This window comes from Amblyomma mixtum, chromosome 6, assembly GCF_055824585.1.
Source record: "Amblyomma mixtum isolate Tamu chromosome 6, ASM5582458v1, whole genome shotgun sequence".
NCBI classification, from domain to species: Eukaryota; Metazoa; Arthropoda; class Arachnida; order Ixodida; family Ixodidae; genus Amblyomma; species Amblyomma mixtum.
In genome coordinates this window covers 57,426,179-57,569,823 of record NC_143017.1, presented here as the reverse complement: position 1 = coordinate 57,569,823, position 143,645 = coordinate 57,426,179, and the positions used below count along the sequence as shown (strand labels likewise).

The following is a 143,645-nucleotide window of genomic DNA, read 5'->3' as shown; positions in this document are numbered from 1 at the left end:
GAACTGAGCCTGCTTTGCAAGAACATCTGAAAATGCTGTAAAACATCGTCTTAGTTGTAAATCGCTGATTTTGATGGCGAGACGCGTATATGCTCATAACCAATGAGGCATCCCCATTCATCTCTACCATTGATAGCACGACGTCGACCTTTTCTCCTGTCGAATACCTTGACCCATCCATTTCCCAGCGGAGAAGACTCGAACACAGGCTCTGGTTCTTTCAATGGCACGGCAGTAGCAGAGGCAGTCGTTCGCAATGGCCGCACAAAAGAAAACAAAAAAAAACCTGCAGCTGCTAGCGCTCGTTACAAAACGAAGCCCGTTGCTTTCGCCATTTTTGTGAAAATACAAATATTCGTCACTGATATCACAAAAATGCACATCACCTCACACTCTTCGATTTTCCAGCAGTTTCTCAGATGAAGAGAAAGAAGGTCCGTCAGATCAGACGCCTGCGTCGAATACCCTCGCTGCCAAAGTGCTCTCCAACAGTGGCCGCCTGTTTGAAGCTGTGCGCTTGCCCAACATTAGTGTGAGAGGACTACTAGCCGTGGAAACTGATGTCTGTCCATGTGGCTTTATCTAATGTTGCTCTGGGGACCAAACCATGTCAAGCAATGATACGCATGGCTGTAGTATGGCTTCATATGACTATGACTCACCTTGTCATGGTGGAACGATTAGGAGGTAGCGTTCCCTGTGTAATTTCTTGTTGAACTGTAGTTAAAGAATCACCGGGATTGCTAACGTCTCTGCCAAACAATAGCAGAGATAGTTAAACCAGGCACGAATATGCGAAGCCATGAGCCTTCGAACGTTAAACCGAGCTCAGGTATGACGAAACCGCTTTCATTTTCAGTGGTTCTGCAACCCTCCGCAACAAAAGAAAAAATTAGCCCAAGAAAGCATCGCATGGCCCACTTTATTTCAGACACGTACAGGCGCAAAGAAAAAAACACGGACAGAGAAAGAGACTTGGAAAACACGAGCGCTTACTTCCAACTGAAGATTTGTTGACACACAAGCACAATTACATACACCTTGCTGCATGACGTCAAACTGATAGCCCTGCCGACATCACGTGGCTGCTCCCAAAAACATTCTTTCCTTTTTAGTCAGTGTGACAGATGGTGCGATGACGCAGGATGGACCGGCTTTCCTAATCAAGTCTGCCTCTATTATTTCTAGTTGTCATGATGCTGCAAGTCTGCTGAGCTTTCAGGAGTACAGCTCTTGAGACTGCGCCCTCATCTCCGAGACAGGGTTCTGAATAACCTCAATTATTGGCATTTTCGCTTGTTTTCTCTTTTATTGTACGATGGGGCGCTTTTGTGCAATTAAATCGGTGCGGCTGGCACTGTTCCGTCGCCTTCCCATTTCCTTGATGATGGCGGAGTTGTGGCGTGCGGCACTTGCCTGTCTCTTGGGAGGGACATGCGAGGAGGGAGAGCCTTACCCCAACTGGTTTTCCCGTCTTTCCGCTCGCGCCGTACGCCATGTCAGCCGCTGCCGCCCACGGACGAGGCGGAGCCAGTGACGTCGGGTCACGTGGTGCTCTGTCCGCTGTCCATGGATTGCTGTCCATGGAGCTCCATGCCGCTGTCGGAATCAATGGTTTCGTCCGTAGTGTTTGTGAATCGGCCTTTGCACCAGGGCGTCGAACCGGAACCGGTACCGAACGAAAAACCGGAACCGAACCCGAGTTTTTGCCCGGAACCGAACCGAACCCGAATTTCTTTCCGGTTTCTTGGAACTGAACCTGAACCGAAAGGATAGAGACGACAGGACAAGACGTCTCTATCCTTTTTCCTGTGAAATGCGCTTCTTTCCTGTCGTCTCTATCCTTTTTTCTGTGATGCGCTTCTTTCCTGTCGTCTTATAATAAGGGAGTAATTACTCATTGGCATCCACCCGAGCGCAGCCATACGGCTACAAAGGAAAGCTATACAGCTTTCTCAGAAACTTCGTAGTTAAAGAAAAATTCGTCCTGGTCCGGGGTTCGAACCCAGGACCACCGCTACACCGGAGCAGTCGCTCTACCAATTAAGCTAACCAGGACGGCAAGCTTATGGTAGGACGAGAGCGAATTGATCAATAACTCGAAGTGGGAACTGTGTTGGTCAGATGTTTAGGGGAATCCCCCAAGGTGGAGTAGATTTGTAATAAGGGAGTAATTACTCATCGGCATCCACCCGTGCGCAGCCATACGGCTACAAAGGAAAGCTATACAGCTTTCTCAGAAACTTCGTAGTTAAAGAAAAATTCGTCCTGGTCCGGGGTTCGAACCCAGGACCACCGCTACACCGGAGCAGTCGCTCTACCAATTGAGCTAACCAGGACGGCAAGCTTATGGTAGGACGAGAGCGAATTGATCAATAACTCGAAGTGGGAACTGTGTTGGTCAGATGTTTAGGGGAATCCCCCAAGGTGGAGTAGATTTGTAATAAGGGAGTAATTACTCATTGGCATCCACCCGAGCGCAGCCATACGGCTACAACGGCCATACGGTTCCTGTCGTCTCTATCCTTTTTCCTGTGAACGTCTTTTTAGCGCACAGCCTTTCAAATATGAATATGTACCAACTAGCCCGTCAAAAAGCCTCCCTTACTGCTACGGCATCGAAAAGAAGAATGATTATTAGCATCAGTGATGGTGGGTAATCGAAGACAGTCTACAAAGGTGAAGTCCCGTGACGTCTACGCCGGCGGTGACGTCCCTTCGTTCTAAGTTACATCTCAAGAAACCGATATCAAATTGCCCAACTCGGTGGATATCGCAAGCGCCTGCTTTAACTTCACGAATTCTGCGACGACTATTTTAGCAATGAAGATGAGCTCTATCTGAAAGATGAAGACTGGTAAGGCATAAAAAAACATGTTAACGGCAACGGCACCGGCTAAAAAGGCCACTGTTAAACTACTAACGGAACAACTAACAGCAGGTGGTTTCTATGGTTCCAGGTTGAAATGATTCACAGAGGTGTCCAAAGCTGACACGTCGGTAGCGAGCGACATAAGACGCCATGAAAATGCACGAGAAGCTTTTGTTGGGGAGCGACCTGTTTTGCGCCGCAATTTGTCAAGATCATTACGTTGATCAGCGAGTAAAGGTGCGAGTGTCACAAAATTCGGCGCATTTTTGAAGCAAACAAAGAAAAACAGCGCCGCGCGGACGCGTCTCGCCGGCGCGAGACGAACGGGAGAGGAGGAAACCCCCGCTGAGCGCCTAGCTTGTGTGCGTGTGCCTCTCTCCCCTCCACCAGCGCTCACCGCCACGGCGTGCGCCGAGGACATGAGTCATCCACGCCGATTTCTCTGGAACATCCGAGTTGCTTCTACAGCTGACGGGGGTGAAAGGGCGCAGCCTTGCGTGCACTAAGACGCGTCCCCCTCGCCCGTCGACGGCGGCGCTACGCCAGAATACGCTGGAACCTTCGCGAAACGACTCCTGACTTTAACCAATGAGGACGCGCGGCCGGCGAGAGGAAGGAAGGGAAACTACACGGGAGATGCTTGCGTGTATGTGCGCGCCTACTGTGGCGCGTACAACAAACAGACGTGGAAGCGAGCCTGTAAAAGAAGGCGTTGACCGCTATCAGTCAGTCCGGACCGCCGTTTAAGCTTCATCGAAACGCGCCCGTTCGACTCCCGGGAAAACACCACTCGGCCAGCATCGGACCAACGAGGCAACGGTCGCCAGTCTGCGGGACGGCATCGTCGTGGAACTCTGGTCGTCGGACTGCCGCAGTGCCCGGTGAACAAATTGTGTTTTGTTTGTTTATCTCTCTCTGTGTTAGTGCACTTTAGGTGCAATATTGCCTCTGTATTGTATTCTCTCTCGAATTTAACTTTGCACGAGTTGCATCGTTTGTTAATCACTCTGTATGCCTTTGTACTAGTGTTTGTGAAACCCTCTGTATCGTCTCAATTGCTGTATAAACTTTGTTTTGTTTTGTGAACCTTTGGCTCCGACCCATTCTCTGGCTTGCGACCAGCGAAAGCTGGGCACCGAACGCCCAAAAACCTCTTGTCACTTGGTGGCTGGTCTCTGTAAATTAGAATAGAAGAGCAAAGAATCAACATTTAAGAGATCATAGCGTCCACCGACAGGATGAGCCTTGTCGCCAAGGCCCAGAGCGTTCGTTCTCTCTTAGGGCGCCGGTTAAATACCCTAAGGCTCCGCCTCTTCATCAGGCGGTGGCATGCAATTCGCCACGACGCACAGATCGGCACAGCACAGCAAACGGAGGCACCTGTTGCGGAGTCCACGCGAGGGAACGGGCGAGGAGGAAACGCAAGTCCGCAGCTTATTGGCAATGTGGTGCAACATACGTGTTTTGCGAACAAACACAGGTGTGGCATGTTGGCGCCGCGGGCCGCCACTGCGGCTGGCTCTCTCTCCGATTCGAGACGGCTCCTCTCAGACACGGTTAATCCCTTCTTCCCCTGTCGTCTGTCCATCGTCGGTCGCGGGGAGTCCATAGGGAAGGTCGTTCGCACCAAGCCGAGCGTGGGAAGAACTCCACCGGCTACTTCCCAGCCAGTCATCCTTTTTGGGGGAGTCATCGTGGGGTCAAACGACCTGTCGAACTTCCGCTGCTGTTGCCGCCACCATGGTCAAACGCGAGCCGCAAGCTGATTCATGACACCGGCTACACAAGTCAGCGTCAAGTGAACATTTTCAGGGCTAAAGTACACCCTGTCTTGTCATGGAATCCGGATGACTCCAACAACCCTTGACAATGTCTTCTGCATCCGGTCTTTTTATGCTGGCAAATAAAAATTGGCATCATCTACTGAGCACATAATAAAATATTTGCGAGCAGCCTTGATGTCATGTCATGCTCATTGTAAATTATGCGACTACACGTCGCAGTCTAGCCTCAAAGCAGGCATTCGTGGCGTGCAACAAGACGGCGGTCGCATCGCGTCGCGGCCACAGGAGCAAGGTAGTCCTGTTGTCGGGCAAATGCGATAATGGCCCCCACCACAAGACGTAGTGGAAGGTAATTTTTTCACCGCCTTTCGACACACATAAAGAGCTGTCCCGTCCCGACCTCCCTTTGTGCTACGTCTTTTGGGCCTGCGAGCACTCGTCGGATGAAGCTTCTAAGTGGCGAACCTCACAACAGTGTAGCGTCTGGGGTACAGGTTTGCCATGCACGAGTCTCCTGCCACCCGCCAAAGATGACAGTAAATAGGGTCTATAATGAAAGAGTGCCCTTCCAGCTTACACAGTAAACTAGAAAAAAATACCTGCCAGTGAGGTAGTCAAGCAATCCAGCCAGGAAAAAAAACAGCTAAAAAAAGGCATAATATGGTACGCAATCAAACTAGACGAAAAGCGAGCGGATGATAAAATATCAAGAGCTTAGCAGGCATAGGAATGAGAGAGAGAGAGAGAGAGAGACTCTTTAATGAAGAGCAGAGAATTTAGCCGGCGTTTTAAAAATCGCTGGCATGCTACTCTGCGTAGGGAGGGGAATTTGGGAGACAAAGACAGAAGGAGAGCAGAGTGGAAGAGGTAAAAAAAAAACGAAGATAAAATGCGGCCATGAAATGGGTACTAAGGATGCAATGGCGAGTATTGATGTAACCTATGGAGTGATGGAGTGCATAGTCCGTCAAATGGGCTGACGAAGTTCACTGCATGAAGAATGCATGAAGGTGACGTGCAAGTGAATTTAAAGCTTATCGAGATGTCCAATGTCTTTTAAATATGTGAATAAAAAAGTCATTGCAAGTCTCTGTTGCCTAAGGCAGGCTAAGGGACCTAGAACTTTGTCCATTGTAAGGGGCACTGAGCAGAGCTTCTGCATGCAATGTTCATAGTACGCACGCTCGTTAGCATATGCAGGGCACTCAAGCAAGATATGCTCCACAGTTTCTATCGCGGCACAGTTGTCACAGTGCGGACTGTCCATTTGTCTAAAACGGTATCGTAAGCCATTTGTATATGCAGCATTAAGACGAAGTCGATGATAAAGTGTTTCCAGATGTCGAGGAATTCTGGGTGAGAGTCTTGATCTAAGATGTGGGTCGATTGAGTGAAGAAATTGGTACTGATATGTCGGCAAACTCCAAAGCCGATACATTTCTTCGGAAGCAAAACTTTTGGCCACCTGGGACGCATCAGATTTCGTAAAAAAAGTTCTAATGTATCTCCGATGTTGATGGCCCTTACGGGCCGCTTCATCTGCTTTTTCATTAGCGTGAATGCCACAGTGAGCAGCATTCTGCAAGCCTTTGGAGTGTAATAGCAAAAGTTTGTAAGTATCTCTAAACGAGGCAGCCGTGTAAAAGGGAGTGCAATACCAGTTTTTGAAATGAAGGAAATGTTATTCTCTAGAGTTGTGAAGCACGAAGAAATTAGAAACTGGGAGAGAGTACACAAGGTTCGCAAGAGCCTTTGTACAAAAGCAGCGTTCACTGATGATGTATTTTAGGCGCCAACAATGTCCAATCAACGCTGCCAGCGCAATTGTAGCATGACATGCACAGTTTTTAGCTTCGGCGCTTGCTGTGAGAAAAAGAATAGTGAACGCTTGCTGCCTGTTTTTATTTTAGACAGCGACAAAAGGAAACTAAACTGGATGTGATGATACAACGGAACAGGTTGATTGCATACCTGCGCCGCAATTACTCTAACACGTCGTCAGCGAATATTCTGTTTGCACCGAGGTCCGTGCTTGTCTCCTGTCCTCGGTTTTTGTTTTGTGAGGAAAAAAGGGCCTCATTTTCTCACGCCCCAGAACTTCAGGAAAGGACATATTAGCCGCTTGAGAAACGAACCTGGTATCGCCTTAAGCATGGCTTCTATCCCCCTTGTCACTAAAAACATCACTGTGCCACCTAAAATGCTACTTAATAAATCTGGGACAACTACTCACCTGATTAAGAATACTTTTATATAAAACGACTTCCAACTTGCAAACAGTTTGGTCATCATCATTTTTCCTTTTTTATTTAAAGCTTCGCATATGTAGGAATTTTTAAACCTGCTCACTCGGCCTCCCTGCGTGTAAGTCTATTTATTATTCAAACAGATTTCGGGGGAAAAAACTGCCGATGATTACGTTACTTCCTAATGCGAAATTTGAGCGCAGCTCATCAGCTGTTACATCTTTTCGATAGATTGAGGCAAAGAATTCGAGCAAGACATGCATGTGCATGCATGTGCATGTCACAAAAGTTAGCGCCATCTAGTGAGAGAAACAGGAACCGCGCACGGCGGCCATGTTTGGTTCAGTCCTACCGCGCCTCCCGGAGTACCCGGAGGACAGTTCACTGTACCCGTAGAGTACGCGTCAACGTGCGCCCTCGTGGAACTCGTGCACGCACAGCGAGCTTCGTTGGAATTCCCGCAAGCGATTGCGTCATTTTTCGACATCACAGCAGTCGGTGCTAGCACCAAGCTTCATTCGGAACGCCAGCATGTTGCTGCGTGCCTTTCTGCAGCCAGCGAAGCGTCGTAGACGCGCACGGAAACAAGGTGTGTATACGACCGTTCGTTTGCATTTTTGATCGGCTTTACAAGTGTCACTTGCAGCATGTCAGGCATTGCGGCATGTACCTCTGACTGGGAGATAGCTCATAGAACGCGATCGCGATCACCTAAAACAGCGAGGTTGTTTTGCGGGCAATGGAGCGTTGTGAACTTCACGAAAGCTTGTGATGAGATGGAAAATGACACTGGAGAAGGAGCAATGCATGTGTAACGAACGCTAAAGCTCGAATAGATCCGTTGAAGCCTTTTGTACGCGGATTGCATTCGCCATTCTGTATTTGACTTATTACAAGAGCATGATTACCGAGGCTAGTTTTCACCATCGTGTGGAATGGCAGTGCATTGTGCAGATGGCATAATGGTTGCCTAGGGCGCCCAAGCTGCCTGTTTCACGCTACAAAAGCGCATGCCAAAGCCGCGGCGTCCTGTAAAGCAGGAAAAGATGAGGCATCACACGTGTAGCGTCATGTTCACATCCAGCACGTTTCAAAAGATGTTATCGCCTGACGACGCGTCTGGTACGCGTCCAGAGCGCGCAGCTAAGGTTTGTAGCCTGTGCTTATGAGTACTTACCAGCGCGATCCACAAAATAACGAAGCTTGCGTTTCACTCTAGTGCGTTTTCTCGAATCGCATGATGGTTTCTTAGTTGACAGCCACCTGGAAGTCAGTTGGTTTTGTAAAGATGACGATTTCTTGCTTATTTGCTCTTTTAGTAGACATTTCAAGCTTTAACCTCATATGCAAGAGCTGAAATGGGCGGCCTCGGGAAAAAGAAACTGTGCTGAAATGATAAGGAATTTTAAAAATCAGCTATCACCGCGCAGTGCTTGCTTCGCGCAGGAGTTTGTGTGATCAGATTTTCCAATATTGCTATAAAGTATAGCATCCACAGCTATAGTGTGGTGCTTGTTGACCAAACCTGTTTATTATTTATGCAGGTCTCCTTCCATGGTTTCCCAAGCAACCCGGCTTTGAGAAAGAAGTGGATTATTGCAATACGCAAAGATGTGGCGAAAGACTTTACTATAACGCATCACACCAAAGTGTGTTCCAAGCACTTCAAGCAAGATGATTTCTACCCGATGTATGCATCAGGTATGAAACGGCTAAAGGACCATGCTGTGCCAAGTTTATTTAACTTTCCAGCAAAAGCTGCCAAGAAACAAAGGAAGGCACCAAAAGAGCGGTATACCATGACCTCAACAACGCACTTAGAAGAGCAAGTGGAGCCGGATGTACCAGACTTGCAGTGTGATACAGCATCACAGAATGACCCTGACAAAACTCTTGAGCCTAATGGCGCTCAGAGGGCTGACACACTTAGTGCTTCTCATACAGAAGAGTGCACGCCGCAGCACAGGTCGACTGTCTGCAGCCTTGACTGCGTTAGCCAGAGAAAAGATGGGGTGCATGAAAAGAAGATCAACGAGCTTGAGCTACAACACTCTTCAGTACAGGAAGAGCTGAGGTCATCAAAAGAAAAAAATGCCAGTGTTGAAATGCAGCTCCAGCAGCCAAAGAACAAGAAAAAGAACTGAAGCTCGTGAAAGAAACATTGTTCCGAGTCAGTAGGGAGCTTCAGCTGGCCAGAGAAAAATCCCAGCAGCTGGAGAAAATAATTGAGAAGCAGTTTTCTGTCCAACGGTTCATGCACAATGATGACGACATGCACTTCTATACAGGCTTGCCATCATACACAATTTTTAAAACAATTTGGAATTTTTGAACCCTGGTGATAATGGAGAGAACATAAGGACATAGTCCGCACAACAGTCACGGCCTGTACAGCAATCAACACCATCCAGAATGGGCAGGCCTAAAAGCCTCACAGTAGAAAATGATTTTTTTTATTTCTAGTCGGACTGCGCCTAGGACTTTTTGAGAAGGATTTAGCTGACAGTTTCTGCATTTCCATCGCCATAGTGTCAAGAATCTGCATCACGTGGATAAGTTACAGTTTCATACACCTGACTCGCATGCCTCTGTGGCTATCGAAAACAAAAGTCCAAGAGGAGATGCCTTCAGTTTTCAAAGCAAAGCACGGTTCCACAAGAATCATTCTGGATGCTACGGAAATCAGGTGCCAATCATCTAGTTCACTAGCCCTACAATAAGCAACATATTGCACATACAAGTCGACGAACACATTTAAAGGCCTGATAGGAATCTCACCAAACAGCACAGTGACCTTTGTGTCCCACCTTTTCTCAGGATCTATTTCTGACAAAGAATGTGTTCGACAGAGTGGCTTCTTGAACCTTCCTTTTGACCGAGGTGATGTCATCATAACGGAAAAAGGATTTCGGATCAGCGATTTGCTAGTCGACATTGGACTGTACACTCCGCCTTTTCTTACAAGAAACCAGTTCAATGAAGAGGAGGTACAGGAAACCCAGGAAATTGCCTCTCTGCGCATGCATGTTGAAAGGCGCATTCAGCGCATAAAAAACTTTCACATATTTGACAGGCCAATCCCGCTCTCTCTAGGACCAGTCATGAAATGTGGGTAGTGTGTACACTTCTGACGAATTTCCAGTCTCCACTTGTGCATGATGATGACGATCCTGTAAACGACCGTCCAGTCATGTGCACTATAAGTCCACAGGCTCATACTCAGGCACATGCTTAATGAAAATGGCCACAGTGTTCATAGACTTTATTAAGGGAAAATATAATTTTTATGAAGCCTTTGTTATTCAGTGTATTATTTGCCAACTCGCAAAGCAAACAAATTTTTTCATCTGACTTCTGACGAACATGGAAAGCAGTTGAGTTTTATAAGCAAATAAGAATAAGCAACGTTTCATTTATATGGCACATCATTACTGGTAATGACACTTTGCAAGGAACAAAAATTGTCAAATGCCAGCATTAACAGCGCTTCACTTAATATTGCATATCACTAATAGTAATGTTTTGGGAAGAACAAAAATGTAACCCTTAGCTACGTTTTTCCTAACAATCTATGTCACTCACTGCAGGAAAGGAAATATGTTAACAGCTGCTACCCTAACATTCTTCATCTAACACTGCATATCACTTATAGTATCACTTTGTCCAGAACAAAAAACCTATAGACTTAGCTGCTAGTTTTGGCACCACAGCTTACAGGATATAAACAAGAAAACAACTCAGAAATTGTGCTGTTTTGAAGCCAAATATGGCAAGAGTATGGAAAAAAAGAAGGGATTCATCTTAGCCATCGCATCACCCAGTCTTCTTCAAAAAACCTGAGACGCTCCACAATCATAATCTTTTCTGAAAATACAACAAAATCAGTCCAGCGCAGTCCTGACACAGCCATTTTCCCAAGTACTTGGTAATAGTGCTCATGGCTACGGTCCAACCTCAATACACCTTGCTCATCCGTTTTCATATAGTGTGAGTCTCCTATTTCTTCTAGTGCCTTGCCGTTTAAGCTGTACGGGAACTTCACTTCCAAAAGGCCATGCTTTGGTTCTTCGCACGGATCAAAGATGAAGCGGTCAGGTGACGCTCCCAACCATGGACAGGATGGGTCCCCGAGTAGTCCACATCTAAAAGCCTCAATGTCGCGGCTTCTTGTCCTCATAGTGTAGATGTTTCTATGCACTGCTGGCTGCTCATTGCCAACTCCGTACTTGTGAAAAAAAATTAACAAAACTGGAAACCGGCACATAATTTTTATTCTTTGAACACACGGGTTGAAGTGGGAGAAGGGGTGCTAAAAGTGTACTGGGAAAGTCAGAACAAACTACAACAAGCCCGGTGAAGGTGACCAGGACAGAACTCCTCCAAAACTAATAGCTGCGGTACCTAACCGATTTCACAATGTTTACAAACAGTGTAAGGCACAACAGATGCTAAGAAATATGAGCATAGACCCCAAATGGAATCGCACTTTTTTCTGGCTTAGAAGGTTCGGTTAGTGCTGCTGCATCCAAATGTCTAACAACCTGCTACATCTATGAAATTTCCACTGGTAATTAGGCTGAATGTCGGTGTCAACAAGTACTATCATTAAGATAATGAATGCTAAGAAAGAGCACAGGAAGTGAAATAGTAACTCATGTTCAGAGATTAATAGCAGCGGCTAACTGTATTGTGTTAATTTCACTTCTATGGGACAAAACCTAGGCGATAGACAATTTTTTCTGGACGATGAAGCTTGCAGGCAAGTATGTTCTTGCATAACAATGAACTAAAATGTATCCGCGACACTTGTTACTGCCGTGAAGGTTGAAGCGAAATATTCAAGCATGCTTACTGTACTGCTCGCACTCGTGACAAGTCTTGTTGAGACGTGAAGTTGTGCAAGCTTTTCTCTGTTCAGGTTGTACGCTGTACGACAACTCCGAACGATGAAGCTGTCCCACGGTGACGGCGTGCTGCTTTCCATGCATCACTACTAGCCTGCTGTCGTGGGTTCTGCTCCAAAGGTACAGTTTCCTCGCAGGAAATCTCCAAAGCCTGAGGAACAAGAAAAAGTCATAGTGCTTCATAAATAATGCAAAAACCATCATAATGTTACGAAGAAGACGACGCTGGCAGTGGCGCGGGACGGAGCGCTCGCGCTAGGCCAGCGGCCATTAAATCATCTCTTGTTCATGGTTCATCACGCCTCATTCTTCGGCTGGCCGCCTCGTTACATTTGGTGGAGGTGCTGGGATCCCTTCATCGCTATCCTGGTCCCGGAGCTTCGGTGTCCTGCGCCTGCCGTGGACGTCGGCGCCGTGGCGCCCGACCGACCCGACATGGTCGGGTCGGTCGGGTCTCGGGTCGGTCGGGTCTTGGGTCGTCGTGTCTTGTGGTCTGGGCGGGGGACGGGGCTGGGGTGAGCGGCGAGGTCAGGTCGGGCGGGCTGGGGCATGGCCGGGCGGGGCGGACCAGGCAATCACGGCCGACGTCCACGGCAGGCGCAGGACACCGAAGCTCCGGGACCAGGATAGCGATGAAGGGACCCCAGCACCTCCACCAAATGTAACGAGGCGGCCAGCCGAAGAATGAGGCGTGATGAACCATGAACCATGTCGGTCTATGCGTGATTTAACGCATCCATGGACACCCGTTCTTTCAGAACACTAGTTCTTTGGCTAAGTATCGCACTCCCTCGTACGAAAATGCGTGATTTTACACATGTGCCTCGCGCCTAAGGGCCATTCCAACTTGTGTCAAATTACGCACGGTTCTTTCATAGCAAAGAATGCATCCTCGCTCATTTCAGTAAGTATCCACCAGCCTCGGATGAGAGAAGGTGATGCGCAAATCAGGTAAACAAACTCGCGATCTTCTGGCATAGGCGTCCAAGCAAACAGTAAAAACATGCTGAAATGAAAACTTCAAAATGGGTGTCAGTGGATTCCCGCAACTAGACTCCACCGGCACATCTAAACAGACAAGCAACACTTCACGATGGTCCGCATCCGGCCCACGTTCAGAAGAACAGCGTTCATCGGCAAAGGTGAGCTGGGCAGACCGCGCCTCCCACCCCGTACGGGGCCGCTCCAGAGAACGCAATCAGTATCAGGCTGCCACCGACAAGCTCACCCAGAATAATAAGAACCTCCGACAACAGCTAGCTCTGGTGCTTGAGCGTTTAAATACCCTTACTCAACCTCCCTCATCCCTCTGCCAACCACCTCAAACTATTCAGAAAGACACAAACAGCCAATCTGAGGCCCCCACGCCAGAATCCCCCTCCCTCTCACCCAAAAAAAACGGGCCTTAGCCTTGAACTACTCGCAATCCGAAATGCAACAGCAGGAGCAACTGTAGAGGACTGCAACGAAAAAAGGACTAACTATTCCTTCACATACAACATACCAACACCGCACCCGATGTCTCTCCAAACAGGAGCCACTCAAAGTATGCAAATTAAAAGGTTACCAAGCCATCCACCCTAACCCAACCTCACCCTGGGCCGCCACGTATGTTTCTCGTAACGTATAGCCTACATCGCCCGTGATCTTTTCGAATTCTACCATGACTACCTCCTCCTCGAGCTTCTCCTGCGCCGCACAGGCTTACAAACCTATTTCGTAATAAACGTCTACTCCCATCCAAGGGACAACCTGATTAATATTGTGACGAAAACGAAGCTGGCAGTGGCGCGGGACGGAGCGCTCGCGCTAGGCCAGCGGCCGTTAAAATCATCTCATAGCCATCGTTCACCGCGCCTCATTCTTCGGCTGGCCGCCACGTTACATTTGGTGTGAGGTGCTGGGGTCCCTTCATCGCCATCCCGGTCCCGGAGCTTCGGTTTCCTGCGCCTGCCGTGGACGCCGGCCGTGAGTGCCTGGTCCGCGCCGCCCGGCCGTGCCCCAGCCCGCCCGACCTGAACCGACCTCACCGCTCACCCCAGCCCCGTCCCCCGCCCGGACCACAAGACACGACGACCCAAGACACGACGACCCAAGACCCGACGACCCAAGACCCGACCGACCCGAGACCCGACCGACCCAAGACCCACACGTGAAGACACCGCCCCCCTGCCCCTGCCGTCCGGTGCGTCCAAGGACCTCGGCCGTCAGCTCCTGGCACCCTCCGGCCCGGATGCTTCGTGGACCGGGACTCATCCTTCGATCATCTCATCCACTGTGGCGGCCAGCACTGCAACATGTTCTACATACTGTTCAACCATCCACTCAAGACCATCGCCATTTCGCGCGTCTGTTCGTCACCGGTCGGGACGATCGCTCGGAGGCCCCGGGTAGTGTGACGAAGACGAAGCTGGCAGTGGCGCGGGACGGAGCGCTCGCGCTAGGCCAGCGGCCATTAAAATCATCTCATAGCCATCGTTCACCGCGCCTCATTCTTCGGCTGGCCGCCACGTTACAATATCTTCTCAGCAATCGACAAAGCACTTCAGATGGCAGGTAAACGCACCCATTGTCATAACAGGGAATTTTAATGCGGCGCACGAGGACTGGGGCTTCAGGGCCTCCACTCGCAAGGGCAAACGACTCTTTGTATACATCCGCCGAAACCGACTCACCTTCGTCACCGACACCGCACAAGCAACGCGCATAGGAAACAGCGTAAGGAGCAACACCAGCCCTGACCTTACACTGACGAAGAACGTTCGACAGGCTGATTGGAGACATACGGGCTTAAACCTAGGGAGCAATTAGAGGTCACCCTTCCGAGCGACAATCTACGCCCGCAATTTCGAATGAAACCAGTTACAGACTGGGACAATTTGGAAAAATATGGGAGCAGAATTTGACACAAGACATCCTCAGCTACTAGGCATGGACGTCCCAAATTAAACGGGACATGGCCATTAGCGAAAAGCTTGCCCCAGCACAATATAGAAGTGACCCAGTCGATAGCGGACTTCTCCACATACTCGAGGCGTATCAAAGTCTGGCAAAGCGCTGATTCAAGCAGAAGCATAATGGTGCGCTCAAATGTAATATAGCGCGCCGCTACAGCTCATAACTGAGCCTGCTGCCAACCTGACCTCACAGCAATGGAATCAGCTGTGTAATCGCCTTGAGGGCAACCTCCGCATGAAACACACCTGGTCACTCCCACGCCACATGCTGGACCCCAGCTCCACGCGCGCAGAGAGCAGCAAGAGAATTACTAAACTCTTACACTCCGTCCAGCGGCATGGCGTTCAACTCGAATCGACCCTCATCGCCACCTACTTCCCGAATTTAAAGCAAGAGTCCCTACCATCAAATACCGGAACTCCAAATCCAGTCTTGGATGCCTCCATAACGGTGGCAGAGGTATGGGCTACAATACAGCAGCTGCACACCACCTCTGCCCCGGGCCTGAACGGCATTACCAATAAGGCAGTCCGCAATTTGGATGCAGGATCATTAGCACCGTCGCCAAATTTGTGAAAGATCATTGGGAGAGCGGCACCCTACCCCAAGAATGGAAGTCGGCCAAGGTTACGTTCATACCTAAGCTAAATAAACCTATTGACCTGAAAAACATGCGCCCCATTTCCCTGACATCGTGCGCGGGAAAACGTATGGAGCACGGGGTCCTGCATCGCCTCAAGCGTGTGGGCGATTCCTCTGCGCGGGGACGCACAGGCAGTCACTCGAGGCAGGTCTTTGTACAAAACGGTTTATTCTCACATCAGGGGGGCCGGTCGTCGTCGTGGCAGCTGGGTCAGGTGGTCCTTTGGCAGGGCTGGTCCAAGAGCGAGAGGGCGCGGGCCTTCCCGGTCGTGCCTTATGAAGGCTTTCTCCTAGCCTCGCTCCCCCCGCCCCACCACTCGGGAAGAAGGGGTCCGAGGCTACCCGCGGTGAGCGGCGCGAGATTTGACCTGCCCGCGAGCAGACCCTACATCTCCCCCCCCCCTCAAACGTCCGTCCCGGGGTCCGCCAGTAGGCGTTCGATGACCTCCGGGTCCGGGTCCATAGAGTCGTCGCAGGGGTGCTCGCCGGGGGGCCGCTCACCGCTAGCTGGATGGGCTCCTCACGAGCCGCCTGGGGGAGCGAGGCGCCTGGCTCCACTGGGGGATGCGGAGGGCCGCCTCCTCCGGGCTGCCCCTCTGCAGTGGCGCAGCGGGGGAAGGTGCTGCAGCCGCCAAGCGCTTTTCCGCCGCCTCCCTGGGCGCTCTATGCAGCGCACCGGCCTCGTGGCGCGGCCGGTGCACAACAAGTGTGCCGCAGAGGGAACACAGGCCGGCCCGCTCCTCGTCTTTGTACAAGCGGCCGATGGCTCCTGGACCGCCTGGGTTGCGGCTGCTCGGCGGCCGAAGCGCCGGCTGGGTGCTGAGGGGTGCCCTGCGCTTGATGATCCCTGGCGCCCTTGCGTTGGCCTGCACCACTGGGAGGTGCTCTCCAGTGGTTAGGCACGTGGTTTGGCTGGCGGTGGGGGCCACCGCGGCCGTGGAACCTGCGCCACTCGCGTGGCTCCTGCCGCCAGCCGGGTGGCGCGCCTTGATGGCGGCCACCGTTCGACGGTGGTCTGCCTTGCCTTCTGGAGTCCGAGCCACGGGCGTCGGTCCGCTGGAGCTTCCTAGAAGACATACTGAGAGGGCGAGAGCACTGCGAGTGATTATTAATCGAGAGACACGGGTGCTACCTGGTCCTCAGGTTGTAGCGTCGGTTGCGAACCGCACCGCTACCTGCTCGTCCTCCCGCGGGTGAGATCGCCGCATCGCGCTGATTTTCCACCGCTTCGCAGCCATCGTCCTTGCGAAGGTGGAAAGCCTTCAAATCAGCGACATGCACCGGACCGGCGGTTTCGCCGTTTGTCAACAACCGCAGCTGGTAGGTGAGCGGCGTAGTCTGTGCCGTAACTTCGTACGGCCCAGCCCACTTGTGCGCTAGCGACGCGGCGAAACCGCGCGCTGCGTTACTAAGTGGGTGCGTTCTCTTGAGTACTAAGTCGCCCGTGTTGAAAACGACGTGACGGCGACCTTTGTTGTACTGATCCGCCTGCTCCATGCGCGCGACATCGAGGTTTTCGCGGGCTGCTCGCTGCGCTGCCTCCAGGCGCTCCCGGAGCCTTGCCGCGTACTGCGAAAGCGGAGGGGGCGCAGGCCCCGCCGCGTCGAGTAGGGTATTCTCTAGCGGAAAAGCGATCTCTCTCCCAAAATTCAAGTAAGCGGGTGTAATACCCACTGACCTGTTCACGGTTGTCCTTGTAGCGAACGCCAGTTCGGACAGCCGTGCGTCCCAATCTGTGCTGCTCGGTCGTCGCGACCAGCATGCTCTTCAGATTTCGATTCACCCGCTCGGTTATGTTGCTCTGAGCGTGGTAGGGACTCGTTCTCCTGTGGCGGATTTGAAGCGCCCGACAAGAGTCTACAAAGACTTTGCTTGTGAAATACGAAGCATTGTCCGTAATCAGGTCGGAAGGAAAACCGAAACGAGTGAAAGTCTCCAACCGTTTTTCCCAAATTCGTTCCGACACAAGCTTCCTAAGGGGGAAAACCTCAACCCACTTGGAATAGTGGTGCGTTATTACCAGGATGAATTGGTTTCAGCGCGCGGACCGAGGGAGGGGTCCCATGATATCGCACGCGGCCACTTGCCACGGGTAGTTGCTAACTACCGCCTTCATCATGCCAGCGGGCTTGCCCGCCCGAGGCTTGGCTACCTGGCATACCGGGCAGGTACGGGCGTATCCCAGCACATCCTTTCTCATGCCTGGCCAGGTCGCGACACGGCATAACTTGTCGTAAGTCTTACTGCCGCTGCCATGGCCTGCCAGCGCTGAGTCATGGAAGTACTGCAGAAACTGTTTCCGCAACCTTCTTGGGACCACGACTCGGAAAGGGGATGCTATCGCCTCTTCCTCGTCAAGTTGGGGAATGTAGCGGAGCAGCAAGCCATCATCGCCCAGCAGATACGCGTCGTACTTGCCCTCGGCGTTCCCGGTGCAAGCTGCGCTGCTCGCAAGCTCATTCAGCACCCGCTGGCAAAGACCGTCTGCTTTCTGGGCCTCGATCAGCTCTTCTCTACTGACCGCTACTCCCCAAGACAGATTTCTTTCTGCCTCGCTCCTAGGCAGGCGAGCGGTCGCCGCCACGAGCTGCTGTGTTTCCCTTCCGTCACAGCACCGTGCGGGACCTTTGTCCGCCTCCTCCTTCGCCAAACCGGGCGCGACACTCCCGTCCGCCCTCTCCTCCTCTCCAACAGCGGTGACGCCGCTTTTTACAAAGCTGGGCTGCGCCTCTGAAGCGCTTCCGCCAGCATTCCACGGTGCGCGCGATAAAGCATCGGCCACCTTGTTCAAGCTGCCCCGGCGGTACTCGATGGCGTACGCGTAACGTTGCAACGTCAGCGCCCATCTCGCGAGTCTGCCTGTGGGGTTCTTGAGCCTCTTTAACCAAGACAATGCCTGATGATCTGTCTGCACGGTGAAGACCGCTCCGTCTAGGTACATCTCGAACTTCGACAATGCGAACATGATCGCCAGGCATTCCTTTTCAGTCACGGAGTAATTCCGCTCCGCCGATGTGAGCGTGCGACTAGCGAACGTGACAGGGCGCAGTTTTCCCTCGTGTTCCTGTAACAAAACAGCTCCAACACCGTAGTCACTAGCATCTGTCTGCAAGACAAACTGCTTGTTCAGGTCGGGGAGGCGCAGACTAGCGGTATTCGCTATCGCGCGAGCCAAGGCAACGAATGCGTCACTCTGTTCCTTGCCCCAGACCCACTTCGAGCCTTTACGCAACAGCAGGTTCAGCGGCCTTGCAAGCTCCGAACAGCGCGGGATGAATTGCCTGTAGAACGCAACCATCCCCAAAAACCTCTGCAAGCTTTTCACATCCATGGGGCAGGGGTAGTTCAGAATTGCCTGCAGTTTGTCATCATTCGGTCTCAGTGTGCCATCATCCACGACAAAGCCCAAGAGGTTCACTCTCTTCGATGCCAACTGCACTTTCTTTGGATTGATGGTTAGACCGGCACGTCTCATTCTATCGAGAACGGAATTCAGGTGAATGAGGTGCTCCTCGAACGACTGTGAGAATATCACAACGTCGTCGAGGTACGCCATGGCGTAGTTGAACCTTGCATCGCCCAGCACGATGTCCATCAGTCGCATGAACGTGCTCGGGGCGTTAGACAAACCAAACGGGAGTCGAGTAAATTCGAAGAGCCCGCGGTGGCAGGTGAATGCGGTTTTCTCAATGTCACGTTCGGCCACCTCAATCTGCAGGTACCCTCTGCTTGCATCTAGGACTGTGAAGAACCTCGCGTTCCCTAACGCGTACATCACAGCCTCGATCGACTGAGAAGGGTACGCAACCGTAGGCGTCAGTGAGTTGAGCTTACGATAATCAACACACAGCCTGACCGATCCATCTTTCTTCGGTGCTAGAACCACTGGTGACGCCCAGGGCCTTTGTGAGGGTCTCACCGCACCGGTGTCAATCATCTCGTCAAGGGCACAGTCGAGAAGCTGCCTCTTATGCGCACTTAACGGCCTCGGGTTACACCTGAAAGGGCGCGTATCACCCGTCTGAATCTCGTGCTGAAGCAGGTCGGTTTTGCCCGGTTTCTCCGCGAAGCAATCCGAAAACGGGAGTAAAGTTTCCGCGAGCCTTCGGCGCTGACTACTGGGTCCTGAGAAAGACGCAATAATCGCTTCTAACGGGCCACCGTCTCTCAGCATCTCGAGGGAGCTCCCCTGCCTTTCTGTCGCACAGGTGTGGACACCCACCTTTTGTGCAGGACAGCCGGGCAAGGATGCGCTTTCAAAGGGAATGAGGGGGGCGAGCTGGCTGTAACGAAAGCCATTCTCCCCCATGTCGAGCACAATGCCTTCGCTCGAGAGAAAATCCCTTCCCAGAATTACTGGTATCGACAAGCCAGGCAGATAGACGAAGCGATGTCTCCGCTTTCTGCCGTCAAAGCGCATCGTAAGACGCACTGCTCCCTTTGCCTTTGCCGCCCCAGCTGCTAAGCTTAACGGGGTTTCGGCCGGTCTGACACGGATGTTACCTATCCGGCAGGCCTCGTACACCTCGTCACCGACCAGTGACAGCGTTGAGCCCATGTCTACGAGTGCAGAGTAGCATCGACCCGCTAACTGCACTAGCATAAATGGGCTTGAGCACGGAACGACTCCCTGAGCTCTACAGGCGAGCGGGACAAAGGCCTCCCCGTCGCCGGCGCGGGAGTTCTTTTCCTGACTAGCGCCCTGACAACCATGAAATTCTCCCGCTGACGGTGAAAGGCCGGTGCCACCAGACATCACCGCCAGCGTCTGACGTTTCCCTGCATACGCCTAGCTTGGCACTCGCGTGCCATGTGGCCGGGCTCGTTCACCCGCCGCGTGGACGGAGGACCCCTCGTTCCACGAAGCGGTTGGGGACGGCTCTCCCCTTTCTCCGCGCCTTCCTGACGCTCGCTCGGCGCGCGGCCTGTGAGGCCGGCACGACGCCGCTGCTCGAATGCGTACGGGTCCAGCGCGCGAGGGACAACAGGGGGTTCCGCCTGCCTTTCCACGGCCATTACCTCGGCGCGCCGAGCCCTCATCACGCATTCTCGGCCTCCATCCCATGCGCATCCCGGTTCCAGCGATTCGGCCGGCCTGGGGGGCGGCTGGTAGCGCAGTTCGGCCAGTAAATCCGCCTGCACGGTTTTGGCCTCCTGCGCTAGGGCCTCGAGGTTTGTAAAACTGCGGCCCCGCAGATACGGCTTGAAGCGTGGATGGCACTGCCTGATCACACGCGCAACCTGATCTCGGTCGGTTGCCGTCGGATCTGCCCTCTTGTACAGCTCTTGCATTGCGCGTACGTACTCGAGGAGGCTTTCCTCTGGGTGTTGGGTGCGCAACGCGAGCTCCTCCAGCATCCGGCGCTCATAATCAGGCGGCAAGAACTCGGCGCGGAAACGGTCTTTGAAGTCCGCCATCGACTGGAAAGTCGGCTGGCAGCGCCTCCATCGCGCCGCGCTCTCGACGAGTGCTACAGGCAGGACCTGTCCTAGCATTACGTCATCTGGGGCGCCCAGAGCCGTCTGGTAGTCCTCGAGTTGTTGTAAAAACTCGTGGACTGTTTTCTCGTCCGTGTACCCGGAAAAGGAGGGGACCTCCATATTTATCCGCGGGCGCGATGCTGTCGCCGATGCTACTGATGCTGCGGCCTGGTTGGCGCCAGCCACCGAACCGAGCTGACGGGCTAATGCGGCAAACATCTCAGTCACCTGCCCCATTACGGCCGCCGCGTCGGCCGTCTCACTACCGGCTGCCCCGCCATCCAAAGCCGTGGCTGAAACATCCTTTCTGGGAGGCATAGTTCGCGCTAACTGTCCGGCCGCACCGGCTAACTGCTCATAGCAACAAGAACATTCACATACACAACAATCTATCTACAAACACGCGGAAATACACAACAGAAAACGCCCGAAAACTACATAAATAACACAAAACCCCTAACAAATTTACAACACTACACAAGTCGCTACCCCGCGAACATTCCGCCTGACCCGCTCCTTAACCCTATCGGTCCGGCGTGGCCCCGAACAAAGAGGGCCTGCCACGAGTCTGGCTGCACGTCCCAAAATCGGCAGAGAAATCGTCCACAAGGTGTTAATTAAAGCCGCACGCTGGGCGCCATTATTTGTGGGCGATTCCTCTGCGCGGGGACGCACAGGCAGTCACTCGAGGCAGGACTTTGTACAAAACGGTTTATTCTCACCTGGCAGGTCGGTCGTCGTTGGGGCAGCGGGGTCAGGTGTCGGGAGAGCTGGTCCAAGAGCGAGAGCGCGCGGGCCTTCCCGGTCGTGCCTTATGAAGGCTTTCTCCTAGCCTCGCTCCCCCCGCCCCACCACTCGGGAAGAAGGGGTTCGAGGCTACCCGCGGTGAGCGGCGCGAGATTTGACCTGCCCGCGAGCAGACCCTACAAGCGTTACATGGAAAAAGAGTCACTGTTCAACTCCCCCCCCCCCCTCCCCATGTTCGGCTTTCGAGCAGGGCTCTCGACTCAGCACGTCATGCTACAGGTAAAGGAGGAATTACTCAACCCTGATTTCGCTCGTCTTACCAGAGCGATCCTGGCTCTGGACCTTACCAAAGCCTTTGATAATGTCTACCACAAACACGCAACACTCTGGCGCAGACTACAGACACACACTCTCCCCTCACCCCTTAACCTAGCCCATTATCATACATCCTTTCCCACTCCCGCATGTGCCCTATGCCCAGAACCCTTCGCTTCTTCCCTCCACATCCTTTCCCTCTTCCCGGCGAACCCTCCCCCGCGGGACCTAGAGAACCTCAAGACCTGGGAGGACTGGGAGGCTCTGCTGCACTGGGAGGACCCGGCCGTGCAGACCATCGCCACCGGCCGTGCTGCCAGTGTTATGGACCTCAGGAACATAAACACTTGAGTGCAGTGGGGTCGTGCGGGGACCCTGGGGCGTGCCCGAATTCCTGTGTAAATAAAGTTTTTTTTTCTCTCTCTCTACCACACCTCCATCCTTCAGTCGCTGATCACACTAAATGTGGGCTCCCGTACGCATCGGTACATAGCTGCTTTTTTTGTGCGAAAGGACCACCTGCCTGCAACTAGGCACGGCCCAAACCCAAACCTTCGAGCTGAGAAATAGAAAAACAGTTAAGTTTTCTGTAAAACGTCGGAATGGCCGGTTGGTCTGGTCGAATGATGGGCACTTCACGTCTTCACGACCGGCGACACGTTGCCGGTTGAGGCAGCAGTTCCAACTTGTTTATACACAAAACTGATTTATTGAAGACGAGACCAAAATGCAATAAGAGAAAAGGCTGTTTAAAAGAAAGGCTGTATAAAATCGGTCGAGACTGGGACTCGGCGCGCTTCTTCCCCCTTTGTTTGGAACTGGTTTTAAACCTTCCGTAATTAGGCGGAGCTTTAGTAAATCTGTTCCCGCCCGATTTCGGCCAATAACAGTGCAATGACAGTACACGTACAAGTGGGCGGAGCCCGGGGCTTGCCAGAGCATGACTAAGCGGACCGCGTGTTTTAACTGGAACGCGCAGGGCGCGCGGTTTCACATATGTATCTCCATACACCTGCAACCTATCGAGGCGCCAGTAAAGCAGAACTCCACCGTTTCGCTGGTCACTCGGGTGGTTTCAGAAGTCGCCGACCTTAATTACGCCCCCTCCCCCACCCGACACTTGAGAGCTTATCTCTTTTCAATGAAAAACGGTCGTCGGCCCTTTGCGACCCTGAAGAGTCCGTTCGCGGTCTTGCTCCGCAATTCCCGCGGCCTTGGACAGCGTTCGAAGCGCGCGACGCGCTGTCATCATTCTTAACCCCTCCAGACTTTCAACTGACACGGCAGTTACCGGTGAAAGGGGGAAAGGAGCCACCGGCGCCGTAGGCTTCTAGCTTAAAGGGCCACGGACTACGCTCTGGTCGAAAATACTCTCTACCTCCCTTGGAGCGAGCCTCCTCTCCTTCCGCTCCCTCCTCAAGATTTTTCTCTCGCGCGCCTCATCGAGTAGGCTCCGCAAGGCAAAATCACCCTTCCTCCTCCGATGTTAGCCGGAGGCGTGGTGTCTGGTGGAGTGCGTGACATGTGTACGTCATGGCCCTGAATAGAATTCTTTTCTTGGTTTTTGCTTGCTGCCCGGTCTAGTTGAGGCTGGGGAGGGGGGGGGGGAGCGTCGGGTCTCCCAAAGCCCTCTCTATTTTGCTCTTTGGGTCTCCTCGCGGTGTTTCGTCGCGTTTTTTTTTCTTTGTCCTTCCTCCCCCCAATTGCTTGGGTCGTGGACGTAGTCGTCTGGAGCGAAGTGTCTTCAGTAAACCACCACATTCTTTACCGTTGTGTTAGAAAGGCCGATGCGTTGGAGCCAGACACGACAACTCAAAATCTCCTGGAAATCTGTGCCGGATCGTGGTTCACCTCCAGTCGCTGCGTGCGCATCCAACGACGAAACAGCATCGTTGCATTTTCTCCGCACACTGAACGATCGAGAGGCGCGATCGGCTCGACCACCTAAACTTGTTAGCGAGCGCATCCTTTCATACATCCGTTTGTCAACCCCAGTTAGGGAGCCACCTTTCCATTTTTTTATGCCACCCCATCGTTTCACGACCGGAGGGGCGGAAGTCGGTTTTGTTCGAAACACGCGGCGAAGCGCGGATGTGTTATGTGTGTTTGTGTCTTTTCTCCGCTCCTAAGCTCATGTCGTTCATTGGAGTCAAGGCGTAGGCAAGATGCACGAAGGATAAGCGGTGTGTGCGCGGAGCGGTCAAGTGGGCGAGCGAGGGAAAGGCTCTACTGCACAAGTAACTAAAACCTTGTTTTAGGGGCTTGCATGGAAGAAAAAATTGGAGGCTTAGCAAGGTTAAGCCCAGTGGATGCGAAGCATGTTAAGCAGCGTTTGGAGGCATCTTGACCGCATACACGCCCGGCGCAAAGACGCTGGCGCGGTTGCGGGCACAAATGCAACAAACTGGTAGAAGTGCTGTCAGACTCACTGACCACACTAGTCGAAACATCACCTACAAATTCCTCATTCACTTCAGAACGTTGTCGCCGAGACGCATATCGAGCACGCCGCTTGGCTAGACGTTCTTCACGCTCTTCATCAGTCTCTGTAGCACGCCGCAACTTTTGCTTCTCATTCCAAAGAGCAGCCCTGTCTCCAGGAGGCATCTCTATCCCGTGTACGCCTAGCAGAGGCAGGCGCACCCCCTTGTATACCGCCGCTCCAGCATCACGTGTTCACTACAGCGCACCTAGCGGCAGAAGCAGGAAACGCATTGGTCGCGACGCCTCGCGCGACGGCGCGAGCTGGGGCCCCGTTTCTGCTATGTCGTTACGTCACGCATTACGTGGTCCTCCTTGGTCGCGAAGCCGCGCGCGACGGCGCGAGTTGGGCCCCCGTTTTTCATCTGCTGTGACGTCACGCATCACGTGGTATGACATGGAGGTCACGAAAGGTCAATGGTAACGACACCGCCGCGCTCGAGGAGCTGGGTTGGGCTATTTTAGTATGCTTCGCATAAAAAAAAAACTGAGAAGGGAGCGCGCACGCAGAGGGCTAGCTATATCGTGACGTGATCACGGCGGGGGGCGAACCGACTCTCAGTTTTACTATTTTTTACTTTTTATGACTAGGGTTCAAGGCTGTCGCCGCACGCTCCCTCCGCGCTTTTTTTTTTGTTTGTTCCTTCATGCCGGTTTGTAGATGTGCCAAAACAGAAGGCGCTGCGGAAAGCGTTGCGCAGACGACGCGACAGGCTACGCCCAACCTTCTCCCGTCAGTCAGAACGATGCACCAATGGAATGCCTTTAGCGAAAGTAAGCCGTATGACGTCAAAAAGGGCCAGAGTAGTGGGCGGGCATTTTCTTGTGAAAGGAAACAACGAGCGGGTTTTGATTTGAATTTTTGCAGCTTTTCGGGGCGCGCATGGCGCTAGTATTTTGCAGAGGATATCTTCGATGCCTCATCTATGCAGTGTGCTTGTTTTTCAAGAATGTCCGGACCCTTGGCAGGTACCCTTTAACACCTCCCTGCCAAGAATTGTGGGGGGGGGGGGGGGGGGGGGAGGAGGGGGGGGGGGCGCTTGCCGTACACACGACATACAAAAGCACTCAAAAGCACAAGGGACCGGGCCGTCAACAACATAAAAAAACGCAACAGCACAAGGGACCCGTCCGCCAACATAAAACGGAGCGCTTCTGCGTCCTACTAACAACTGCGAAACAAAAAAGCTCCGTAAGCTGCCTGCATGAAGATGCAAGAACATTTCTCAGTTAACACATTTCAATTACAGGCACAGAAGCGCAAATGAGAGAAGCGCAAGATGTTCATTTGTCTCGTTTGACGCATTATATAGAGTCACTTTTTTCTTAGATACGTATATTTAATGGAGACCCATGTGCACTTAAATATTGCCACGTATCATTGTAGTGTTTGTTCGTTCACGCTCAAGGCTGCAGGAAAGGGCTGTTATCATTTTTTCGTGACGCGAGAAGCGACCAGTCTAATCTCGATTGATCGCAGCCATGAAAGGCTGCATCTAGGTTTTTCCAGATTACTGTAGATGATCTTGTCCTGCTATCTGGAAGTTTCTTTGCCGGCTTTAAATTGAGCCATGCCGCGAGCGGCGGACATTCCTAGTTCAACGACTGACGAGCACGTTTGTTGCTTACGCCGACGCCGAGTGATTCAGTTCTTTTGCGGGCGCAAGTCAGCCCAAATAAAGAGCTTCGTTTACAAGACTTCTTGGTGTCTTCCTGACCGCTGGACTGCCGTCACTACAACGTGACAATATCTTGTTACGAGGTTCTGTGTATACATACAGTGACTTTGTTTCCAGTGATACTGTTCTGTGCTTTATTAAGTTGTATCTTCGCATTTCTAATACTTCATTTTTTTCTTCGCACTTCTAATGCATATTCTGCAGAACTCCTTTATACATGTGCTCGCTCTTGCGGCCAAAATTTCGGTGCAATTACTCGCAATACATGACCGGTGACAGCTGCTGCTGCGCAGTACACTGGAACGAAGGGCAGCGTCACTTAGATTTTTCCCTGGCCATTGCATATGTACGAAAATGTAAAGGTTCGTGAACGACAAGAGAGAGAGAGAGAGAGAAAGGAATTTTAATGAGGGAAAGGTGGAGAGGTCGGCCGGTGGTAACATGGCCCTGGCCTGCTACTCCACAAAAGATTCATTAATATATTTGCCCTGTACTTACTTGCTCATTTCATGGCCTTTACGTTTTTCATATCAGCGGCATGCACTGTTTTGATGATTTAGGACTTCGTGTGACTTCGTGTCAAAGATTCATTAAAATATTCGCCCTGTACTTGCTCGTTTCATGGCCTTTACGTTTTTCATATCAGCGGCATGCACTACTTTGCTGGTTTCGGACTTCGTGTGACTTCGTGTGATATTTTCTTTACTTATAGCCGCTCGTAGCAGCGGCTTGACAGTGCGTCAGCACTTTCTGCAGCGGCGCGGCAGCCGTTCACTTCGCCACGGTCACCGGGCACTCTCCGTTTGCTCGAAGCGCCGTTGAGAGCGCTGCAATATGTAGCGCATGAGCGCAGTCACGTGGTATTTTTTTCGTATTTCGCGGGGTTTCTTTAGATGCCGGAAAAAAAGGACCCCATAGGAGATACGACGCTACAATAAACTGGATCGGAATTGTTTATAAACCTACTCTACAACCTTACGTAACGGTCTTGGCAATAAAATGAATATTTGAAAATTTGCATATTTCATCTTAGTTAATTAAATAATTAGACGCAATAAAAATTACCGAATACCCTTTGGAAATTGTAAAATGTGCTTACCGCCGCTTACCCGAGCCGCTTGGAGCGTGGCGGGCTTCCCGCATGTGCGGTTTTTATTGTCTTTGGTGACCGCGGTCTCTATTTTGATTGCAGTGTTCTAGAGCGAGCTCTTTGGCGCCCGTTTCGCGGCGTCGCCGTTGTCCGTTCGGCGTTCATTGTGTTCATTGGGGTTGGAGTTGCGTTTTACACTCCGTTCATTTTAAGGCAAGGAAACGGTCATAAATGGCTCCCTGGGACAGTGGACGCCTGAATCGCGCTTTTGTGTTGCTGTTGCGGCTGCAAGAGCCGTTGCCCAGCAGCCGTCGCGGTGGACACCCGAAGCGAACCGTACAGGAAGGAAGTGGGAGTTCGCTAGTCAAACGTGAGCACATTCCACATATGTGAGCTGCCTGCTGACGACGTCGACTGACAACTGGCCACTGCGTTTGGCGCGAAGCCTTGCAGTTACCATTTTTAGCAAACATCAAGACGTAGTATCGAACCAACTTCTTCCGAGGCCGATAGCCCCCACTAAATGGTCTTTACGCCCATTATGCCACCCCTCCTCCTATATATTGATGCCGTTGACTTATCGCATGCAGCAGGTGGGATGCGCTGCCGTGATCATCTCAGACAGGCTGGAGGTCATCTACGAATCTTGATGATGCCTTGGGTTGTTTCGTGATCTGGTGTATTAGGCCTGTAACTGCGATTATACCCCGACAACAGCAAATGCTGCTCGGACTTATTAGGGGCTGATAATCCTCGACTCGTCAAGAACAGCAGTTAAAGAATTTGCTTCACGGCCTCTGCTTTGCATTCATTGCATCTTTCTTTCCTTTTCATAATTTCGTGATGATTTAGCAGACAATAAATAATAAATGAATAAATTGATTCTGAGGAAACACGTAGCAACTTTTTTCATTCTGTTAATATAATTCAGGAACTCAGAAAAATGTTCGGGAAACCGTAAAACGTGAGACAAAACTACAAATCTCGCGGGCTCACAGATGAAACTCCCGAGGCAGAACACAGAGGGCGGCACAGACGCAACAACAGCATTAGCGGCGGCAGGCGCAGTGGCGGATGTACAGACTGTTGCGCAAATCAGAGAAAATCGAAGAAAAATTCTCTCGGCTTAACCGCGCGTTTGTTCAGGCTCAAATTTCGCACAGAGGTTGAATTTAGTGGTCAGTTTTGTTTTATACTACATTTAGGTGGGGTACTTGCCTGATTCGGGCAGAATTATTTGGAAATCCCCATCGTCTGTGGCGACGGAGACCCAAAATCGAAAGACTTCGCAGCAATGGTACGCGTGGCGCCATCTCGAAGCCATCGGAGAAACGAGGTCTCCACTTAGCACAGCTGGGTTTCTCCGGTGGGTGCGAGATGGCGCTACGGGCACCATTGCTGCGATGTCTTTCAGTTTTGGATCGTCGTCGCCACAGACGATGAGGATTTCCAAATAATTCTGCCCGAATCAGGCAAGTACCCCACCTAAATGTAGTATAAAACAAAACTGACCACCAAATGCAACCTGTGTGCGAAATTTGAGCCCAAACAAACGCGCGGTTAAGCCGAGAGATTTTTTTTTCGATTTTCTCTGATTTGCGCAACGCGCGATATGTGGGTTTTCACGGCAGGAATCAAGGCTAGTGGCAATAGCGGTATCCCACTTCATTTAATCAGTTTGTGTTCGAGACTGTTGTAGTAGGAAAACACATGCGTTCATGCTTTCTCTCGACCAAACTATAGCGAGTACCCATTTTCCTTTGAAGGCAGTGAACGCGTTGAGGCGTCTCCGAAACTCCGTGCAGTCCAGGGAACTTAACTGAAGAAGGAAACGCTCGATAGCACAGGAATTTTCCTGCATGCTGGGAATTACAGTGTATTACTAATAATATAACCCATGCACATACAACCGGTCTGAATTTTGCTGCGCTGTCGCTAACATCCTGATAAAATTTGCAGCACAACTTTGTCTCACATTCCTGCCAACGTACAGCCTTTGTCAAAAGTTTAGAGCCCCGGGGGTTTGCTTCTAAGCACTATTGTGGCGCTCCTGTAGCACTCGTGGAAGTCCTACGCATCGAAGGGAGCAGGACCAAAAATCTTCTTACCTTCAGGAGATTTGGGACGCTGCGGACGTATTACGAAAGCAATGTGGCCCAGAAGCAGACCCCCTGGGCTCTAAACTTTTGACAAAGGCTGTACATGATGTCCACGCCGTTTGCTTCACGTAACTGGTTTTTTTACTAGCACAAGTACACATTTTCACGAGCTCTCTTGAAAACGAAACCGAAAGCAGCTTTCCGTAAAGTAACAAAAAGTGATCAAAAAAGAAAGAAGAGCTCTCGCCGTATCTCGCAATGCCTCGTTGCTCACGAGACCTGCGGCGAGGAGGACCCGCCCATGCAAGCAAAGGTGCTTTCCTCCGCGATGGCTCGGCTGTGTTAGGGTTACGCGGAAAACAGGTTCATTCCGGGATAATCCTGCAATCGCGTCCCTGCCCGCAATTAAATTCCATTCACATCGCCGCTACGCTCGCCTGGAGCCGAGCCAGCTGTTTGGATGGCACAGACGGGAGGGAGACCCGTGAACACGATGTGACTGCACCGCTCGCTCGGGTGAGTGTTTATTTTCAATATCGACGGCCTCGGCGAGCGCAGGCTCGCAGCGGTGTCGAACCCAGAATGAATGGGGACACGGGTTTCTTTTCCGCCTCGCTGAAAATCATGCCGTGTGACTCATCATGCGGCGGCGCTTGCGATCCATGCTGCACCGTTCCCGTGGCTGCTGCCTCTGCTGTGGTCAGGCCTGCCGTCCGGCTTCCATGCGTAGCGCACTTTGATGCTGCTCTGTGTCCTATCGATTTTCGCGTGGGGCCTCGGGTTCTGCCTCAACCGCGTTTTGTTCCAGAAATTATTAACGAAAGCTCTTCATTGTTAGCCTGGTGTGATCGTCGCTTGTACAGACTGCGGCAGCGTCTCGCTGTAGGTGACACGAGTGCGCTACGTTGAAAAAGTGCGCTTTTACGAGCGCCCTAGGCGTATGCACTGCAGGACTGCATTTGAGGAAAAGGCTTTGTTCGTCCAAGCAGCAGCGCTTAGCTTGTAAACCTGGTTGAGTGGACTTAGTGGCTCGGGATTTCTAGTAAACGATCGTAGGCTGTTAGCTGCAGACGGCGCCGAAGTTTTCGTTTGTGCCGTGTCTACAGTGGCAGACATAGTTCTTCATTTTCAGTTTTTGTTTTGTTTCGGGGTACGCACCGCTCTCTGCCGCATTTCCGTTCTACTGTGCTATCGTCTGCATCTGTTGTTGCAGAACGTTGCCTAACACGAGCTCTTTCAAGCTTAGAAATTCAAATCTCGGGTGACAGATGCCGGGTGGCAACGGCCTTGCTCAGCGTGGTGACATTTTCTCTCACGAGGCGTCAGGGAACTGTGCAAGGAGATAGCTTGTAGTTAAGTGATAGCCCCCATTATCCGGCTGATTGACAGTCTGCTGATGCTTGAGGCTTCTCGAAAAAGCTTCGTTTTTTTCCTCTCTATCGTATATCTTGGTTAAGGTGTGCCCTTGTTTCGTTCTAGGCGCGCTATTGCATTTCTTTTTGCGTGCATAAACTGTTGTGCCAATGAGCTAGGAAAGCGTTAAATGGATGCTGGCCGTAATAGCGCTACGTTTACATGGACGTATGTGACGCAGTTTCTTTCTGCAGATTTCAGCTCTCCTGGTTTAGCGCTTAAACACGATTGACCTCTTGCAATCTCGTGACGCCTTTTTTAACGATATTTACTATGACACGCTGAGATTAATGTAATTTCAGTTCCAAAAGCAATTCATATTGCTCAGTTCGTGCCAAGCGCCCTCTTCGACCTAATCTTAACAATGTTTGGCCGTCAGTGTCAGCGTTCAAAATCGTCAAAATGGATCTTACAAATCGCGGGCGTCGCGTCCTTGCTCATAATCAAACTTCAGCCCCTTCGTTGCTGTTCAGCCTGACCTTCAGTGGTTCTTGCTCAGCGAGCCATTTTTTTTATAATAGGTTCTTTTAAAGCATTCAGTTACCACTCAGAAAGCCCCCTTTGCGATTTGTTATTTCACTGCGCAGTAGAAGGTACTGCGCGGGAACTATAGCGGAACATATGCCAAAAAGTTCTTTAGTCTTAATTGCAGATGCTTATACAAGTACTTTTTTAAAGTTTGTTCTGTTAAACGTGGCCTGCCTGTAGAGGAAGTCTCATACTATCTGTAGTGACTGAGTGCTTGGGGCCCGAGTTCCAGCAGACCTGATACCTTAGTGGCATCATTTCAAGGGGTACGGCGTCACTGTAGTCATTGCTTCTGTAAACCAGATGTACACTCGAAAAGGGATCCGGGATGACTACAAATGGTATTCATAGAATAGATTTAAAACCCTGTGTGGTCTGGTGCAGACACATGAACATATCAGGGACTTTGGGAAATTTGTAAACTCCAACTTGTCGCTGCTGCTCACCTGTACACAAATTAAATCTCATTAACACCCACAGTGAAACAGTGGCTCTCATTTTATTCTTACTCTAGGAAAAATTAACACGGCAAAACCAAAATTGTGTAATAATATTTGTGAAACCCAAACTTCTACCCATTGAAACAGAACCTGGTTCTGTCCTTGAAATTTAGAACAGCACAAATCCCAAAATTGATGGGACCAGCAGATGCTGGATACCGTCTACATCATTCAGTGTATGAAATATGCCCGGGTTTGATGCATTTCATTACGTTTCATACATTCTGATCATTGGTACCTAAAAATTGCCATTTCCGCTCAACCTCTGGTTTTTTGATGTGATGACTAGCTGTAAAGGCTTCCTCGTAGTGTTTCATTATTCATTTTATGAAGCAAAAGGGCTAGATATTTACATGTCTTTAATGAAGCGCTGACTACTGCTGTTCTGTAATGCATCTGTTTCTAGTCACACTATAGAGCATGAGTCAAGTGCGTAGTTACTTCAGGAAAAGTACTTTACCTCAACTTAAAATACTGTTTATTTATGTATACCTCTAATGTTAATCAGTCTGGATGACGAAGTACTAAGTAACTGACCATTTAAATCAACATCTCTCAGCAGCAAATTTCTAGTTGTTGTTTATGTTGTTTGTCTTGGACCTGTTCCTGACTGCACACACGGAATCTAGTGAAACGGGCTATTTCAAAATATTCCAGATGTAAGCGCACGCTGGTACACTCATGGAATTCCTTCGTCTTTTCCTGCCTTGCTGATCGCCATGGCTTTAGAATCTGCTTTCGCAGCTTCGAGTGCACAGCTCTGATGTTCTAGATGTGTGTTTTGTCTTCTGTACTACCTCCTGTTCAGCTCAGTAGCATCGATTTCTTTTTTGTAGTTTCACATTTTTCAAATATCTCTGAAAGCATGCTAAACCTGCCGTTGCGGTGTGCTCATGAAAATGAAACTGATGAATGCGGCCTCCCTATAATGTCATTTTATGCCTTTGACTGTAGTGTTTTCCTTTGTTGTGTACAGTGACGTCTGGTACAGTGTGTAACCAGTATCGCATCCACCCTGAACCAAGCTGTCAGCTACGCGAATGTCAGCTTGCTTGAGAGCATTATTTGGTTCATAATACAGATGGAACATGCTTGACTACTTTTTTGCTTCTTTGTTCTAAAGTGTACGCACTTGATACAGGCATGCAGGATACATTATAGTTATTTGTTGTCCATCTACATTGTTTAGCTTGCTTTTTTCTTGGTGATGGCATATTGAGAAGAGTCGTAAGTGGCAGCAAATATACTTTTGACTGCATTTTGCACTACACGCATAGCAATTTCAGTGAGTTCCAGAATCCGGTAAAAACATTGTTTCCTGCGTGTTAGGGTTAATATAGATTTTGTATCAGGAACAGAACAGATGTCGATGAAAGGCAAACTTCCTAGACTCCGTTCTGGATTCCCCCAAGGAAGCATGCTTGCAATTTGTTTTTAGTGCAAGTTATGTATTCATGAGAGGCAAGCACCTCCTGCTGTCGTTGTGAAGCTGTTCCACGTCTTGGGTGGTTTTGATGAGTAGTTTTTTTGTCTGAAATTCCTTCTGCTTGGATCTTAACATTGGAATACTTTTGTGCCTCTGTCTGCGAGGTGATGGATGGATCATTGCAAACAGCCAGTCGTCACTGCATCAGACTGAACTGTAGTTGGATGGAGCCCAGGCACACAGCAGCAGGTGCTCCTTGAAGCCTTTGGCCGACTGTCGCGTAACAGTGCGATTAATCCCCTTGCATCTACCGGCTACCTACGATGTCACGACAGCAAGCGCAAGGGACGTGACAATCGATTGATCCAATTGCCTGGAGGGCATCCTTCAAGAGGCACTTGCTGCTGTGTTCCTTCTTGAGTTGAAGCTTTCTGTAATGATGTTAAGGAAAGTTCTTGGATTGTTGTCTGTTCAGTATCATTTACAGTTGTTCCTCATTAATATTAATGCAACCTCCATGACTATGGACAATTGGCATTGCGGACAGTTTTTCTGTGCACCATACATCTTTCATGTGTTTTCTCCTTGTTAATATGTAAATACGCAATGCTGCTAATAGACAGGGCAGAAATGCACAGAGCTCATTGGGGCCCTTGTACTCTTGTCACATTAATATGGATCACTAAGGAAACAACACTTTACTACATTTTACAAAGAACACATTCCTTTTCATCCAGCATTGATTTTAGGCGAAGATGCACTTGTCAATATACCCTGTGTTTTTAGCTTTTTAAGGGAAGCCAGTATTCTTCATCAACTCTAATCTACTCACCCTGTGCTTCACTACATACAATTATACACCTCAGCCGCTTTCTCAATCATGAGAAGGAGGCTGAGGTCTTTATCTGAGTTGTTGGGAGCCTCGAAACCCTTGCTGAGCCAAGGATGTGCGCGGAGGTTACCCAACCTTTAAAAGTTTCTGCTATCAGACATTTTTAAAATTCTTGTCTTTCATCAGCTAGATAGTAAAAGTAACTTTTAGGCCCTTTACACCACTGTTTTTATCCACTTTGTTTTCAAACTCTGCCTTAGCCGCTTATGCGCCATTAAACACAACACAACACATTAATATGGACAGTGATGAGAACAAAGTCCCTACAGCCCTAACCAGAAGTTTACATTCTTGTACTTCTGAGTGCGCTGGACACCAGCGAAAAGCACCGCATAAGTGAAGAGGACAGAGTGATGGCTTTTTTTTTGGTTTAATGCTTTCTGGTGTCGTAGTGCCCGGTTGATCGGCCTTGCCATTTGTCACATTGCATAATTGGCTGCTAAGGATGCTTTCTCTACAGCTTGTTTTATGTTGAAACGTAACATGCCATGAGATGCCATCATGCATCTCATAGACCGCTATGCGCTTCAAACTGCGCAACAGTATATTAAAAATAATGGCGACCGGGATAACTTGCGTGGAGCTGTCAATATTTTCTCCGATTAGCACTTCACTGCCCGCCACTATGCTCAGAAACAAACATTAATGACGAAATATTTTTTTCTGGGTAGTTTTTTACGGACAGTTGTGCTTGGGAACCAATTTGTACATATTAACGAGGTATGACTGTATCTGTCCTTTCGGCGCACAAACCGGGAATTCCTTTCCGCTGCATTGTTTCTGAGCGTCACGCTTGGCAGCATGCGGTGTCAGGCTACCTTCAAAAACACCTAGCATCGCTTGATGTGAACAACCCATTCCTGATACCGAACTCTGAAGTGCTGGTGGATTACCTCAAGCAGGAAAATCCAGGGACTTGCGTGACGTTCAGCGTGGATTTGGTGTGCTTGTATTATTCATTGCCACAACGAGAACTGGTGAACGCTGTGAAGAGGTGCGTTACCCAGGATAATGATGAATGTTCTTTTATTGACCGTTGCGGAGTGGCGGTGGAAAGTTTTTTGGTGATTCTGTCATTTTACTTGTCGGCCACAGTGGTTGAATGACAAGGAATCTCTTACGTGCAAGCAGCTGGGGTTTGCATCGTGTCTAGGGTCTCGCCGATTCTGGCAGACATCTTCCTCAGCAGTGTCGACTTTGGCATAAACGAGGCGTCGTAGGACTTGGTCATACGTATCTTTAGGTACGTGGATGACTACTTGGTCATCACTCATGCAGGAAGCTTCCCAAAAGGCTTGTTGATGTGCTAAAAGTTTTAAATGAATACGGATGCGGCCTCAAGTTCACAACTGAAGTTTCGTGCGACAGTCAAATTCAGTTTTTAGATCTGGCCTTGATTCTTCGTTCAGAACATGTTTGCTGAAGATATCACCCAAGAAGTGCTAAGCCTTTGTTGAACATTTCGTCGGGTCACTCTAAACTAATCAAAGAAGGCATAGCCGTGTCCTGTCTGAAGTCTGCTCTCAACAAAACATGTCTCGAAGGGATCGCTGACAGCATTTCCACACAAGTCTCCAGGTTACGCTGGAATGGGTACCGTGCTAAAATCATTTCCAGGGCTTCCTAAAGGCTCCTCAAAAGTGTGAAATGTGGCCAGCCCAATGGGAGCACGAAGAGAAGGAGACCAGCTCTGGTTCCTTATACGCACGGCATGTCACATGGCTTTAAAGGGACACTGAGGAGAAATTGAAGTTGACTTGCATCGACAGAATACCAGCTCCTGATTACAAAAACGCCATTCATACTGACAACAAAGCTCCTGTAACATAGAAAAGAGCAAGAACCAAAATACAGGTATCGCCGCCACAGGCCAAACTCGCAAGTACAAGCTTCATGGCGTCATAGGACAAAACAGTGTTGCTAGAACCAATAGTTCTAGCAACACTAGGACACGAGAAGCTACGAATCACTGAGGCGCAGCAAATGCATGCGCAAATCTCCTTGACGTCGCCAGATGGCGCCACGTACCCGATAGCTACGCGCGCTCCTGCAGCGCTGGGACCAATCAGCGCTTGCTCTCAGTGGTATGGGGGCTCCCGGTATTCCGCTAACGGTAACAAGGTACACGGTATGCTAAAGGCGTCTATTTGCGAGAACTTCGTTGACGACTTCGACAACGGGATCCATTGTAACGCTGGCAAAACGCCGGTGCAAACGTAAACGAAGCGACGGCCGCAATAGCCGATAGATGCCTTCAACGTGCGGCCGGCCGTAGCTTTCTTTTCGGCTGCTGCTGGGCCGCACTGCTGGCAGCCAGAAATCACGGAGTCTGCGTTACGTCATGTGAATGTCATGTTTCACGTCACTTAGTTCTGTGTCGTCATAGCAGAATCCCAAGTTTGAATCAGAGCGGCGGGAAAAACTATTTCAACTTCGAATCCAAATTTTTTAGAAATAAATGCATCTTTCGCTGCCGGCCAAGTGGCAACAAAGCCATGAAATGCCGAACTATCGGATTTTGCTATAAAAAAAATATTAATAGAGCTCTCCTCAGTGTCCCTTTAAGAAGGTTGCCGGCAGGTTTGACGTTGATCTCGTATTTTTGGGTACCCAGCAAACGTGAGTTCTATGTGCAAACTAGTTGAGCAGGCACAGGGAACAAAGAAAAAAGGTTGCCAGGTGTGACATGTGTCGCCCTTGGTCTCGTGTGAAGAAAATGTAGTATACCAGATACCCTTCACATGCGGCACCGTTTACGGCGGACAAACAGGGCGTTGCTTGAACAAGTGGCTCATGGAGCACGAGCACGCGGGAAAAAACGACCCCCGCTGCCATGTCGCCGTCCACTGTGCCAAATGCAAGTAGTGCAATCATGAAAGGGAACACGAAAGAAGGTTTGAAGAAGGTCTGGTTCCTGACATATAATTTCGCTGCAAAAAATGCAAGTGCACCCCTATCTACAAAAAGACAGCAGTGCTTTTTCTCCACAAGGACAAGGTGACGCGTCATGGAAGCGTATTTTATCCACAATCAGGGAGCAAAGTGGGTTAGCCACCCTTCCCTGACATTGATTAACAAAGAAATAGACTATCTTGGCTCCTTTCAAGAAGTGTGGTGATACCTGTGTAAATGCTCCATCAATATCTTTATCACAAAAAGAACTTCGCTTCCTAAATTGCACATCTTAGCTTGTGCTGTCTTGCAGGGATCTGGGTACATGAATGAGCTCTTTGCTGTGTTTTTCTATCTTGGTGCCTAAATGTATTTATACGCACAGCGTGCCAAATAAATGTTGGTTGTTAGTTCAGCGCTGTGTTGTCCGTTTCCTCTTTTCCTCTGCTCTCTTCTTTGGCCTTGGGCTTTGCGCTGTTTCAATCATACCATGCGTAATTACTTCGCCCATCAGTTTGTGCTTTCTAGCGGTGTGAGGACTCGCTGCGTTCTATGAATGCGGCACATTGTGCCTAGATGCTTAGTTGGAATTCGAAAAGGATCGCAATTGGAATATATTGTGGAGTTAAAGACTATGGACACGGAACTGGAGTGGCATCAGAACTGGAATTGAATGCTGAGTGGATGAGGCATGCTGTTGCATTTCCTCCGTGTCAGTCGAATTGATCGCCCGTAATTTCTTTATTGTTTTCATTTCTGTTCGGAGCCGCGGTCTGTGTCGCGCTCCGAAAAGCGCCGCAGCGACTGCTGTGTCGGAGCGACTGCTCCGGTGAAGCAGTGGTCCCGGGTTCGGACCCCGGACCGGGTTGAATTTCTTTAACTACGAAGTTTCTGAGAAAGCTGCACAGTTTTCCTGTGTAGCCGTGCGGCTGCGCTTGGGTGGATGCCAATGAGTAATTACTGCCTTATTACAAATTTACTCCTCCTTGGGGGATTAAACATTTGACCAGCCCCCATAACCGAAGCGTTTCCCAAATGAGCATTCAAGGCCATCTCGCGGCCAGTACCTCTGCGCCGGCGTCGTCAACGGTGAAGCGAATTGCCCCTGGTGCCCAGCGCATTACATGGATTCCACCGGGCTGTCCTTCCTCCCGCCTGCGCTTTCGCCTCTGTGACGCCCCGGGGGCCCGCCGCTTCAACTTCTTTTATTGAAGCGAAAAGATTCACTAGGCTAGTAAACACCGGGTCTGGCTTGCGCCGTGATCAATTTTAGCCACAACTGCGCATGCGCCAGTTCGCCGCGTGACGTCACTGGAGAGGCGCAGTGGTCGGCGGAGCCGCCGCCGAGCGCGGCTCCGCCGGTCGACCTTCGCCGTCTTTCGCGCGCTCTGCGCGTCTCTACCGAGTGTGCATCGGCGCGCGCTCGGCTTCCTCGTATGACGCTACTTGCAGCCGCGTGTTTACACAGTTGCTACGCATGCGGAAGGAGGGCTATATAACGCGCTTGCGTACACCGTTATCGTGGTGCTCTCAGTGCATTGTGCGCGAACTGCGACAGCCATGACGTCAAACCAAGCACAACTGCAGCTTTTCGCGTATATCCAGGCTTAGCCAGAGCTAAGCCACTGCCAATTTTTTGTTCGAGGCACAGCAGCAGAAGCGAACCTCCGGCCTCACTAGAGCCAGAATGAACATTTTTTCTGCTTTGAGTGTTTTCTAGGATGTGCCCATCACGTGAGCGGCCGGACTTCGCAATAGCGGCGGTGTGTGAACCAAGCGAGGAATTGAAATGCGGGCTGGAACTAGCAATGGGGTTCGGTCTCCTTATGATTGTATGCTACGCAGCTGCACTGGGTTCCTGCCGTGCAGCGACCTTCATGCCTCAGGCCGGACGTGCTCGAGGATTTAAAGGGGCCCAGAAACACAATCTTAGTTGACTGTTTTGCCTGTCGATAGCATACAGTGAGTTACAATAGTGCTATTAGCGTCGGTAATACCGCGTATATTCCGTTTTTTAATATTTTAATGTCCTCCCAAAAACAAATTCATGGCTCTGATGGTAACCCCACACAGTGGCGGGTTTTAGCAGCGGATATGACATATGACATCACCTGGCGCGAGCTTGATGATTGGACAAACAGTAAATAAACCGCAAATTGTGTGAGTAAATACAGACACATTTTGTCACCTGTCGGTGTTTTATATTAGATCAACAAAAACAACTTGTTCGTCTCAGATAAAAGCCCTGCAAAGCAAGTAAAACAAAAATACACCACCAGGGGCTCTGGCATGGAAACGACGCTGCCAGACTCGGCAAGAACGAGTTACAGAGAGCAGGCAACCATAGAGTGCAAACTTCCGCGACGTGCTCTGGCAGGCTGTTTTGATTGGTTGCGCCATGCGCCGTCATTGGGAGAGCGAAATAGGAGTGGGAAGCCCCGGCAAAATAGAGTTGAGGGCAGCGTTTTGTTTGCTTGTATTTTGAAATTTCTTCATTGAATAACTTCCGTTCCTGTGCATCGATTCCTGTAATTCTTTTTAAGTCAGCATCTGTGTTACATAAAGAAGCCGCCTGAAGTATAGCCGGTATCCCCCAAGCAGTGTTTCGCAGCCCCTTTAAAGTTTACGCGAATGTACGCTGGCTGTCTCTTTTAAACTCGTACGAGACAGGGATGACTCTGTCCGCTTGGCTGTCTGGGAAAGGGGCCTCGGTGAGAATGCGGCGGCGTCCTTGCTCTGCTGAGCTCGTGTGAATCGTGTTCTCGTCGGCAGTTTTTTGGCCGGTCGCCACGCGAGCGGCCTTCGGGGGAGCACCCCCCGTCCCACTCCTGGGGCGCCGGCCGACGGCAGCCGATCTCGCGCCGCGTTCTTGGCCCCGGCATGTGCCCCCCCCCCCCCCTCCCCCCCCAATGCTGACGGGTGTGTCTCCGTCCAGCGCTGCTCCGTCACACCGGCGGTGTCCGGTTTCGGAGCAGCCACTGATGCGCACCGGTGCTGACGACTCACTGCGCGTCTTTGGTGCGGGTGTGTCTTGAAAGAGTAGGGACGCCAAATTCCGTTCTCTTGCCATGATGCGCGAGACATTACTAGACGTAAATCGACGCGTGGAATTACAACTGAAGTCTGCAGTGAAGCTCCGCCCACATTCAGCCTCCGCGCACAGAATTCCTCCACGACGAAAAAGTAGTCCGCTGCTTAAACATTTCTTGTGACCTAAACAAGAAGCTTATCACAAGAAAAAAAAATTATGAGCTCTAGAATTTTGGTACGTTTATTGTTTGGTATAATCAAGCATTAAAAAGCTGACTTCGTCTACTGTTGTGCCGCCGCGGTGGCTCAGTGGTTAAAGTGCTCGGCTGCTGACCCGAAAGACGCGGGTTCGATCCCGGCCGCGACGGTTGAATTTCTTTGGAGAAGAAATTCTAGAGGCCTGTGTACTGTGCGATGTCAGTGCACGTTAAAGTACCCCAGGGGGTCGAAATTTCCGGAGCCCTCCACTACGGCGTCTCTCATAGCCTTAGTCGCTTTGGGACGTTAAACCCCATAAACCCACAAACCCACCCTCGTTTACTGTTGCGGTTAGCCAGCGGAGTAATACAAGACGCCGCGGACGGCGGCCCAGTGTTAGCAACTGCTGTTTTTTTAAGTTGTATCCTACTATAGTAATCAATTTCAGAGTTACAGTTGTTTTCCATCTTTCGGTCTCAGCAGACGCGACTGGTTATGGCTTCAAAATTGGGTGCAGGTCACGCTGGGCGCGCAAAAGCAGGACAGTACAGGTGTTTCTTCATTTCTTTTTATCGCTCCGCCTCCTGAGGCCGGCAGTCGTAAGTGCAGTAGTTGTTTAAAACGGCCAATCAGAGATAACGTCGAACTTTTTGCTCGCTTCGCTGGAAAGATTTCGCTTCACTGGTGTTCAGTGAAGCTAGCAAAAATTTCGACGTTATAGCCACTGCTCGGCTGTTGAACCCGTGTCGGTGCCAGCAGACTTCCTAATCTCATCAGTCCGCATGACGCTCGCTCCCCCCCTTCTTACTGCACTTGCCGTCTCTTGGAGTCCATTCTCTGTTACAACCCTAAATGCTCAGTAGTTTCTTTGCCTTCGCATAGCAAGCCCATGTATCCATCTCTGGCGATGTCTTGAGCATCACCCCCCCCCCCCCCCACCCTTGTAAAAAGAAAGCAAAAAACGCGCAATTAAAACTTGCCTCCGTAGTCATTTTGAAGTGAATCCGCGTAGTTTTTTCCAGCCTCCGGTATCCTTGATGCATGCCATGAGCGCCCGCGAAGAAAGCGCATTTTCTAAGAATACCGTGAAGGGGAATGCAGCTTGTTGGTTGCGTGCCATTGGCCAGTCACGGGGAGCGATTCAGTCGCCGCAACGAGTTTGTTCCTTCGCTTCGTAGTGCGCTTCTCTGGAGCCTCGAGGAGGACGGAGGCTTCGGAGATAGAAAGATTTAACGAAGTGTCTGTCGGGGTCCCCTTGATTATAAAAAGTAAGACAGGGTTTAGATCGTTGAGGGAAAAGAAAAAAAAAATGAGGTTAAACCGGGCAAGTTGCGTAAGCAAGCAGCGACTGTTTTGCCCGAGGCGAAGGCGCGTATTTATTCCCCGTTTCCCTCCTGCTTCCTCTCTCCACATTCCAACACATGCGTCGAGAGCGCGCGACTAGGCGCGCGGCAGCGGCGGTCCTGCCGCGTGGTGGAGCGCGGCTAAAACCGTTGCTATGACAACGGCGCTCCATCTGTTTGACCTCGGCCACCGCCGGGAGCTACGCGACGGCTCGAAACCTGGCGCAGTATTGCTTACGCAATGATGATGATGATGAAAACTTTATTTATAACAAGGGAGTTTTGGACACGTCGGTCCTTGGGCCCCCGCACGGCCCCACTGCACTCAAACGTTCATGTCCCGGAGGCTCATGACGCTGGCAGCCCGGCCGGTGGCGATGGCTTGCTTGGCCGGGTCCTCGGAGCGCAGTAGGGTCTCCCAAGCCTCCCATGAGGTAAGGTGCTCCAGGCCCCGCGGGGGAGGATCCGCCGGGCAGAGGAAAAGAATATGGTCGAGGGTGGCTTTGGGGTGGTGGCAGAGGGTACAGGAAGGGTTCGTGTGGACTGGGTGATATCGCGAGCGTATATAAGGAGAGGGCAAAGTGCGTGTTTGGAGTCGCCTCCAAAGTGTCTGATGGTAATTGTCGAGGGAAGGATGAGGTGGGGGGTAGAGCCGACGCTCGGCTTTGTAGGCCTGCGTCATTTCACTGAATGAGTGCATGCGCTCCCGCGAGAACCCCAGGTCGGAGGCCGCCGGTGCCCGGTTGAGAGAAGCTCGGGCTAAAGCGTTGGCGGCCTCGTTTCCGGGATTCCCGGAGTGGGCAGGCACCCATATCAGCTCCACATGGCGGGGCGGGTGCGCGGCGAGGGAGTCCAGTATGCGAAATGCAGGGACGTGAACTCTCCCGCGAGCAAAATTTAGTATGGCAGTTTTGGAATCTGACAGTATATATCGCGCCTCCGTGCGGGTGATGGCCAGGGCAATGGCGGCCTCTTCGGCCTCCTCCGAAGTGGCAGTAGGGGTTATGTGAAGTGTGGCAATGGGTTGGAGGGAGGGGTTCGTGATGGCGACAACCGCGTCCTCGCCCGTGCATGCGGCATCCACCCAAACGGCATACGGTTCCGTGCCATAGTATTTGTGGAGTGCCCGTGCGCGAGCTCTGCGGCGGGGTTCGTGGTAGGTGGGATGCATGTTTTTGGGGGGAGGTTTAATAATAAATCGCGGTGAATGAGGCGGGGTACCTGGAGCTGTGTGGGATCGGTAACTGGTAGGCGTATATCGAGGGTTTGTAGGATGTGTCTCCCGGTGGTGGTTCTCGCGAGACGTGTGTATTGTGTCTGTCGGTGGGCCTCAATAAGCTCCCCTATCGTATTGTGCAGGCCTAGTTGAAGGAGTTTTTCGGTTGAGGTATTTAGGGGTAGGTGTAATGCTGTCTTAAATGCTGTTCGAATCATGGCATCCAGGGTGGAGATTTCCCCGGCCTGGAGTTTCAGGTAGGGGAGCGTGAAGATAAAGCGGCTGAGGACGAAGGCATGAATGAGACGACATAGGTCATGCTCCTTCATGCCCCGGTGGTGTGCAGAAACGCGGCGGATTAGGTGTGATATCGACACAGTTGTCTGCTTGAGTTTCCGTATGGTGAGTGTGTTTTTCCCGTTGTTCTGGATGTGGAGGCCAAGTACCCGGAGAGTGTTTACCTCCGGGATGGGCCGGTTTTCCAGTGTCACGGTGATGGGGGCTGTGGGACAGTTTCGTGTTGTGGGGCGGATTATGAGGAGCTCCGACTTCTCCGGTGAGCAGGAGAGTCCGATACTCCGCGCATGCGTTTGGGTGAGGATAGCCGCGGACTGTAGGGTGTTCTCTGTCTCCATCACTGCCATGGGTGGTCCATAGCGTGATATCATCGGCATAGAGTGTATGCCGAAGGTGAGGGATGGTTTGTAGCTTGTGGGCAAGGGGAATGAGAGTGACATTGAAGAGGAAAGGGGAGAGGACGGACCCCTGGGGGGTTCCGACCCCACTAAGGGTGTATGGGGGGGAGATGTGGGGACCGAAGTGAATTTCGGCCGTGCGGTTAGTAAGGAATGTTTGAATATAGGTGTACATACGTTCACCTATGTTCAAGGGGGAGAGAGCCGCCATGATCGCTTGATGGTCCAGGCGATCAAAGGCCTTGGAGAGATCCAAGGCTAAGACAGCTTTTGTGTGACCCGGAATGAGGGGGTCGAAAATGTCCTGCGTGAGTTGGAGCATGGCGTCCTGTGCTGACAGATCGGGACGGAAGCCCACCATGCTGTGCGGGTAGAGGTCTTGCTCCGCCATGTGTTGGGTGAGTCGAGCGAGTGCGACGTGTTCGAAAAGCTTGCCTAGGCATGAGGTCAGTGAAATGGGACGGAGATTTAAGGGTGTAAGTGGTTTGTGGGGCTTTGGTATGAATATGATTTTGGCGTGACGCCATGATTGGGGAAGAGTGCCCTCCTGCCAGCATTTGTTGAAGTACTCCGTGAGCTGGGCGATCGATTGATCGTCCAAATTGCGGAGCATGGCATTAGAGATCCGGTCAACTCCTGGGGTGGAGTTAGAACGGAGAGTCAGGAGGGCCGCTCTGACTTCTGTCTCCGTGATCTCTGCGTCGAGGTTGGCATTCGGGGCGCCTGTATAGGGGGGCAGGGGGTTTGAGGTACCGGGAGTTGTATGTGTGTTTCTAAGTATATTAATGAGTGCGTCAGGAGAAAGGCCGGTCTTGTGTATAAGGCGTATGACGTGGTGTTGTGTGGCTGTTTTGGATTGCGTGGGGTCAATTAGGTGACGGAGGAGTTGCCAGCTACGTTTGGAGGACAGATTGCCAGCCAAACTGTCGCAAATCTGACCCCAGTTTGATCGGCAGAGCTCCTCAGCGTGCTCAGTAATTTGTGTTTGCAGCGCGGCCAGCCGCTTTTTAAGGGTCCGATTGAGCTTTTGCCCCTTCCAGCGCTCTAGGATGCTATGGTGGGCCTCCCAAAGGTGGGCCAGGCGAGTGTCGAGGGTGGGCGTATCTGTTGTTGTGACAAGGGTTCGCGTGTGTGTGGAGACATCGTTCATGAGTGATGCCACCCACTGGTCGATGTCTATAATGGAAGCGTCAGGGAGGGCCGCCCGTGCGGAGCGTACAGCATCCCAGTTGGTGATTTTGTGTGTTAGGTGACGGGCCTGTCTTTGCTTGTACGGTACTGTAACGGAGAGGATGTAATGATCGCTTCCTAATGTATGACGCGTTGTGGCCCACGTAATACCAACAAGGTTGCGGCTCAGTGTCAAATCCGGGCTGGTGTTTCCGAAAACTGTTCCGAAGCGTGCGTTCTCTGTGCGATCCGGTTCTTTCGCTCAGGATGTACACATGGAATGCGGTGTTGTATGTCGTCGGTCCTAACTGTCAAGCCTGGAATTCGTTCCCCGGCGGCAGAGATCGCCATCTCTTCGCCGCCAGCGTGCCCGTGCATTGGGAAGGATGAAAAAGAAAGCCCACCTTTTTCGTCACCGTGCCCTTGGGGAAATTTAGTGGCAGTTCTGTCCCATTTCATGAAGCCGTTGTGTTCTCGTGTCGGGAGATTAGGCATATAATTCGTCGGTACGTACCACGTCGTGTTGCGATCCTCAAACACGGGGTTTATATCTACTTCGTGAAGTTCATCGCAGTTGCATGGTAGACACTTTCAAGGTTAGGTTACACGCGACCCTCGAAAGCAGATTGGTAGCTGTCGCCGTAGCTCAGTCGGTTGAGCACCGGACGCGAAATTCGGAAGCCGTGCGTTCCGATCCCACCGGCGGCATGTTTGTTTTTTATTCTCCTTTCTAATCAGTTATCTTTAAGTTACAAAATAATCGCACTGTTAATCTCCCATTGATCAGCATCGCAAATTGGATAGAAACATTCCCCTACGCTGCTTGGTTTCGATGACTCTTCGCTTCCCTCATGGACATGTCTGTCATATCGGGCCCTTCTTTTCCCTTCCCTTGTGTGCTCAGTTTGGCGTATTACGTCGGGCCAGGTTTAAGGTTTTAGTTAGGTTACGTTTCCAGTAAACTTAGTAGATGTGAGCGCATTGTTACACCCTCGCGCGTAGAGGGACTGGCTAGGCTTCGATGCTGTGCGCATTTTGCCTAGTTCACCGCAGAATTGAGCTTTTGTGTACGGCGCCTTTGATGATGGCCCGCTGTACGGCGACACCGTCCCGATGTCGGACGTGCGTCGTGCGACCTTGCGCTAGTGATGTGCACAACTTTGCGTCGGTGCCGCCGGGGGAACACTTCCGTGCCGATTGCGCGTGGGCGGCCCTGATGCGGCTTTGTTCGGGACCGTCATTTGCAGCACGAATGGAGCGCGCTCTGGTCGCGCGCCCGAGATTACCGCACCTGGGGGCGGACGGCGAGTTGAATATATGTAGGGAGAAGCCCCGAATTAGGCGCCCCGCGGATTGGATTAGTGCGCAATGTGGCGAACGCCGGCCCGTCCTCGTTTGCGTCGCGAGTCGTCGGCGGTTGCTGCACTGGGAAGAGACGACGAGGAGGAGGCCGCAATGCAGCCTATTTGCGCCTCGCACGTGCCTCTGGCGTTGTGCGTGCGGGCAGACAGGCTGTGCGCCAGAGTGTGCTTCCAGGCTGCGCGAGTTAATTTGCGCCCGGTGGCCAGGACGCGGCGGGGTCACCTGTAAAGGCGGATGCGGCGGCGTGTAAAGCAGCTGCTCTTGTTCGGCCGGGATTGTTGAGGATAGAGCGATACCGCATCCGTGTGTCGCGCAGAGAGATTGTTGAGGATTGAGCGATAACGCATCCGTGTGTCGGGCAGAGAGATTGTTGAGGATTGAGCGATAACGCATCCGTGTGTCGCGCAGAGAGATTGTTGAGGATTGAGCGATAACGCATCCGTGTGTCGCGCAGAGAGATTGTTGAGGATTGAGCGATAGCGCATCCGTGTGTCGCGCAGAGAGATTGTTGAGGATTGAGCGATAACGCATCCGTGTGTCGCGCAGAGAGACTGTTGAGGATTGAGCGATAGCGCATCCGTGTGTCGCGCAGAGAGATTGTTGAGGATTGAGCGATAGCGCATCCGTGTGTCTCGCAGAGAGATTGTTGAGGATTGAGCGATAACGCATCCGTGTGTCGCGCAGAGAGATTGTTGAGGATTGAGCGATAGCGCATCCGTGTGTCGCGCAGAGAGATTGTTGAGGATTGAGCGATAACGCATCCGTGTGTCGCGCAGAGAGATTGTTGAGGATTGAGCGATAGCGCATCCGTGTGTCGCGCAGAGAGATTGTTGAGGATTGATTGATAGCGCATCCGTGTGTCGCGCAGAGAGATTGTTGAGGATTGAGCGATATCGCATCCGTGTGTCGCGCAGAGAGATTGTTGAGGATTGAGCGATATCGCATCCGTGTGTCGCGCAGAGAGATTGTTGAGGATTGAGCGATAGCGCATCCGTGTGTCGCGCAGAGAGATTGTTGAGGATTGAGCGATAGCGCATCCGTGTGTCGCGCAGAGAGATTGTTGAGGATTGAGCGATAGCGCATCCGTGTGTCGCGCAGAGAGATTGTTGAGGATTGAGCGATAGCGCATCCGTGTGTCGCGCAGAGAGATTGTTGAGGATTGAGCGATAGCGCATCCGTGTGTCGCGCAGAGAGATTGTTGAGGATTGAGCGATATCGCATCCGTGTGTCGCGCAGAGAGATTGTTGAGGATTGAGCGATATCGCATCCGTGTGTCGCGCAGAGAGATTGTTGAGGATTGAGCGATAGCGCATCCGTGTGTCGCGCAGAGAGATTGTTGAGGATTGAGCGATAGCGCATCCGTGTGTCGCGCAGAGAGATTGTTGAGGATTGAGCGATAGCGCATCCGTGTGTCGCGCAGAGAGATTGTTGAGGATTGAGCGATAACGCGTATGTGTGTCGTGCAGAGTGGTGGCTGTAACTGGCTCATTAATTTACAGTTCTCTTCGTGACCCGCCGCTGCGGCGGACGAGTTTTAATGCGGACAGGCCGCAGCATGCTCGCCTATTTTTCGCCGGCGGGATACGGGTATCCAGAGTGGGCTTTTCGTGCGTGCTGTGGTGAAGCTCTGTGCGTTTGAGACGAGCTTGAAGCTCTGGATTGTAGGAGCGGGACAAAATTACGATCACTGCGCATGGTACGCGTCAGCGAGAGACGAGCTAGAGAAGAGTGCACGCTGCTGTCCTGAAAGCAAAAAAGGGGAAAAAAATTGGGCTATCCGTCACAGCGATCCAAAGCGTATAGATTACAACACGGGATCAGTATACATTTACCTATAAAGGGAACTAGAATTGCGGGAAAAATATTTTAAAGGCAGGAAATGAGTAAGATGGCAGCTTAAATTTGCTGGACCAGGAGGTCGTCGTTCTGCGTCTCGGCTCCTGGGTCTGTGTAGGTGTCGGAGAGAGAGAGAAAACTTTTATTGCTCTTTCAAGAGATTCGCGGAGATGAAGACTTCTTGGTCGTCCTGCTTGGGCGCTGGCGACTTGAGTCTTCGAGCAAGGGTGGGCCCTCAGTCCAGGGCTCCACTGAGTCGTGCCGCTTCAACAGCGTGCTGTATCAAGGCCCTCTGGACCTCGAGCTCGCTGCTGGAGAGACAGCTCTCCCATTGCTCCTCACTCGGTGGTTGATAATTGTGGAATGCTATGTTTCTTTCGCACTCCCAGGTAATGTGATAGAGTGTAGGTGTACCGCCGCACCAGGGACAGTCTGATCTGAATTGCGTTGGTGACATTTTGCTGTATATGTACAGGTTAGGAAAAGTGTTCGTCTGTAGCCTACGCCATCCTACAGCCTCTTCCCTAGTCAGTGCTCTGTGTGGTGGTGGATACCTCAATCTAGTTCCCCTATAAACTCTGCGCTGGCAGTGTCCTGCCCTAAACCTCGAAGTCCGTCGAAGCAGTTGAGGTAAAGGACAAAAACAAACATGGAAGCTGGCAGAAATGCTCTGCGCAGCTCCCCCTTTTTCTTTTCTTCGTTTATTGCGTAAGCACTGTATGGCTATGTAGGCGGTTTCGGCGTGGACTAGATAACTGCGGTCCTCTAACGGAGGAACTATTTGGTGTATCGGAAAAAAAGAATGGTATCGTCGGATAGAGCATCTTAAAGAGGATGTGCAAGGGACAGAATGGTTGAGGTGGGTTAATTAGGCAATGAATTAGGGCCAGAAATGTCCAAAAGGTGGGCGGGGTCGGAGCAAAAGTGGCGCCGAATTTGACAACGCCGGAAGTGTGGGGCCACGTGACCGCAAGTGTGGGCGGAGCAACGAGTGGCGCCAAATCTGAAAGCGAAGCGTGGCGCGAAGTTTGAAAACACAGATGGGCGATTTATGGAACTTCATTTAATAACGCAATTGTGGTATCGACGGGTGATCGGTAAATGACCGATAACTGATCGACTTCCGGCTTGAGGGTTTAGACTTCCGGTCACGAGTCTCAGTTGATGTGAAAAGTGTGGAAGTGTAACGTCATCATCATCATCAAAACTTTTATTTCCACCGAAATGAAACTCCCTATGTAAATGTAAATGTCCTACCCCTATGTAAATGCCCCTGGCCGTGTCCATCTGCTGTTTGTCGGCCCCCTGGAAAGCGTGTCTCGCTTTCACCTGGTTAACGCTCGCTGCCTGTTTGGATTTGCCGGGGTCGAGGAGATGCCCCAGTACATTCTTCGTCTTTGCTCATGCCCGTTTCCATCTCGTCGCACCGGCTGTACCAGTTTTACTCGTTTAGTTTGATCGCATACGTTTCGATTTCTGCGGTGTGTCTGGCTAGCGAACGCTTTAAATTTCGTTCCATTTTTGAGATTTGAGTCTCTTCTCGAACCTTTCCTTCCGGCCCGCCGCGGTGGCTCTGTGGTTATGGTGTTTGGCTGGTGACCCGAAAGACGTGGGTTCGCGATCCCGGCCGCGGCGGCCGAATTTCGATGGAGGCGAAATTCTAGAGGCTCGTGTATACTGTGCGATGTCAGTGCACGTTGAAGAACCCCAGGTGGTCGAAATTTCCGGAGCCCTCCACTACGGCGTCCCTCATAGCCTGATTCGCTTTGGGACGTTAAACCCCAATAAACCTAAACCGTAGTGGGATCTGCCGCCCGACATCTGCGGGGACGCCTGGGAGAGACGTGAATGGCGCACCGCTCCATCACACCGCAAAAGGGACAGCACGGAGGAAGGAAGGAAGAGCTGTTCTCCACTCTGGCGTATGCACGCCCGACAAAAATTAGCCCGCGTGCCCAGGGTGACGGGTCGCTAACGTCGCACTCATTCATCCAGGCGCCGGTTCCGATGGAGCCGCCACCGCACACAACACCAGCCGCGTTCTTCTTCGCCTGGCGAAATGGCAAGGACCCGGAAGAAGCTGAGATACGCACCCGCCGCCCCGGGCCAGAGCCCCCCCCCCCCCCCCCCCCCCCCCCCCCCCCCCCCCCCCCCCCCCCCCCCCTGTCCTCCTCTGCCCTCGACATCGGCGGGCTCCCGAAAATAAGACGACGTCGGCCGTGTGTGCCGCCTAACCGCGCAGGCAGGGTCTAAATTTGGGCATCCGGCTCGCATTGCATTGCTCCGACGACACCGCGCTCTTCTTGCCGCGTGCACCTGTTGCCGGTGCGCGCCACGAGGGGCCGCCGCTTTTAGCAACAAAACCAGCGTCCACGCAAAAGCATCGCGCTTCATTCAGGCAGAAGCTTCACTCTATAAAGGGGTTCCGCTACGACTTCCACCCAAACTGGGTGATTTCGTTTGACAATAGAGACTTTTAGAATAGGTTTGGTTTGGTTTGTTGGGGTTTAACGTCCCAAAGCAACTCAGGCTACGAGGGACGCCGTAGTGAAGGGCTCCGGAAATTTCGACCACCTGGGGGTTCTTTAACCTGCACTGACATCGCACAGCACACGGGCCTCTAGAATTTCGCCTTCACCGAAATTCTGCCACCGCGGCCGGCATCGAACCCGCGTCTTTCGGGTCAGCAGCCGAGCGCCGTAACAACTGAGCCATCGCTGCGGGGCTTTTAAAATAGGGGGAGGGAGATATCGGCTATAGGGATAAGGGAATAGTGTGGAACTAGTGCTAATGCGCACGACAGTAATTGTCCCGGGCATGCAGTTTATATTCAGAGGCTGCTTCGCGGGCTGTCTTGTCCACTGGCTTCGAATAGAAAGTTCTCAAATTGTCCGACCTTTGAACAATCGTCAGAAATGTTCCGGAAAATGAACCGACAGCAAGCCGTACGCGTAGCCCGTTGAGAACGGCCTGGTTGTGCGTAGCTGGTATTGCCGGCATCCCAGAGTCCCGCGAGTCAGGTAGGGCGCTGTGTCGAGTGCTAATTCCTAGCCGGGGAGCAGCGTGGTAAGAGCTGCCGCTTGGCGTTTCCTTTACGGTCTCCTTCTGCTTCCTTCGAAGCTGTCGGTGTTTTCACATCGTGCCTCTGCAATTGGCCCAGGGTTGCTTGCTTTTTTTCTTCGTAAACTTCCCCTTACCGTTTTTTTAGGTATTCACTGGTATCCACTTTAGCGGTATAGACTAGTGTTGTGCGGAGATGAATATTCCTCGAATTATTGCTTCATGTTCTAAGCCTTTCCGAGTCCCAGAAGGCTGCCGGTCTCTATATGCACCGGGTGGCTTTTATAAGTGCACCGCCTCTGATGTGGAAGTTTGAGTTTCTTTGGCCTCGCTTCTGATACGTTAATTGGAGAGTTTAAAATAGGACGCGAAATAGTATGTACTGCCGTGCGAACAGTAATTTTGACGAGTAACGGTGCTGGCAAGGTGGACACTTATTGCGGGCATCGGCAATATTTAACGGACATGTACGGCATTCGGCCGCGGTCGATCGTGTTGCCCAAATAAAAGAAACAATGCGAGCTCGCGCGCGCCTGTTCAGGGCCGGTCACACTAGCCCGACCCGACGCCGACCCGACCCGACGCCGATGATCGGCCGACCATGTCTGTGGCAGACCAAGCTGTCACACTAGGCCGACAACACCAACGCGACCGACGACCTGATGTCTTCGCAGTATGGCATGCTTTGACGCCCGCGACACCGCCAAAACCAGTCTGCCGACCATCGACGATCGGGTCTTCGCGAGATCGGCCGCCGATCTAAAACATTCATCAAACACGAACTCGATTCCGCTACAGTATTGTTCGTTTACGTTCATATCAAGCTCATGGATATGTTAATGCGAAAATGTATCGAAATTTCCGGAGCCCTTCACTACGGCGTCCCCATAGCCTGAGTCGCTTTGGGACCTTTATCCCCAATAAACCAAAGCAAACCAAGATCTGCCCTTCTGGAGCCAGCGAATCACTCTGTCCTCCGTGGCGTCGTCCCTGTGCGGATGTCCCTATTTCGAGTCCGCGTGGTTGAGTTTCTCTTTTACTCTTTAAAAATTTTCTGGTCTTAATCTCCCTTGTTGTTTACCGGCAAGAGTCTGGAGTTGTTTTTCGGGCCATGCCTTTCTGAACGGCCCGAGCAGTCAGTGTCGCTGAGTACTGCGCGTCACTCAGACCTAGTTCATAATCACTATTGTTAAGGAGTTTGTGGCAGGGATTTATTCAAAACAGTTAAGAATAAACCTTCACGGCCCATGAATTTCGCATATGAGGAAATGACAAGAGAAGGCGAATGAGAAAGGGCGAGTCGGCCGGAGGTCTCGCACGTTGTCTCGCTAGTGTGACATGGGAGTTCCTGCGCCGACGCCGATCCTCGGCCGACTGTTTCAGTCGGCGCAGTGTGACACAGAGCTAGACATCGCGACGACACGGTTTTGGCAGGCCTAATTGGCCGACTTTTGGTGCAGTGTGGCAGGCCAGAATAGCGTGTTGTCGGGCTAGTTGGTTCTGCATAGTTGCGCAATTCACTTATATGCCAGTGTGACAGGCCCTTTCCTGGTGCTTTCTCCGCATATTCCTTGGTTCCTCACGGGGACAGGAAGTAGCCTGGCTATTACATGCTTCGGCTTTCACGTTACTGCGCGTGTTACCCGTTCCCAGCAACTCTTGGCTAATCCCACATCTCTCTTCCGGAAGGTTACCACTCGTTTGGAAACTTCCTCGACCTAATTTCGCTTCTTGAGAATCTGGACGTATATAACGACTACTTTTGTCTTTTTTAGAGCGCAGCTCTTTGGCGTCCGTTTCTGGGTTTCGCGTCGGCGTCGGCCTCGTAACCAGCTCCGCCCCCAATGTCACGCTTTTCAATTGGTCGAAATGCTCGTGACGTCACAGTGCGCGAATTTCAAATGGGGCCAATTGTACTTTGGCTAGTAACCATGCAAGCAATCAAAGGGATCGTATAGTGATGCTGCAACTAAGTTGGACTGAGTTTAGTTAATTGCTTAATTAATCAATTAGCCAGAGGAGAATGAAGAGGTCAGAAGAAAAGAAAAGAAAGACGCGCGCCGCAGCGACAACAGCGTCCGCGGAAGGAGACGCTGCTGAAAAAAACATAAGTACGAAGCCGCGTTCCCTCCACCACCACGCACTTCCCCACTCAGTAAGACGTTGCTCGTTTCATATACGTTGTGTCGAACATCCTAGACAGTACCAACAATTGACAGGTTAATGACAGAACACGATGGATAGAAATACAATAATATAAATATGAAATAGCCTAATTAACCTTTCTAGTTAGACCGCATAAATCAATAAAACCGAGAACAAAATTGGTCGAGTTGGGGAATCGAACCAGGGTCTCCGGAGTGCGATACGAGCACGCTAGCCACTCCGTAATGCCAGCTGAATGGTTTGGAATGAACAAAGGCGCGTCTAGCTAATACGGCGTCTTCGTTCACTCCCATCTTCCCCCTTTCTCTTACGGCGAGGTGCAGGTGTCCACCCAGATATGCGAGAGAGAGAGATACATTTCCTTTCCTCAAAAAATAAATTTACCGTCCAGCAAGGCGTACAGCCGAATTGGCGATGGCGTTCTGTGGACTCCCTGGCAGCGTTGCAAGACGCTGTCGCGTTCCACTCTTACAGGCGAAGCTTAACATGTTAACCACACATCAGTAACACACGCAGACAGCCAATGGACGCGTCATTCGCTGGCAGTACTTGATTCATCGTTCACAACCACATTCTTAACGTACGCTCCCTTGCCGCACATGCCAAGGACGTACACCACGATCACATTCTGCGCCATTCCTCTGTACTTTGCTTTGCTGAAACCTGGATGGATCCCGAAGAGCCTCTCGAAATCATACATTTCCTATACTGCTGTGGTGCTCGCAGAGACCAGAACAGAGCGGCGGGAGTCCCTATCTACTTGCGCACAGGTCTCTCTGCAATACCAGTCGAAATGTTTGGCACGTCACATGAAGTTGGCGAACTGTGCACCGCAAAGTGGCTCAACGGCTTGCTGGTAGTAGCTGCCTACTTCGCCCCTACCGCACTCACGAAAGACGTCGTGCACTTCCTGCAACTCGCATTAACCGTCCATCGATCCACACCGATGTTAGTAGTGGGGGACTTTAATGTTGACATAAAGACAAACAGCAATTTCCTAACACTTATGCGGGAGAACATCCCGTTCCTCTCGCTCGTAACGCGTCCCACGGCTGTGACAACCTCGCGAGGCACTTGTATAGATCTCGTCTTTGAGAATCAAGCATTGCTGTACCAAGTCGAACATATATCAGTCTATTTCTCCGACCACAAAGCTTCCTTCATGACTGTCAAGAACTGTTAGTGGAGTCTTTGTTAAAGGAATACGTGTGAAAAATAAAAAAAAAAATTCTGTGATAGCGCATACATGTGTTGCTCGATTTCTTTGCCTCAATCTATCGAAAAGGTGAAACAGCTTATTTGCTGCGCTCAAATTTCGCATTAGGAAGTAACGTAATCGTCGGTAATTTTTTCTCTCTCTCTCTCTCACCGTTAGCGCTAACGCATGCAGCTCACATCTCTCCACCATTGACAAAATATTTTTTGTTTTCTTTTGTTCCCCTAGTGATAGTTGGCACGTGTAGAGAGTTTTACCAGTGCCTTTGCGCGCCCTGGACGCAAGACAGGAGCGAGCATTTGAGACGCTCCGTTCCGCTGGCCATGGCGACGACGCAGTCTTCCTCGTTGCAATTTCCCACCGAAGCGAGATGCGAATCGGGGCTGGCCTCTTTCAGTGTATATTCATGGGAGGGCGGCGGATGTAAGCGTGCAGAGAACAACAATTGGAAGAGCGGCGCTTGGACTCCGCCTATACACTACATCGCTGCCCCTTGAAAGGAACGACATTCGTATCGCGGCAAAGACGAGCAAGAAAGGGGAGCTACGAAACGGATGGCCCTAATTGCCGCATTTCCTGGTGCGCCGCCGCCTGTGACTCGGGCGCACACTTCGCGGGCACCTTCTCATCGAGACTGCCCTGCTAATGGACGGGCGTGTAGAAAAAAAAAAAAAAGCTCTCTCGGAAGCGGCTGCGCCGCTGTGTGGAGCAACGTACGCGGCGCGACAGGCGTCCGTTTATATCACGCCGGGGCTGGTCTTCCTGTTTTCTCGCCCCCTCTCTGATCGCAACTTTGAACTAAGGGAAGCGCTCGATCTCTCCGTCGTGCGTATGTGCATGGACGCGCGTTGATGCGGCGCTCGGAGCCAAAACAGAAACGCCTTCCATCCCGTTCCGTGTGCACTCTGCTTATGTGTGTACGAGTGTGTCGGTGATTCCCCTGCAGACGCGCCCCCTGCCCACGCCTGGCCCAGTTAGCTCGGCGGCGCGGAGTTGGTCGTTACTCCCAAGGCTGTCTCGTTCCGTGTGGTGCCGCGATCTGCTCTCTGCTGCTCCGGGCGGCCGCTCCCTCTTTTCTCCTCTCCCTGCCACTGGGGGGCGCAGGGTAAGCATGCCTGTACGCACACACGGGGCGGCGTTTATCTCGGCGCGGTCGCCGGCGTATGGGCGCGAGCCCTGTAAGTGATGGACGATTTGTTGGGGCACAACTCGACTGTCAGCGCTGCGCGCGAAGCGGTAATGCGTGGATGCCCACGCGCTGGAGGGATGCGTGATTGCGGCTTTGCGGTTCTCACGCCTTCCGCGTAATTATTTTGACGTCTGACAGTTATTGCCACCTCGCGAGTGGTCAGCGTGCTCGAGATTTCTTGCGGCGATGTCCGCTAGCGTCGTTGGCTGCTGCCGTCGGTTCCGCCGCGCCCGTGGGACGTCTTTGGAGAGCGTTGGGTTTTCCGGTCTTCTCTCACGGAGCGGTCTGCTTGGTCGCCCGAGGCACGAATGAATTGGGCGGCATGGGATTGTGGGGTCCGCATGATACCATCTGCACATGTATACTCCGACAGCGTCCGAGTGAGGGCCTTATAGGGGTGTGTGGACACAGGCGTGAAATATAAAGGCGGAACAGTTCAGTGCGCCGACATCTTAACGCGATAGTGTTAAGCCTCGTTGCGCGGAAAGTCCGGCCTGGGGCGCTGTGAGCGGTAAATGGGGTGGCCTGGGCAGCCACCCCCGAAGAAGCAACCCAGACTGGCAACCTTGGTTATGTGACCTTGCGGGGTGATCAAAAACTACCCACCGGATTGTGAGAACACTAACCACACTGGCAGTAGGCAGTTTAATGGTTCACTGCGAAAGGTTGCTCGGGGAGAGCAACTATACTCCGTTTCATACATAGCAGGCAGCGCTGCCAAAGCTAGCGCGCAAGTCCGCACGAAAAAAGTAGTTCGCCATACAACCAAAGCGAACTGGAGCATGTTTCGTAGCGACAAATCTTAAGTGCCGTGACTGGCACCTCCGGGACTTCTTTTTACCTCTTGCAACATTTTCGACCTGTGACTCGTCGAGATTTCGAGAAGCAAAAAGTACACGTGGCGGTATGATACGCGGTTGGTAGGGCGAATCGCCCCTACTAAATCCGCGCCCAAAAAAGTAGTTCACTCTCCGTGAAAATTATGGCCAGAGAGCCCCAACACTGAGCGCCTCACAGCTTCGCCCGTCATTTTCAGTGCTACTGCATCGTTTTATACCGCTCTTTGTATTTTTCCAAACAGTGGCCCGAGCTTGGAGAAGAACGAATTATACGTGGCGGAGTAATATAATTTCGCGGACGCATTACTTCAGCAACCTCCGCAGCGTTGCCTGCTATGTATGAAACGGAGCATAGGGTCGCACAAGCCCCGTAGGTGGCAGCACCTGCAACTGCGGATTAGCGGCGCATCCCTTCACAGCTGCACCACTACGCCAGGAGTGGTACGAGGACTCCGAATAACATATGAATGTAAAGTTGCGAATGACCAATTCCGCATATGTGGGCATAAACTGATCAGCGCTAACGCATCATGACCTTGAGGCGGAGCTGTCCCCTCCAATTTTTTTTTTTTGTCGGATTCGGTACACAGCCTACTTGCCCGCAGTTGCACGACGCAAGGCCAGTGTTGTCGTCGCTCGCGTTGCCCATGTCGCGGCGGGCTATTCAAGCGCGCAGCGCGTATACGCTGCCCTCGAGCTGTGTACTGCTTCTATCGCCTGACTGTGAGCTCGCACAGGAGTTGCCGCATCCGGCGGGCTGATTATTGACGTTGGCCCTTCCTGCTATTCGCCATATCCTCTGTCGAAGGAGAGTGGCGCTTTCGCTTCTAACGAACGTCGAATGGTTCCGAGGGTTCTGGGAGAGCAGTATGTTCGCATGGTCAGCTTTGCTAATTCGCAGGGCGGTTCGCGACGGACCTGCGCCACTGTGTCCCGGTCAGTTACGAACTGTTCTCTAACGTGGGAACGGCGCGTAGTGAAGTTGGTCCCTCAGCAGACCCGGAGGTTGTAGCGAGACGTGTGGTGTGCCTTTTAACGCCACAGCTCTTGCTGCTGGCTGGTTGGAGGGATGGGGAGCCATATAATTAGGTTTTGTTTGTGGAGGTTTAACATCTCAAAGCGACTCAGGCTATGAGGGACGCCGTAGTGAAGGGCACCGGAAGTTTCGACCACCCGCGGTTCTTTAACGTGCGCTGACATCAAAATTCGACCGCCGCGGCTGGGATCTAACCCGCGTCTTTCGGGTCAGCAGCCAAGCGCCATAACCACTCAGCCACAGCGGCAGCTCCATGTAATTAGTCGTAGTCATTACTGGGTCTCCGGATCAACTCCCGAGTGTATAGGAAGGACCGCATTTTCAAGGCGTCTTCTTATTCGGTGATTTCGCTGTCCCATCCTCTTGAGTCAGCCCTGAGGCTCTTGTCGGCGCTTGAAAAAGTAACCAGCCGCTCTATTGAAACGCTGTCGCCTCCCCTCATTTTTTACTCGCAACTAGATGTTTAACTAAAAGCGAGGCTACTGCCGGTCCGGTCATTGTGCTTAGCATCGTCGTTGTAATTGTTGGCGGCATTATAGGGCTGTTCTTTTATTCGGAATTCATTCTACGTGACCGGCAGTTGATGCCGCTGGCGACAGGTTGTTTGGTCACTTTAAGTTGTGTTTACTTGCACCTTCATTACTTCACTGCTGGGGTTATGTTTTCACGGCATATGTTCGTTCGCCCATGGCTAGACGTTTTGAGCGCCTCTTTGTAAAAGCAGCTGAAGTCTGAGATCCGACTTTTCGCGGAGATTTAGCGCTTTGCGAGGCGCGTTTGCTCCGCCTGGCTAAGTAGTCCTGAATTTGACCTCTCCCACAAACGGCCGTTGCCGCGTCGGGGTGGCGTCAGGTGCGCTGGAGAGGCTTAGCGCGAAACGCAGGCAGAATCTGTGCGCGCGAGCGGCCGCAGTAACTGGTATTGTAGGTAGAGTGCGTGACGCACGCATACGCGTGGTGCGCCTGCGGGGGAGACCGGTGGCGCCACCTGGAGTGCGCGCTTTTCTCGTAGCGATGCCGGCAGCGAGCGAGCGGTGGGAAGAGCGGCCGGGACTGACGTCACCCTGCCACTGAGAGAGGGGGGAGGGAGCGGCGGCGCCCAGCTTCCAGCAAAACACGAGCAGAGGATGCTCCCGCGAAGGATGATGAGCGAGAGAAGAGAGAACCGAAAACCAAAAGAAGGCGCGCGCGCGCGCTGATGGCGGGAGAGCGGTTCTCTCTCTCTCCACCGCCTTCTCCTCTGCTGGCGGGGGCGCACTTGCGAGGATCGGTGGCGGCAGCGGCCGTGTCTGATGCGCGGATGCTCTGGGAGGAATCTTCCTCCTCTGGTGCTTGGCGGCTAGTGTTCGTCGCAATCTTGTTGCCTCGCTGGTGTCGCCGTGTTGTTGCCGCGGCTATCTGCAGTGTCCGCCTACACCCATCGCACCGCTCAGCGCGCGGCCCGAAGGCGAACGTGCGGCCCCGTTGCGTCCACAGCGTTGTGCACGTTTGGAATATGTGTCGGCCGGTGTGTGCCCTGCGCGTCGGGATCTGAAGCGACGAGCCCTGTGCGCGATCCGGACGTCGTCGCTGTGTGTGATATCCGCCTCTTAGCGCCTCGTCGTCGATGCGGTGGTGGGTGGGAAAAGGCCTAGCGCGGCCATGAGAGGCGAGCGCTGCTGCAGCGGCGCCGTCGGCCTGCCGAACGACAACGCCGGTCTGGCGTCGGTCGGCGGCACTGCGTTCGTGGGTGAGTTTACCGCCGGTGATTAGTCGCCCGAAACAGCTGTGTCTCTCGCCGCGCGTTTTGATCTTGCTTTTCGCCCCGCCGGAAAGGAACGGGGTGGCGTGACTACTGGAGCGCTAGTGGGCTAAATAAGCGTCGAGGGTTTTTGGCAACCTCCGGCAGCGGGCCGGGGTCTGTAGAAAGTGACGTTCGCATCTCCGAGGTGTTTTTATCCACCCTTCCCGCGTCCTTCTGGCCGCTTGTCATGCGAGGCGCGCTGACAGCTGTGGAAAGTTTGCAGTGACGTCACCGTGCGGCAGGCACAAGGAGCATCTTTGTCGTTCCGTGACGCAATCACTTGCTGGCGACAGAAGTACACGCATGCTGTGCGAACAAAGCTTTCTCCCTAGAGAAGCGCGGCCTTTTGATATTTGCGGTGTACATTGTGTGAATTGCCTTTGTGTCGTCCCTATTTTGTGTAGCTGTGATGGATTGTCCGCGAGGCGCTGGGATTGCAAGTTTCTCGAGCGCAGCTGTTCGCCGTAAAGTGTTCCTTTGTTGTTGTTTTTGTTTTTCGTACATATGTGGCTGTGGTTTTTCGCTTACAAGGTGTTCGGCCGCCGTGCGCGACCCAAGATTTTAATTTGCCGGTGAGGGGTGATGCGCGGTGCAGTAGTGTCTACTGCGGCTCGTCTCATTGCAGTGAAATTATCAGTGCTCGTATTATAGGAAGCATCTGTATTACTTTCAAGTGCTTGTGAAAAAAACTGAAAAAATTCACGCGCCTTGAAGAGCTAAAAACTGGGTCAGGAAAAGTTATTTTCAGAATACTTGACGCTTGCTCATAGCTATGCTAGAGGTATTTGCAGCGCTATGCGAAGCATTTGCTATAGTTTGGTCACTTTGGCGAAAGAAAAGAGAAAAGGAACGCTTGTCAGACACGTTGCTTTGTGTTGCCTCTTTCTAAGAGAGGATATGGACGAAACACGCAGGTTTGAAAAATATAACCGCTTTTTTTTTCGTTTTTCGCCTTGTTTTGCAACAGAAACGTTCCTCAGCGATCATCACCGCCCATGCTATGCCCACTGCAGGGCAAATGCCTCTCCCATGTCTCTCTGTTTAACCCTGTCCTTCGCCAGTTGCGGCCACCGTATCCCCGCAAACTTCTTAATCTCATCCGCCCACCTTACTTTCTGCCGGCCCCTGCTATGCTTGCCTTCTCTTGGAATCCACTCCGTTACCCTTGAGGACCGGCGGTTATCTTGCCTTCGCATTACATGCCCTGCCCAAGCCCACTTCCTCTTGATTTCAACTAGGATGTCATTAACCCGCATTTGTTCTCTCACCCCCTCCGCCCGCTTCCGATCTCTTAACGTTACACCAATCATTTTTCTTTCCATAGCTGGCTGCGTTGTCCTTAACATACTCGGAACCCTCGTTGTTAGCCTCCACGTTTCTGCCTCATAAGGGAGTACCGATACTGGAGCAAAAATGCCGTGAAGATACTTTTCTTCTTTAGTTGGTTGGTCGCGTGAAATGTAGGAAATCTGAGAAATTGACTCGGAATGTTTCGAGTATAAAACAGGCATCGGAATAAAACAGGCGTCGTAAAAAATATTCAGTGCCCTTTTAAAAAATGGTCTACATGTATAAAATTTCTGTAGACTTCTTATAGACTGTTACCTTCCGGCTTCCTATAGATGTTTCCTTTTGCTTATTCATAGTTTATAGACAGAAGTCTACAAAAAGTGTTTGGCCATAAATGTAGAGTGTTTATGTACCGTCTGTTCTGTTGCCTATAGAGTTTATTGACGAAAGGCTGTGAACAGTTTATAGGCCGTCTGAAGAAGTGTTTGTAATGGTGGGGCGGCTGAGTTGGTCGCACTCTACATCTTGATACCTTGTGTAGCCGCCGCTTTGTGGCCTTGTCTCACATTTGCGTCGCTTAGATATTGTGAGCGGGCTCGGTTGCTAGTTGCGTACGTTATGGACGAATAACAATGGACTCTGAACCAGGCGGTTTTCAAGTGTCGCACAGTGGCGCCTGTCCACCGGTTCGAGTATGGATTCGCATCCGACATCTAAACAGGCGTAAAAAGTTCTTCTTTCTGGCATCCGCCTTTTTTTTTTTCAGATCATGTGGCGCCCTCTGGTGAGTGGAGAAAATTCGTTTGCTATCCCTCGAGAGAAAAGTATACAAACAGCTGTTTCTTACCGGTACTCACCTATGGGGCAGAATCGTGGAGGCTAACAAAGAGGGCTCATCTTGAGTTAAGTACAACGCAGCGAGCTATGGAAAGAAGAATGACAGGTGTAACATTAAGAGATCGGAAGCGGGCGGAGTGGGTGAGGTAACGAACGCCAGTTAATGACATCCTAGTCGAAATTAAGAGGAAGAAGTGGGCTTGGGCAGGGCATGTGATGCGAAGGCAAGATAACCGCTGGTCCTTAAGGGTAATGGAGTGGATTCCAAGAGAAGGCAACCTAGCAGGGGGTGGCCGAAAGTTAGGTGGGCGGATGATATTAAGAAGTTTGCGGGGATACGGTGGCCGCAACTGGCGAAGGACAGGGATAATTGGAGAGACATGGTAGAGGCCTTTGCTCTGCAGTGGGCGTAGTCAGGCTGATGATGATGATTGGTTGAAAACAAACGCAGGTGGGAGACGCACGCGCGATCTGGTTCCACGGGGAGCCAACTGCACCGGCGAAGTGGCAAGTGCGTGCTTCACAGCTGCCGCCATCTGTGGCGTGCGGCTGTCACTAACATGAACTGCGCATGCGCAGTAGGAACTAACGGTTTCCTTTTCAACCAGCGGAGCTGGGGGAGAAGCTCGCATGCGCGGAGCATGGAGGAAAAAAAACTCCTGGCGCGGAGCCACTGTGTGAGAAAGGCGGTTTTCGGGGCTGTGTTCAGGCAGTGTGGGAGTCCCGCGCACGGAACCGCATGAAACGGTATTGGGAACACCGGACGCCATGGCAACTTCACGGTTCGTGAGGGTTCTTTGAGAGACACGTGCTGCTTGTTCCTTGCTCCCTTAGCTGGCATAGCACGCGTGGCAACATTTGCGCGAAATTAACTGTCACATCCTCAGTTCTGCAGCGCAGATCACTAATTGGTTAGTTTATTTACAGGGTTTAACGTCCCAAAGCGGCTCAGGCTATGAGAGACGCCGTAGTGGAGGGCTCCGCAAATTTCGACCACCTGGGGTTCTTTAATGTGCACTGACATCGCACAGTACACGGGCCTCTAGAATTTCGCCTTAATCGAAATTCGGCCGTCGCGGCCGGGATCGAACCCGCGTCTTTTATTTATTTATTATTTATCTTTTACCCACAGCGCCATTTGGCATTACAGTGGGGGGGTTGATACAGTAACACAACGCATAAATGCAGGTAAATACAAAAAAAAGAGAGAAACAGCAGCCCGAGCATTCACAAAGTAAGCAGAGAAATAACAACATTGACGCAATGCGCATCTATGTACAGAATTTGGGGTACAAGAAAGTCAACCGTGTTGTTCACTCGGGTCAGCAGCCGAGCACCATAACCACTGAGCCACCGCGGCGGCTCAAATCACCAATTGGGTGTACCGTTAGATCAAAGACCAGCTGTAACCCGGATGCCGGTTTTTTCCAACACAACACAACAACGTATTTTCGGCCAGACTCCGTCATTTCGCATTAAGCGATGTCCTGGCTTCGCTTCGGCAATTTCGAACGCTTACGTGCTAAGCCTTCGCGATAGCGATTAGGGTGGGCAAAATGGCGACGCAGTGAGGCGCCTGCCTGCGCTTGAAAATAGCACACGGCACGATTACGTGCACGCCACCATCAGTGCTGATGCTTACAGCGCTATAGCTATAGCTACGCTCGGGAACAGCGGTCGCCTGCAGTAACCTCTTCGCAGGTGTCGTAACGTTACATATACTGAACCGTTTCAGTAAACCACTTCTCGGTTGAGCTCGGTCTGTGCTTTTCTTCGGGTAGTATTTTTTGTTTGTGTGTGTCGCTTTTTCAGTTGCTTTTGCAGCATTTCGCCGAGCCCTTTTCGCTGAGCCGCGGCTTGGGAACAAGTATAGCGGTAAAATGAGATCTGTGCGGATAAAATCAAAGAAATGGAGTGGTGGGAATCGCGCGGCGTCGGCGCGGCGGACGCGGAATGTGCCTACGCCGTTGCCCGAAATTGCTGTGGTTCCGGTGTGCGCGGGAAGCCTCTGACGCGCGCATCGACCGGCGCTCTTTGGGGGTAAGGGGTGGGAGGGGGGGGGGGGGGGAGGAAGAAGAAAGAGACCGCTTCTGCGTTGCGGCCCAGTTTTCGTTCGTGTGAGCGTGATTTTTTCTCTACGCTCCGCGTTTTTAGTTACGTTCGGCGATGTTTTATTGGAGGCTTTCAGATGTGGACGTCACGCGAAACGGCACGTATGCGCTATTCGCGCACGATTTGAATCTGACGAAAAAAGCTCGCAGGGGTCAAATCTCGGAGGATCGTGAGATGCCCAAGTGACTGCGGCAAGGCCCACCCACGGTTTTTGGTAAACATTTATTAAAACAGTCAAGGGGCCGAAGGCCCAGATCTAGGGGGTCGGCCGAGACTCCTTGGAATCTGGCAGCATCTAGAGCGAGATCCAGGGTAGAGCTGCGTAGACGAGCCTACCAGGTATGTTGTGGGGGTGTTGGCATGTGTTGTCGTGGACAAGTCCAGACCATATGAAGGAGGTCTGCTGGGATATTGCAATGTTTACACATCGGCGTTATCCGGTCAGGAAATATATTTTTTAATCTTTTAGGATTGGGGAAAGTGTCCGTCTGGAGTTCGCGCCATATGACGGCCTCTGTCTTTGTAAATTCTTGGCGCGGACCTGAATAGAGTTGGCGAGAGAGACGATAGTGCTGGCGCAGGTCGCGTGAAGTGATTATGGTGTCCTTCCTGACCAAGGCGGCCATGTTGGGGGCGGGATGATAAGCTGCTCGGATAGTGAGCCCTCGAGCTAGCTCGCGTATGAGTGGAAGGTCTACACGTTATCGATGCATTACAGGATAACCAGTTTAACTTCGTTAGACGTCACTCGTAGCGCTAGTCATCGCTTAGGTTCACTGCGGGACAAGTGCATTTGTGTCTGTTGTCCACTCTCCTCCGTCCTACGCCGGTCGCGCCGACCACGCGCCAGCGATTCTCCTGATCCTGTTTCCCACTCTCGTCTCCGGCCAGTTCTTCGCTTCGTTTGGAATACACTGGGCTACTCCAGGGGGCCAGTGGGTTACATGTTCTGCGCTTTGCCTGTCGTGCGAACTTCGTTTGCTTCGCCTGCAAACAAAAGAAACGAACGCTGCAGCACAGGCCGGGACCCGGCGTCAGTCGGGCGTGGCGCTGTTGACCGAAGATTTGGGCCAGACCGCGACATGGGCGCCTTCGACCTTGGCTCCGCCGAGATGTGTGGCGCCATCTCACTCTCGGGTGCTCCGAGCTCTCATCGCCCGCGTGGCTGTCGCATACATCCGGCCTCTGTTTGGCGCTTTGCGGATGCGGCTGCGCAACGCGGGTCTAGCGAGGGGGTCAGCATCCGTACGGCCATCGAAACGGACTGGCAAGGAGTGGGGAAATGTGATGAGTGGGAACCGATTTGTCCCTGTGAATTCGCTGGCGACTTTTTTTTTTTTTTTTTTTGTAATCGAGCCTTACTCGGGTTTCGTTTTTCGCGCTTTTTTTTTTCAGCAAGCCATTGGTGTATTCACTACTTTTTTCTTTTATTCGCACTGACGACGCGAGTGCGGCACCAGCGTTTTCCCTTGTCTGTAGGCAGCTGTTGCCAAACGAGAAGCTTTGTTGCGAAAGCAACACTACGCGAGTCGCCGAGCCGTTTCGCGGTGTGGTGCACCAGAGTACAGCTAAGACGTGCTAACTGGCAGGCTGGTTAACTAATATGGAATAGTTAACTTTTTAAGTATTACTGTTAGGCTTCTTAATTAATTATTGAGAGGCGTGTAGCGCACCGTAAGTGATATCGATACTAGTTTTTATAATTTGAAAAGCAAAAGTCCGACAAGTTTTTTTTATTTTCATTTCATTTATTGAAGCCTTAAGGGCCCGTGGGCATTACATAGGGCGGGGGCAAGAACAGTGTGTAACAACATATGATACCAGCTCAACAAAAACAAAAAAGAAAAGGAACGTAACAAAGCAAAACAAATAATGAAAGAAGACAGTAACACAGGTTCAGATTATTTGGTAAAGCCGAATACATCACGTAAGACACACATGACTCTCTAATTTAGTGCGGAAAATTGCTACGCATTTGCGTTATTTGTGATGAAAACGATTTTTATTTCCTTTTTTTTTTTCGGCGCTTTCAGTTGTGAGCCGCACCCAGGATAACGATGAAGATTTTTCCGGAGGACTGTCTTATGAACAGCGTTCGTGGGAAGCGTGGCTAGTGGCGCGAATGTGTAGCGAAAGGGGGAGGGGAGGGGGGGGGGGGGGCAGGGCATTGGACACTTCGAGGGATGTTTCGCAAGACGCGGTCACCATAGTTCGCAGCTCGAGTCGTCCTCTCCGGCGCCTTTCGGTAATGCGGACGTGCGCAGCATTTTCCTGGCGGCGCTGACATCGCCCTGCATTATTTCTGGATCAAATGCAGCCCGTCTTGTACTACGTGGCAGGGTCCCAAAGCCCTCGAAGCCTCCCAAAACCGCGCGGAGCGGCGGCGCCAGCGACCGTGAAGCTGACGGCGAGCGGCGGGTTGACGTCACTCGGTGGCCTCCCGTCTCGTTCGTCTTCCCTCTCGGTCACCGCTGCTCGTTTATGCAGTTTCTCGTCGTGGTCGAGTCAGGCTTTGTTCTTGCAGCTGCACCGCACGCGGAAGCACAGCGCCGAGCCGCTTCCGGGCTTCGATTCCGCGCTTGCTTGCTTCCATGGCAGTAGGTGCCCACCCGTTCACCCTTTCTTGCCTCCAGTGGCGCGGTGCGTTCCCTCCTCTTCCCGTGTGTGTCGTGGGTAGCTGCGTTTATTCTGGGCTTGGCCCAGGCCTACGCTGTTTCCGCAGCGGCGCGGCTTATTCTGAGCGGCGCAAATTCTTTCTCAAGCCGCTGTTTTTGCGCGGCGTGCCGAACAACCTTTCGGGCGCCGTCGGGTGTTTTGGATTTTTTTTTTTACCCTGTATGCATCGCCTTCGCTGGCGCCCTTGAAATAGCGCGCGGAACAGAACAAAGAGAAGTGCACGCATGCGAACTGCAATTTGGGTGAGGAAACAAGAGTGGCTGTGCTATTCTGTAGCCCGTCTGTTTTTTTTTTTTTTTTGACGCTGCCCAGTGTCGCGCTTAATTTTATTTTTTTTTTTCCTGCGCCGTTCCAGACTCTCTTTCTGGCATACAAACCACGGCCGCCGGTCGCCGTTGTCGTTTTCCTTTTGCACGCGTAAAACTCGCGGTCGGATTTACTACGGACGCTGCCGAAGGACGGCGGTGTGAACGAGTGGTGGTTTCGCTGCTGCCGTAAATAGCATTGAGAGGGCAACGGTCGGGGATGCGGTGCGTCTTCCCTTTTTCGTGGCTGCCAAGTTTTTGGTGCCGTTTCGTTTGGATCGGCTTCGTTTGAACAAAACGTGGTCCACAGACTTCTGTCCCCGACTGTACATTTACGGGTTGCACTCATGGAGTGTTTTGCTGCCACGTAAACACAATGGCTCAGTGGCTAGGGCGCTCGGCTGCTATCCGGCAGGGGGGTATTGTGTAGGCACGACAGAGAGGAGGGACACCTCCAAGCCTGTTTCCATTCACCGCTGAAGTCGACTTGCCATTCTAGATCTGCCCCCATCTGGCGCATTGATGCGATGCGCATTCCTAGCGTATTATCACCGTTTACATGAATACGATGCGCTAAAAAGTTGATGCGATGCGCTGCTGTAGCATTCATGTAAACGCCGCTTGTGTTTTTGCGGTGTGGCGCGCGCCGCTGTCGCTCGAGATGAGGTCCGAAGACCGAGGCGTGCGGCTCGATCCGGCCGACCTCAAAGGTCACTCGCGTGTGCGCGTAGAGTGTTGCTATCCTTCGTGCGGACGTGACTTGTAGCGCGACGCGGCCGTGAGCGATGTGACCTTACCTCGCTTGGCACGGCGGTGTGTCTACTATACCGGCGGAATACATCGCTTCATTGCGAGGCCTGTCGGTTGATTGCGCTTTCGAGCAGCGTGGACGTGGCGCATGCGTGATCCGATGGCAGTGTACCTTCGCATCCAGTTTCACTAGGCTTTTCGGCATCAGAAACAAGACGTGCTGGATAGCAGGCTGGATAACTAATGTTAAATAGGTAATTTTGTAACCTCCGCTGTTATGTTCGTTAATTATTGCGAGCACTGTAGCCCACCTTAAGTAATGTCCATATCAGAGTTTAGGAATTTCGAAAACGCGATTACCCTCGACGCTGTGGCCCAAGAAATTTTGGCTATTTCGTCGGTTACGTGCACTGAAAGGTAGCTCTGCCTGCAAGCTTCTCGAAAGCGCGTATGTACTTTGGCGCGATGTAGCCAAAATTTGTTGCGCCACAGCGCCGATGGTAACTGCGTTGTCGAAATTCTAAAACCTCAAGTACTTACATTGGACTGCACATCTCTCTCTAATTAAGGAGCCTAACTGTAATAGTAAAAAAGTTAGGTATTCAGTATTAGTTCACCAGCCTGCTGTTCAGCACATCTTAATTGTGTTCTGATGTACTGCAGCGCTGACGGTGCTATGGCGAAAAAAAGCGCTGTTCTAACTCGAAAAGTCAGAAAGCCTATCTTTAAAAAAAACGGGTAAGGTCTGAGATTAAGCGCCCTGTATATATGCTGTATCACTGCGATGTCTTTGTCGGCTCTGTGCAGCTCTAGAGCGCGGATCGAGTCGTTTTTGCGTCGGCCGCTCGGCGGTTCGGCTTCGTTGCCCCCCCCCCCCCCACTAGGGGTGATGGAAAGAGTGCGAACTGTTTGCCGGCTAATAAGGAGGTTATTAGTCACTGGCATCCACCCAAGCGCAGCCCAGCGGCCACAGAGGAAAGCTATACAGCTTTCTCAGAAACTTAGCAGTTAAAGATTAAAGAGAAATTGTTCCTGGTCCGGGGTTCGAACCCGGGACCACCGCTTCACTGGAGCAGTCGCTGTGCGAACTGAGCTAACCGGGACGGCAAGCTCATGGTAGGGTGGGAGCGAATCGAACAATAACTCGACGTGGGAACAGTGTTGGTCAAATGAGTAATTACTCCCTTACTACAATTCTACCCCACCTTGGGGATTCCCCTTAAACATTTGCCGGTTGTTTATCTTGCCAGCGCGGGGAAATGAAATGAGAAGAAGAACGCAAAAAAAAAAAAAAAACTTGTTCCTCGAACCGCGATAGAAAACGGTGAGCTGGTGTGAGCGGCGGCGCGCGCGAGTCTAGACTTCTAGCACGCGGGGTCCCCCTGATAGTGGCCGCCGGGCGTTTTTGCTTTTTTTTTTTTTAAGTCCGTGCCCGCATTTATAAACGTGTCTGCCGCCCGATGTGCGGTTGCGCTTTGGGAGCCCGCGTCGCGCTTTCTGTCCTCAGTGTTTAGGCCAGTTTCGGTGTGGGCCTAACGTCGCTTCACTCCAGAGCGCGAACTAGTGCCGACAGGCGCTAATGTATGCGCTTTCTGATTTGCATACGCCAGTTCTGTGCCACTCGTGTAGCACTCAATTGATCGCCTCGTGTGCGCTCAGTAAGTGCACCTCCAGAACACTGCCCATGCTTGCGCGACGACAGTCGGGAAGGTTATCCTCCTGGAGTGTTTTCTGGCGCTTTAATAATTCCAATTTTCGATGGCGTGAATAAACCTATAATAGAAACCCACTTTGGATTATTTTGCGCGTGTGCACGCGAAAAAAAATTGGCTGTGGTTTGACCAATGGCCATCCCGAGTAGAATTGCGGAAGCAACGGCGGCGGCACCTCTGAGTCACCCGCGCAGCGGAGGAGTCGGCGGCGGCTCCGCGCTGCTCTGACGTCACTCGCTCCTCGCGCATGCGCAGTCGGGGCTCTCCTGGGCTCCTCGAAATCGCTCACACCTAGCGTGGTGTTGCTTCCGCAACAGAAATTCCCAGCAAATTACGATGTCATTGATCATCGGTGGAATGTTTTTGGTGGGAGTAATCAGGTCTTTGAAATTGCTGAAAGCGTAATTAAACTGTCAAGGTTGTTCGTAATGCGTGTTTGTGTGTTCCTGGTTTGCGGCCGAGTGCAGCCCGTGCCGTTGCCAACGGGGCAAACCACTTCGCCCTCTTCACCGCGTACGTCTGGGTGGCTGAGCACCCTGAATAAACTAATTTCATAATTGCATTGGGCAGCCTGCAACTGCGAGCACTTCGGTCCAGCCTGGCGCCAAGAAGCGGGCAGGAGGCGAGGAGGATGGGGGAGGGGGGCATGAGGGAAGAGGAGGTAGGGGACGCGTCGCGCACGAGTTCGTGCATCGGACGTGGCCGCCCCCGCAGTTGTGCGCCGCCTGGGCTACTCTTCCGAGGACGCCGGGTTCGTGCTGCCCGCGACCGTCGCGCGGAGTCGTGTGTCGTCGCGGCTGCGGTCGCAGTGCCACACTTGTCGCAGCGTTGGTGGGGCGCCGCCGCCTTGTGCTCCTATTACACTCTAATGAACGGAAAGGTGTTAAAGCTGCTCTCTAGCTCGCAGTGTCCTAGATGACTGCTGTATTGCTCCCATGTAGGCGTATTAATCAGCTGACGCGTTCGCATCGACCGGCCTCAGGCTTCACGCCTTCTTTTAACATTCCTGCAGGACACTGATCTCGACTCTAAATGGTGACAGCAGGGACGGTCTATGGTCTTCTGTGATTTGATGTGTGCGTAGATGGTGCCTTCTGGAGTGGTCTATGTTATTCTGGGAGTGAGTGTGTGCATGGATGACGGCTCTGCAATGAACTATATTCTACTGTCACTGAATACGTGTATAGATGGTGACTTCTGGAGTGGATTGTGTTGTGCTGTGAGTGGACGTGTGCATAGGTGGTGGCTGCCGGAGTGGCCTATGTTCTATTATCAGCGACTGTGTGCATAGCGGGGCAGATCAGACCGGTCTTAGGGCATTATTAAGATACAAGTGACGCTACGGTGGAGCAATTGCCGGCAGAATAAGCAAGGCTAATTCCACCTGTAGCATAAAACAACTAAACTCTTACTGTGTCTGTGCGAGCGCGCGCCCGGCGTGGCAGAAACATTGAGATGCGGGCCCATTGTCGTCACAGCCGCGCGCTGTGTGACAATTGCTCTCCCTGTGCATGGCTTTTTGTCTATGCGTGTGTCGTAAGTGGGGGGTGAGGGGGGGGGGGGTTCGTTCCGCGTCACTGCAGGCCTTGTCAGGCTGCAAGATAAGCGCTGTTCCTGCTCCGCGTTTTTGTTCTTGCTCACGTCGGGCGCAATGTGCCGGTACCTCTGTACTTGTACGACACGCGTTTTGTGGTTTGCATTGTCTACCGCGCCAAAAGTTGTCTCTCTCTCTCAGCTGGCCACTGTGTCGTGGGAGCCGGCTGTGCTTGGCTGTCTTGTTTCAGCCTGCAGGCAAATCGTAAATGAGCACGGATGTAGGTTCTCTGTCGGAGAAGAACCGCAAAAAAGTGTCAGCGCGCTGTGGTTTGGCAGAGGGGTTTTGGAGAGGTTCCACTTACAGGTCTGTGCAATTTCTGTGCCCTGTATGCGCTCCTTGGTTTCGTAAACGGCGGTGCGGGTGTCGACGCGCTCACTGCGCGCTCACTGCGTAGTAAAGCGCAAAAAAAAAAAAAACAAAAAAAACTTGGGGACTTCCTAACTGCATTCTTAAAGAAATGGCGATATTAGAACTTGGCCCACCCCAAATATTCTAAAGGACCTCCCAAATTTTGGAAGTAGACCCGCCCCAGAAATGGGTTACGGTGTTCTAGTGGGTTAAGGTTAAAGCGGGCAAGTTAAGTGCACTGTGCAAAATAACTGCACTGTGTCAAATCTAAACGTCACAAGTGGGGTGCCACTCGCAGAAGAGTGTACTCAACTGGGAGTGCATTCACGGAACACACATTGAGGGCCGAGTGCGTAACCTCGACAGCAGCGACTTTGAAGGCATTATATTTATGGCGCATAAAATGTACTGACAAGATTGTTTTACTTGGAGTAACAGTTTTTTTTTTAACATCTCTTCGGTATAGCTACAAGCGAAGCAGCACAACAAAGCAACGCAATCAGGTGCCACTGGTCCCCAGAAATACCCTACAACTAAGGTGTCTCCCATCTTGTTTGTTGTCAAAATTGTGGATAGTCTTGGCTTTCCTTCTATTTCGATTTTTTTCCATTGTTAGAAACTGTTTGAGCTCGTTTCATTTCCGCTATCACTCCAAACATTCAATTTATAAGTTTCTTTTTCGTCGAGCTCTTCTAAAATTGCGTGTATTTCGTGCCGCCATTGTTTTTTTTTAGTATGGGATACAACTTATAACAAACAGCAGTTGCTAACACTGGGCCGCGACGTCATGTATTACTCCGGTGGCCAATCGCAACAATAAGTGAAATCAGCTTTTTAAAGGGGCTATGCAATAAATTAATTGAGCTTACGTAAAGCAGGCTATAGATAGGCATTCCATCACTCGTCACCCCAGCGCAAGAATTTTTGAGCTAGCATCAATAACAACGAAGTTATAGACGATTAAAAATTACGCTCCTGCTCTCCCCCATCAACTCGTGCACGCGAGGCACCAGAAAAAAAAAACAAAAAAAACAAGACAACTCTGGGACTGGGCCCCGCCCATGAATACGTCATTCGCTGACGTTCGTTTTGCGACTTCCGGTTGTCGCACCCAGCAGCAGCGTCGGCAACGTCTCTCCGGTCTCTCTCCACCTCGGGCGGTCGAAAAATGCACTGCGAGTGGCTCCCGAACTCTTGACAGAAAGAGGCGGCAGAGGTAAATTGAAACCATATGCGCGAAGGCAATGCCCAGGCTCGCGCTTGCCCGAGGGGGTCGCGCGGCGGCTCGAGCAGACGATTTTCACCGCTACCGGAAGTGTGCCCGTGACGTCGTGGCTGCCGTGGCTCCAGCGAATGACAGCGTGTGGTGGCCTGCCGACGTCACGGAACTAGTGAGGTCTATTTTCCCGATTTTAGTTTCAAAATCAGCCACTACGAGGACACCAGTCGGCCCGCCAATTTAAAAAAAAACACCGTTTTTAAAAATTCATAATAAATTGCCGGCTCAGTTCCGAAGGCTCATACTTGGTGTGAATGCTTCTTAGCATCATTTATAAGCATTGAAAGCATTTATTTACAAGAGACTTTTAATTCTTTGTATAGTCCCTTTAATGTTTGGCTATATCAAACAACCCACGGATCAAAATTCAAGAGTTCATAATGTTTTTTCTTGTGAGAGGCTTCTTGTTTAGGCAACCAGAAACGCTTCAAGAAGCGGACTACTTTTTCATCGTGGAGGAATTCTGTGTGCGGAGGCTGAATGTGGGCGGAGCTTCACTGCAGACTTGAGTGCGAGTGCACTTGGGCTGCCCGTTTAGTGACGCGTATCCTAAAGTGTCACTCGGGATGCCGAAGCGCACTCCTTGCAAGTGCGCCTAACTTGTGCGCTTAACAGGGGCGTTAGGTTTTGGTTGTGGATGTATGAAGGATGATTAGTGGATGAGAAGAGGTGAGAGCGGGTCGGGTTAGTATAATATGACAACCCAGTTGAAGGTACTTGAACGTTCTGTATAGTTCAAATTTTCAAATTTGGCGGTGCTGATGACGTCACTACCCTCTGGGCAGTCTGGGAATTTCATTACTGAGGAACTGGGCGGTCTTCGCGAGACGGCAGCCTTTGTAAACATGACCCTCCCCGAATAACAATTGATAGACAGTGCTCCTTTAGCGCTGTTCGTTATGCTGGCGAGGCCAAATGCTGTCGCGTTTGAAACCTGCACGATAAGCAACGTTGGACGAGCATCTTCGTGAGTTCAGCATCAGAAGTTTAGCCGGCGAGCAAACTTTGAGGGGCCGCGTTCGATTCAGTTTTGACCGGACCTTTTAAGGCGAAAGCCTTTAAAGCCTCATGCTGTCGTTGGCGATCCGTGTCGGCAGCCGTGTCCGCGTCCGTGTCGGCAGCCGTGTCGACAGATGTGTCCGCGTTTTGACGGGTGTCCACCGAGATATGTGAGACAGTTACTGCGTAATTTCCTTTCCCCAAATACAATTTTCAGTTTCTTCATTGCGGCCCCTCTTTGTTCTTTCACTGCCACTTCCTTCCTTCCTGTACGGTGCGGTTAAGGTGTCCACCGAGATGACTGAGATTTACTGCGTCATTTCCTTTCCTCAATAAGCGTTGCGTTCGAAGGGCAAGATATTGCGCCGAACGGATGGTGGCGTTCCGTGGACTCCCTGGCAGCGCTACAACACGCTGTCGCATTCCACCCCCAAAGGCGAAGCTGAAGCGTCAGTAATTAGCAGTTAATTGGTATTTAATTGTTAATAAGTAATTAGCCACTGATTAGTGATTTGTCATTACTTCGTCATCAATTATGTGTGACGTCATCCAGTGTCACCAATGCCACCTAGGCAAAGTGGTGCGGAAAACGCTTTCGCCTCTACGCACTTTAGACAGTCAAAGTTCCCCCTGAATTTTTTTTATTACACGGTCAGAACTTGCCAGGCGCGGCCGGAACAATGGCGGCGCGGTCGCGGTTGGTCTCGCTCGCATATGCGCGGCCCGACCCTTGCGTAAGCCTCCAGCGATGCACCGGCTGCGAGTGGAGAGGGAGAGACTGCCTCCCCGCCCCTAGGCGGAGCTAATCGCTGACTCGATTGTCGGCGGTGGCCGCGCGCAGTTGTATTCATTTCCGGGTGTGACGGTGACGCCGCGGAACCGATGCACGAGGAAGACGCCTCGTGTCCAGGCGACAGACGGTGCTGCCATCTTGATTTGGTTTATGGGGTTTAACGCCCCAAAGCGACTCAGGCTATGAGGGACGCCGTAGTGGAGGGCTCCGGAAATTTCGACCACCTGGGGTTCTTTAACGTGCACTGACATCGCACAGTGCACGGGCCTCTAGAACTTCTCCAAAGAAATTCAACCGCCGCGGCCGGGATCGAACCCGTGTCTTTCGGGTCAGCAGCCGAGCTCCATAACCACTGAGCCACCGCAGCGGCCGGGGACAGTCGAATGCGTGCAGTTTATTTGAGTAGCAAGCGCTGCTCATCTTACCGCATTATCACACCTGATCAGTGATTAAGTGTTCCCCTAATTTTTTTTTCCTCTTTGCATACCATGTTCGCCCTGGCACGTGTCCCTAGAACGTGGAGGTTACCGTGGGCGCATCGTGGGCCATTCCGAAGCCCCTCGTGTAGTTGTGGCGAAAGCAGCCCTTGAATCCTGGGAGCCGGCACTCCGCGGGGTTTCGAAATCGCCGGGAAGCACTTTTTTGTGGCGGCCCTAAGCATTCATTCATTCATTCATTCATTCATTCATTCATTCATTCATTCATTCATTTTATTTGTTCTTCACAACATGACGTACACGTTGTGAAAGGGGCCAAGAAGAAAAGCCGTTCCTTTACGGCTTGAAAAAAAGCAAGCTTCAAAAGGTCGCCTGTGCCTTGGGACGCTTTGCGGTGGGAAGCAGCCGTGGCATTTGTTTTGAGACCTGTTGTCGCCGATAGGACACGACAAGGGGCGGTGTGCTGATAATTCCTCAACGGTGTCTGCTATACTACTGAGCGCATTGTGTTCCGGAGGGCGAACGCGCGGAAACATTCTTCATCAGTACCACGCGTAAAGTCCACTGGGGGGCAAGGGCCCCCTGCCATCATCTCCAGTTGCTGCTGTCCGATTCCATCCACAGCTGCAATCAGGAAACTGTTGGACCAAACATGAGGGTTCTCGTCGCTGCGCTTGAAGCCTTCGATCTTTCCTGGGAGCCATTTATTTCACTAACATACGCGTACGACCGCGCGTCGGCCTGAGGGCCTTCCGCAACAGTCTGTATCATAAAAAAAATAGGGGCAGCTCTGCACATTCGGTGGCAAAGGCGAAGCAGTGAGCGCCTGTGACAGAGGCGAGCAGCAGGTGAAAGACGGAAGTCTTCGCAGCTCAAAGTGCACCTCCTAAAATCGACTACCGAGCCGGAGTGCGCGGGTTCGAACCCGACCGCGGTGGCCGCGTTTCGATGGAGGAGAAACGCGAAAGGCGCCCGTGTGCTGTGCGATATGGCAGTGCACGTGCAAAGATCCCCAGGTGGTCGAAATTATTCCGGGGCCCTCCACTGCGGGCACCTCTTCCTTTCTTCGTTCACTCTCACCTTACTCCCTTCCCATACGGCGCGGTTCGGGTGTCCGCCGAGATATGAGGGGCAGTTACTGGCTCATTCCCTTTCCTCAAAAACCAATTTTTAATTTTATGCGTATCACTCAGTTCAGCCCTTGGGCGCGGCCGGGCAGCCACCAAACCACGTGACGTCACGTGGTTACGTGACGTCACCAAACTTTAAAAAAAAGAAAAAAAGGACGGCTGAGCATGTGGCGGTTGCCACCGCCCCGTTTCAAAGGGGGCGCTCCTATCCATCCATTCATACGTCACGGAGGAAAAGCTGCTGAGAAAATCGAGTGCCGCCAAGCAATACCTCGCGCAAAAAGACTGCGCAATATGCAACGCATTCTTGGCTTAACCAAGCTAAGCCTGGGCATCTTTTTTTTCCTCCTGAAATTACGTAAAAAAACCACTGCGTTGCACTTCCTACTGCGCGTCGAGCTTGATCGCGCCCTGCTTGCGGTTTTCGAGCGGAGTATCCTGTGTTGTTAGGTGTTCAAGCAGCGCAGCACTTTCGCATTCGTTCCGCAAAAGTTCCCGCCTATAGATGGCGCAGCACGGACCTCCGTGTACCAAAAAAGGAAAAAAAAAGAATAGGAACAACGATTTTTTATGTACACACTATTTGTGTAACCATTTTTGTTCACTTTGTTGTTAAAAACTCAATGGCGAACGATAAGATGTTATACCATTACTTATGCTTTGAATGGTAACGGTTAGGTGAACAATATTCACATGTAATTGATATCTGTTTGATTTATATATGAATGTTGCTCACGTAGCCATTAACTTATATAATTCTTATATATTTACGCGGTGGTCGAATTTCGATCGAGGAAAAAATTCTAGCGGCCCATGTACTGTGCAATGTCAGTGCACATTAAAGAACCCCAGGTGGTCGAAATTATTCCAGAGCCCTTCGTTACGGCGTCCCTCATAAGCTGAGTCGCTTTGGGACGTTAAACCCCCATAAAACACAAACAAAAGAGATATATTTATCTAAAAATATTTCGAATTGAATGGAACCATGGAAATAAAACATGTGAATTTGCCTCCTAGGGATTATATGAAGTTAGTACATAGCAAACTAAGAGCCAAGTGGCAAGCTGCTTGGGAAAATGAAGGAAACAACAAGCTGCATACCATAAAGCCCATTTTAAAAGAATGGAAATCATGCCGCCGTAAAGAGCGTTTTATCGAAGCAATTTTATGTCGTTTATGCGTAGGTCACACACACATCACCCATAACTTCTTATTAACAAAAAAAGACAAACCTGTGTGTGAAATGTGTGGTGAGGAACTCACTGTAAATCACATTTTAATTTCTTGTTCGCATCTCGAAGAACTTAGAAAAAAATTTTTTACGGTATTTTACCATGAACACATTCCATTTCATCCCGCATTGCTTTTAGGCGAGCAAACACTTGTCGAGTTTTCACTTGTTTGTAAGTTTTTAAAGAAAGCCAATGTTTTAAATCTATTATAATGTAACCTTTATACACTTAACATAACATCATCTAACCTTGTGTTTGGCGCATGATAGCCATAGTTGCTTATGCGCCATAAAACCCCATATAACTAACTATTCAAATTGAATGATAGTGCCAGTCATGAAGCACAAAAGTAACTGTGGGGACCCGACAGGGCCACGATACCTCGACAGTCACGTACGAAATGTACCCGTATACCTACCAACCTGCTGTATAACTAATACTTTTGTAAGACAGTATTTGCTTACTACGTGACTTCCTAGCTGCAGTAAACTAGTGTGAAAAATGGCAAATTTGTTTAAATATTGCTAAGTGCAACTTCATGCATTTCCATAGACGCTCCAACTTAATACCACATAGCTACTGTATCTGCGGTTCTCGTTTGCATGCTACTAAAGCATACAGATATCTTGGATTACACCGGTCTTACGATTTTACGTGGTCAACGCTCATGAACCACATCACTGCAGCACCCAGCCGACCCCTTGGCTATCTTCACCGCTCAGTGAAGTTTTCCCCAGCACATGAGGCTTGGTTGGGTGGATGCTTACTCAGCAATGTCAACCCTGACTTATGAATTAATCCGTAATTGAAGTTGCGACAGGCGTTCTGGGAATCAGTGTATGCTGACAATCTCGCGCCATACAGAACAGCCAGAAAGGAGTACCCAACACCACACAAACCAACACATACCCAACACCAGCTAAATTACACCTGTGGTACCCTACACTATACTCTCCGCAGTGCCCACACTGTGGAGAGGTAGCTAACCTCTACCATATGGTGTGGGCATGCCAATTTAATCCCTTACTTGACCCCATTCCCAACCCCTCGGAGGAGCAGTGGGAGGCTATTCTGCTCAGCGATGATCCTGACCGTCAGCACTGGCTGGTGGGGAGGGCCACCGCAGCAGCAGCAGCCAATGGACTACCGGACTAGGCGGCCCACCCACATGTTCTCAAAATACTGAATAAATAAAGATGTTTTCAATCAAATCCCCAGCACATGTAAAATTACTAGCCTGCACCACATTAAAGCGCCAAAAATTAGAATATGCAGCCGCCATTTGGAACCCACATGAGGAATACCTTTCTGGGAGCATAGAAAATATCAATCACGCCATTAGATTTGTTCACTGCGATTATTCATCCTACAGAAGTGTAACCGATCCAGCCTGCCATTATTAAAGCACCGTCCAAAACTAGCCAATTTAGACCTTTTTCATCTTTTCTACTGTTCATTACCGTTAAGCATCGACGTCAGAAAACACTCCCTTTTTCAGCTCTTCACAAAAACAGTCAACAGGTGTCATACCCTTGCCCAAAAACAAACATTTGCGCAGTCTTTCTTCCTCCGAACAGCAAAAGATTGGAACGGCCTTCCCAATGCCGCTGTTATAATAGGAGGCACGCTTGCGTTCAAAGATAAGCTACATTTTATAAGTTTTCGTGTACCTGTCCCCTCTAACGTTGATCTATTGCACTTTGCTTTATTATGCGGTCTTTACTGTTCTCTAATCCTTTATTGAATTCCTACCCATCGTTCGGCGCTTTTCCTGTCTTTTATTATTGTCTTGTTTTTTCTTCTGTATTCAAAAGCATTTGAGCGTTTTGCATTTTGATTTTCTGAGCTGTTTGCCTGTTTAATTTATATTTTGAGCTGTGATGTTGGCATTGTACAGAATATGTTCGTTTTTTGTTGATATTGTTGTACAACCCATCCCTCATGTAATGCCCCTTTTTGGGTCTTTGAGGTACTAAAATAAATAAACCTGTAGAACGTAGAATTGAATGAAATTATGCAGCGGCTAACACGGTGAACGTACATACAAAGTAGCAGACTACTTGAGGCATCACAGACGAGAAAGCTTTCCATTTCTACGTCTAAAATCACATCTCGCCCTTTGAGAGCCCGAAAACGGACGTTCGGGAAAAATGTGCAAAGGCTTTTGTGGGGACCCGCGTTGTTCGGGCCAGCAGCCGAACGCCGTAACCCCTGAGCCACCGCGGCGAGGCAAGGTCCCTGCGAAGGGCGTGGTGTAAACACGCACAGCATTCGCTTGGGGCGATTCGGTGGGGCGGGCAACGAGCAGTTCGCCGTCGCCTGGCGCGCTTCATTCGGGGACACGCTCAGGTTATGGCACCGCGGCGCCGGTCTGGCGCGGGAAAGGGCGTTCGAGACAGGGGCTGCCTTTCTCGCAGCCCGGCGTCCCAAAATTGCGTGCCGCAGTGGGGGCCGCCTGGGATCGCAAAGAGTGAGCACAGGGGCTGCGTCTGAGAGATAGAGCGGTGAACACGAGGCGCGGCTGCTGCTGCTATGCACGGCGTCATTCTTCCCGCCGCTGGGTGGTTCAGGACAGCAGACTGATGGTAACGGTCCTTGAACGCTAAAGCGAGTGTGCACATCTACGTGATCCACTACGGCATCCCTCTTAACGCACGTGCTGCTAATAGGTAGTACAGCTTGAACGCACTATTGCATTTCACCGGCGAAATGCAATACTTGAGATACGTTGAGACACTTTCAGTTTCTATCAAGCTCCATATGAAGGAATGGGGATTAAGAACCGTTCGTTCCGTTCGTGTCCTTTCGGTTTCTTAAGGCGGAAGCCTTTAATGGCTCATGCTCGCGGTGTCCGCGCAGCGGCGCAACCTCCACCGTAATTTCCTTTCCTCAAATTCCTTTTCTTCATTACGGGCCCCCCTCTTTCTGTTTCTGCTTTCACTCCCACTTCCTCCAATCCTCTACAAACGGATGACGGGTGGTCGCCGAGATATGTGAGACGGTTACTGCGTAATTTCCTTTCCTCTTCACTATGGTCCCTCTTTGTCTTTCTTCTTTCACTCCCACTGCCTCCCTTCCCGTACGCTGCGGTTCGGGTGTCCACCGCGACGGCTGCTAGGCAACGGCTCATACGGGCGCATCAACAACACAACAGCGCGATTCAGACGTCCACTGACCCAGGGAGCCAGTTATGAGCGCGTCCTTAAAGTGATCGGAGTGCAAAACGTCAACGCCAATGAACGCCGAACGGGCGACGGCGGCGCCGCGAAACGGGCGCCAGAGAGCTGCGCTCTCAAACACAATAAAAAAAGCGACCAAAGACAATAAAAGTCGCCCAAGACAATAAAAACCGTAGTAGTAGTAGTGAAAACATTTATTTATTTTTTTTTTCAAAAGGAAGAGGTAGGGAGTAGGGGGATGTACATGCGGGAAGCCTGCCACGCGCCAAGCGGTTCGGGGAAGCGGCAGTGGGTTGACCACAAGGCTTTCGCCAAGCAAACTTTAGAATTTCAGAGTGTCTTCGGTATGTTTTTTTTTGTTTTTCATTGATCTCTCCGTGGAGTATCGTGTGCGGTGTAACAAAGAGCAGACGGGCCACCTTATTGTAATGTACCAGATCCGATGGCACGCGGAAGCGTACAGTACCTATCGCCACTGAGAAGAAGCGCCGAAGCGCTCTACAGTAAGGCGTTCCTTTGAATCGTGCTCACCTCCGTTGGATTCACTACGGTTGCATAGTCTTCGTCACCCTTCTGAATCCGCTTATATCGGCTTTGAAGGATTATAATAAGGCACCTAACTTCTGCTTTGCAGGGATGCGTGAAACATTACTACGTCTGAATCACCATGCGTGTGTTATTCGCCTACGACCTCTTCATAATTTACAATGCAATTTTTTCTGTCATGATGTTTCGGTTTCAGCAGCTGGCGTGCCGTCAAAGTTGAGTTCGCGTCACGTGAGGCACGGGAAAAACTGCGGTATAATCCCTGCCTTTTCATTTGTCGTCATTCTGGCTCTTCAGGCAAGCTGGCTTTAGCGTTGTTATGCAGTAAAACGACGGAACAGTGATTATATTGCAGTTTTTTCATGCCTCGCATGACCTATACACAAATTTGACGTCACAGCCAACTAGCATCAAAGAGTTAGGTGCCTGTACGCCTTTTAAGAGATGCAGCACCTGAAGCTTAGTTAAGTTGTCGCGCGAAGTGCGTTCGCACATGCAGGCTTCAATTAATGGCCCACTGTTTGCGTAGATATTAAGGCGGAAAACTTTAATGCCTCATCATTGTAAGCAGGAGTTGTCGACAGAACTGTCACGCTTTTCAATTGGCCGAAATGGTAGTGTCCTCAGTGCGCGAATTTCAAACGAGGCTAATTGTACTTTGGCTAGTAACCATGCAACCAATTAAAGGGATGTTGTAGTGATGCTTCAAATGAAATAAATAATACCGAGTAGGAAATTGGTCGAGTTGGGGCATCGAACCAGGGTCTCCGTAGTGCGACGCTAACCACTCCGCCATGCCAGCTCGATGGCTTGGAGGAATGATTAAGGCGCGTCTAATGAATACGGTGTCTTCGTTCACTCACATCTTCCTCCCTTCCCTTACGGCGAGGTTCAGGTCTCCACCGAGATATGCGAGACAGGTACGTTTCCTTTCCTCAAAAACCAAATGGCCGACGAGCAAGGCGTAGAGCCGAAGAGGCGATGGCGTTCTGTGGACTCCCTGGCAGCGTTGCAAGACGCTGTCGCGTTGTTTAAGGCTTCCGCCTCACCGCACTTTAGGTCAACAAAGCGCCCCCTGATTTTTTTATTGCGAAAGCATTACTACGCTCATGAACGGCCTTTCGCGTATCGGCGGCCGGTAGCCACGTTTGACCTTTAGAATGACCTCTGACGTCATACCAGGGTGAGAGATGGGCTACCAAGTCGAGTCGTCGCGCAGCGGCGGCCGGTAGCCACGCGTGACCTGTAGACGCGGCGCACTGCGTTCCTTCAGTTGGAGGCGCTGCGCTTTTGCTTTCACAACCTACCGGGCTTAACCAAAGCTAAGCCGCCGCCAATTTTGTATGCGAAGCATATTGCTAGAGCTACACTACAGCCCGTCGAGCGCGGCGGTGGAGCTACCATTGACCTTTAACGTGACCACGTGACAACATGACGTAACAGCAGAGGAGAGATGGGCTGCCGGCTCGCGCGGTCGGCCGCGGCGGTGGAGGCTCCACATCAGAGGCGCGGCGGCTGACCACGTGACAACATGACGTCACAGCAGAGGGGAGAGGGGCTGCCGGCTCGCGCGGTCGGCCGCGGTGGTGGAGGCTCCACATCAGAGGCGCGGCGGCTAACCACGTGACAACATGACGTCACATCAGAGGAGAGATGGGCTGCCGGCTCGCGCGGTCGGCCGCGGAGGTGGAGGCTCCACATCAGAGGCGCGGCGGCTGACCACGTGACAACATCACGTAACAGCAGAGGAGAGATGGGCTGCCGGCTCGCGCGGTCGGCCGCGGCGGTGGAGGCTCCACATCAGAGGCGCGGCGGCTGACCACGTGACAACATGACGTCACAGCAGAGGGGAGAGGGGCTGCCGGCTCGCGCGGTCGGCCGCGGCGGTGGAGGCTCCACATCAGAGGCGCGGCGGCTGACCACGTGACAACATGACGTCACAGCAGAGGGGAGAGGGGCTGCCGGCTCGCGCGGTCGGCCGCGGTGGTGGAGGCTCCACATCAGAGGCGCTGCAGCTGACCACGTGACGCTACAGCAGCGGTATAAAGCTGAGCTTGCCTCGCTCTCCGGGCACTTACGAGGCGGCCAGGTGTTGGGATGCCGCCTAGAAACAGGGCTCATTTGAACGAGAAGCGAAAGCTTCAGCGTGCCACAGAGACCGATGAAGAGCAGGATGAACGTCTGGCTAAGCGGCGTGCTCAATATGCGGCTCGGCGACAACGTTCTTTCCATGGGTGCCAAGAATGCTGTTGTAGCCGGTGCTGGGGCAGCGGTTGTACACTCTGCATTGAATTCACCGATGATCCCGTATATAGCTGCCACGGCAATCCTGCTCTAGTGGTTGTATTAAAATGACCAAGTATTCAACCAAGGAAAGCCATGTATTACCAAGCCTAGCCATCAATGTGCTTCGCATCTGACTGTAGCTTAACCTTAGCTAAGCATCAGCCATTTTTCTCTCGACGAATCGCAAGGCTAATTTTTCTCAAGTCGGACGTTGTTTAATGACGCACTGCAGATATATGTATGCCATGCGCGGATTAAGTTCTCGCTCTGGCTAGCATGTAGCTATAGACTGCCGCAGCTCCGTCTCTGGCGTAGCTGTTCCGGCGCTTCGCGCTGTGTTTTGTCCGTGCTTTGTTGTTGACCGTGACTCCGGTCGCAAAGTGGTGGGCCAGTGCTCGCCTTCTGTAGGCTGGATGATTTATCACCGAGCTGCGTGGCAGTGCCTTCGCGCGCGTTTCCCCAGCGTCGCGCCCAGAGATCGGGCGCCGAGGAGAAATCCGCGCCCGCGCCTTGACTGGCGGCCCCCTTCCGGCGAATGCTGCTGCTGCAGCAGCAACAACGCTGAGGCGACAGCTCCGGGAGATGTAAGCCACGTGTCCGCTGAAATTAGGCCCTGCGCACATCTCCGGCCGCCCAGTTTTGCTTTGCGGTATGAGTCTGTACAGGGGAGAGGGGAGGGGGGTGGTGTTGCCGCGGCTAGAAGTGCCGTCGCCCTGGTTAGGGCGCTCGTCTACAGGGCGGAGTACCCGGGTTCGAACCCGACCGCCGCGTTTCGATGGAGGCGAAACGCAAGAGGCGCCCGTGTGCTGTGCGATGTCAGTGCACGTTAAAGATCCCCAGGTGGTCGAAATTATTCCGAGTACCTCCACTGCGGCACCTTTTCCTTTCTTTCTTCTCTCAGTCCCTTCTTTATCCCTTCCCTTACGGCGCGGTTTAGGTGACCGCCGATATATGCGAGACAGATAACTAAGCCATTTCCTTTTCCTCAAAAACCAACTTTCAATTTTCCGTCGCGCAATTGGTTCAGGATTCGTCATGTTCGTTTGAATTACTGCTTTGATTTCCACTCGTGTTTGTGTTATGTTCGCTCTTGTATTTATATTGGCGTTTTTTTTTGTAACTGAAGTTAGTCATTTTGGTCCTGCAGCGAACTTTTTTTTTTATTCTACATGTGGAGATTCCATGAAGTGCATTAGTTTTAAAGGAGTATGGCATTTAATTTTGGTGGCATGCTTCCGCCTCTACTTTGATGCGGAAGACACTGCTATGCGTGAATCATCATGTGTTGTTGGCCTACGACCGCTAAATAATTTATAATTAAGGCTGCAAATTGGGCGAGTTGGTATTAATTCATAGTGAAAACAGCGCGGGAAAACGAGACGAATGAAGAAAGACAACACTACACAGCGCTTGCGTTGTCTTTCTTCGTCTCGTTTTCCCGCGGTGTTTTCACTATGAAATAATTTATAATCTAACTTTTCTGTCCTGCTGTTTCGGTTTCAATAGCCGAACGATAGCTGTGTCGTCAGTGTGTGGTTATATGTCACGCGAGGAGTGGAAAAACTGCGATATAATCGCTGCTTCATCGTTTTAAATCACTACTGTGCTGTAGCCAGCTTTACTCTAAGAGCCGGAATGACAACCACTATAGAAGCAGCGATTTTACTGCAGTTTTCATCATGCCTCACGTGACCTGCCACCACACACTGACGTCACGGTCGTCGTTAGGTTGTTGAAACCGAAACATCGCGACAAAGCAGTTCGACTGTAAATTATTTAGCGCTCGTAGGAGAATACCACGTTATATAATCCATGTATAATAATGCCTTGCGCGTCATAAAAAAGAAAACACGCACCCAAAAGTTTGTTGTCTATGCTCTTGTAATTATTCCCTCGTCGGCTGTCCACTATGACGTCATGAGAATGGGTCGACGCCATTGGCTGGGGGGCCCCCTTTGAGGGGCATCCGACTGTCGTCACTCGCTAGAGCGGCACCCCTCTTGTAACTGTTTAGAATTTCGTACGCCGCCACCACCAGTGTGCCGTTTGCCGTCGCTGCAGTGTTTCCTGAGCTACATAGTGCTTTCGTGCTGGCTCTCGTGTCGGGCGTTTCAGCGATAGTCTATTTTGACCGCGCGCTTGTTTCTGCTAAAGATCAAGGGGCTGCGGTCTCTGCCCTCTCCGTCAGCGCCGCCCGGTCGCGGTTTATCTGTTTGCGTCAGTTCCTTCAGAAAAAGCCTCTTTCCCGCGTATCTGTTGCGGGATCGGGGCGAGGGGGCGGCTCTGTATCCCGCTGCGGTGGTGACTAATATCCGACGGCTGTGCGCTGTTTTGTTTTGTTCCGCGACCGCGTCTACCGGGGAGTGCGATTGGCCGGGTCCACACCGGGGTGACGTGGCTCGACGCTGGCGTCGCCTGTGGCGGAGGCCTGGAGCGCGGATTAGGTGCGCCCGGGTGGGGTTTCCTTTCATCGTTGATGGTGTTGCCTTGCGTGACATCGGTGCCACGGGGCCGAGCGGTAGACATGTGGGCGGGGGGGAGTTTGAGTTATGCGTACTTTATATTGATGCCCTGTATGTAGTTCATTAAGTATTTTGGCAGCTGTCCTGCCGCGGTGGCTCAGTGGTTATGGTGCTCGGCTGCTGATCCGGTATGCATGGGTTCGATCCCGGCCGCGGCGGTCGAATTTCGATGGAGTCAAAATGCTAGAGGCCCGTGTACTGTGCGATGTCAGTACACGTTAAAGAACCCCAGGTGGTCGAAGTTTCCGAAGCCCTTCACTACGACGTCCCCCATAGCCTGAGTTCCTTTGGGACGTTAAACCCCAATAAACCAATAAACCTGTCTTTTGGCAGCTGCAGCTATAACTCCATAAGTTACTACCTGTAGTGCTTAGTTCTTTCACATGGTTATTCATTGTGTATGAGTATTCGCAGAAATGACAAATATTCATTGAGAATATTCGATTTGTATTTGATTGGGTTTCTGGCTTCAATATTTGTATTCAGTTCGGCTTTAAAGCTGCACTGTTCATATTTGATTCGGCTTTGTAAAAGTACTATTCCCATGTTCCTATAGTTTTAGCTCACTCTGCCACCACCCACTTGTATAATTTGGAGCAGCTTGAGGCAAGGGCAGCCAATGACCCTGAAAATGCTCATATTCTGAATGTGCATTTGGTTGACTTTTTATGGCAGGATAAAGGAGCACCAAATCTCAGTGGATTCCAGCCGCCGCAGTGGCTGAGTGGTTATGGCGCTCGGCTGCTGACCCGCGAAATTCTAGAGGCCCATGTACTGTGCGATGTTGGTGCACGTTAAAGGACCCCAGGTGGTCGAAATTTCTGGAGCCCTGCACTACGGTGTCCCTCATAGGCTGAGTCGGTTTGGGACATTAAGCCCCTATAAACCAATGAATGTCATTTGCAGCGGTCATGAAATGATGGTACTGCACTGAACTTACTTCAACTAGTGGACTGCGATTTTCTGAGCTGGATTCATACAGGTTTGCCTGATGTACAGCGGTCTGATGTGCAGTGTTTCGAGTAGAGTTAACTGCCATTAGAACTTCATGCAGTTGAAACAGATTTTTGCCCCTACTCGAGTGTGATCTCCGCTGGGCATGTCTCATACGTTCATCATGTATATTAGTTCACCCTTACAAGCTTTGTTCTGCTTAGGCGGAACCTCGGAGGCTTACATGCTTTGCATAGAGATACAGGAAATGAATTGTTCAGGCTACGTCTGAGCAAAAGGGGAAACAACCGTTACACCTGAAACGACATTGAAGGGGAGGGAGGGGGGAGGGGTCTTTATTTCTTGCGCATTTTCAGTTCCTGCTCCTATACTATAGTGCAATTTTTTTGCAAGTTTTCTTGTATTCAAAGCCGTGACCAACTACTGAATTAAAGCAGCACAGAGGGTCGTAATTGCAGTTTCTGTAGCGTTGCAGCAGTACACGCATTTCTTTCTCTACTGATATTTCTGACCTGCGTGTCGGGACCTCCAGCTGCTGTGCGTGCCGGGCAAATCATGCACCCTTTGTAATGCGCATAATGAGCACACTATGTGCCTGCGTGGGTGGAACATGTGACTGACACTTTGATAATGAGCAGGCCGTCAGTGAGACAGACAGTGACCGTGTATGCTGCTCTTCTCGTGATGCAGGTAGAGCGGGGGCCCTGTCAGGCATGATGGAGGCTCCCCTGGCTCAGCAGCAGCAGCAGTACAGCCTGTCCCAGCTCAACTACAACAACAACAACAACAGCCATGGGGGGGGACCGAGGCGGCCGCAGAAGGACGCCCCAGCTAGTGCCACGTCCTCCTGCACTGACTCGGTGCTGCTGCAGGATGGTGGAGACGAGCTCCAGTGGTGTGCTGACTACCCTTTCAACAGGTGGACGCCCCCTCCCACTGCCTTCGCTTTCAAAGGGCCATGGCACATTCTTGTTGTTGGCCCCTTTATTTGTTTGTTTGTTTCTATCACTTGTTTATCTGAATGGCACTCATTGCCTCACTGAAAGTGGAGCAGTAGTACGGTTAACAAGTTTACTCGCTCAAGGAGACGCCCTTCCACTGCCTTCGCTTTCGAAGGGCCATGGCACATTCTTGTTGTTGGCCCCTTCATTTGTTTGTTTGTTTGTTTCTATGACTTGTTTATCTGAATGGCACTCATTGCCTCACTGAAAAGTGGAGCAGTTGTACGGTTAACAAGTTTACTCGCTCAAGGAGACGCCCCTTCCACTGCCTTCGCTTTCGAAGGGCCATGGCACATTCTTGTTGTTGGCCCCTTCATTTGTTTGTTTGTTTCTATCACTTGTTTATCTGAATGGCACTCATTGCCTCACTGAAAGTGGAGCAGTAGTACGGTTAACAAGTTTACTCGCTTAAGGAGACGCCCCTTCCACTGCCTTTGCTTTCGTAGGGCCATGGCACATTCTTGTTGTTGGCCCCTTCATTTGTTTGTTTGTTTCTATCACTTGTTTATCTGAATGGCACTCATTGCCTCACTGAAAAGTGGAGCAGTAGTACGGTTAACAAGTTTACTCGCTTAAGGAGACGCCCCTTCCACGGTCTTCGCTTTCAAAGGGCCATGGCACATTCTTGTTGGCCCCTTCATTTGTTTGTTTGTTTCTATCATTTGTTTATCTGAATGGCACTCATTGCCTCACTGAAAGTGGAGCAGTTGTACGGTTAATAAGTTTACTCGCTCAAGGAGACGCCCCTTCCACGGCCTTCGCTTTCAAAGGGCCATGGCACATTCTTGTTGTTGGCTCCTTCATTTGTTTGTTTGTTTGTTTCTATCACTTGCTTATCTGAATGGCACTCATTGACTCACTGAAAGTGGGGCAGTTGTACGGTTAACAAGTTTACTCGCTCAAGGAGAGAGGAAAGTGGATCATTGCAAAATAAGTGCTGAGGGCAAGGAATTGCGCCAAAGACGAAGAAGCAACAGTTTCTGTTAAAAGGGGCCTGACAACACTTTTTGTATTTTGCTGTGGGCGTTGCAGAATTTGTCCTTATGTGCATCAGCGAAATACTTTTGACATCTGAGTATGAGCAATTGTGCATGTTTGTTTTTTGTTTTCTTGATTGGTGAGTCCAGCCAGACATGCATGATGCACAAAACTGTGAAGCATTAGTTGGTAAGCTGGTTTGAACATAGACAGGACGATGTATTTCAGTTCTGCACATGTTGACCATACCAGAAATTGAAAAAAGAGTAATTGAAAAGGTGGGCTAATTGTTATCCATTTCGGGAAAAATGTTGGAATTTGCGAGAAGCATGCTGCTAATATTGAACAAAAAGGACTGCCACCCTCTTAGATGATTAGTTTTCAATTGTTTGTCAGGTCCACATGGGTCCACACAATGACTTAGCAGTGTTTTCAGGGTCCCGGTTATATTTTTCTTGACCCATTTCTGTCTTGCGATGCCATTATTTAAACATATTAACACAGTTTAGGTATTTCTGAAATGTTTGAAAGACAAATGTTAATGCACTTACCAGAGCCATACCTCACGGAGTAATAGCTCAATATCATTCACCTAAGCACAACCTTACAGCTCTAAAGTAAAGATATGTAGCTGCCACAGAAGCTTCGCAGTTAGAAAAAAATTATTCGTGGTCCCAGGAACACCCCCTGTCCGGTGTAGTCGCTCTACCAACAGAGCTAACCAGGTAGGGCAAGAGCGGGTTGTGGCTATAGCATGGGCAAAAGCATGCCTGGCACATTTTTGTGCTTTTCAGCTTTTGTGCTGAATAAAATATACCGTATGTCTAGCACCTTGCCAAGTAATTTGGCTGCAGAGTACACCGTAGCGCGCAAAGTAAAGTCCTGCGGCACACATTAACATCTTGAACATTTTTGTCCACTCAGTTTGTCAGCGGTTCATTGATATTGTATCCGCATAAAGTACTGTGTATACTCGCCAAATGAACCCACTTTTTTTTTTTTTTCACGAAAGTTGACATCAATTTTGGGGGAGGGCTCATTATGCAGGAAAAGGAGTTGGAACTGATTGTTTGAGTAGGGTCGAAATTTTATATGTCCACCTGCACATCCCTCCATTAGTCCATCTATCCATACATCAACAAAAGCACGTGCTTGGACGCGTTCGTGTCGCCGGTGTTTAGCATCGTTCACTTAGAAAGGTATTTGCTGTATCACGGCACAATCCAATCATTTTGTGATAGCCGGCAGCGCCGGCCAATCGCGGCAGAGTAAAGCGAACATGCTGAACGCCGACCCTGAAGGTCAGGTGCTTTCTGTTACGCAAGGTCGGAGGGTGGTTACCAGTGTCTGATGGGAATGTTTAAGCCTTAGCTGCAGTGAGAGGTTAGACATTTTCACTCTCGCTCTCGAGTTTGCCAAATTGCTTGAGGATTGGTAGGTCCTGCTTCCTTCATAGCACTTTCAGTGTAGAGGATGTTTGTAGTGTTCCAGCTTAAACTGCTCGCCGGCCTTCTAAGCACAGAGTAGTGCAGATGGGCGTGCAGCAGTGCACCTAGCAAGGCACTACTGCTTCTGTCAAGGGCGCACAACGTTTCTGCTGTAGCTCTTGGCAAAAAAATAAACACGCTGGGGGGACGTTGTCGGCATCTTGGCACACAGCCAAGGCCTGCGTTGTGGACAGCACGAAAACCAAGGAATGCACTGTGAAAAGCCCAATTTTTTTTTGTTTTTTAGAAAAAGTAAATTCAGAACAAAGAAAAGCGGGGGTGGGATCATTATCGAGTGGGTTCAGTGCGTCGGTATATGCTGCAGTCAAAAATGAGCTGAAGCACTGTACCGAGAACTGCTCCTCCTTGATTAGCCGACGATGAAATGTTTCAGTGGCTCAAAATTATTCGTTTACATCCACTTAAAGGTGTTGGAGGCATTCCGCTGTTGCTATATGAAGTTGTGGTGCAGTTAAAACGAGTACAGACACCTAATTTTCGGGTACATGTTTTCTTCTTTGTAATGCTGCATAAGGCAGTGTACATGGATTACGAGAAGGTATTCGCCTGCAACTGCTGCATAATTTATAATCTAATATCTCTCTCTTGCTGTTCCAGTTTCGGTTTCAGCAGCCGAACAATGGCTGTGACTTCAAAGTTGTGTATAGGTCACGCGAGGCATGAAAAAAGTACGATATAATCACTGGTTTGTTGTTTAAAATAACTACAACGCTAAAGCCAGCCTGCCTGACAACGAATGAAGAAGTGATTATATATTGCAAGTTTTTCATGCCTCACGTGACGTGCACGGAACTTGGCGTGACGAAGCTGTTGAAACTGAAACAGTGCGAGCGAAAAATTCAATTATAAGTTGTTTAATTGCCATAGGCAAATATTACACAGTGATCCATGTATATCAATGTCTTATGCATCATAATAGAGAAGAAAACATTCCACCAAAATTAGGTGCCTTTACTGCTTCAGGTATTAGACTTTATAATGACATTGCATACTTTCACGGGCCGTTACAGGTTCTAATAGATTGTACTGCGGTAGTCAGTGGAGAGCTAGCTTCACAGGTGCATTTTGAAATTTAAAGATAATATGAACGTCTTCGTATACATGTATTTCTGTGCTCCATACCAACAGTCAGCTTCACCGCTTGGCAAGAGAAGTGCCACTGTGACTTGATGATGCCACAGAAGGCCATTGTTATAAGAGCATAGCATTGATTTGAGACGGTATGACTGGGTTGCATGGTACCATCAGGCAGTGCTCTCCGACTACCCAGTGCCAAGCATTGCACACTTGCACCTGCCTACCCTTGGTGAAGTGTTTAAGCAGACAAGGAAAGGGGAATGAGGGGCTCGTTATAAATATGAGAGAAGCCAACAGCCACAGAAACCAAGGGGCACAGGGGATTTTTTAATTCATTTTTTTTATATTTTTTGACGTGTTGATCAATTTATAATATTACTGAATATGTTATCGCTTAAAGCTAATTGATTAGAAAAGCAGAAGAAAAAACAACCGCATGCCGCCGGTGGGATCCGAACCCACGACCTCCGAATTACGCGTCTGGTGCTCTACCGCTGAGCTACGGCGACGGCTGTCAAACCTTCTGCTTTCGGGGGTATTTATGTTTACAAATAACCTAACCTTGGGAGTGTTCACCAGCGCCACCCACGCTCTTAAGCGGCGGACGTAGCACGTCCTGAGTTACCGCTGGTGTGACGTAGAGCGTCATCGAATGGCGAGGGTGGAAGCTGTGTGAGAACCCTCTTATGCTTCCTAAGGCATCAAGGCTGCCAGAACCGAGGCCCTCGTTAAGCAATTAAGCAGACAAAGAAAGGGGAATGAGGGGCTTGTTATAAATATGAGAGAAGCCAACAGCCACAGAAACCAAGGGGCACAGGGGATTTTTTAATTCATTTTTTTTATATTTTTTGACGTGTTGATCAATTTATAATATTACTGAATATGTTATCGCTGTGTGTTTTTCTTGTTTCCTTTCCTTTCCCAGGGAGTTCCAGAGGCACCTATGCTCCTCCTCGCTTACATCGTCGGGCCGGCTGATGCGGCGCAGCATCCTGTCGGTGTCGGGGGATGCCTGTGTGATTGGTGATGATGGGGGCAGCCTGGGAGGGGTGGACCTCTCCTACGAGGACTTGTCCAAGAACTTTGACGCCAACCTGGCTGAGATCGACATGGAGACCTTCCGGTCGGAGGACATCCATGCCATCCTCACCCTTCCCGTCCTCTACGGGGGTGACTTCCAGTCTGCCAGCCGTGGGGAGCAGTGTGCCTCTGTCTCTGGCTCCTTCCTGGAGGCCCTGCCACTGGATGCCTCCTCGTCTGTGCAGTGAGGGCTTCACGAATGTCTTTCAGGGTCGCGCTTGTAGCGTTGTGTGGAGTGCTGCAGTTTTCGTGACCAGAATTGTACGAGTTTCAGGGATGCTAAACTTCTGGGGTTGTTAGTGTTACGTTTGTAGTTTCACGTTAGCGATGAGCCACGTTAGTTCCAGCTGCAGTTCCAGCTCTGAAAATGAGAAAATTCTGAAACTATTTCTCGTTCATAATGGCCCACCATGAGTGGAAAAGGTGCGTTAAGAATTTAGTTGGAGCTCGTTGAAAGCCGCGTAAATGTGGACCTTTTTTTTTTTTTCCGGTGCTGGTGACACTTGGATGGATGGTTAGGTCTGTCAGACCTTTGATCATTGCTCAAACATAACCTGCCCCTCCGCGGTGGCTCAGTGGTTACGGCGCTCGGCTGCTGTCCTGAAAGACGCCGGTTCGATCCCGGCCGCGGTGGCCGAATTTCGATGAAAGCGAAATTCTGGAGACCTGAGCCCTTCACTACGGCATCCCTCATAGCCTGAGTTGCTTTGGGACGTTAAACCCCAACAAACCAAACCAAACATAACCTAACACTGTTACAAAGGTGCCTGGAGTGCTTTGGATGCACTTATAAAATATTAGAAATTTCCTTCTGATAAATGAATGGAAAAACTGACTTCTCGATGCTTGTTTTACAAATGGTAGCACGCGTTATAACACTGCTCGGGCCAATCCCTTTCCTTTGTTGTTCAGTCAAATTGACGTTCTGTTAGCGTTATGGCACCACTAAGGGCACCTAACCTATCCCCTTTGCATGTTACATGTTGTAGTCTCTCAGTGGTGCTGCTGTGTGGCTGTGTTCTCCTGTGAATTTGTGAGCATTCATGTATGGGGCTACAGTCAGTCAAAGATGTATCGAACTCGAAGGGGATCGCAAAATAGTTGGATGTATTGCTAATTCAGTGTATAAAACATGTCATCAGATCAGCTTATTTGTAACTCGAGGAGTGTGGATACAGTGCACCCACGCTAGAGGCACTTTTGTAGTGACGTGCTCAGCAATGCCAACCTAAGTCAGCGTGAAATCCCTAGAATGGCCACCTTAAAATCCCTAGATTGTAAAATAAAAATAAAAAATAATCCCCAACTTTTAAAATTCAATTAGTAGTGAGTTCAGTAATATTAACAAAGTTCCCCACAGAATGAAACAAGTTGTGCTCCGCAGCGGATTTCTGCCTCTTTGACACATTTTGCCACTTAATGTCAGCTTGTGGTGGAATCCAGATTCACAAAGGTTTTCTTACGGTAGAATTCTTCCGAAATTGCGTTAAATGTCCGCTTTTCCTCCTTTGTAATCTGTGTCATATTTTGCAGTAAAGAAAGCAGGGTACTTCCTTTTTTGCCAGTAGCTTTCCTTTTGCATGGATTCTTCCTACTGAATGTGCTGTTCCAGAAGTGATGGCTATGATGGTCATGACAATGGGCTAATGCTTATATCGGAAGTCACCTCTCGCAGTGCTCCAAGTTTCTCAAAGAGGAATGCAGATGTCAGCACTCAGTGACTTTTCATGCTTTTCTTTTAGTCTGATTGGCTGATTGAAAACTATCGATTCGAAAGGAAGGGGGTTAGGGATTAGGATAGATTCGAGATGACAAATGATCTTACATTCTGTGTCTTTGATTAGGCTCTACAGAGAGACAAATTTACAGAGAACAAAAATCCCTAGGGTTTTGTGAAAAGACGCTAGATCTCTTAATGGCCACGAAAAACTCTAGATCTAGGAATAAACCCCTAGAGTTGGCATCAATGCACGCGCTGCCCACCGGCGTACTGACAGCACACCGCTCGCTAGGTGTCGTTAGGCCTAGCGTGTCGTTAGGCCTAGCTCACTTGCATCGAAGCCGCAGCGGATGGTGCTTTGGGAGAAGCCACAACTGGCACCCTGTAAGTGCATGAATGTCTCAATTAAAATTAGGGTATGCGTGGCATCTGCATCGCCTTGCAGTGAACAGGCCATGCGAGGGCCGCTGCATGCAAGCCTTTGGTCAGCTAGGCTGGCTTCACTGACGCTGCAGCGTTATCGCATTGAAAATAAGCACGCCAGGCCGAAGACCGCACCCAAGCATGCCCCACGTTCACCTCATCACGTGGTTGTACAGCACTTGCCGCCAGTAGGTGCCCTGGCACGAAAACTGATCGCGGGAGTGCCATTAGGAGAAGCGTCACTTGAAGGGGCACGGCACGGAGTTGAGTATATGAAATGTTCCACTGAACGGAAGCTTGATAGACGTGAACAACGCTGCCAAACTTTTGCATGGGATTTTCGAGGGGATATTCTAACATTTCGATGCAAGCAGTAATTCGGTATATCCGGGATGAACTGTACTTGAACCGTAACTTTGAGCGTGGTGGCTGGCACCATTCTTGGTCACGGCAGGTTCCCTTGGGCCCCCTGCCCTCTCAGCTGTGTGGTGTCGCTGTTTGTTTCCAGTGGGAAAGTGGAGAGCAGTGGCTCCACGGGGCAGGAGGAGGAGGAGGACTCGGGCGAGATGTCCATCTGCCGGGACGAGCCCCTCTTCTCGCCCGTCAAGGAGTGTGGGCCCCCGCTGGCAGGCGCACGGGGCACCGGTGCTGGTGGCGCCCTCTCCACGGACAGCCTGGACTGCAGCTCGTACGAGGACCTGGTGCTCACCTGCCAGGCCAACAAGGACAACTACACCATCGCCTTCCAGCAGAGTGGCACCCACTTCTCGGACGACCTCTCGGAAGGCAGCGCCCCCTCGGACCATCCGAGCCACCACAGCGGCAGCAGCAGTGCCGCGAGCGCTACGGTGTGTTTCATTCCACAAAGTTCAACGGACCTTGGGTGAAATTCCACAAGCAGGCTTTCCCGCAGAACTCTCGCAGCGTCGATAAGGTCATCCGTTCAGGCAATCACAGTGGGAAAGCGCACACTTTGCTTTGGTTGACCGGAACATGTGGAACACCTACTAGTGCGGAAGTTGGCGTAAAGTCTATTGGTACATTCGTTACAAAGTTATCTGGTTCCCGTTCTTGTAGTTGCTTGAAGGATTTCAAGATGTAATAAGCAGCGAAATCTGCTATCAGGGAACCATAGGATACATTGTTGGGCGAGTTGGTTCCCTACGAAGGGAAGGTAAGTGCGCAAAAAGGACGATCACGAGAGAAGAGACAGGATGGGATGAGCGCATTCCCGTTTTGTCTCCGAATGCAGTCCACCCCTCCTCCCATCTTTAGTAACCGAGTGTCTTTTGTAATCGTCAATCTTGTAATAAGGGAGTAATTTCTCATTGGCATCCACCCCAAGTGCAGCCATATGGCTGCTGGAAGGAAATCTACAGCTTTCTCAGAAACTTCAAAGTTAAAGAAAAATTCGTCCTGGTCCAGGATTCGAATCCGGGACCACATCCCGTAAACATTTGACCAACACTGTTCCCACTTCGAGTTATTGGTCAATTCGCTCTCGCACTACCGTAAGCTTGCAGTCCCGGTTAGCTCAATTGGTAGAGCGACTGCTCCGGTGAACCGGTGGTCCTGGGTTTGAACCCCAGACCAGGACGAATTTTTCTTTAACTGCAAAGTTTCTGAGAAAGCTGTACAGCTTTCCTTTGTACCCATATGGCTGTGCTTAAGTGGATGTCAATGAGTAATTACTCCTTTATTACAAATCTACTCCACCTTGGGATTCCCTTAAACATTTGACCAATCATCTTTCTGGTATGTGATGTTGTTAACATGGCAAACTTGAGAAAAGCTAGCAAGCCAATTTCAGATGTCACTTATAATCGATCTTCTCTTGTAACCACTACTTTTTTTAATCTTGTCTGTCTCTTTTGTAATGAGATTTTACTTAGTAGTAATAGCAATAAACTTTATTTTGCAGGCTAATACCTTGTTTACAATTTTTTGAATAGCAGCTGCCGTCAGTGAAGAAAAAGTAATAACCACAGTATTGACTTAGTGCTCACACGACAGTGGAGTTGACTGAATGCTCTCGTGAGTTGTAGTAAGGTGGCCAGACCGACACCTCATTAATGGCGGGATGATTTCAACACTTTATGAATGGCAAGGCAAGGCACTGCTGGCAAACCGCGACCAGCAGTACAACTCTCTCACTTCTGAGGATAAGCTTGTTGCGTGTGTGCATGACCGTCCAGCCGGCGTGTGGTGGTCCTGGGTCTATGGCGCGGTCCGAGCTGTCCTTCACCACTTGGCATCGGCTGCGGTCGTCCGGTGTGCGGCTCAAGCCGGAAGCTGACCAGGGCAAGAGCCAGAGCCTCCCCAACCTTCTGCGACGGTCGGCAGCCGTGGCAGGGCGCATGGACGTGGCCGGTAGCTGCCTGCCGCTCTACACACTGCAGGTAGGGCAGCGTTCATGTGCATTTCGTGGGCTCTGCCTTGGGGTGCCGTTGGGAAGCTTTCAAAGGGGGCACTGTAGTTAGTGGAAGGGAAGCGTTACTTTATGCTGGATCTCTGCGGTGACCATCTGTGTCCAGGGCCATCATTTATGCTTCGGAATAAAAAAAAATTGGTAGGGGTTTAACGTAGTTAAACCTAGTAGATGTGCGAAAGCAGGTGTTCATTCTTCAGTTGGAGAGGACACTTGAGCGTCGCCGTAGGAGCATGACACGATAGCTGTACTGGGTTAATGTCCATGAATGCAGAATTGCTCACTCTCTATTTAAAGGGGCACACTGGTCTTTGAGACCAAAAAATTACCAAAAAATTAATTTAAAAAAAAATGACATTCGTGGAATCTACAGCTATTATCTTCCAACTGTACCAGTTTTTTCCTTCAAGAAATCAACATTTTGACCATAATATTAAATTCATATCATTGTGTGGGCTCAATTTATGCAACAGCAGACAATTTAATCGCAAGTAAATTTTGGACATCTCGCTGTCCTAGTATGTCAATATCTCAACATCTAGGACAGATGGAGATTTCATATTGTTTGCTAAGGGAAGCTGAAGGCACAGTGTGTGCAATAATCAAAGCAGATTTGTTCAATCGCACTTCAAAAGTTTATAATTTTGCCAAGTTTTTATCGATGCATGACATTCACACCTTGAATATTGATATTCCAAGATGTGGGATATACAAATATCCCTCGCCGCCTCGCGCTGAGTCACGAGACGAGAGCGCGCGCCGCAGGGAATGGGGAGAGGAGGGCACCCGGCAACTCTCCTCACCCTCAGCTCGGACGTGACGTCACGCCTACGCTCTGCCGTCTTAGGGACGGGTGAACGACCCCTCTTGATTGCAACAAGTTGCTCAAGAGGGAGGTAATGTCGTAGGGGTTAAAAGGCGAGCTCACGCGGGAACAAAGGCTGTCTAGTCTCCCCTCTCGCCGTGGTGACTGCCCGATTGCCCCGCCGACCCCGTCTCCTGCCCGCGCCTCCCTGGATTATTCAACGCCGGTCGACGACGACCTGGTAAGCTGCTGAACCATATATTATCGGATAGAACATTCTTCCGCAGTGTGCTTTGCCTTGCGCTAGGTAAATAAACGGTTTCCTAGCGTACTCTGTTCGTTGCCTACTTCGTCCGAACCCGCCGTGGCTGTGACTCTGCGCCACGGGTTGGGGACACGAGAACGCCCGCGCATAGCTGGCACGGAAGCGCGCCTTCCCGGCCGGCTGCTCGCGGGTGACCCCATATCTTGGCACCCGAACGTGGGGCGAACTAGGCATTGAGCAGTGTACTTTGTTGGAGCGAACGACTGTCGACGCGCTAACAAAGGATGGCAGCTGATAGGCCTGACTTCCAGTCTTTGTTCATGCTGTCAGAGCTAGCGGCACAGAGCCAGGGCTCCCTACTTGACTTGCCTTCGGAAGGCGTAAATCTTGAGTGTTCCACGCGGAATAGCCGAGTTGCATTCCCGGGCGCGTCGGAAGGACTTAGGCCTGGTACGGAGGGCACCACATCGGGCACCTCGCCGCTCCGTGGTGCGAACAATAGGGCACCTACGCCTCATTGTTCGACGCCATCAGCGGCTGCGCCCAACTCCGGGGGCGTTAGTCCGCAGTCATCCGAGGTGCTCTTGCAGAACGCGATGCAAGTTATGCAGAGCTTAGCGGGTATGTTGCAAAACAATTTGCAAGCCCCGGCCCAGGCACCCCGTCTTAGGATAGACGTACCTACCTACACGGGGTACCACGACAGAACAGGGGCTAATGAGTACCTCGACCGTCTGCTGCGTTATCAGCAAGCGACAGGAATCGCAGACGCCGAACTGCTCGCGCGTGTTGTGCCTGTTTCTTTGACGGAGCAAGCGGCCCGCTGGTACCGACTAACCGGTAACCGAGCGAGGACAATGGAGGAGTTTAGCGCAAGCTTCCGCGACGAATTCCTTCCCGCTGACTACGAGTGGCGTTTGAGGAGAGAGCTGGAACTCCGCACCCAGCACCCTGACGAGTCTTTGTTAGAGTACGTCCGAGCGATGGACGAACTGTATCGCCTCGCTGACCCTCGCGCCACAAACATGGAGAAAGTTGAACGTGTCACACGACAAGCGCACCCGACTTTCGCGGCCTACCTGAGAGGAGGCAGGTTTAGAGATCTGGACGAGCTAGCTGCTGAGGCGAAGCGCATCCAGGGAGACATCCTCTCTGCGCGAGCGTATCGGCCGCCGCCACCTGCATCGCAGTCACTCGAGCCGCGCTGCGCGTGGAATGGCAGCTCAGCGCGTAGTCCGTCTAGAGCTGAAGCGACAGCACAATTTGCTGACGAGCGTGTCCCGAGGGGTTGGGAATTGTCCGACCGCGCTTTGGACCCCTTCAGCTACGCGCTGCGAACAGCACACGCTGCCGCAGAGCGGAACACCTGTAGCCGAGATCGCGAGGCCGACACGCGGCCGCACGAGCGGCCCCCACCGTCCGCACCGCGAGATCGAGACGACCGACCGGAACGTGGCGACCAGCGCCCAGCCCGTCGGAGCCCGAGCAACCGTTGCTACCGGTGCGACCAGCCAGGGCACTTCGCCCGCGACTGTGGCCGCCTCCCCGCCCGTGACCAAACACAGTCGGGAAACGGCTACAGCCGCCGGTGATCGACCTTCGATCCCGCGCGGCTTACACAGAGAACCCCGGTTTATTAGCGCCTTTGGCATGTCGCGTAGGAAGTTCTGTTGACTTGCCAGCGCCGTTCATCGAGCTAACGATAGCTCGAAAGAAATTCACCGCGTTACTCGACACAGGGGCAAGCGCTTCTTTGTTCGGTGACGAAGTGCTAAACCATCTCCGCCAGAACAAAATCCGGTTGAGAGAGTGCGATACCACTTTTCGCCTCGCGAGCGGCACAGCGCAATCAAGCGGTGCAGCTAGGATAGTGGTTCGCTGGGAAAGACGCGTGCGGCGACAACGCCTCGTTCATCTTCCCTGTTTATCCGTTCCTGTAATTCTTGGGCGAGACTTCCTAGCCAAGACAGGCATTGTGATAGACATAGCCAGCGGAGGCTATCGAGAACGCACCACCGGCGCCTTGAAGCCTTTCGTGAAAGCGCCCGCGGCCTCGCAGTCAATTACGGCTCCGAACGCGGAGCTAGCGGGGAGTGACCATGGAAAATCACCCCCGCCGGCCCGGAAACGAGCATGCGGGCGGACAGTCGCCGCTGAGAGAGGGCCCACAGAGAATGTTGTCGCGGTAGAAAGTTGTTCTACCGTGCCAGTGAGGTCAATGCACCCTTTGTTGTCGGAGGTGAACAGCGTATCGGAGAGGGAGAAGGCACGTTTGTCATCTCTCCTCTACGAATTCAACGCGACATTCACGGACCGGCCTGGCCTGACTACACTAGTAAGGCACAGAATAGACACGGGTGATGCACTGCCTTGGAAGTGCAATCCTAGACCAATTAGCTTGGCTAAGAGAAAAGCACTGGACGGCGCCTTAGACGAACTTATCGATACTGGCGTTGTTGAGAGGTCTAACAGCCCTTGGGGCTTCCCGGTAGTCTTAGTCCCAAAGAAAGACGATACATATCGGCTTTGCGTGGACTACCGCAGACTGAATGAGGTTACGAGAAAGGATGCGTACCCTCTACCAACCATTTCTTCCCTAGTGTCCAACCTAGGTGGGGCGAAGTACTTTACTACGCTCGATGCTAGCCGCGGATACTTTCAGGTTGAAATGGATGAGTGTGATAAGGAGAAGACTGCTTTCACTTGCCACAGAGGTCTTTTCCAATTCAAGAGAATGTCTTTTGGCTTGGTAGGAGCACCCGCTACTTATCAGCGCCTAATGGACCGTGTTCTGGGAGATGCGAAGTGGCACCACGCGCTCGCATACCTAGACGACATCGTGGTGTACTCGAAAACGTTCGAGGAACACCTGCGCCACTTGAGGGACATCCTAGAGAGGCTGAGGTCCGCGGGAATCACTTTGAACCCGAAGAAGGCGCAGATCGCCGCGACCCGAATAACACTGTTGGGGTTCACGATCGACAAAGGCCGCATTCTGCCGTGCGAGGATAAACTCGAAGCTTTGCTTAAGTTTCCGTCGCCGTCAGATCTAGCTGGTCTCAGACGCGTCCTGGGAATGGCGAACTTTTATCGCCAGTTCATCCCAGATTGCGCAGCGCTGCAGACACCTTTGACAAAGCTTTTGAAGAAGGGAGAGCGCTGGAGTTGGGGTCCCGAGCAAGAGGCTGCACTGCGCAACCTCGTTAAGGTGCTCGCGGACACGGCTGAGTTGCAGCTACCCGACCTAAACAGGGAGTTTGTGATTCAAACCGACGCAAGCGACCTGGGCTTAGGAGCAGTGTTGCTTCAGGAGCATGAAGGCGTCCTCCGACCGGTAGCGTTCGCGAGCCGTTCACTGACGCCGGCAGAGAGAAACTATTCGGTGACTGAGAAGGAATGTCTCGCGATAGTTTTTGCTCTGCGGAAGTTCGACTACTACGTCGACGGGGTGGCATTTGTGATCGAGACGGATCACATGGCGCTCACCTGGCTGAGACGCCTCAGCGAGCCGAGCGGCCGCCTGGCGCGTTGGGCCCTGTTGCTGCAGCGTTACGACTTTACCGTTCGCTACCGCAAAGGGAAGAACAACGCCGTGGCTGACGCACTCTCACGAGCGCCTGTCCAGAGCGAGGAAGGTCACACGACCGACCGCCCGACAGAGGGAGAGAGTGAGGGATTGTCGCCAGCCGTAGCCGATGTGAGGGACACGGACCGACCGTTGACCCCAGGCGAGAGCGTGAACCACGTGGACTACGCGAGTTCCGTGGGGATCGCGTTCAGCAGAAAGGAGCTGCTCGAAGCTCAGCAGATGGATTCATTTTGTCGAAAAGTGTTCGACGGGCTCAGGGAGCCGGGCGGCCGGGCCGCCGCGCACGTGGGGACAGCTGGTTTTGCTGTCGGTGCGGAGCGCTTAGAAACAGCTGGTAGTGCTGTGAGCGCGCTGGATTCTTATCTGCTGGATTCCGACGGCGTCCTGCTGAGGTATATCCCATCCGAGAACGACACAAGTGAGGCGTTCAAGGTGGTGATACCGCGGGTGTTGAGAGCGGCACTGTTACGCTACTTTCACGACTCGTGCATCGCTGGGCATGCAAGCGGCCCCAAGACTTACATTAAGTTGTGTCGCTTTGCTACCTGGCTTGGCATGAAAAGGGACGTAACACGCTACGCCCGCTCATGCCATGTGTGCCAAAGCGTGAAGCCCCGGGGTGGACGACCGCCCGGCCTCATGCAGCCGATTAACAGCCAGACTCCCTGGCAAATCGCGGCGTGTGACATCATGGGACCGTATCCCACGACACCGAGTAGGAACAAGTTCCTGCTGGTGGTCACGGATCACTTCAGCAAGTGGGTTGAACTTTTCCCCCTGAGAAAGCTGACGGCACGAGTGATCATGGAGAAGCTGATGGACGTATTCACCAGGTTCGGTTTCCCAGAGCAGCTGATAACGGACAACGCGTCCTACTTCACTGCGAAGGTGTTCGTAGATTCGTGCGCTGCACTCGGCATTAAGCACAAGAAAACGACCACCTATCATGCTCAGTCGAACCCCACGGAACGAGTCAACCGCAACATTAAGCACATGCTTGTCGCGTACTCTGAGAGGCACAAAGATTGGGACTCCTATCTGCCGGAGATCGCGTTCGCTTTGCGTTCGACCGTTAACCGCTCGACTGGGTATGCACCGTCTTCTCTCAATCTGGGTAGAGAGCTGCTAAATCCGATGGACCGGGTTCTAACGGACAGCAGGAAGACGCCAGTCGCTTCGTCAGCACGAGCTGAGTACGCGACGCAGCTGCGCGCTAAGATGACGGAGGCCTTACACAAGGCTCGCCGCAACCTGAGCACTGCTAGGGCGCAGCAGAAAGCACAGTACGACCGCTCGCACCGGGATGTTCACTACGAAGTGGGTGATCTCGTGCTTCGGCGCCAACACGTTCTCAGCGATGCTAGCAGACAGTTCGCGGCCTCGTTGGCGCCGAAATGGATCGGGCCGTTTCGCGTGCGAGAGAAGCTTTCCTCGCTCGTTTACAGGCTCGAGGACTTGCGGTCGAAACCGACAGGCGGACCGGTGCACGTATGCGACCTGAAACGTTACGTGCAGCGAGATGAGTGGGTTCAGGACACAGCCCGACCCGCGCCGCAGTCGGAGAACGAGCGCTGCGATCAGCCGGCGAACTCCGCGTCCCGCTATAACTTGCGCCGTAGGCAGAAATAAAATCTGCCTGCGCGGACTAGAGCGAGGGCGCAGGCCGACAAGCAGTCTCGTTAAATGCATGAACGTACGGGCCGCTCATGCCGATCAATGTTACGTGAGACTTACTTGCGTTAACCCTCATGACTCTCGTGAGGGCCGAACAGCTACGTAGCACGCGCTGCGGGAGTTGGTTACATCTGTGCTGACCTTTTCAGCGCAGATGGAAAAGAAGCAGGGCGCATCAGAACGACATCGTTCACGTCTACCAACCAACTAGAGCCACCATCCAGCTTCGGCAACGCGCCGCGCCCGTGGCCCGCCGCTACGCCCAGCCCGCGACCTGAAGCCGCCACCCTGCTGCCACCTGGGCGCCCCTGCTACCTGCCACACCGCATCGGAGCTAACCGCCTGCCTAACGCCTGCCGACTGTACGCCTCTGCACCCGCCTACCCAAGAGCAAGCTGGCAAAACGAAGATAGAGCAGCCGCGGCCCCGTTTACCACCTCAACCCTGAGCCCTCGCCAGCTAACCGGGTACGCCAGGGCAGCCCAACAGCCCGGCCTCTACCATGGAAGCGCCGCGGCCCTCGCCTATGAAGCCACCTGACCCAGTCTCTGAGGGTGGCGCAGCCACGAACCTGGCCTCCAAGCAGTCGAAGCCGGTGCCACGGAGGCGGTCAACCACCTTTACCGGAGCGGTGCAAGCGCGGGTAATCGGAAGACGGCAACCGGCAGCAAGTTGCCTTTCAACGTCATCATCTCGCGGGTGGCCAAGCCTTCGGACCAGCTGATCGGTGCGGGCGTGGCGCGGACATCAACAAGTGTACCAGCGGGAGCCGAAGAACTTCGATCCCTGGATGACGGAGAAGTAACGTTGCGCCCGCTTCTCTGTCCGGGAGGCTTCTTAAGGAGGGGAGGATGTGGGATATACAAATATCCCTCGCCGCCTCGCGCTGAGTCACGAGACGAGAGCGCGCGCAGCAGGGAATGGGGAGAGGAGGGCACCCGGCAACTCTCCTCACCCTCAGCTCGGACGTGACGTCACGCCTACGCTCTGCCGTCTTAGGGACGGGTGAACGACCCCTCTTGATTGCAACAAGTTGCTCAAGAGGGAGGTAATGTCGTAGGGGTTAAAAGGCGAGCTCACGCGGGAACAAAGGCTGTCTAGTCTCCCCTCTCGCCGTGGTGACTGCCCGATTGCCCCGCCGACCCCGTCTCCTGCCCGCGCCTCCCTGGATTATTCAACGCCGGTCGACGACGACCTGGTAAGCTGCTGAACCATATATTATCGGATAGAACATTCTTCCGCAGTGTGCTTTGCCTTGCGCTAGGTAAATAAACGGTTTCCTAGCGTACTCTGTTCGTTGCCTACTTCGTCCGAACCCGCCGTGGCTGTGACTCTGCGCCACGGGTTGGGGACACGAGAACGCCCGCGCATAGCTGGCACGGAAGCGCGCCTTCCCGGCCGGCTGCTCGCGGGTGACCCCATAAAGTGTTGTAAAATTACTAAAGAGGGTAAAATGGAAAAATGGTTTTGATTATTGCACTCTTTACTCACCATGCTATGTAGCCTTGAATTAAAAATGATTTCTTATTGAGTAGTTTTTTTTGACCGATGTACTAATGAATGACTAATTAAAATTAATTATCTTGGGAACCGACTAATTAATGAAAAAATAATTTCATTGTTGAAATCAGTATAAAAAACTGAGCAAAGTGGTACTGTTTCATTAGGATTGGACTAATAGGTCTAAGACCAGTGTCCCCCCTTAACATTCATAGATGCGGCGATTCCTCATATACCACTACCGTCCCAGTGACGCAGAGGTTAAATCATGCACCACTGCACTGGCCGGTGGCTGTTTCTATCACAGCCAACGGTACAGAATGTGCCACCCATGTTGGCCAATTCGTTTTTGAAAGCAGGGGGGTCCACGGGCCACGCGACGAGCGGTTAGACCTGGCGTAGTATTGTTTCCGCTATAAAATCTGCAGTCACGTCCACGGTTGCTGAAAAAGACTGTACTGCAGGGATGCACGGTGTGTCACAGTGGCTGTCTTCCGGTCTCTATCAGAGTGTATTGTCCCCCCCTCCTTGTTTCAGGCTACAGCCAGCGGGCACAACACAGCATGTTAACGCAGTGACACAGAAATGGGGACAGTCGCACATCTGTGCAAACTTGGTATGTTTTGTGCAAGGCAACAAGCCATGGAAGAGCCCAGTGTAATGAAGACAAGGATGAAATTCTGCGAGGCACATGATGGAAAAGTGCAGGAATGTGAAGTTGGATACTCCGTTGTGAGCTTGAAAATGAAGGTTCTGTGGATGTAAAAAGCAGGTTCTCTTAATCCGTGTTTACGCGTGTGAATTGTATCATAGTTGCCCCAGCACAAGTTTCAGGCTGAGTACTCTGTTTTCTTGGAGTTGCTGAGCTGTTGCTAAAAATAAAGCTCAACAAAATGTGTGGGAGACATGCCGAAATCAGCGGGTTTACAGGCTTGTCGGCAAGCGATGTCTGTGAGGTTCCCCAGAGGTGAGATGCAACCATGCCTTTGTCTCTTGTGCTACTGCTGGCACAAATATGAAGGAAGCAAACAGTCACCGAAGCCAAGGAGCCTTGGAGAGGGTTTCTTTTTTTTTTTTTAATGTGTGGTCTTGGTTAGGGAGAAATTAATAGTGTCATTATTTTATCCCAAAAGGGTAATTGACCACAAAGCAGAAGAAAAAACAACCTCACACCGTCAGTGAGATCCGAGCGCACAACCTCCAGATTACGTGTCCGGTCCTCACAACTGAGCTGCGGCAGCAGCTGGTCCTCTGCTTTCAGAGATATTTTGTGCCGTGTGTGACCTAAGCTTGGGAGCGTTCATCAGCATCACCATTGTCCAAAGTGGCAGACATAGTAGGTCCTGTATTACTGAGGGTGCAACATGGAATTTGATCGAACGGTGAGGGCAGGAAACTGTGCGATAACGGTGAGAACTGTGCTACCTATGGCATCAAGTCTGCCAGAACCGAGGCTTAAGTCATTTCTTAGGGATTTCTAGTACCTGCAGGTGAGAGTTGTCCACAATCGCTCACTGTTTAGCAGTGCACGTTCTCTTGTTTGCTGTGTCAACGAAAGGTCACCATAGAAGTTACCGTATTTACTCGAATCTAGGCCGGCCACGATTCTAAGCCGAGACCCGAAAGTTGAAGGCCACAGAAAAAAAAAAAACTTACCTCGATTGTAGGCCGGCCGAAAAAACAACTGCGAACAAGAGGTACAGCACGCAAACGACATTTATTGCCAGGCTGATCCCGGGCTGGCGTTTGGGCGAGGAGACATATGCAACGCCAGCCCGGGATCAGCCGCCGAAGTCCCGCCCGGCTTGAAGATTTGACGATTGCTCTGCAGCGAGTATAACACTCCGCTTGAAGGCGGCACTATAATGGCACCGCCTGTTTGGTGCCATGGTGTTGGTGATAAAAACCACGCACGAAAACTTCACTGCTGCGAATGTGCTCACGCCACCGCACGAGAACAGAACAAGGCCAAAATGGCAGCCAGTGCTCATGTGTGCTTTGATCAGTATCGGCTACGGATAGCAACGGCTACGGATAGTAACGGCTACAGTGCTGTCTTTCGTTGGCGTTTCGTGGGGGCGCCACCTGCGTGCTACATTTATTCGTATTTTACGAATACGAAACCTCGAAACGAAATCCTCGAATCTAAGCCGACATAAGAGTTCTACATCTCGTTTTTTTGAAAAAACTATCGGCCTAGATTCGAATAAATACGGTATGCAGAAATAGTGTCGGGGAAAAGTGAGTATAAAGCGAGGAGTGTCGTCGTTTGCTGCTTGACGGGATGCTTCCCAAGAATGGTGGAAACCGACCTGTCATGTGTGCTCAGAGGCATTCCCCTGTGTTTCTTGGACAGGCATCTACACACGGCACAGTCGACCCACCCGACGCGCGGTCCGTGTCCCTGCTGCGTCTCTTCATGCGGAGCAAGGCAGGCAGTGGTGGTTCCCTCTCCAGCAGCCACTCCGAAAACTCGGATTCCGTGACCACTCCGCGGGACGGCATCACCGCCTACCAGCTGCAGTCGTCCAGCGAAGACTCCAGCGGCTCCATGGACTCCAAGAGTGACAGCAGTGGCGAGGAGCCCCCGCTGCCAAAGCCCGTGGAGCCACTGGTTCGGAAGGCACTGAGGGCGAGCACCAACATGGTCGGCCGGGAGGCCAACAACAACAATGTCGAGACGATGGCTGCCAACGACAATGAACGGCTGAGGATGGCCACCTCTGAAAGCGAGGAGGAGACGTCAGCTTCGCAGTGCTTCGAAGACAGCCTGGTGGAAGCGGCCCAGCCGCGCATGAAGCCCGCCAACGCAAGGAGCCCGATTCACGAGGAAGAGGAGCCATTTGAGTCCAGCGGGGATGAAACGATGAAGGACAGCCGCGACCTGCTAAGCAGCGGAGGGGGCACGTCGTCCGACAATGCTGGCATCGTCGAACGCCGCAACAATGATGTGAACTCGTCGCTACGCTGTGCCAAAGGCAGTAGTGCCCTCCTGGGCCCACTGGGGAAGGAGCGGATAAAGAATGTCTTCTCGACGGGCAACAAGAACAGCAATGCCGCCGCGGCTGCGGAAGCTGGCGACCGGCAGTCAAGCCGCAGCACGCAGACAAAGCGCTTCAACTGCAGCGACGGGTCTGGGTCCACGCGCAAGGTTTCGGACAGCAGTGGCAGTGGTGAGGAGGGGCGTAATGCGCGCTCTTCGAGTCTCCTGTCGAGTGGTTACGTGAGCCGGCAGAACTCTGTGGACCAGATTCACCGCCAGACGTTTCTTCTGAGTGCAGGTGGGAACCGAAGAAAGCAGCCACCCACGGCAATAGCTCGGATGCGGCACTCGAGCACACAGGTGCCAGTGCACATCCGAGACCGCGGCATTCAGACCAGTGTTGAGGGTGCGGTGGCTGAGAACTCCAACTGGCTGTACACTGTCGACGATAGCTCGGCCGTAGTGTCGGGACAGCGGAGTTTCAACCTCACACTGCGGCCACAGGAAGGAATGGGTGGCGCAAAGGATGACGCCGAGCCGAAGCGGTCCATCTACGTCTGCTACCCTAACTACTCTCTACCGGACCTCAGCTTCCTGAAGGAGTTGGCAGCCGCCGAGGACAAGCCTGACCTGGTGCTGCGCCCGACGCAGCACAAAATGCCGCAGCCTGAAACGGCCGAGGGCGGAGGAGGGGGTACAGATGGCTCACCTGCTCTGCACAGGCGCACCCACAGCAGTGAGCCCCACTGGCGGCGACCCAAGTCATGCAACGACTTCGAGGACCTCTCCCGGCGGAACCTCAGCCACATCCAGGACTGGGACTCCCTCAGTGTGCTGCTGCCCGCTGAAGTGAAGGCCATGGTGTCCCACTTCCGGCACGCGGCTCCTCCGCACCCCACCGGGGCCATACCGGAGCAGCGAGGAATCCTGCGCAAGGTCACTGACGAGGCGAACAGCCGGCCGAGGAGTCAGTGCGACACTCTCGGCGCGGATGCCGTCGACAAGGGTGTCGGCTCGGTGGAGTTCCCCAACCGGCGCCACTCCCTGCAGGACTACCGGCGGCTCCTCAAGGGCCTCCCCGACATGGAGGGGCTGCTGCCGCCGTGTCCCAATCTGGCCTGCAGCATGACCGGTGCGGGGCTGCAGCGCGACTCCCTACCCCTGTCCCGGACCAACTCGGAAGGGTCGTGGCGCCGCTCCGGAGGCCGGGGCACCAGGCGGGCCGTGCCTCTGGGTTCCACCTGCTCCACGTGTCGTGCCAAAAAAGCGGTGAGCTTCAGCGAGGACCTCAACATTCACACCAACGACACCAGGCCAACCCGAGGCGCCCTCTGCAAGTGCACGTGTGGCTCGAGTCCCACGACGCACTACGGTGAGTGGTCAACCACTTGTTGGGGTGCTCTGGTGCACTTTGCCTGGTCCCTCCTACGTGTCATTACAGTTAGGCCTCACTAATTCGAAAATCCAAATGCCCCGCTGTTAAGGGGGGACCCTGGTCTTGAAAAGAAAATTTTTATTAATCTAGATATACTAGTAATGAAAATTTCAGGCCACATGTATTTTTGTGAGCTGATTTTAGATATGTCATTTAATTTCGTGCAAAACCATTCCTTGAGCACTTGTGCAATTTTTATGCAAGTATTTTGGGAAACGTTTTGAAGAAAATTTGCTGCAGGAAACTCGCTGAAATGCATGCCATTGGGTTCTCTTGACACCAAGGGTAAAATTATCATTGTGGCTATCATGGACCTTGAGTTATAGGGTACTGAAGCTGCCACTTCCGAAACAGGAATACACACTTTTCTTCTCATTTCTGAAGCGACAACTTCAAAACTCTATAACTCAAGTTCTATGATGGGCAGGATGATAATTTTACCCTTATTGCATTCCTAGGAGTCAAGAGAACCCAGTGGCACACATATCAGCAAGTTTCCTGCTGCAAATTTTCTGCAAAACTTTTCCCAAATTACTTGCATAAAAATTGCACAAGTGCTCAGGGAATTGTTTTACACGAAATTAAATGACATATCTAGAATCAGCGCACGAAAATACATGTGGCCTGAAAATTTCATAACTGACTTCATTAATAACAAATTTTTTTTTCAAGACCAGGGTCCGCCCTTAAGTGATGTAACCAAAACACTTTTACGTGAAAAAAGCACCATAGTAGCTGTGTACCGCGCCAGGAAAAAAAGAAGTGTATCGCTCTCTACCGTTTTCTTTCTTTCTTTTACTTCTAGCAAGGGCAACGTACGTCTCTGGAATTTGTAGGGCTTCCTGGCTCTTGCGATCGTTCGCGTGCACTTAATGTCCTAAACGCTCCACGATGGCTCAGTCTGCCTAGCAACGGGTGGTAGAAAGGAGGCAGCAGCAAATAGGGAGGGCGCACAGAGCAGGCTACGTTTAGGTGTTTAGGTGCGCTATTTTTGTGCCTTGTTTTCACGGTTGCCGCTTTAATCGCGTACAGTCCTCATCAAATGGCGGCTTGAAATTGTGTTGCCAAGCTGGAGACGACAGAGGGCAACTGCAGATGATAGAAACGCGCCTCGATACCACCCCCGCGCTCCTGTAGTGTTGCCCACTTGGCGTCTGCTGCGGCATAGTTTCATTTTTGCGCGTTCGGTCCTTCACGCTTACATCACAGATGCGATGGAACTGCACCAGCAGTTGATCATGCTGCCTATTAGTGTGTTGAGCAGTGGCGTAGGGGCAACATGGTCGCCAGCATAGGGTAAAGCGCTATCGCGAAGGGGCATTCGCAATTTAGCATGCAGAAACGTTGCCATAGAGTCTGCATTGCGTGAGTTTCTATGGGAGCTAAGGGCAGGCCTGGCTCACAAAAATGTAGCAGCCGGGAAAACACACCACTCGGGAACATAAAAACGAGGTTGTACTGTAATGTGGGCTGCCGCCCATGCAGTACGTATACGGCTATGGCATTGGACGCAATGAGTCTCGCACCAGTTCAGAGACACTCGCTTTAGCTCGCGTCTTCCCGTGGGGTACCCATGGGTTACCTCTCGGTCTTCGGGAACGTCATTGCCCAATGCAAACTGACTGTTCTTGATTTGCGCAACGAATGCATTCGTTTGCGGCATGACCGCGGCCGCATCGCACTATCTGGTATCATGATGTGATAGGGTGCAGACATGAAGAAAGCACAGCTATGACTCAGATAGAGTCTGATATTATCGCTAGTAGGCGTAACATGGGGAGTGGCGATTTTCACGATTTTGAAAGCCAGTTTTTCGCAGAAAAGATTATTTTTTTTAAGTTCACGGATTTTTCGGACTGTTTGATTATTCGGACCATTTTTCGGGTCCCGCCGAGTCCGAAAAATCAGTCGGAGACTGTAGTTCAGTGGCCGCACCATGGTGCATTGCTTACTTCCGGGTACCTTCACAGCATCGCTGGGGCAGATGGTGTCGTGTGCCACCTATGGAAGCTTCTTGCAAATGGGCATGACTAGCAAATGCATTGTCATCAAGAAAACAGTTCTTTTCTTGCCTATCAACATTGGAATTTGCGTTTGAAATGTGCCTTACAGGTGCAGTGAAGAGGGATCTGAACTCATCTTTTCACCGCGGGAACTCGATCTACACGTTCCGAGCATTCTTAGAAACTTCGAATTATAGTCCTATGTGGCTGATTTCCGTAATTTAAATCAGATTAAACGTCCCGCTGCTACCTTTTTTCGAACTCGCCGCAGACGTTCGGAGGAGTCAGCCAACCTTTCAGCCAGTCCCGTGGCGGCTTGCCGCTCTGCCATCGGCGGAGTGATACGCAGGGATCGGCGAAAGCAAAGAATACACGCTTGTTTTTATTTCCGTGGGCCTAATTTGCAGCTATGTCGTCTCTGATTAGATCTATTCATTCACAGAAACCTAAAAAACAAAATAAAAGTGAAAGCAAAGCCGCCACGCGACTGCCTGAAAGCCACTCCACGCATTAGTTGACTTCTCCTACCTTCAGCGGAGAGTTAAAAAAAAATGACGAGGGCCGGGATGTTTCATCCAATTTAAATTAGGGAAATCGGCCGCACAGGACAATAATTCAAAGCCTCTAAGAACGCTCGGAGCGTGTAGATCGATTCCCCGTGGTGAAAAGATGAGTTCAGATTCCTCTTCAGTCCACCTTTTGAATTATGAATATTGACGTGTGTACCATGTTCTAGGAGAAATTTTGACTAGAAGCATGGACTTCCCCTAGCTTGCGCTCCATTGCCAGAAAAAGTTGTCGCTAAGTACAGAGCTGCTCTGCGTGTGGGCATTGTGAGAGCATTGCATGCCGCTACCCAAATGCTGATGAGATGTTGTTTGTTGGGTGCTCAGCAGGGTTGCTCCCTGACTGGCAAATTGGTACAAAGGTACGTTAGGAGAGAGATGTCTTATCAAGTGCCCTGCCATGGTGGCTCAGTGGTTACAGTGCTCAGCTGCTGCTCCGAAACATGCGGGTTCGATCCCGGCCGCGGCGGCAGAATTTCGATGGAGGCGAAATTCTAGAGGCCCGTGTACTGTGCGATGTCAGTGCACGTTAAAAGAAACCCAGGTGGTCAAAATTTCTGGAGCCCTTCACTACGGCATCCCTCATAGCCTGAGTTGCTTTGGGATGTTAAACCCCTATAAACCAACTATAAACCAGCCTTTATCAAGTTTCGCGGTCTGGTACAGTGTTTTGGAGGTGGCCCTGTACTCGGTTTCTGTGGGCCCTGTAAACCCAATATCTCTTTCCTGAATACTTCAAACCGCCAATGCAGGTTCCTTGGAGAGGCCATCGCGCAAGATGACGCTCTTGTTTGGTGGAAGTCAGGATGACGCCGCACACGAGTTTGCAGTGTCCCCCAAGGGCCTGTCCCCTTCGTGGGGCATGTCTCCCCTGTCAAGGAGCCAGCGGGAGCTCATTGAGCAGAAGAGGGGTGAGTGGCCGAGACTTGGTGGGGTCCCTTCACTTCACCAAATGTACTGGGCAACCTAGAAGGTTCTTTCCATTTTCAGTGTCGCATTAGAAGAGTGAAAACTGATGCGGAAATAACTGCCTCGCGTGCTGGAAAAGCATCCAACGATCCGGGGATGCGTAAGAACTTTGGCAACGACTAATACACATGAGTTGCATGTTCACACGTCATGTACCATATAATGCGGAATATAGGTCGAGGCGGAATATAGGTCGACCCCCTTACCTTGAAGCAAAAAATCAACATAAAAATTATGAGGCACAAAACTTCGTTTTATTCACTGGTTCCACCAGACTCGTTGCCTCCTCATTCGTCCAAGCTGTCTGAGCTCTCGTCCGAAGACGACTGCTTCGCGCTGGCTGCGTCCCACAGCATGTCGTCCCCGGTACCGTTCAACAAGTTGCTAATGCAGCATTGCTTGAATGCCCGCACCACCATATCGTCGGGCAGCGAGCGCCAAGCCTGAGCCACCCAGGTGGCCACAGTGGCGAGAGGTGGCCTGCGCAGCCGGCTGGTGGGAGTCTTTGGGTTGTTGCCTGCCATCCACTGATTATAGAGTTCACGCACGCAGTCTTTGAAGGGCTTATTCAGCATGACGTCCAGTGGCTGAAGTGTTGAGGTCATGCCCCCCAGAATGACAACGAGCTCCGTCCTCCCGTCGCGGAGCGCCTGCTTCACACCGGCGGTCGAGTGCCCGCGAAAGGCATCCAACACAGGCATCGGGCCGGCACATCACTACTGCCTCGGAGGCATGACAGGGCAAGCATAAAACAGACTCTTATTTCTCAGGTCTCTTCTTTTCCACTAACTAGACTGAGTCAACAGCATCTACATGCAGCTCGCTGCCCTTTTTGGGCTGAGTCAACCTTCCTTCCACAGCCTGACCTGCCGACCAATTATATGAGCCCAACGGGCCTGCTCAACTCTATCCCAGCGTTGGCCGCCTTCAGGACCTGATCATCCAACAGAACCTTTTCACACTAATAATGCCTGGCAGTGCGTTCAAGTCACACAGCATTATTCCCAAAGGCCTGATGTATTCCGCTGCTTAATCCAGGTGCTGACAAGCCCACCATGACGTCAAAGAACAGACAGCCCTGAATGAGTTGTTCCAACTCCTTGTTCAGACTGCAACCACTGTGAGGGTGCGGCGCGCATGTATTTGTCAGTCAACTGTTCTGCTTTGAACTGTAGCATTTCTTTAGCGCATGAGGCAGTTATTTCCGAATCTGTGTTCATTTTTGCAGTGTGATGTCAAAAAGTACCAAGAACTTTGGTTACCTTCTAGATACCTCATGCATCACTCTCGTGCCGTCCCCATCAGTGGTGGAATTGGTGGTCAATTTTCTGTGCAGGTCTTCTGGACAACACGATGCGGTCTACGAAACAAGTTCTCGACTGCTACAGCACCGAAAAGGAGTCCCAGGTAATTGTGAGCCTTTTTGACTGCTTGCTTCCGCCATTGCTTTGAAGATTGGAAACTGGTCTTTGAGGAAATGAAAGGTGCAGTAACTGTCTGCGTTCTCGTTGGACACCTCAACTGCACCGTGAGGGAAGGGAGGAAGGTGGGAATGCAAGGGAGAAAGAGGTGATGTAGTGGAGGTCTCTGGAATAATTTCAACCCCCTTAAGGGGGGACACTGGTCTTGAAAAGAAAATTTTATTAATTTAGTCATAGTTATGAAATTTTCAGGGCACGTGTATTTTTGTATGCTGATTCTAGATATGTCATTTAATTTCATGTAAAACAATTTCTTGAGCACTTATGCACTTTTTATGCAAGGGACACCTCAACTGCACCGTGAGGGAAGGGAGGAAGGTGGGAATGCAAGGGAGAAAGAGGTGATGTAGTGGAGGTCTCTGGAATAATTTCAACCCCCTTAAGGGGGGACACTGGTCTTGAAAAGAAAATTTTATTAATTTAGTCATAGTTATGAAATTTTCAGGGCACGTGTATTTTTGTATGCTGATTCTAGATATGTCATTTAATTTCATGTAAAACAATTTCTTGAGCACTTATGCACTTTTTATGCAAGTATTTTGCGGAGAGTTTTGAAGAAAATTTTCTGCAGGAAACTCGCTGAAATGTATGCCATTGGGTTCTCTTGACACCAAGGAATACAATAAGGGTAAAATTATCATCCTGGCTTTCATAGAAGTTGAGTAATAGGGTACTGAAGCTGCCACTTCAGAAACAGGAATACATACTTTCCTTCTCATTTCTGAAGTGACAACTTCAAAACTATAACTTAAGTTCTATGATAGGCAGGAAGACAATTTCACCCTTATTGTATTCCTTGGTGTCAAGAGAACCCAATGGCACACATTTCAGCGAGTTTCCTGCAGCAAATTTTCTTCAAAACTTTCCGCAAAATACTAGCATAGAAAGTGCATAAGTGCTCAAGGAATTGTTTTACATGAAATTAAATGACATATTTAGAATCGGCACACAAAAATACATATTCCCTGAAGGTTTCGTAACTAATAGAAAGGGCTTATTCCGGCCAGTGTGTTCTTTTAGCATTTCAAACTGAGACGCAGCATGAGCGGTCTGTGTTCACAGTGAGGCTTACTTTCATTTGCTGCCTTAGCGGCATCGTCGATGGTAGGGTAGTTCGCAAACTAGTTGTCTGACGTGTCTGCTACTCTGCAGGCATCTGATGTGATACGGTGTTGCTTTGTCGGTGGCCAAGAATGCAGATTGTTCTTGTTAAAGTTTTGTGGGAGCACTTTGAATAACCTAGCAACAGTGCCAGGCTTCAGCTTGGGCAACTCGCATCACAGCGAAACAACGTCCTCCTCCACTAAGAACCCGTCATGCCGAACAGTGTCCTTGCGATTGAAATGTTTCTCGTGAACACCGAAGTTTGAGGAATCAAAGGCGAAGCCACCAACTTCTTTGTGTATGTTGCTCGTTGCTCCTGTAGCCAGAGCCGCTGCTGGTCACACAGGGTGAAGGCATCGTTCACAAGCAGCACTCAGTGGTTCACAAAAACACATGCGTTCAAAATCTTCAACACTGCGCGTGATAGAGCGCCTGAACCGAAAGACGACACACTGCAAAATGTGGCGTTCTACGCAGTTGGCTAGTCTCCCGCCTCATCAGAACATGCTCCTCGATTTATGCCAGAGCTGCCATGTAGAGTTACGGAGGAGTCCTGTAGAGTTACGGAGAAGTTTCACGACCATAAAGTGCTACTGAAGGACTCTGCTGGTGTACATTAGCATTGACTGCGCCCACCGCAGGGCAAAGGCCTCTGCCATGTCTCTCCAACTAACCCTGTCCTTCGCCAGTTGCAGCCACCGTATTCCTGCAAACTTCTTAATCTCATCCGCCCACCTAACTTTGTGCCGTCCCCTGCTACGCTTGCCTTCTCTTGGAATCCACTCCGTTACCCTTGAGGACCAGTGGTTATCTTGCCTTCGCATTACATGCCCTGCCCAAGCCTATTTCTTCCTCTTGATTCCGACTAGAATTTTATTAACCCGCGGTTGTTCCCTCACCAACTCCACCCTCTTCCGATCTCTTAACCTTACACCTATCAGTTTTCTTTCCATAGCTCGTTGCGTTGTCCTTAGCTTAAGCTGAGCCCTCTTTGTTAGCCTCCATGTGTCTGCCCCGTAGTTGAGTACCGGTAGGATACAGCTGTTGTATACTTTTCTCTTCAGGGATATTGGTAAGCTACCATTCATGATCTGAGAGAACCTGCCATATGCGCTCCACCCCATTCTTATTCTTGCCGCCGCGGTGGCTGAGCGGTTATGGTGCTCGGCTGCTGACCCAAAAGAAGCGGGTTCGATCCCAGCCGCGGCGGCTAGAATTTCTTTGGAGGAGAAATTCTAGAGGCCCGTGTACTGCGCTATGTCAGTGCACGTTAAAGAACCCTAGGTGGTCGAAATTTCCGGAGCCCTCCACTACGGCGTCTCTGATAGCCTGAGTGATTTGGGACGCTAAACCCCATAAACCAAACCAAACCATTCTTATTCTTCTTGTTATTTCCCCTCTCATGATTCGGATCAGCTGTCACTACCTGCCCTAAGTAGACGTATTCTCCTACTACTTCCAGCACCTGGCTACAAATTGCGAACTACTGTTCCCTTGCTTCCATCACTTTGGTTTTCTGCATGTTAATTTTTAGCCCCACTGTTCTGCTCTGCCTATCTAATTCATTGATCATGCTAAGATACATCTGTTGGTCAGTGTACGGCTGAATGTTCTTTCTTTAGGAGAACACACAGTGGTGCTGGAAGACTCTCATGTTCCCCCCCCCTTGCAGCCCTGTGTGGGTGGTGGACCGGAGCCGTGCCTGTCGGAAGGCAGTGCCTGTGGCCGCCTGGCCATGGAGTGCCTGGTGCCGGCCCTGCGTGAGCTCCTCTCGGATGGGCTGCTGCCGCACGTGCGGGGCGTGTTCGGCCGCCTGCCCAACTCCCTCTGGCACCTGGCACACTCCCTCAGCCAAGCCAGTGAGTCCGCCACTGCGGGGGCAGCTCTGTGGTCCATAGCAGTAGTGATGATAATGATGTTTAAGGGGGGAGCCTGGTCTTGAAAAAAAAAGTTATTAATCTGGTCATAATAATAAGGGAGTAATTACTCATTGACATCCAACCAAGCGCAGCCATACGGCTACAAAGGAAAGCTATGCAGCTTTCTCAGAAACTTACGTTAAAGAAAAATTCGTCCTGGTCCGGGGTTCGAACCCGGGACCACCGCTTCACCGGAGCAGTCGCTCTACCAATTGAGCTAACCGGGACGGCAAGCTTATGGTAGGGCGAGAGCGAATTGATCAATAACTCGAAGTGGGAACCGTGTTGGTCAGTGTTGACGAATTTTTTTTTAACTGTGAAGTTTCTGAGAAACCTGTATAGCTTTCCTTTGTAGCCGTATGGCTGCGCTCGGGTGGATGTCAATGAGTAATTACTCCCTTATTACAAATCTACTCCACCTTGGGGGATTCCCCTATTTGACTAATCTGGTCATAGTTATGAAATTTTCGGGGCACATGTATTTTTGTGCGCTGATTCGAGACATGTCATTTAATTTCGTGTAAAACAATGCCTTGAGCAGTTATGCACTTTTTATGCAGTAGTTTGCAGACAGTAAGGCATGTTGACAGGCTAGTCGGTTTTGCATCTTGAAACTTGGGAAAAGCCCACCTAAGCACAAATAATTTCACAAGGACACAAAAAGAGATGAGGCGCCTGTTCGTTGTCTCCTCGTCTCTTTTTGTGTCCTTGTGAAATTACTTGCACCTAGGTGGGTTTTTTTCCCAAGTTTCAAGTTTGCAGACAGTTTTCAAGAAAATTTGCTGCGGCAAACTCGCTTAAATGTGTGCCATTGGGTTCTCTTGATGCCAAGGAATGCAATAAGGGTGAAATTATCATCCTGGCTATCATAGAACTTGAGTTATGGGGTACTGAAGCTGCCACTTCAAAAACAGGAATACACACTTTTCTTCTCATTTCTGAAGCAACAGGTTAAGTTCTATGACAGGCAGCAAGAATTTCACCCTTATTGCATTCCTTGGTGTCAAGAGAACCCAATGGCACACATTTCAGCTAGTTTCCCGCAAGAAATTTTTTTCACCGCTCTTTACAAAATGTATGCATAAAGATTACATAAGTGCTCAAGGAATTGTTTTACATGAAATTAAATGACATATTTAGAATCAGCACACAAAAACACATATTTCCTGAAGATTTCTTCACTGGGACTTCATTAATATTTTTTTTTTTCAAGACAAGGCTGCCCCTTAAACAAGCTTGTCCTATTGTTGAATGCCTTCTCAGACTGCACCCAACAGTCTGTAGGAGCAGAGCAAAGGAAGAACGTATTTTTTTTTCATCCCAGTATGTTCTCAGTGAAACCTAAATGCTGCATCATGCTTAATTGCCATGTATTTTGGGGGAATGTGTAAGCGTGAAGCCAGTAAAGGTGCCATTCCAAGGGTTTCAGAGGCACGGGAGCAAACTACACAAAAAAAAAACGCCTGTTTAGCCACAGGACCATCAAAAGTCGAGATTGACTTGCAGTGGAGATCTCTAGTGCTGAACAGTTTCATTGCCGGGCAGTGCAGTTCTGTAGGAATATGAGACCAGAGTGAGTGAGGCGTGGTGTGCCCAAGTTTCTGCACTTCTCTCTGGAGAATATTTCATGCTCACACCTACTGTTAGGGACTAGATCCACTGAGACTATTGTTTCTTCGAGAATGCTGTTCGCATCATTAACATGTCTTTCATTTGTTTCTTCATTTTTGTAGAGATTGTGTTCCAGAGTTTTCTACCCGCTTACTCTTGGGCTGGATTCATATTACAGCTGTAACGGCACACTGTGCGTAATGAATTCCACTCACCAGACAAACTCTTGGCAAGTCACTGTTGATGAAGAATGTAACTGCAAAAGGGGCGATTGTTGGGCTAGTATCAGTATCATGAAGAATCATGTTGGCATCACTAGTGGGGGCAGTCACAACTGTTCTCACTGCAGTACCAGCCTAGCCTTGCATGCCCTTAATTGAGGTTACACAGTAGAACCTCGCTGGTACATTCGCGGTTGATGCGCCCAAAATCTGAATAAAAATGTCCCATAGCATTGCACTAGTTTTCTTCCTGTTAACATGTTCCCAGACAGCACGGTTTCCTGGATACTAAGTTCAAATTTTCAACAACTTCTAGTTGCATAATATGCTTAGCGTTCAAACGCGCATGTGCAAACATGAGGGGTCGGAACCTGAGTGCGCATGACATGGAGGTAAGAGTGCAGCACCAGTCACCAGCCATGGTGGCTTCTCTGCAGTGCCTAGGTGTAAAGGGACGAAGCATCAAAAAAAAATTAGAGCAGTGCACTTACAGATCAGAGGGCCGCAGAGGGGCGACATAAAGAGCAGAAATGCAGCAGCTTCACACTGCCTAGGGGCTATGTGCTTACATACGTACAATTAGGCTGGTTCTGAGGAACGCAGCATAAAGAGCGCAAACGTCGCAACAGTAAGCTGCCATGGCGGCTTCTCCACGATGCAGTGGTGCAAGAGGGCGAAGCATCCCAAAAAAAAAAAAATGCAGAAGAGATCCCAGTCTGCCTTTGCCATTGACTGGCTGCATGTGTTGCAGAGTTTCTTCTCCACTGAGGACAGCACAAATGCTGAATGAATTCTGTGAGCACTAAAAAAAAAAGCAGCTGTTTACACCTTGGGCCGAGAAAGGCTAACTGACATTTTTTGTGAGGTGAAATGTCGGTGAATACCTCATTCAGCGTTTGTATCTTCCAAAATCAGGCAACTTGGGTCACACATTTTCCTGGATAATGCGTTTTAATGCAACGGCATTATAGTTGCCGTCACACCAAAACCCCACTGATTTCAGAGGCGATATTCTCTGATTGGTTGAGGGAGGTCACATGACCCTGTTATGTCATCACAACCGGTCCATCAGGCTGTGAGCAACCTAGTTTTTACATAGCAGCCTAGACAGCGTTAGCGTTCACACCAGGAGCAACCCAGTGTCACGAAATTTGTTGATTGGTCAAGAGAGGTGTGACATCACGAGGTCACATGACCTCAGAGGAACCAATTGCAGGGTAGAGGAATGAAGTGGTTGGAGTTCAACAAAGAATTAAAATAAAAACACATAAAAAGTCAGAAAACAGTATGAACATACTTTAAGCATTGTGCGCGAACCTCATCTTCATTTGTCTAAATTCATCGTCGTCTCGGTGGCATTAAAGCGTGCTCGGGGCATTCTCAATCTCACACAACATCTCTGCAGCATAGCTTGTTCCTGCTATTGCAGGTAGCAGCCTGAATGTGGGGGTTTATGGGCTGACAGTTGAAAAGAAACTGAGGCAACATACACACAAGTTCCCACAGAAGCTTTGGCAAATGTGAAATCAAATATCACATTCCACTCTTTAAGTTGGCTCTGAAGCATGACATCGAGCTTTTTTAGTTATTCCTTTATATATTTCATGTTTTGTTAGAAGATTTATCAAGTTTATTTACCTTTTGTTTGTGTTTTTTATTTCACTGTTCAGAAGTTTATTCGTTAATGCATATACCGTATAAACGCATGTAAGGGCCGCACTTTTTTTTCATATTCGAGGGCCAATTTTTGGGGTGCAACCCATACACGCAGGGCGCGAAAAAAATTTTTTTTTTAAGTAAAAACATGTTAATCAGGGAATGAGCAGCATTTATTCTACTTTCAGTCGTCACTCGTGGAGTATTTCAATTCTTGAGCTGCTGCTGTGCTCTGGTGCAAGCTCATCCCAAAAGAAGCCACGAAGCATGTCCGCTGTCAATGCGTAGCCGTTGTTACGCACTTCCATCACATAGCAGAGCAGCTCTTCTTCCAGTTCGGGAAACTGTCACGGCTTGCCTCAGAAAGCGCGCTTTTTGCAGCTTGCGTTCGTCAATGCATCCTTTTTGCTAGCACCGTCGTCGGAAGCACTTCTCGGCCACGTTGAATTTCCTGCCCACAGCACGCTTGCCGTGGCTGAGAGCAAACTCCCAGCCATGTAGCTATTAAGGTGCTTGCCCATCATGCTAAAACTGCAACGCTCGACAGCCACACACAAAAGCCACAACTGCGGCGAACTAACACACTCCAAAACTCTCGCACTTCCTTTGAAAGCGACAAAAAGCTGGAGCTGGTGATACTGATTTGGATAGCAGGAGCTCGCGGCTGGAGAAAAAGCCGATGATGATGCTGAGCCGCGGTCTCAGGCGCCATCCGTGGGCATCACCTAAAAGCTCCTGTGCGCGTGTGTGGCCTCCGTGATCAAGTGCACCGTTGCATGCAGCCGGAGCTGATCATGGAGGCCTCGATGGGTGCATTTCGAAGGCTATTCCCACTAGGGTCGTGGAAAGTATGGGTGCGGCCCTTGCACAGATTTTTTATTTTTTTTTTATATTTCCTTCGGGAAACCAGGGTGCGGCCCTTGCACGTATTTATACGTTAATATTTAGATTGAAGTGCGCAGCAATACTACTTCGATTTAAAACGGGCAGCTTTACAGGGACAGAACACTGAATTTTAAGGACCCGATTTTTTTTTCCGCCCCAAACGGAAAGCTTGCGGTCTAAGGTGCTGTATTCCGCGATGGTTTTGTTGGAAACACTGTAGGACATTTTTACCGGGAACTTTTCAGATTAGTGCATGCTCCCGTGTTCATGTATCCTAATGCTGGAAACCATGATCAGTGAGTGCAATGGTGATTGCACTTTGGCAGAAGCGCTGTAACAAAAATTAGTATATATATCTCACCTGTCAGACAGTAATTAGATACGTTTAATATATGGTGCAGCATCCATTTCAGTTTCCGTAACCAAAGGTGTTATGGCACACTGATTTACGTCAGGGAAAGTTTTAGTTAACCGTGGTTGCTCTCCATCCCAGAAATTCAAAACACTGTGGCGCCATCTAGTTACAAAAGCTTAAAGCGCATGGTCAGCAGTGCAAAGGGAGTGTTGCTTTTCATCGAGTGGCGCACTGGAGAGAGTGTAAACTAAAATAACTACCATTAGACTATAATAACTAATAATAAAACTATAGTGTAAACTATAATAGCACTCCTTGAAAAAAAAAAGTGCACTCAAAATATGCGATATTTTACAGAGATGTGGTCACATGGCGGACTAGACTATTAGGGTGATGGCGAGCTTCACCGCAAGAAGGCTGTTTATGCTATTTTCAGTGCCAAATTAAAATTGTAAATCCTTGTTTCATTGATATTGCCGACCGATTTTTTTGACCCGGCGGGACCCGGAAAATGGTCTGAATAATCGAACAGTCCGAAAAATCTGTGAACTTGAAAAATAAACTTTTCTGCAAAAAGCTGGCTTTCAAAGTCGCGAAAATGGCCGCTCCCCATGTTCCCCCTACAAGCAATATTAGACTCTATAGCCATGCTTTCGTCATGTTCGCACCCTATCACATCAAGATACCAGACATTGTGACATGGCCGCAGTCATGCCGCGATTGAATGCACTCGCTGTGTGAAGCATGAGCAGTCAGTTTGCATGGGTCAATGACGTTCGCGATGACCTCTCAGCAATCGTGAAGGCAATGGAGAGCATCTCATTATCTCGAATGGCAACGATGGAGAACAAATAGCCAAGCCTGTCCAAGCCAGTCCGGTTGTGCCTGCCGAGCCAATCCCCGTTTAAATCCTAGATGGCACCTTTCGCAATGGCAGAGAATGGGTTGGTTGTGACAGCAGTGCCCGCTCGCATCTATGTTAAGACTAAATAGCGAACTCTCGGTTGAAAAACGTTCACCACAATATTGTTGGTGTCTATTTTATTCCGGAAATTCGAACTTTTATACTCGACAAAGTCGGAAATATCGGTCGTGAAAATGTACACATTCCTATGAGGTTTGCGACGGTTCCTCAGCGAAGTCCGAAATATTGTGCTAGTCCGAATTATTGGACTGCGATAAATCAGTCGGCTACTGTAGTTTGAGGCACGATATTGCCATTTCTACCGTAAATATTATAACACATTCTGGGCAGTGTTCGGTTCCTTTAATATGCATACACGAGGATTGATGGACTGCATTAAAAAAGTTTGTGCATAGTCTATTTCAATCCTCCTCATCATGCTCATGAACAGGGGTCAGTCAATCAGCGACTTCTGTTTGGGCATGGTTAGTTTAGGTTATTCAGATTAAATGCTTTACGACTGGCTGTGAAACCAACTGGCTCAGCCCCACTGTACTTGGCTTTAATAATGTCCTGGTACTGAAACGTTTGTCAGAAATCTGAGTGCAAGCAGTTGGAGATAAGGTGTGTGGGTGGGGGGTTCATACCTTTGACACCTCCCACCCTGTTCTGGAGTCCATGATCCTTACTTGTCTTAAATCTTACCTTACCCGCAACATTTTTAGGCTGCTGCTTTGTGCAGGAATGAAGATTTGCATTCCTTACCAAGTTGGCAACATTTGGTGGCGCATGAATTAGCTAGCCAAATTTGTGTTTGCCTGTCTGCGTTGATGGGGGGAAGTGCGTAGTTCTTGTTATGTGTACAGAAACTGCTGACCAGCGTGCCGTCTGATGCGCAGCTGTTGCTGGCTTGTCTTGCATTCCTTTGTGTGTCGACGACTGTCTGTTCTCTTCCTGCAGAAGAGGGACGAAAAGAGGTTCAGGAGCTGGTCGAATACATTGAGCAGGCGGACACCGCTTTCCACGGTGACGGCGAGAAGTTCGGGGCCTGCTTGCTTGGCTTGCTAAAGTGAGTATGACCTCTCCTGTGGTCGACGGGATAAACGGCAGAAAAGAAAGCGAATAGGATGCCTTTGTACTGTTTTCGTATAACTTTAAATTCGATCTTCCGATAATTTGGCCAGATTTTATGGCTTTGCCTTGGTCAGATTTATGAATGTCGGTTCAGTATTCAGTTGCTGCTGAATATTTGAAAATTTTCAAATAACTTCTCAAAGCGATAGGTACAGAGTAACAAAGAAATTCAATTCATATTCGAAAAATTTTGAATATTCGTACTAGAGTCTAGACCTAGCATCGGTGTGGCTTCACCATGGCATGCCAGCCATGACTTATGCGATAGCATTCTTTCCAACCGGTTAGTGCATTTTTAGCTGTGGTCCGTCCACTACGTTCTGTTCTTTATTCTTTATTCATTTTTTACCCCGCTTAGCCCGAAGGCGCTACAGCAGGGGGGTTACAATGATGAAAAAACACATCTTCATTCATACAGCTCACTTGCTGACCTGAAGAGCGACTCCATTCACTGATAGAATGCACAAAAAATGAATTTGCATACATATTAGTTCTGGTACGGTATTCCGGTGTCTGTGTGTTTAGTTGCGCTAAACATTCCAGCTGAGTCTGACCTTCGTTTACATGTGCTGGAATCAGGGCTGATCTTCGACTAGCCTTGGGCATTTATATTCAAATACAACAAGTCTGCAGTGAAGCTCCGCCCACATTCAGCTTCCACGCACAGAAGCCCTCCACGACCAAAAACGTAGTTAGCTGCTTAAACGTTTCTTGTTACCTAAACAAGAAGCTTATCACAAGAAAAAAATTATGAGCTCAAGAATTTTGATGCGTGGATTGTTTTATATAGTCAATCATCAAAAAGTTGGTTTCGTTTATTCTTTACATTGGCCACCGGAGTAATACAGGACACCGCAGACCCTGACCCAGTGTTAGCAACTGCTGTTTTTGTAAGTTGTATCTTAGTATAGACACTTGAAGGAAATGGTGAGCGCTATAAAAACACGGAAAAGGGACGAACACACAGGACGAAGCACTTTCTAGCAACTGTTTAATCTCAGAAGATACATGACTATCTACACACATTTGATGTCATATCAAAAACAGAAGAGGGATGAAACGCACGCGCTGACAAGAATGAAGGAAAAATAGGTAAAAGCTATGCGTGCTTACAACAGCCGAAGATAACTATTCTTGAGGTAGGTTATAGACTGTACTATATACTATTATATACTATGGACACTTTTCCGTCTTCCGCTCCCAGCCTGGGCTGCCTGGACACGTGGTTCCTGACGCTGCTCTCGAGCCCACAGATCCTGCAGAAGCACTACCAGATGTCGGCCGCCTTTGTGCCGCTCCTCTCGCATCCCAGCCTGTTCTTCCTGCGCGAAGAGCTGGCCTGCAGCTTGCGCTCCCTCTCGGAGCTGCCCTTCGGCTTCAGCCTGAGCTTCGCCCTGGGCGGTGAAGCCCAGAGCCTGAAGCCGAAGCCCTCTTCCCCCGCTTCTTCCTCGTCCCGCAAGTCGCCCCCCTCGGGCGCTGCCTTCTCCCCGTGCACTCCCAGCAGCGATGACAACGGCCTGCTGTACGACGAGAGCGACGACCTCCGCACTGTCACCTGCCAGAGCCTGGTGGACTCGTCCTCGCTCGAGGAGACGCTCGACAACTCCTCGCGTGTGCTCGAGCTGCAGAAGAAGCTCAAGGGTGGCACGGGGGCGGCTGTAGTGGTGGCCGCCTCCAATGGAGGAGGCCTGTCAACCGGCACCAAGGCCCTCTACCCAGCCATGCAGAAAGGCAAGCCTGGAACAGTGTGCTATTGGGGACAAAAGTCTCCGGACCATGTGTTCCTCTAACGAAGCTTATAACTCTACTATTAAACAGCGGCTGGAGACCGCACTTGTGGAGATGAAAGAACAAAAATTTAACTTTTACCTCCACAAGTGTGGTCTCCAGCCACCGGCTAATAGCAGAGCTATCAGCTTCGTTAGAGGAACACGTGGTCCGGAGACTTTTGTCCCCGACTGTACTATCGGGGACAAAAGTGCCCAAGACTCATGATCAACATGAAAAGCATATTACTTTGTTATAAGCATGTGATCACAGACCACACTTCTTGATATAGACTCTATAATGTGTGCTAGTGAAATCTGTCGAGCAAGAGCGCACTTCGCACATATAAGCCAATACCATCAGTTTCGCGTTGTAGAGATTTTTGTCCCCAACGGTACATAGGGAACTCTGTGCGGGGGCCCATAGAGCTCTCTTTATTGTTTTTGCCTATTCGATAGGAAAGCCCTGGCTTTTCCAAATGGGCATTTCTTTGGATCATCAAACATTTTAAACATTGCCTCTGTTTCACCGCTTTAGCAATGTAGTCCTCTTTCGGCGAAAATGCTGTGGTCTGAGCAAAGCCTCCGTCCCCAAGTGCCCGTCGTGGTTCAGAGCGGGTCCCAATGGGCGCTCTCCAGCGAGCGCACCTCCAGGCACCCACCATCTCCCACCTACAGGCCTCCGCTCACCTGAAGCCCATGCTGCAGCTGAACAAAAAAAAAAAAAAAGAGGTGTCGAAATCGAATTCCACAGCGCAAAGGGAAGGTGATCAATGTTTAAAGCGAAATGTACCATCTGCTGCATAAAGTTTACGATCCACCGCTCCGTTCATTTTGGCGGGGCGGTGGACTGTGAACTTTTGCAGCAGACTGTACAGCCAGTACTGCCAATACAAATTTGTAGCATGGCATCATATAATTGCCTGTGCATTTTTAGAGCACAACTCCATTCCTACGTTGAGCAGTGTGCCTCTGCCTTGGCGTGTGAAAGCAAAGACAGTGCAAGGAGGAAAGCGGAGAAGGAGGGAGTGGCGGCTGCTTGAAGAGAAGAGCAGTGTGCTTCACCTGCTTGCCGATGATGCTCCCCAGAGATGGCGCCACAGCCCTGCAAACATGCTGGCCATTTGCCCTCAGTGAGGCTCATCCGCAGCGGAACGCTGTGCGTGCTGCTCGAGTCAAAACCTAGAGGCGCCTTCGTTCAGCACTGCATGTTCCGTACGAGATTGCCTACAGTTCAAATATCGCAGCAGCTGCACTCAAAAATCACATTACCGGAAGCGTAATCGACGGCTAATTTTGTACCGCTTCGTTTGCGACTCATTTTTAGAAGCAAAGATCGCCATCCACCTGTTTTGCTCTTGTGTGGCCTGAATAAAAAAATCTAAGGACAATTACGACACTCCCTAATGCGAAATTTGAGTGTAGCTTTGTCTGCTTGGGTGGTGCAAGGGGCAGGGTCCTCTCGCCGGCAGTGCCGAGCCTCTGCTCTGGCATCTCGTTTAGCAGCAGTGCACCACTCTGGGGCTATCTGCGAGCGAGCGGCGGCAGTGCTTTTGTTCGCTCGGCATGGTTGGCCTCGATGGGAGCGCCAGCACACTCTTCCCGTCCCCTCGCACTCGGTTACACCTACAACGGCAATGCGGCTCAACTCTCAAACGGGCACTTAACAGCTGCGCTGTAAAATGTGTCGAAAATCACAGCTGGTCGTGTTTACATTCGCGTGCACTTTCCAACTCTGGTGTGGTCCTTCGCAACTGCCATGTGTCCCTCCACTGTGCTAGTTGTGGACGCACTGAACACCGTTTGCCTCTTTTTTCAGGCGTATACAAATGAGAGTCCTTCTTCCATATTTGAGCTCAGTTAAGGGGGACACTGGTCTTAGATCCTTATTTTTAGTCCGATCCTAATGAAACTGTACCACCTTGCTAAGTTTTTTATACTGGTTTCAACAGTGAAGTTAGCTTTCTCATAAATTAGTTGGTTCCCGAGATAATTTTAATTAGTCATTCGTTAGTACTTCGGTGCAAAAAAAACTGCTCGATAAAAAATCATTTTTAATCCATGGCCACATAGTATGGTGAGTAGAGAGTGCAATAATCAAAACCATTTCTCCATTTTACCCTCATTAGTAATTTTACAGCACTTGAAATATCAATGTTTAAGGCGTGAATGTAATGCATGGGTAAACCCCGCCGCGGTGGCTCAGCGGTTACGGCGCTCGGCTGCTGACCCGAAAGACGCGGGTTCGATCCCGGCCGCGGCGGCTGAATTTCTTGAAGGCGAAATTCTAGAGGCCCGTGTGCTGTGCGATGTCAGTGCACGTTAAAGAACCCCAGGTGGTCGAAATTTCCGGAGGCCTTCACTACGGCGTCTCTCATAGCCTCAGTCGCTTTGGGACGTTAAACCCCAATAAATAAACAAACATAATGCATGGGTAAACTTTGCGAAATTATAAATTTTTGAAGTGTAATTGAACAAATCTGCTCAGATTATTGCACACACTGTGCCTTCAGCTTCCCTTAGCAAACAATATGACATCTCCATCTGTCCTAGATGCTGAGATGTTGACGTTCTAAGACAGCCAGAGGTCCACAATTTTCATGGCACTAAATTGTCTGCTCCTGCATAAATTCGGCCCACACAATGATCTGAGTTTAATGTTGCGGTCAAAAATGTTGATTTCTTGTAGGAAAAAATCAGTACAGTTGGAAAATACATAATAGCTGCAGATTCCACAAATGTCTTTTTTTGAAGATCAATTTTTTGGTCATTTTTTGGTCTCCAAGACCACTGTCCCCCCTTAAGGGGGGACATGGGTCTTAGAGCATTTTTTTTTATTTACAGACCAAATGCAATGAAACTGCACAGACTTATTCAGTTTTTTCTTCTGATTTCAAATATGCAATTTGTTTAGTTCTAGACCAATTAGTTCCTGAGATATTAATATATATCATGTCATTGTCTGCTGAAACAATAGAAAAGAAATGGGCCACCAGAAATTTAATTTTAATGTGTGGGTAGATACTACAATGTGTGAAGAATGCAACGCTGGAAGCAGTTTTCAGTTTATTGTCAGTGTGGACAAATGGGCTTAATAGTTAGTTTTCAAGTGAGTTGACCAGACATACAGTGCCAGAAAACATGACACACATGAAACTAACTGTTAAGCCCATTTGTCCACATGGACAAAAAACTGAAAACTGCTTCCAGCGTTGCATTCCTCACACATTGTGGTATCTACCCACACATTAAAATTAAATTTCTGGTGGCCCATTTCTTTTCTATTGTTTCAGCAGACAATAGCATGATATATATAATATCTAAGGAACTAATTGGCCTAGAAATAAACAAATTGCATATTTGAAATCAGCAGAAGAAACTGAATAAGTCTGTATAGTTTCATTGCATTTGGTCTGTAAATAAAAAAAATGATCTAAGACCCTGTCCCCCCTTAATTCAGATTGTGTTGGCATCCCCGGTGCAGTTCAAATTAATGATCTTTTACACTAGTAGTTCAGCACTGAGTGAGGGCTGTGCTTTGAGAAATAACAGCTGCCGTAGCTCTCTTACTGTGCCAGCTACGAGTTGTTGCGCAGCGGCTTGAACGGACAGCGAGTGCTCGGTCTGTCCGTTATCTCTGACCGGAGGGCAGTGAAAATTCCTGAGCCACTGCTTTCTGCCTGTCCTGCAGTGCAAGGAAGCGCGGAGGAGATGCAGCGCTTTCGTCAGCTGCGTAACCACTGGGAGCAGATGTCGCACGCGTCACCCAGTTCGACAGACGCAGCTGCCACCACATCTGCTGCCAAGCCCACCTCGCCAACCAAGCTCCCGTCGCCCACAAAGACGGCAAGTGACCATCCGTGCCCAGCGGCATCACTTGGCCATGTTAGTGGCCCTCTGCAGTGGAGTTTTAAAGTTGCAGTGAAGAGGAATCTGAACTTGTCTTTCTGCCGCGGGAACTCAATCTACACGTTCCGAGCATTCTTAGAAACTTTGATTTACAGCCCTTTATGGCCGATTTCCCTAATTAAATCAGATTAACATCCGGCTCCCACCTTTTTTCTTTAATTCTCCCCGTACGGTGGCCGGAGTCGGCCAACGCGTGGAGTGCCTTTCAGCCAGCTCCGTGAAGACTTGCTGCTCTGCCACCGGCGGAGAAATACGTAGTAATCCGTAGTAGCAAATAGTCCGCACGTATTTTTTTTTGCGGGCTTATTTTGCGGCTATATTATCTGCGAATGAAACTATTTATTCACGTTAACCTAAAAAACAAAATAAAGCGAAAGCAAAGCCTCCACGGAGCTGGCTGAAAAGCACTCCACGCGTTGGTCGACTCTGCCCACCGTACGCGGAGAATTAAAAAAAAAAAGGCGGGAGCCGAACGTTAATCTGATTTAATTAGGGAAATCGGCCACACAAGGCAATAAGTCGCAGTTTCTAAGAATGCTCGGAACGTGTAGGTCGAGTTCCCGCTGCAAAAAGACGAGTTCAGATTCCTCTTCAGTGCACCTTTAAGCTCAGGACACGCAATTTTTTTTTCTGATGGGCCATGACTTGAAGACTGCAGCGGCGGGGTGCTGAGAAAGAATTAGCTCTACTAATGACCCCACACGCACTACCGATCCCTTACATTCAGATCCCTCTTCACTGCACCTTTAATTCAGCAATGCTCAGTGGTGTTATATCGCAGTATATTTTCGTGTTATTTATTTATTTATTTATGGATACTGCGATCTTGTACACAAGATCATAAGATACAAATATACAGACACATATGAACAAAACAGAATTGCACATAGAAAATAAGCAAGAAAATACCGCGTCAAGGCCATCAACAACAATCATTTTAAGTGCTCTTCAGACAAATGCAATGATGTCTGCCTGACAACATCATCCGTGAGGCTATTCCAGTCAGTGATGGTCCTTGGAAAAAAGGAATATTTAAAACAATTAACTCGCGAATTTAATGGCATTATGGAAAGAGAGTGGCGATTTCTAGTTTGGTACCCCCAAGGAATAAGTAAGGGTATTAGAGGTGTCAACTTTGTAATTGTTATTAATTAACTGAAAGAAAAACTTTAACCAACATATGCGATTTATGTTAGGAATAGAGGCTAAGCCACTTTTTTTTAACGAGATCACTGACTGATGCTCACCCGTAAATATAAACCGTACTGCTTTCTTGTGGATTCTTTCAAGTTTATTTATGTTTACCTTTGTGAACGGGTCCCAGATAATGACTATGTTGTTCTCCTCTTCCCCACTTATCCACATTATGAGTGCTTACAGAGTGTGTGTACTGTGTGTTTGGCAGTTACTGTTTTGCAGGCTATTGCATACGTATTCGCTATTCCATATTGGCATGCGGTACAATTTGCTAGCGAAATACAGGCAAACCTGAATGTAAAGAACTCTGATATCGCGAAATATTCTTTATATTGAACACTCAGAATGTCTACTGGCATTATGCATGTAAAATGTATTTCTTATAACGAGCTGCACATTGGATATAATGACGCGAATCTTCTTACCATTTGTTTGTTCATTCTTCACAGCTGCAGACACACGGGTTCATTGCTTTATTTGCGATCCAGAAAGCAACCAGATTTATCTCGAGTCATTCCATCCAGGTGGAGCCAATTCTGCGTTTTTCCAGAATGTGTTGGTAACTTTCCATGCGTATCTCGAAAGTTCACTGTCAGCTTAAATTGAGTGCAGCTGAGTGCCGCAGGCATTCTGTTCGATGACCGCCAAGCATGCTTGTTGCTTTCAGTCCATTGTGGGCGCAGGTCAGTCCAGTAAACAGTTCACTTTTAGAAGCACCTTTCACTGTCTTCCTCACTGTTTGGACTCCCATCGTCACGGTGTGACATCTGGTGGAGGTGCTGGGAGGACGCCGGCATGGGGTCAGCGTTCAGGAACAGCTGGTTCACGTCGAAGAGGCGGACTTGAGGCGCATTCACACTTGCCCAAAAATCCGGCGAGCGAAGCGGATTCGGCCGCTTTTGACGCCAAGTGAGGCGGAAAGTGGCGCGGCGAGGTCGGTCAGTCCAGACCGATTTCCGCCACGCAGCGACAAACATGGCGGCGCCCTTCGAAGCCGGACCCATCGCCTAGGACTGAATTCTCATTGTTGCTGCCTTTTTCGGCGCGTTCACTGGCCATAAATGGGGCACCAGTCTTTCGCTTCGTCTCACCTCGCCTCTAGGAAAACGTATAAGTGATAAATTTGCTTTATTTTTTTATTAAGATGACAATTCTGCCGCTTCTAGGCTTAAGAGCTACAGCAGCATAGGTTAAGGCTCGAGCTTCAGCCGGAGGCGACGATGACGGGGAGCCAAGCGTATGTTGCACTTCTTCGCGTACGATTTCTTCAAGGGTCGCTACTTGAGGCTGGTTGGAAGATGGTAGTAGGCGACGCAGCTCTTCCCGCACAATTTCACGGATGACATCCCGCAGGTTGCCTCCGAATGCTGTGCCGCCCGAGAGGGTTGTTGAGGTCACTGGGAGCTGTCGAGGGAAATGGCGGGCTCTTGCTTCCAAAGTTTTCTCAATGTTGGCTGCTTCGCCGGTGAATTCGGTGACGGTCTTGGGTGGATTGCGGGTCAGACGAAGGAAAAGTGCCTCTTTAGTGCCACGCACCAAAAGCTCCACTTTCTTCTCTTCCGTCCTGTCAGGATCGACACGTCGAAAAAAGCGCTTCATGGCTTCTAAGTACATGCTCACTGTCTCATTTGGGTTCTGGTTTCATGAATGTAAAATGAGGTGAGCTCTTTCCTGATGGTGCTTGTGAATTCCATCAGGAACTCCCACGTCGCCAGTGAAGCTTCGTGGTTTTCGAACCAAACTCTGCTGGTCCTTCCAGGGTGAAGAAAACGTGACTCACTTTAGACTGGTCATCAAAACTGTTGAATACGGCGACATTGTCAGACTGTTCCAGCCATTCTTCAGGATCCTCTACCGGTGTAACGTTGTAACGTTGAACCGGTGTAACGTTGAACATGGGTGCTGGTTGGGGCTGGTGCAAAATAAGGGGGGCTGGTGTCGTTGCCATGGTTGACGTCAGCATTGAGGAGTCCTTCTTTGTTCGCATGCTGTCCAGTAGTAATCCGCATTCAGGTGAATGCATCTGGAGACGACGGCTGCTTCGCACTTCGTCTTCGGTTGGGATGGCCCCTGCGGCTTTCTCATGATCTGCTTCTTCGGGAATTCTCAGGCTGCTTTGGCAGGTCCTAAGGGGTGAGGGCGACAGGGACATCCATTGGCACCTCCACCAGATGTCACATAGTGGACTCCTGTCACGACTGCCTGAACTCCCATCACCACTATGTGACATTGTCGAACTCTGAGCGCCCGCGATCAGCCACCGAAAGCCCAATCACCTGCCAGTGCCTTGCTGCGCTGGCCCTGGGTAGTCTCGGGGCGACCAAGCTATCCGGGTTGAGCAGCTTTTAGTGAAACTGCAGGTTAACGATGAGCTGAAGATAATTGGCTGCCCAGGCCGGGCAAGACGTGTCTCGAGATGCTCGAGACCATTGGCTTGAGATAACTGCTTGCATCGTGCTGAGCTGTGTCATGAGGGCACGGAAGCTGCAAGTGTGGCGCACGCAGGGAAAGATGTCAGTTGCGTTGCCACGCTGTGGGAAGAACTCGCCAGTGGTCCAGACGCTTTCCCAACATACCTGATGGACAGTTTCAGCAGGATCGCAGCTTTTAACATTTTCCATTAATAGGGCAGTTGAAATGACAGTGTCTGTAGTTTGCAGAAGCGTTTTATGGGGCAGTGCATGCCATTTGTTGTCAGGAAGAAGCTTTCTGTGCCACAAATGATCTTTTCCAGACTGCTGAAAAACCGCCAAGGTATTCTTTTAGAAGCCATCTCTTTTATAATCTGTGGAAGAAATGGAACAAGAACTAAGATGGCTGCAGCCTGCCTTTCTGCTCACTTGATTTCACTCGTTCATCCATGTATTGAATTGATACCTGGCAATGCATTACTTCCAAGCAGTTGTTTTCAGTGAAATTTCCCGGTTAGCCCCGATTTCATTTAGGTACCTAGGTCGCTGCAGTGGCTCAATGGTTATGGTGCTCGGCTGCTGACCCAAAAGACGTGGGTTCGATTCCAGCTGCGGCAGTCGAATTTTAATGGAAGCAATATTCTGGAGGCCCATGTACTGTGCAATGTCAGTGCACGTTAAAGAACCCCAGGCGGTCGAAATTTTTAAAGCCCTTCACTATGGCGTCCCTCATAGCCTGAGTCGCTATGGGACGTTAAACCCCCATAAAATGAAACCATTTAGGTACCTAAGTGGGCACACCTGACCCTTTCAGGCCCAAAAGATGCAGTCTACCCACATATCATATCGACTCCTCCCAGAATTCCTTGCCATCTGGGGGCAGTGTATCACCGAATTCACCTGAACGCAGCATTTACAAGCGGCTTACAATACTGTTATGGTCAGATGAACAGTCCGCATTGTGACAACTGTGGCTCGATCGAAACTGTGGAGCATATCCTGCTTGAGTGCCCTGCATATGCTGACGAGCGTGCGTGCTATGAACACTGCATGGAGAAGCTTTCCCCAGTGCCTCTACAATGAACAGCGTTTTAGGTCCCTTAGCCTGCCCTAGGCAACAGAGACATGCAGTGAACTTTTTACTTGCATATTTAAAGGGACGTTGGGCATATTGACAAGCTCTAATTTCACCTTGCATGTTAGCATCAACCATTCTTCACGCAGTGTCCTTTGTTAGCTCATATGTCGGACTATGCACTTTATCTTTTCATCTGTGACATCACTACTCGTCTATGCACCTTAGTACGCATTTAATGGCTGCATTTTATCTTCTCCCCTTTTTGTTTTATCTTACCTATTTTGCTCTGCTTTCCTTCTACCTTTAACTCTGAAATTCCCGAGTCACTTTGGGAAGTTAAACCCCCATAAAACCACCAAACCATTTAGGTACCTAAGTGGGAACATGTGACCCTTTCAGGCTCAAAAGATGCAGGAGCCCTGAAGAAAGGGCTTTTCAAGTCTTTCGAGGTATTGCCCCGCCGCGGTGGCTCATTGGTTACGGCGCTCGGCTGCTGGCCCGAAAGACGCGGGTTCGATCCCGGCCGCGGCGGCCGAACTTCGATGGAGGCGAAATTCTAGGGGCCCGTGTACTGTGCGATGTCAGTGCACGTTAAAGAACCCCAGGTGGTCGAAATTTCTGGAGCCCTTCACTACGGCATCCCTCATAGCCTTAGTTGCTTTGGGACATTAAACCCCAATAAACTAACTAACTAAACTAATCCTTCGAGGCATTATTGACGGCTTCAGAGAGTGCCCATGCCCTCATCTTTGGAACGCTGTCCTGGTCTTCCACAGAGTGGAGTGCTTGGGAAGGACCGCATCCAAAGTGTGAAGCCGGGGCCACTGTGACCGTCCTTCTGTGTGTGTCGCGCAGATCCGCAAGCCCGCTGTGACGACTGGTGCCTCCTCCAAGAAGAGCCAGGCGGCCGACAACCGGCGCCTGGTGCCGCGTGGCGCCACTCCGGGCTCACGGACCCCGAGCCCTAATATCTCGGCCGGCGGGCGGCCACAGCAACAGCAGCAGCAACGCCGATCCCTGATACCAGTGCACCGGGGCTGGAAGAAGCCGGCGACCCGCCAGGGGGAGGGAGCCAAGTGAAGCCTCCTCTCCACCGGACAACTGTGAGTGTCCCATGTGGCACACACCATGCAAGTCGGTGAAATCAGTCACTGAGGCTGAACTAGAAAATTCTGAAAAAAAAAAAAAAGCCCCGAGTGAGTAAAATTAGCCCTAATTGGCCCTAAGTGAAAATTAGCCCTAATTAGCCCTAACGTCGAGCAGTTCGGTGCTCTCTAGACAAATGCTAGTAAGCTTTCTGTGAAAGAAGCGAAGCTCACGAAATATGGTTTTTTCTCTTACTACAGTTGAATCCTGCCACAACGAATACCGCCACAGCGAAATTTCCACGACAACGAATAATTTTTTATTCCCCTTCAGTAACCCATAGGAATTAATGCCCTAAATTTCTCTGCACAACGAACAATTTTTACAGAGCATTTTCGCGAGCAAAATGGAAACCAAAACAAATGTTATTGACGAAAAAGAAGTTCCAGCCAAATCCAAAGCATGAAATCACGCGATGGTAGTGTCACCATTTTGGCATTGTGTTGTGGTCGCGTCATTTCGCAGCGTGTCTCTTCGACGACGACGACGTGCTTTCATCCGTGCGTGGGACACGATGTCAACGCAATTGAAGAGACTCAAAACCCTTTCGCTCGAGCTGAAAGCTCAAATCATCGCCCAAGCGGAAAGCGGAAGGAAGAAAGCGGCAATCGCTGAAGGCTTTGGAATTCCGGGAAGTTCACTGTCTACGATCCTCAAAAGTAAGGACAGCGTAAAAAAGGCACTTGCTTCAGGCACATCCTCCAAGCACAAAAAGGTGACGCGGCCCCTCCATGAAGAGTTGGAGAAAGCAGTGCATGTGTGGTTTGTTGAAGCCCGAGCCAGGAATGTCCCACTCACCGGAAGCATCGTCCAGCAAAAAGCATTGAACTGTGCGTGCCTACTCGGCATTGACGATTTTAAAGCCAGCATTGGCTGGCTCAACCGTTTCAAGGCTCGCCATAATATCGTCGGAAAAGTGTTGTGCGGCGAATCGATGTCCGCAGACTTCGACGGAGCTACTGCGTAGAAGGCGAGCAACGTGGCCGGCATTTTAAGCGACTTCGCGCCGGCAGATGTTTACAACGCCGATGAGACCGGGCTGGTCTATGAGATGTTGCCGGCCAGGACGCTCGACTTCAAGGGGCAGCGCTGTCATGGGGGTAAACACAGCAAAAAGCGCATTACGGTGCTGCTTTGCACTAACATGGATGGCTCGGACAAACGTCCGCCGTTAGTCATAAGAAAAAGTGCCAAGCCGCGCTGTTTTAAGGGGACCCGTAGCCTACCCGTGCAGTACAAGGTGAACAACAAGTCGTGGATGACCCGCGCTATTTTCACTGAGTGGATGTTAGCATTCGACCGCGACATGAAGCGGCAGGGCCGTAAAGTTTGCCTGCTTTTGGACAATTGTTCCTCTCATCACTCTGACGAAGTGGAGCTCACTAACACGGAGCTGAGGTTTTTCCCGCCTAATTGCACATCTGTCCTGCAGCCTCTCGATCAGGGTGTAATTCTGAGCCTGAAGCGCGCCTACCGTGGGCGGTTAATTCAGCGGCTGCTCTTCAACATCGAAACCGGCCGAGAGACGAAGGTGGATATGTACGTGGCGCTGCAAATTATGTCTGCTGCTTGGAGCTCACTGGGTCGCTCAATAATTGCGAACTGTTTCAGGCACGCAGGATTTGCCGAAGAACGATCCGTAAGTTTGGCTGATGTAACACCAGATGTTACAGACGACGACGGTGAAGAGGCGTCACCGGCTCCGGGGATAACGGCCACCTGGAAAGCGCTGGAAGAAACGGGAAACGTGCCATCTAATCTTGACCTTGGTGAATACATTGGCGCTGACGCCTGCGTTATTGCTCATGAGGACATAAGTGATGAGCAGATCATAAAAGCCGCCCGGAATGATGACTCTTCCGATGACGAAGGTGATGTTCAGGACGAAGGTGACTTACAGGACGCACCCGCTGCGGCAACCGCCTCACAGGTGATGGACGCGTTCGATTTGATTAGGAACTTTGTTGCTGTTCATGATGACGATGTCACAATGGGTTTGCTGACCGAATGTGAAAATCATGTGATGTCGTTGCTCGCCTTGAAGCGCAAGCAAGCAAAGATTACCGATTTTTAGAAATAAGTCTTTTCTGCTTCTTGGGTAATTATGTTCTGCGTTTCACATCAATTTTTTGTGATAATGAAGTTCCGCGACAACAAATTTTTTTTCGTTCACCGTGAATTTCGTTGCAGCAGGATTCAACTGTAGTGGACTTTTTTTCTGCTTGATTAAAATGTTTGAACCTTATCCCGACTATTTTTTGGCAAACTCGGTCTTAACAGTTGTTGGTTATAACAATGACATGTTCTTGGCACTTGAGTATCGTTGTAAGTGGGCTCGACTGTATGTGAATAAACGCTGCCTCTGCATAAGATTCAGTAACAGGAGGAGTGACCGTTTGCTTCTATAATGGCCAAAGAAACTAGCGTTGCATTACAGTAAATACAGTAATATTTTTAATGCATAAGAGGACAGAACAGCTGGTAGTCATTTTGGAAGTTGTGTGTTTGTTTTTACATCAAGTTAGGAAAGCTTTTGGCGAACCCTGTGTCCCTTTATTTTTCTGGATATCCTTGCTGTGCTCTGTGCCATATCCTTGGAGAGAGATGCCTATTTGACATTGAATTGATCAATTGGTTTCATTGTTTCATTTCAGGACGAAGCATTGGGATGCCCACCAAGCTTCTCAGCTTTAGCAGGGAGATTCTTCAGGCCACCCCCCCCCAACAAATTCATCATCTTGCCAGCGTCCAGAAGCGGCGTTGAGCCCCGGTTCCCCTCGCTTTGAAGCCTGCTTGGCTATATTCTACAGCATCACTATCTTCGGAGCTACTACTTCAGTTTCATTTCGTGCTGCTGCAGAAATACGCCTTTTCGTTGTGTCGCTAGCTACTTCGGCCGTCTTGCTTTTGCAGTAGGTTCACACCCATTCGGGCAACCCGTACTGTTCTCCTTAATAGCGAGCTCTATCTGGGCACGTACATGCATCCTCGTTACGTGTTTGTGAATGCAGTGCTGACTTTGACAACCTGTGACACTCTGTGCGGGGACAGTATAAAAGAACTAACGTGTGACTCTCCTCTGTCACCCTTGGTGTGTGGAGACTTCACTTGCCGGCATAATGTTCGCAGATCACCGTTATTGCATTTGCAGTAATGACTGCATGCTCCCTGTGTTTGGTTCAACACAGCTTCACAGGATGTCGCTGTTAGCACTGCAACCTCCATCTACATCGCTGAGTGACGGCCCTGGTGGTAATATGTGCATGCCTTGCTTTAACACGTCGCACGGAGCGAGATTTTTTTTCCTGCTAACACGAACTGACCTCGAATGTGGCATATGTACAGATATTTTTGCGCATGCTTCTGGACTCTGGGAACATTGTTTTTTTTTTGTTTTTTTTTTCTCTTCCATGATACCCTGTGGAGGACAAGGTACATGTACTGTATGTTTGCTTTGTCGTCACTGACCAGAGCAGTTGCGTGTCGATGGTTGTTCGCGTCTGTCACACACGAGATGTGTGCAGGGGGAGGCGAGGTTTGCGTAAACTCCGTACTGGCTGTTTCTGCGAACTTGTGGGCGATTTTCTTCGTGTTGTTTTTTTGTGCATCTCCTCATGTTTAAGTCGCCTGATTGTGCAATGATGTCGCAGGAGTGTGTGCTTGTTAATTGCACAATTTATTGCTGAAAGAAATAACGAAGAAATCAACACTAAAAAGATGTCACCACAGGGAGCAGTGGTGCTGTTCGTTTCAACGCACGCAGTCGGGGAAAGCGTGCACGAAAGTGGAGATGGGCCTAGCCCACCCCATCTTTGTTTGTTTGTCTGTTTTCAAGCCTCTCGCCCTTAAATTACTGCGTACCTCATTTATTGTCTCGTGTCCACTTTGTCCAGCAGCTAGTAGTCATCTACATCTTTGTCTCTTTTTTTTTTATGTGTTTGTCTTCTAGTCAAGAGCGCAGTCACTTTTACTTGCGTCTAAGCCTTGTGCCTGTTGTGTTTGTTACAGTTTATTGCATCTCTTGTTTTCGTTGGTCATTTCATGAACATGGACATCAATTACCATGCCCGCACCAGCTAGCTGCCAAATTTGTAGAATCTGTAGTGGAGGCCTTGTGTGGCCGCCGCCGGATCCCGGGCTTTGTTTGCTGCAGCTTTCAACTTCTGTCAAATATGCATGAAGGAATTGCACTGTGGATGCAGCTGCATAATGATTAGCTGTATATGATTGACAAGGAGGAAGTGCGATTGTAGCATTTCTGGTTGCTCTGGAGTTTCGTGATCAAGTTTCTAGTACTTTGTAGCCTTTGTAACCTTTCCTTTGGGACAAAAACTTCCTCATTGGTTCGTGCTTCCCTAGTGCTTTGCACGGCTGCGTCAAGCTACTTTCAAGCGCAACTGTTTCACGGTTTTTCATTGTTGCTGACCTCTTTCTGGTGTTCTTTGGCGTCGGTAAAACTGAGGGTCGAATGGTGTCTAGCTCAGAACAACATGTCATGTGCATGCTGCAGTGTCTAGATGCTAGTAGTGCAATCGCTGGAAGTTTTGTCATTTTGTACCCAGAGCTGCTCGAAAAGGAGCTTGTGTGTGTTGCTGCCCGTTGCAAGAGAGCTGCTCCATGGTAATGAATCTTTTTTTTTCTCAAGCCAGGACTGATTGTGCCCCGATGGGGTCAGGAGCAGAACCATGGAGAACCTGTGCCTCGAATTATTTATGTTGCTATAATTATGAATACTTTTTTTGTTATTCAGTCGTTTTTCAAGCCTTTGTTTGGCCATCGAAGATATTGATGGCATCAATTCTAATCTGGCAGTTTTTTTTCCATTTCTATCTTAATTTTTCTTCAAACATGAGTGAGTGTTGGCCTCGAGTCAAGCTGTACAACTCGGGACGTTTTTTTTCAAACCTTGAGCTTTCCAGAGTTTACGAGCAATTCGTGTTATTTATGAATATTTTTCTAGGGACATATCCATTTTGTGTTACGAGAGCTGTGTGCATTTTTCTTCTGTGAGCTTCGGAGCTGATTGCTTGCTTGTGTTCTGTAAATAGTGTGTGCCGGGAAATGTACGTTTGTGGAACGGTGTGGCACACGCGTGGTGTGGACTTCGTTGTGCGCACAAGGGTCATTAAGCTTCGGATGGGCTTAGGAAACTACATTCCTATGATTACAGTGTAATTCTTTTTTCTGTGACGTTGTAGACGTAGTGTGGTTTTCCTGTGCAATGTATATTGAAGAGAGAAGAGGCGACGTGCATGTCTTAAACCGGTTCACCTGCAGACTTCCAATCTCGTGCTATGTTTAACCGTGTAAAATACTCTACATAGATACAGACGTGTTCCTCCTACCCTGTGCATGAGTTTATATGCCCTCGTTAATTGCAGTTGTGTTGTAACACAGTTTTAGTTAGAGAAAAAATCTACCAGCTGTTTGTTGCACAGATTATTTCCCTTTGTAACAAAAATGCATATGATGAAATAAAGTGTCAGTACCGAAAGAAGATCTTGTTATCATAATTGCCTCAGCAGGTAACTGTGCGACTTCCAACGGAAGTCCTAAACATGTATACTGAAAGGCATAGAGTCACAGACCGAATCGTTGGAGATGCCGCAAACATTAACATCAGAGTCTTTGTCCGCATGAAGTGTTCGCGTTGAGTGAAGAATACATCTAACTCTTAGCAAAGTGTGCGCATTCACGGTTGGGCCAAAGTACAAAATTTACGGGACACTTAATTGCACTGCATGTTGAAAAAAGCCTGCAGAGACACTTCAGACTGCTTATGTGCTAGACGACTAAGCACGCCTGCTCACTTTGTGAACACAGATTGCTCACGTGAGTGACCTCGCGTGACCAATCATTCCTTTAACCATGAACTGCCGGGTTGAATGTGGACGCCATCTTGTCACGGGTACCACTGAGTTCCCTCCCCCTCCCACACACACATGGAAAGATGTTCCCGACAAAAAGTGGTTCCTTCACAATGCTTCCAAGGGAAACCCAACACTGGTCGTCCCCACGGGACCTTGGGGCTCACACTCCGTTACCCTTAAGGAGCAGCAGTTATCCTACCTTTGCATTACATGTCCTGCCAAAGCCCACTTCTTCCTCTTGATTTCGACTAGGATGTCATTGACATGCATTTTTGCCCTCAACCACTCTGCCCGCTTCTGATCCCTTAACGTTACACCTAACATTTTTCTTTCCATAGCCCGCTGTGCTGTCCTTAACTTGAACCCTTTTCGTTAGCCTCCACGTTTCTGCGCTATAGGTAAGTACCGGTAAGGTACAGCTGTTGTAGTATAGGTACTTTTCTCTTAAGGGATATTGGCAAACTGCCATCCATGATCTGAAAGAACCTGCTATATGTGCTCCACCCCATTCTTCTAGTTATGTCCCTCTCATGATCTGGATCAGTGGTCACTACCTGCCCTAAGTAGACATATTCCCTTACTACTTCCAGCACCTCGCTACCAATTGCGAACTGCTGTTCCCTTGCGAGACTGTTAAACATTACTTTGGTTTTCTGCATGGTAATTTTTAGACCCACCGTTTAACTCACATATCATGCTTTGCTGTTCTTAGCATAGAGAGACATATTTAATGAACTGCCATGAAATGTTGCCTCTCTGCTTCTTATGCCAAATGAATGGGCAGTTCTTTGGATCACGATATGCAATGGCCACACGGACATAACAGTAAGCTGGGCCAGTGATTTTACAGGCGCTAGAAAGGACAAATGTGCTGACTATTTTTTTTAGTGGTATACGTAAGACGGTACACTGCCATGCTACCAATATAGAACTACAAAATTGCTTGTGCATCGCCATGCTACCAATATAGAACTACAAAATTGCTTGTGCATCGTCCACAGAACCATCCACGCCATGAGCAGATTTAACATGTAAATAATACGCAGTAACAATGCTTACTTATTGGGACTACTGGCTGCAGCGGAAGACATCCTATGACAATCAATCAATCAATCAAAATTTTAGCTGAGCTTCACGGCACTAAGGAAGCTGTTTCCTTTATCCTGCCCCGAACCCCTGACCAATGGATTATCTTTGCTGATTCAAAAGTATCTCTCCAGATCCTGTCCAACCTGCTGAAGAACTCAAATCATCAGCCCATTTCCCTCGACATCGGGTATGTACATCACTTGGCTTTTGTCGCAGGCCACTGCATAACATATCAGTGGATACCAGCACACTAGCATTCTTGCCAATGAAAAAGCAGATGAAGATGCCCGTAAAGGCCACCAACATCGGAGATATATTCGAACTCTCTTTACGAAATCTTCCGCCTCTCAAATAACTAAAAGATTTGCTTTCGAAGGAACGCATCGGCTCTGGCGCTTGCCGACACATCACTACCAATTTCTGTATTCAGTCAACCCACACCTCCGATCAAGACTGCTCCTTGAATTCCTTGCCATCTGGGTACACTTTATCACAGACTTCGCCTGAACGCAGCATTTGCAAACGTCTTACGATACTGTTACGGTCAGATGAAAGTCCGCATTGTGACAACTGCGGTTCGATCAGAACTGAGGAACATATCCTGCTTGAGTGCCCTGCATATGCTGACGAGCGTGCATACTATGAACACTGCATGGAGAAACTCTCCTCAGTGCCTCTAACAATGAACAGTGTTTTAGATCCCTTAGCCTGCCCTAGGCAACAGAGACGTGCAATGAACTTTTTACTTGCATATTTAAAGGACATTGGGCATATTGAGAAGCTCTAATTTCACCTTGCATGTTAGCCTCAACCATTCTTCACGCAGTGACCTTTGTTAGCTCATGTGTCGGACTATGCACTGCATATTTCATGTGTGACATCATTACTCGCCGATGCACCTTAGTGCGCATTTACTGGCCGCATTTTATCTTCTCCCCTTTTTGTTTTATCTTACCTGTTCCGCTCTGCTCTCCTTCTACCTTTAACTCTAAAATTACCTTCCGTGCGCAGAGCGGCATGCCTGCGATTTTTAGACGCTGGCTCAGTTATCTGCTTTTTGATTAAAGGGCCTCTTATACTTACTGGGAGCTCAATACATCATTGTGGCAATGCACAAACCAGAAAAGGATGAAGCAAAAAGTGACACATATGGATGAAAAGTATGAAGGCTATTAAACAGTAAGTAAAAAATTGGCAGTGGCTTAGCTCTGCTATGCCAGGATATGCGCAGCGTAAGCGGCTAACTGCCAAGCGACAACCTCGGGGTCGAGGAATTGAGGTTTTCTAGTCTTCTCCGCCGACTGGCAGCGGCCCGCCTCTCTCTAACCTCCATGTAGAGCGCACTACATCAACCGTGTGTTGTTGTTGTGACTGAGAGAAGGATGAAAAGGAAATTGCACGGGCCTGCTACTGACTCGAGCCAAGCCACCACCGCTGCCACGTGCAGATAGAGGAGAGGTAAGAGATCAGAGGATAGAGAAAAAGGAAAGAAAAGACGCGCGTCGCAGCAACAACTGCGTCCGCCGGAGCGGACGCTGCTGAAAAAAATCAGATAAGCGGCCGAAGCCGCGCTCGCCGAAGCGAACACTACATCAACCGCAACCGCATGTCCCGCACATTATATACGCACGGTGCACCCTCCTTGCGCATGCGCAGTATCGCGCGGCAGTCGTAAACAAAGCGGCGGGCGCACGCGGCTCCGGCGCGTCTGCCGAGACTGTGACGTCACGCCTCTGGAATGCACCGACCGGCGGAGCTTCGGAGAGGAGCGCGCGCGCCGTTGGCGGCGGCGGCGGTGAGAGCGACGCAGATGCGCCTCTCGTGACGTCACGCG

At 50.4% G+C, this 143,645-nt stretch overlaps 1 protein-coding gene and 1 pseudogene across 2 annotated transcripts; one reads left to right on the top strand and one right to left on the bottom strand.

Annotated features, from left to right (window-relative positions):
* Window positions 1-10,639: 10,639 nt before the first annotated feature.
* Window positions 10,640-13,471, bottom strand: LOC149339206 (uncharacterized; annotated as a pseudogene).
* Window positions 13,472-29,578: 16,107 nt separating this feature from the next.
* LOC149339205 (uncharacterized) lies at window positions 29,579-140,349 on the top strand. Of its 2 annotated transcripts, none has more exons than XM_089547992.1 (14): window positions 29,579-29,814; window positions 86,762-86,990; window positions 91,561-91,899; window positions 94,367-94,706; window positions 96,054-96,257; window positions 106,476-108,474; window positions 111,859-112,017; window positions 113,412-113,482; window positions 116,333-116,519; window positions 123,172-123,280; window positions 124,550-125,076; window positions 128,803-128,957; window positions 134,562-134,809; window positions 137,507-140,349. In XM_089547992.1, exons 2-13 carry the CDS (start codon window positions 86,785-86,787, stop codon window positions 134,784-134,786), a joined length of 4,521 nt encoding a protein of 1,506 aa, XP_089404118.1. In that variant the 5' UTR covers window positions 29,579-29,814; window positions 86,762-86,784; the 3' UTR covers window positions 134,787-134,809; window positions 137,507-140,349. The 2 variants fall into 2 exon arrangements, with proteins under 2 accessions (XP_089404118.1, XP_089404116.1); XM_089547990.1 differs by lacking the exon at window positions 29,579-29,814 and adding an exon at window positions 58,533-59,033.
* The last annotated feature ends 3,296 nt before the right edge of the window (window positions 140,350-143,645 follow it).

Coding starts and splice junctions, on each gene's coding strand:
- LOC149339205 (XM_089547990.1), top strand. CDS start 58,946: ATGAGAGGCGAGCGCTGCTGCAGCGGCGCCGTCGGCCTGCCGAACGAC. Junction 108,475..111,858: donor GAGTCCCACGACGCACTACG/GTGAGTGGTCAA, acceptor CCGCCAATGCAG/GTTCCTTGGAGAGGCCATCG. Junction 116,520..123,171: donor ACACTCCCTCAGCCAAGCCA/GTGAGTCCGCCA, acceptor CTCTTCCTGCAG/AAGAGGGACGAAAAGAGGTT.